The sequence below is a fragment of the Pocillopora damicornis genome, chromosome 13, assembly GCF_964200805.1.
Source record: "Pocillopora damicornis chromosome 13, jaPocDami1.2, whole genome shotgun sequence".
In the NCBI taxonomy this organism is placed as follows: Eukaryota; Metazoa; Cnidaria; class Anthozoa; order Scleractinia; family Pocilloporidae; genus Pocillopora; species Pocillopora damicornis.
In genome coordinates, this window is record NC_142682.1 from 18,799,893 (window position 1) to 18,942,009 (window position 142,117).

Consider the following 142,117-nt stretch of genomic DNA (forward strand, 5'->3'; position numbering starts at 1 on the left):
GTGCGTGGTAATATTAATGGATTTTCATTCGCAACTTCTCCGTGTCCGTGTAGAGGATTGATTATGAGATAGTGCCCGTGATACAGTCGGCCGCGCATGCTAAAAGTAGCACCTTGTACGGTCGGTCGAACGGTCGTACGGTCGTATGGTCGTATGGTCGTACGGTCGTACATCCAAATTTTTTCGGGTTGATGGGTTACTTTTACTTTGTATAATTATGAGGCTACGCTCTGCGAGCTCCGCTATAACAGTTATTGGTATGTTCTAAACATCCGAACACTTTAAGAAACATTGGAAATGCGGTGAAAGTACTTGTTAACAGCCACAGCACAAGGGAAAATGTGAGGCAGTAAAAGAAAGCCAGACTGACTGGAGATGTCTTCGAATTTTTTGGAATTAAAGTTTTAGTCGGATAACATGGGTAATATATTTGAAGTTTCTCGAGAGTGAAGGCTATTATTTGACTAAAAATTGATTCGTAAGCGCCTATCTGGGCTATCTGCAATAGTAGACAAAACCAGAATTCTATTGACAAAATCAAAGGACAAATTGTGTCATAACAAATTTTTGTCTCGATTTTTGCATCCGCTTAAAATTTCAAAACTGTCAAATTTTGTCAGCACTTGATCTGCTCCTGAAACCAGCTGACACAGTTTACCAATGGACTCAAACTCATCGTACGTCGTTTTAAAGTTTTAAAATCCACAAGTTTCGCGACAAAAGAAAGTAAATGACTTCCAGGTAAATTTTAGTGAGTTCAATAACAAGCTGGTGGCGGCTTTTACGACAAATGGCGTTGAAAACTCAGTCTCCTTTCACTGCCTCACATTCTTCTTTTTGCTCTGGATGCTAAAAAATACTTTTACCACATTTCCAGTGTCCTCTCAGGTGTTCTGATGTTTAGAACATACCAATAACTGTTTTATTTTTTCCAAATCAGGGCTGAAATACCCAAAGACACTCCAGTCTTTGCTTTCCATGAATCAAGTAAACATTTTAAAAGATAAAATTCTCATTAAAATGTAAAACTGAATTTTTCAGTCCATTTTAACAACTTTCGATTCTAATCGAAACAAATTTGCAGAAAGGAGGGTTAGTTCATCGGGTTCCGCGTTGCGTTGTTTTTAAGAAGTTGGTGGATGGAAGCTAGAGAAATACCCGCAGGTTTGAGGCAATCCGTGACCTCATTGGTGTATAAACTATGCACTGATATGCTTTTTCAGCCCGATTAACGCCTACATTTTGAGAATTCTTTCGTAAAAAGTAGTGAATTTTTGATATGCAAATTAAGGTCGAAGAGAAGGGTCTCCTCTGATCATGCTGGTATGAAAAACATTTCAGCTGAAGTTTCCATATTTTGTTTGTGAACTAACTGAATACATCTTGTAACTTGTAGCTAGATAGGATTCCGTGAGCTACATTGTTGTAGTCGCTGCGCGCTGGACAAAATCTTTAAAATTCAGTTACACTTTCGTTCGCTGTCCACAAGGGTGGTCTGGCCAAAATTCATTTTTGACTTGTGGCGACGCAAAAAAAGAGAACTGGAGAACAACTAAACTATTTTTGAAACATGTATCCTAAACCCTTTTCATGGGTAAAAAATAAAAGAAAACTTTTTTCCGACAGGAAGTCGAGAGGATCGCTCTTAGTGAGAGCGGCACTTAGGTTTATTCATTGTTATCTGATCAATCTAACTCACATGAAAGTTACAGAATGCCATTTGTGGCAGGAGATAAACGATTCCTCATGAAACAGATTCCGCCACAAAATTCTCGCTGCTCTTTATTGCTAATGTCTGAATAATCTTTTCTTTTTTGTTAGGAATCGGTTTTTCTCCCAGCTCTTTATAAAAAGATTTTCAGTTATGTTTTTTAGAGGCTCTTTCCTCTTGATCCAACCTTTTAACTAATGATTTTTAAAAGAGCACTATTTTAAAGATTTCTTTTTCCAGGTCCTCTTAAGACCTTCCTGTTATACTTTCCTGATTTACTCTCATTCGCTTCTGCGAGATACTTATAGTAGATTATGCTTCGGCATAGTCTACCAACCTGAAATAATAAAATCTAAGAAAATCCTTCGTTGAAATAAGGCGTCAAAAATTACGTTTGAATTTGATAAGGATTTTTACAATTAAAAGAGCATAGGAATCGATGAAAGAATCTTAAAGGATTTTCTTTCATCAGGCGATCATCAGATAGTACATTCACAGTAACTGAAATAAAAAGTTCACCTTTGCCTTCCAGACGACATTCATTTTTCTTCTTATTTCAAAGTTCACCAGTTTCCTTCAATCTGAGATGATGTAAAAGTGTAGTTGCACTGGTTTTTATACACCACGTATAATTAAGAATCTGAATCAGAGCAGGTGCATTCATATTCATGATATATCTGTTAGGCGGAATAATTGCGACATTGTATAATTCCACTTGGCACGACACCTTGCTAACACTCACCCAGACATATCATCTATTGAAAGCGTGGGCCACACAAACAAACGCAAAAGTTTAAATTGTGGGGTCTAGACAAAACGGGATTTATGACAAAAGTTTTGGATGTGGAGCTTGGTTGCCTTTTGCGAGCCACTCTCCGACTTCAGTGGGTAAATCCGCGCGTCGATATAATATAGAGCTTGTGCTTTCTTTACATTGCCCACCAGGGACTAAATTACTTACTACTGATAATGACAGTGAAAGATAAACATATTACAACTGTTTCCACGCACAAAAAGGGAAACATTATACAAAATAAGGGAATTTCCTTTGAATACTTAGATATTTCCAACATAAAATTGCACAGAAAGTTTAGTTTTGAAAACTACTTTTCGACATAGAAGGTCATGACTTTTGTTTTGCCATGTTTCTGTCAGTTTAACCTCCTTTTTTAGTTGTATTTTTTTTATTTTATCGTAGACGAAGGCGTTATTTTCGTTTTTTTTTAAGTTTACAACCTTTTCAGTGATATGACTTGACCTTTCAAAGGAACTCAGTTAAGTGAGAGCGTGCTAAATTAGTATTCACAGTATACGTTGCGATCTCCAGTAGACCTCATTACTCACGGTCGAGAGAGGGCGGAGCATTCTATCCTTGAGGGCGAAGGCGAGGGCCGAGTAATTACCCAAAAGAATTTCTACGTAATAGAAATGGAAGATTAATTCAAGCGCGTACACCCCTTTAGAAAAAAAATAAATAAATAAACTCGATATGTGGAAAGGCAAAAACAAATTTCTCGTGAGAATAACCTTGAAACTGTTTCCGAAAACCAGAGCATTTAAATAACTTTTTGATCTAGTAGCACGAAACGAAATTATAAGTCTTTCCCTAGTTCTCGATGCCACCGGCTCAGTCACGTGGTTAATGACGTAACAGCCACCACGCAGTAATGAGGATAATTTCACAACTGTATTCTCTATTGTATCAGCCCTCGAATTCAACGAAAAGTTGACCTCTTACAACAGCTTTCGTCTATTTGATAAGGTTAATATTATTTTAAGTCAGCTTAAGAAGACCGCAATCATTTTTTAAAAATTCGTTCTTGATGTAACACAAAAGAAATGGGGAAAAAACCGGTTTTGTGATTTTCTCTGGCATAAAAAGATTTACCTTTGGTATGCGTTAATTCAAATTTATGAAGTTATCGCATGGGAAAAGGCCGAGCGAGACTCCACGAGCGTTCCGCTCTTCGCTTCCGATTGATAAACGACTGTACTCTTCTGACTCATTCGATAAAATCACATAAATTAACTTCCGATGACCTAATTTGTTAATACACACGAAGTAATGACCAAAATTTGCTTCTTTTTTCGAATCAAGACCCATAGTCGGCTGAAAGCTGTAAAAAGTTTATGATTAGAAGGGTCGAAAATTCTCATTGAGACAGTCTCATTTCATCGCGACATACCACCTTAGTCTAACCCAGCCAAAGCCCGAGCGACAATGGGAACTTCAAAGATGTGGTGTGTACAACCATTACTCCTGCGATTGTTTATTTTCCTTTATTTTATTGAAGCTTTTAACAATTATCATCAGTTCAAAGCTAAGTTTTATAAAGTGCGCGGTGTTTTCACTCGCCCGCCAACGCTTCGTTCCCAAACAGTGGAACTCGTATTCCGTGACATTTTGCAAACATGTTAGCGCGGCGTGGCAATTTGCCACAAGTATAACTTTAATATCCCCGTGACTCCACTTTGTTGAAAATATTGGCCTGTACAGATATAGAAAATCTCGCGGCACCATTGGTCAGCTTAAAGCGTTCATTGTTAATGAATATATATCTGTCAAAGTGAGTTCCACAGATATAGCTCGCAAACCCGAGCCTATTTCCGTGTTACGCAAGAAGCAAACAGTAAATAAGCTGAATATGCTTTATTTTTGGAGAAAGGTGAGGTTTTTTTTAATTTCTTAGGACCTTTTTTTTACGTAAAAAAAGGGAAGATTTATCTTTTTTCTTTAGGAGCCTTTAAACTCTTACCTTTTTTGTTCGCACAAATTTTTGTCTAACGGTGAAAATTCCTGTTCTAGTTTAATGAATTTTCTTGAATACTCGGAAATTGTCTCCTTAATCATTCTAACATGCGACTCTGTAATACTTCACAAACAAAGAAGATAATTTTTATCCACAAAATACGAAAAAAAAATCAGTGAAGTCCAAAATCTGACAATTTTTTTTGTTTGCTTTGATTTCGGTGCGTTAAACCTCAATCGAATTTTGACAAATGAAGAGTCACGGGCTTTATCCTTTTTATCTCATTGCATATCGCTGTTTCTGACGGCTTAAAAGTAAATTATCTCGTTTGAACTTTGTACATGATAACCTCTAAGTTACCAGTATGTTTTGCCGTTAATTGCTTTGTCTGTAGCTGTGTTATAGAGGCATCTGACTGAACGAACATTGTTTCCTTGCTGGAAACATACCGTGACAACATACAGAAATGACCTTGAAAGGGAAATAGTTCTTACAAAATTCTCTGAGCTCCTGAATTTTCTTCTTAAAATCATGTCAACTCTCTGAAAAGTCTTGTTGATCACATGAAAGCGGCGAAGAAATGTAAAAATCTAGCTTCAAATTTTTCAAACTTCAATTTACTCGAAATAATTCACTAAATCGCTGTTAGAACAAACAAATAAATTACATATCTCGGTATTTTCCTTTATTTCAGTGTCTTGTCATAGTTGTTGTTCTAATTCTGATCTACTCATCATTGAAAGTGACCAGTTGTCCACATCATCATCAAAATCCTCAACGAATAATCAAACGCCTCTTCCGTAGATACATGTTTGTAGAAAATCCTTACCCTTCGCAGGTGCACTTATCAGTAATTCCAAAACGTGTCAGTCGTCAAATCACTTTACAGACACCAAGTTCTACAATGTGCCCCTGGAGTTGGTCCCACGATGACAACCCGGATCGCGTCCCACGATTTTTGACTAAAGCCGTGTGCCCAGATTGTAAGCATTTTTGCCGCGCGGTTTTGTATAACTACAAAGGACTGATGCAGAGGTGTGACGTCAGAATAGGGAGAGCAGTTTGGAAATGGACTTTATTTGAACTTCCTGTAGCATTCGTTTTCGATCCTTAATAACTTCCCTTTTTATAATCAAACAAACAAACATTTTAGACGTTCAAAACCTCCACAGGTTTCTGAGAATAACTGAAATGAAAAAATTACTTATAATACGACCATTATTTAAGGCAAATTTTTCCATATACTTTGTATGAAAGGAAAATGTTCCGAGAGCGTATGCAGGTTCAATAATTGATAAATTAAGCCATCAAGTTGTTCTACGTATTTTAATTACCAGAAATAATTTCCCTCCCACTCAAACATATTGAGATATGAGCCATACTGATAACGACTCCATCTGATGCTTATTCCGGTAAATCAGAAACTTTGTGAATACATAAGACTAAAACTTCCTGGCTCAGTTTTGAATGTTTAATCCTTTTGAAGTAAGTCAGAGAAATTTCCAATTAAGTGTCGAAAATAATCGGTTTGCATTGGTTTTAAGTTTTGCTCTACTTTGCTCTGTGATTGGTCCAGAAAAATCGCGCCACTCCATCAACCAATTGAATTCAAAACTAACACCAATTATGACTTGGTCGCCCGCGTTTTCCCGCGCTCCATGGGCGGTTTGCGTAATTTTAATGTGGATTTCTATTGGCTCGTCACGGTATCTTATTTTCTTCCGAGTGGCTGTTGTTTTAACTTTGGTTTTGGTTTTACGACAATCATCAATCGAAGAGCGCTCTATTTACAACTGAGTCCACAGGCAGACTACACTATGTGTTCTTGGTTATAATAATTGTTGATGTCAAACGAACAAAATCTATAAGGGTTATGAATAAACTCTGAAAATTGCCTATCGAAATTACATCTGGGTCTGAGTATCTCAATAACGTTAGTGTTAATCAACGCATTTGTGGTTTTTTTTTTTTTTTTCACTTTCATGGGCCGTTTCAAGCTTCTTTCTTATGAAATTATTTTTTGGGCCGGAGGCCGTCGAGAAGACATGACTTGCAACTCGATGGTCGCCAGCCGCGACCATTTCCACTCCAAACTAGAATTAACGCCAAACTACAGAAAATGTCTCCTACCTTGAGAAAAGCAATTCCGTAAAAAGATGCGCAAAATACCAAAAATGAGTCGATTGACACTTCATGTAATTTTATTGAGATATTCAAATTTTGTTCGTCTCGTGTCAATTATTAACCAAGAACACATAGTGTGGTCTGCCTGTGTTGAGTAAAAAGTCACTCTAAGGCCTAGTTCAGACGCCGTACTTCCGCCGAGCCGAATAAAATTCAACGAATTAAGTTCATGTGAAGTACGGCGTCTGAATCAATTCGGAATGGCTGATTTAATTTAGATCGGATCCGGATTCTCCCAAAGGAACGCACCCTTAGCCTATTTTGTAGCCAGAAGAAGAAGACAAGTGATAACCGTATGTGCACTCACTCTCCTTCTGGTCATGCATTATCGAGTGGTAGCGACGCGTCAATACAGCCGAAACACTAACAACACATGCCACCATCGTCTAGTTTGACCCGCCAAGCCGGCATTTTTCTCCTGCAAAACACTACTTTGCACATGCTCTCGAGTAAAAACAGCATGAAAAATACATTAAAATAATTTTTTTGCATTTGGTTAGGCTCAGTTCAAGTACGGCGTCCGAATCAAAACCGGCCTAAGGCCTTTCTTCCCGGCTGAGCCGGGCGGGATTAATTGACTGATCCAATCTAAATTAAATCAGCCATTCCGAATTGATTCAGACGCCTTACTTCACATGAACTTAATTCGTTGAATTTTATTCAGCTCGGCGGAAGTACGGCATCTGAACTGGGCCTAAATCAATTCAGCCAGGATTAACTAAATTAGGTCGCCTATCGTTGAATTCGATTCGGCGCGGCCCAAGTGCGACGTCTGAACCGGGCTTTAGATCGTGTTCCATTTATGTAATTCAGTTCTCACAATAAGCGACTTTACTTTGGGTTTACAGACTTGACTAAAATTTATTCACCAATAGGACGGCCTGTCGCAAATTTGTTATTCAATTCCGATAGCCTAGGAATTCACTTGATAGTTGTGTTCGTCTTCTAACTAAAGCGAGCGTTAAACTTGGCGTTACATACACTTGATATTAAAATGCTTAGCATCAGAATTTTCCGACTAGCTTCCTTTCTCAATGAGTGAATGTTCCAAAGCGTATGTTCTGTCCCGTTCCTACCATATACTAGTAACCTTCGCACGAAATTTTCTGAGGCCTGCATTTAAACGTTGACAAACCACTAGAATTACATGACGTGTAAAATACAGGCTTAGCCAAGCACCTTTCCAGACTTTCTTCGTGCATTCCTTTCAAACGGAAACATTGCGTGACAACCTACGAAGCATAACGCAGGAGGCTACCGCAGCAAGTCACGTGCAGTGTAGTAGTGCAAAGTGCCCGACAGCTCCTACTGTATCACAGCGTTCATCATCCCTTCACACAAACCACTTGCTTCAGCGTGTGAACTACATCCACCAAGTCACTCTGTGCTGCCATGACGTCATCGATGTCCTTGTAAGCCATTGGTGTTTCGTCAATCACGTCAGCATCCTTACGACACTCCACGTCTCGTGTCGCCTGCACGTGATCGTCAATTGTGAACATTTTCTTGGCTTTGGCTCGTGACATGACACGGCCGGCGCCGTGGCTACAGCTAAAGGAGTATTAAAAAATTTGTAAATTCATAAATATAGTCATTATCACTATGTTGTTGTTCTTCCATCTTTTTCTTCAAATTTACGTCTTAGTTTAATTGTGAATATAGTAAGGCAATGTTAAATAAATTGAGAGACCGCACTATGTAAAAAAATCAATCTTTATTTCACTTATCCATACCAATGTTACACTTACTGTTTTTCTGAAATATTATTACTGTTATATTAAAATCATTATGAAAAGAGTTTTGAAAACGTGCGAAGGAAACCTGCCTTGAACTCACTCTGCTCTAAGTGGCAGTATGGCGAATAATTCAGTTGTTCGAAGTAAAGACGCTGTTATTCATGACGAACACACACAAAAAAACACAAACCTGTGAAAAGCCTCAGGATTTCCCTTGCCTTTGACAATGAACGACCGCGCGCCCATGGACCCTGGTATAATGCCTAACTCACCCTGACGAGCGGAAACCTGTAAGGAAAAAAATTCCGTGAAAAAAACAGTCAATGTAAAGGAATGCATATTAAGATCCTCGTTATTTCGACTTAGGTGGAGAAATTTCAATTGGGAACCGAAAACAATCCTAAATTGTGATAGTTTTTGCTTTACTTCGTTCTCTGATTTGCCTGTCATATTCGCGCCATTCTCTTTCTCAGCCAATCAAATTAAAAACTAAAATCAATGGCGACTTGGTCACCCGCATTTTCCCGCGCTTCATCCAGGTTACCTTTTTTTACTTTATGTTCTCGTTGGCTGCTTGGGATATTTTCCTTTACCCTGTTTGGCCGTTATGCATGATAAGCTTGGTTCTGGTTTCACCACACGTAATCGAAAAGTACATTATATATTCCGCTGACCCTCTTAATGAAGAAAATTTCTTATGCAGCAAAAGCTCCAAAGGAGGTTTAGACAACTTTGTTTCTACGGAATGTAAATAATGGGCTATTATGGTTACCAACCGCTCCCTTTCTTGTAAGAAACACTTCTCTTCCAAAGTGTGTCTCCACCTTGACGTAGTTGTGATGACAGTTGACAGCCTTGCTGGACGGATCCACATTGAAGGCCGGCATATCGTTACAAGACTTTGCTGCCTTGAGCACATTGGTCATCATTAAATTACGATTCAGTCGAGCAAATTTTTGTGCCCAATTAACGGCAAATACGTAGTCGTCGAAGTTTTTCGTTCCCTCTCTGAGGTAAGCGAGATCTTTATCAACCTATGTAGTTAAAAAAAATTAACTTATCTTCCTGATAAACTGTGGTATAAAGTCCCAACTTCCACCAGTTCAAAGCTAGTTATCATTAGTAGGGGTTCAAAACGGACCATTTTTGGAAATCCTCTTGAAATGAGAGATTTTGAAAATAGAAAATTTCTGTACTCGTATGGACAGAGAGAAAAAGGTACTTTTTGAAATCGATGATTTCAAACCTTGCTTCCTAGTCCTCTAACCTAACCCAACTCTGAAGGGTAATTACCATATTGGCTTTGGGTGGAACAGCATACCTTAATTTGCTTGTCCAGTTTCATCATGTCTTTCTTGGCGAGTTCAATAAAAACTGTGCCGATCCTGTTGCCTGGGCCTCGTGACCCTGAATGCAGCATAAACCACACCCTGTTTTCCTCGTCAAGACACATCTGAAGGAGAATAACACTATGGTTCGGATAACTGGTAGAATTAACGACTCAGTAATCATCGTTCGGGAAAGGCTGAACTGGAAACCTAACGAAAATTAAAGTCTAGGTAACTGGAAACTATACACATTGTTGATATTCACAGCACAGCTTCGATACAAACAGGAAAATTCACTTTTCACAAAATCAAGTTCATAATTTTTCAAGGAGGGAAACATTGGGGAAATGTCTGACACATGATTAAGTTGTTGAGGTTATGTGGTGCCTAGTAAGAGGTAGATTTTCTATCCTCTCCGGTGCTATCCTCTGTTACTCATATGCACTTGAAAAAAGATGGTTGTGGATTTGAATAGGAGCTTTAAGGCACAATAAAAGTGTCAGAATCAGTGTATTTTTCTTTGTCACTTTGTAGAAAAAACAAAAGGGTTAAACCAAACAAACAAGCAAAAAAAGAAAAAAAAATTCAGGAACTACCATTCATGCTAGAATCTAAAGACAGGACCAAGAATTGTAAATAATCCAGATTCAACTTCCATGGCAAACAAAAGCATTACTTTATCAAAAACCCATGATGAGCTTATTGTCAGATTTCAAATGCCCCTGCTCATGTATGGAATTTAGAGCTTTCCACTTTACTGCCACAATAGCCAAACTCAATTCGTTTAGGAACAGATGTAGCCTTGCTATGACTTGGTTTGTAAACTCAGAAGTCATGTGTCTCCTCTCACAACAAATTCACCTCAATAAAGTGATTTCCTGTTCCTAGGGTCCCCAGATGATTGACAGTGTTCTGTGCCTTGGCCAATGGCTGGCGACTGCAGATGAATTCATACTCTTTTTTTAGTTTATTCCACTCATTCATCACATAGTCAGGAATTTCTCTGGCCTTCCAGGCGCCTAGGTCACCTTTACCACCCTAGAAAGAATTTGAAAATATTGCTTACTAGAAAGTCTAAACTTCATCCATTCTTTTTCACTGTTAAGTTGAATTGACCCTTAAACTCCCCTGAGTGACCAAAACAGAATTTCTCCTTACAATATCAATACAATTTATCAACCAGATAAGTGATGCGAATAAAGAAAAATCTCAATTTGGGGATAATCAGCTGACCCAAAACTAAATTCTCTAAACTAACATTATAAGAATTGTATGATTGACAGTAAGGAGAATGACAAATTTGATCTGGGCGCTAAAGGGTTAACCAATGGAATAACAATAATCCAGTGTTATCCACAGATTCTGTAGCAGCCAGCCATTAAAAAAAAAAAAAAAAAAAAACATTGGCCAGCAAAGGCACTTTACTTCTTTGTCTTATTTGAGTAGCTGACACCTCAGAAACCAATAAAAAGTGAAAATTCCATTCACTGGTGCTTCTGGTCATATGATTTGTAAGCTTGAGTCTAGATCAAGTTGAATTAGTCCAGACTCTGGCTGCCTCAAGGAGCTGACTGCTCTTGCAAAAAAATTATTTTTTTATACCCAGGGATATAATCAGTATAAAGGGTACAAAAAAAATTATTTTCACATGTAAGATGAAAAACAACAAAATAGATTGATAGCTCTTTGTCCACTGTTTTCAAGGCATGATTGGAACCTGAAATGTTGGTTTTTGTGCAGGGACTGAAGAACTAATAGAAAATCCTAAATAGAGCACACAACTCCAATTCTGCTCCATAAGGGATTAAAACAGTAAATGATAAATTTACATAAACAAGTTAATGAAGGTACCTGATGAGTTCGTCCATGTGGTACAGCCTGCTCAATAGCCCTCCTAAGATTCTTCAGTGAATCTGGCAATTGTTCTGCAGTTATTGTTGTCCTTACTGCCATCATTCCACATCCAATGTCCTAAATAAATGGGAAGTAAGTAAATTTTTATCATTTATAAGTCTTCAATTCTCTTTCAGAAACCTACTCAAATAAAGAACCTTCATAACACATTGTCACTGAGATCACAATATTCTAGCACACTAATCTCATCTTTAATATTCTTCCTTTCACCCCTACTTCACCTTTATAATGTTGTAATTTGTTTTCTGTGTTTCTGCAAGTAACTGGATTGGAGAAGGGGGTGTTTTAGTGAAATCTGTTTCACCTTAGACGTCATCTCTTGACATTTTCTTTAACATGGCTTCCTGATTATTGTGTCTACTAGTTACAAAACAGATTTTTGATCATATTACCATACCCATCCTCACAATTAATTAAAAACATATTAAAATGATTTATAAGCTGTACCGACCACTCCTACTGCCGCTGGAATGATTGCATCAACAGTAGCCACCACACATCCCACACATGCTCCCTTCCCAAGATGCATGTCAGGCATAGCTGCAACATGTGAGTGGATTATTGGCAATTTGGCCAGAGAGCGAAGTTGGTCAGCAGCATCCTTTTCCACAGGAACACCTTTCACCCACGCTTTAACTGGCACACCATTCTAGTATAGAATTAAAAAAGGTTCCAGCAATCGAACACACGTATCTTCAACAAAGCATTGCCTTGTGAAATGCGTGCTTTCCAACTACAAATAAATCCTCGAAAATTATCACGTGCAGAAACCACTCAGCAGACCCTTTTTTTGGTACCAAAAGGTTGGAAGCTTCACCCCTATTTATTTGCCTCCCTATGCTTCTCATTACCAGTGTCTTAAAAATATATTTTCCGACTTGTTATAACCTGCATCATTTTACATTCAATTTTGCTACTGACTAGTGTATAGACTCTATGAGATCTACGATATCGTATTTGAACTATCGGTTGTAGAAGTTTCTAGGATTCATTATGATATGGACACAACCGACTAAAACACCACTGACAAGTAAAATCTCGTTTGCCATTTGGAAATCTAGTTAAAATTTACAAAATCAAGGAAATAACACAGGCGATTTCTCGATTACAATGAAACACTGTATTTAAAGTTGCTTACACTCTCCCCCTCGCCAAGAACCACGTAACTTAACCTCCTTTTGATCGCCAATCTACCTCTGAATGAAGAAATCAGCTGTTTACGACCAATTCGCAACGAAAAGGAACGTGCTATCTTCCAACAAGACATCGTTGTAAACAACTGTGTTGGTCCCAGTCTTACTCAATAATTTCGTTTCAAAAGGTCCGGGGGAGGGGACGGGGAAAAGCTGGGAGGCGAAGGAAGGGAAAGTATTTCCATCAGGCACATTTGCCTAAAATTTACTTGATATTTACTCACAGAGAGAAATATACTTAACATCATCTTATTCAGGAAAAATAAACCCTAAAGTTCATTACTCATGGTTTTCTAGAATAAAGAGACATTTGGCAATACTTTCTTGGCTTCGACGTGGGAAATCTTCCAGAAGAAACAGACTTATCAAAGTTTTACTTGTGATAATCAGATATCTTAAGAATTAACTAATATAACCTTGTAAATGAATTAAAAATGTTTCCAGATGTGGCCTCTAGCTGGCAAAGGTAAAGATTTTTTCTAAACGCAGGTAATTTACAACTTTTTCTAATCGAAGTAGCCGACGCTTCAGAAACTAAAAGCCAGCAAAACGCCAGATGCCGGTGCTTTTAGAGAACACTGAATATTTGACACGTTTAAGTCGATAATCCTCTCAAGCCTTTTATTAATTTCCACTTAGAGCTCAGAGCCGGCGACAATGCCGTTGTCTCAACATAAATTAGATAGATCCTACAGTCCCTTAAGATCCGCGTCGCTTACAGACAGATTCCTGCGCCACTTCTGAATCAACGTATGAGCAAAGGGCTAATGCTCGCAATGTCGGCCTCAGAAAATCTTCACGGTGGCCAGTTTACATTATCCACTGAATTTATAGAACCAAATTAACTATTTTTTGAGCTTTGATTTTTTGGCTTAGCTAAAAATTTATGACATATCTTTTTTGTTGAAATTTTGAATATTAGTCCTTTTTTAGGAAAATCACGTCTCAAAACTGAGGGGCGATTAAAGAATTACCACAATACCCTTTTTATCACAGATTTGGAAACGCTTTTCACAAGGGATGTTTTCACATATTTGGTTTCCGTTTAATATGGTCGAAAATTTTTGTAATCATATAGGGAAACATAAATTTCTGCAAGGGCCCTCCGTAGTACACTTGTACAGAATTCTTCGCTCTCTGCTGTAAGGTGAGTATTGAAAACTTGAAGAATGAGAGATAGAACTCCAAACAACTTGGTATGATTAGATCGTCTAGGCGAAGTTACTTTTCTGTTAGTTTGAGGGGTAATCCTGTTGTCATCTCCTTGCGGGAGGCTTTGGGGTTGGTCCGAAGTAAATGAAACTTCTATGGTGCCTGTTTTTCCTCCAAACCTGGCGTAATCCTGGGTGTATGGTGTATGAAACGTATTAGCAAGGTCTATCATCAGATTGGATGAGTTGGGTGCGCTACTAGCGAAAGTTTCCGGGGCGATTCCTTCGTTTTTGGTCCCTGAAAAATCTAGATCGTTGGAGTGAACTGCCGGACTTGATATAGTATGGATTTCTGCCATCTGCTGTGTTTCTAATTGCTGGAGAGATGGGAGAGTTGTTAATGTTGATGAATCGTCAAAACGACGCGGCTCCGCCAGAATTCCTGGCTGCAAAACATGATGGCACTGTCGCCCTCTGTTTTCGACGATGGGGGCAGCACTGTTAGGCGGGTGAGAACTGTAGAAAGACTCAAACGTCTCTTGTCTCAGAATGTCAAGAATATCCTCTAGATCCTCTTCCCATGCTTTACCTGCCTCTTCTTGTGCTTCTATTTCAATTACCTCTGGACTCTGATTTTTGTTGCTGTTGATTCAGAGAGAGTGGGATCTGTTTTATGATTTTTGTTAGGATTTCTTGTATGTAGGAGGAAATGAGAAACAGCTTTGGGTGGCAAAGCCTTAAGAAAATACAAAGTACTTTAACCCTTTTTGCACCTAACATCAGTATGCATATTCTCCATACTGATCTGTATACATTTTGCAAGGTGCTGACGAGGAGAATTTGTTTGACAATAAAGAGCCGATTTGGTTGGTGATCATTTCTTTTATTCTTGTGACCTTAATGCCTGATTCTGAGGTGATATTGTAAGGAGAAATTAGACGCTAATTGACACATGGTTCATGCTTTAGAGTGCACTATCGAGTTATGGAGCATGTGGGAAGTTTGGAGAGCACGAAAGAAGCGTAAGAGTTGCCCGAGGCAATAGCCGAGGGCAACTCTAGCTTCTTGAGTGCTTTCCAAACTTCCCACGTGCTCCATAACTCGATAGTGCACAACTAAAAGCATGAACCAATTGTTTCATATCATGGCCGGTGGAATTGTGCATCAAATCCGACGCGAAAAACGGACAACAAAATCATAAGTGATTGTTCGCGGTAAGCGAAATATCAAGCAAAATAGGAATTAGTTTGAATTTCAAATTTTCTGTCGAAATATGTTAGCCCAAGGGAAAAAGTCAGAAAATTGTCTTCGTTTTGGGACTGGTGGGCCGAGTCTCTGTTTGTATCCATTATTGTCGTGAAATATATTATCTTTCCCCGCGCTAACAATGGCCGCTCGCGCGAAAAAAAAATTTCTGGCGAAGCGATTTGCTCACGCTATCAGCGTGCACTATCGGGATTTTGAGCACGCTTACGTATACTGAATTTGATTGCGCGGCTCTGCTAGCTATGTTATAATCACTTTTAGAGGTTAATGGCGAAGCCTGGACTTAAATAAAACGTTTTGTGCACACCAAAAAAGCAGAAACGGCTAGAAAATACTTGGCTGCTGCAAAATAATTCAGAGTTTCGGACTACAGCACAGCTCTTTGATCTCTAAAGTACTGTCAAACCTGGTTCGACTCATCAAGGGTAAATTTATATAAATAGAAATTTTTTTGTTTTCAATTCAATGCTGTTCAAATGTTTGAAAATTTAACATTAAATTTGAGCACATCTACTGGCGCACACACGCACATGTAAACCCCCTCAAAAACTGACGCGTACGAACGCACGCAAGCACCAGCACACACTCACACAGTAACGATGAAATGGAATCATAATATAATCAGACAAAAGATTTACTTACGGCCTTGGTTTTCTTCCATGTTTCTTATACTTGCCCGAGTTTCTGCGACTCATTATTTGTGACCTGCCAGGCCTCTTAAGCCTTCTTGCGTTATTCGTTATTTCTCGTCTGAGCTTTAGGTTAACACATTCAGACAGGACGCATTTTCCATTTTTACAAGGAACAGCATGTTTTGCCACGGAGAACATGATGGTTGGATTGCCACGCCGAAGTTGAAAATGAACTAAAACATGAATTGAAAAATACGTTCGAATGATCATGAATGAATGACATAACACCGAAGTCAAACGTTTACACATGTACACACATGTGCGGACGCTGTAAAGTGTCCGTGGCATTCTTTAAGGCTGACCAACAATTGTAGGGTGATCTCGAACATATGTAATCTTTGTTAATTGTTAGTCTTCACTTGTGACTTGTTAACGGCACGAGAAACTAATTTAAAGTTTATCGCCTGATTGAACTGAGTATTAATGATACCTTAATTTTTAAAAGTAGACATGTAGTTGTTGTTGGTTTGTTCTTAGCATATGTAATCTTTGTTACCTTCGTTGTAAGCAAATCAGCTTAGCTTGCAATATTTTCCAGTATATCTCAGCTTTCTGTTTGCAATGGGAGCTTTGTAGAAGTAGCTATATTTTTACCAGTATAGCGCTTTCAAGGGTGTAGTCTGTAAGTGCAAAGGCAAGATTTCCGGAGAAAACAGAAGAGGAAATAGTAAGAACTGATAACAATAATCGAGTCGTGACCGGCCCCTTACTCAGTTTTCTGTGTCTGGAAGTTTATACGGGCTGACTACATGTCTACTTTTAAAAATTAAGGCCAACGAAAAGGGTGTGTTAAACTGCTTATGAATTGATTGAATTTTAATGGCGTTATCTGGGTGAGTTAAATCGGACTCTTGTCGTAGGTGGAAATCCGCGGCTTCCCTATAAATTGGTTTAAAATTGTGTTTACTTAAACAAGTTTCAATAACTCAATCTTATGGGATTCTCATGCATAATACTGTTTTTAAAGACTGGATTCCATATGTTAACTTACAGGTTTAATTTACCTCCTAACTTTGCTGAAGAAGACACAGTCCTGCCAACGCCAGTATCAGCTCCTATCAGCTCATCAGCTTGAGGATAAGGGGACTGAAGACTTCATACAGCATATATTCTTATTCCTGATCGATTCTCAATTTGTGGAAACTTATACCCAGGTATTAAACCACACACACTGAAGAAAGATAGCAAAGTTAGATTAATTTGGTTTCAATCGAATTCATTTTCCTGTTTTTGGAGACATCTTCCGGTTTTAAAAACAACTTTTCCTGTTTTGAAGAAGCACACGACGAAATGCGAGGGCTTCTCAGAGAAGGCAGCAAACCGGAAATACGTCAAGGAAAGAGTAGGTTACGCTGATTTGTCTGTCAATACTAGCTCTAATGCACGTAAGTTTCAGTGAGACGAGCAAGACAGAGAGAACCTCATTTTAGGCACAAATCGGAAAATTGTAGACAATGCGGCAATATGGAATAACCATTAAAAAAAAAAGAGAGAATATAGTCTCTTTCATTAAAACCTTTTTTTTAAACAAGAATATGAACGATTAAAATTGGGCTGTCAAGATAAGGCGACAAATGGGGTCGGGGTTAGACCGCAAAAGAACCAGGACCACAAATGATTTCTCGAAAGTTACACTGGAAATGATCATGAATCGCACTCAGTGTGTCTTACGAATAAGGTATGGGTGGCACTTTCGGAAAAATTTAATCTTTTCGGAGACAAAAGACCACAGCAGAAATGCGTAACCACAAACTGAAACTGAAAACCGTTTTAACTCGTGAATTGCGCGCATGCGCAAGAGCGAGTTATAGATACGATGTGGGGAATGGCATTCGCTCGCTCGATTGGTCGATTCCTGTAAACTTTTTTAAGATTTTAGGCTTTTGAGTGCATTTTATAGTTTTTGACGAGCAATAAACAGACGAAATGGCGACCTTTGTTGCTAAGAATAGTGGTGGGGTGAAAAAGAAGCCAATGATAATCTTAAAAGAGTTTTTTTTTCGTTTTAGTTTCAACAAGCGGCGCCAGCGACTGGCAGGCATGCAAGGATTCACACTGAAATAACAGAACAACCTTCGTTTTTCATAAAATTGTAATTTACAATCCTTGAACTTGAAAACAATCCGAAGATTCATTGAAAATATCACTTACTGCGAAGCGCTCGGAGTTTACAGATGTTCAAAAGCTTTTTCTGTTATAGCGTGAGAATGAGGACAAAATTGATCATTACGTTTCGTCGCGTGTGTTTTTCCTGTGTGAAGCAACAAAAGATGCCGATGACTGACGAAATAACAAGTTAACACGAAAATAAAATAACACCTAAACAAACAATTTTAGCTACCAATTTTCAGTGAATGTTTAAAGAACAATTTTCTTTTAAGTTTCAAGACAATTTGAGGATTCAACATACATACAACGTACTAAAATGCGAAAGTTACACACCACAAAATTGATAAATAGGCCTGAAATGAAATTCTATCTTGTTATTGATTATACGTTGCCTAGCACGTGACTTAAATCTACCCAGGCGGAGATCCAAAATGACGGTGGCAGGCTTGGCTTAGTTATATCACTCAAAACTCGTTCCTGTTTGTCTCATTTGATAAAGATGGAATCGTTAATGTTTTCATTAAGACAGCATTGCCTTGATTTTCTAATATTTACAACGAAAGACAGTAAATTTCACTTTTCACCCACATTTACTTCCAACCTTTTCTTTTGAACCAGAAACAAAAATGATAGACGTTTAAAACACATGACATCATCCACCTTGTCAAAAATAACAGCATGATCATTTCAATTGTAATGCCTTCTTATCCTAACGTTACTTTGTTTCTTTGCTACATTAACGAACACTGAACTACTGCTCGTACTCTAGATATGACAATCAACCACAAAATTCCCTAAACCAGATAACATTAAACATAATCTAAACTAGACCCTGTGAGCAGGGTAACTGGGATACCTGGATGGTACTGGATCCTTGGAATCAAGTGTAGTGATACTACGGGTGTCGGACTAGTATACTGAAATAGTGCGCTCAAGTCTGGCCAAGGGCATACTCCTATTTCAAAACATAGGCATGCTATGCGTGGAAGAGTTCCTTTTTTGTAGGGTGGGTGGATTACTTGAAACATTGTGAGTGATGTCTACATTCTTACAAAAGGAGAGAAGAATATTAATGTGGGAAAGAACGAAAATGTCGAATTACCTCACTCACAGGTATTTTGTGGTAGATTATGTGTGTTTTGCGAATAAATGTAACCAAAAATAAACTGTATTGGTGCCACGGATACCTGTTAGTACAAAATGCAGACAGCAGACTGCAGACCGGATACAAAATATAGACTGCAGACTGCAGAGTGGGTACAAAATGCAGACTAAGAATCTGAAGAGTTTTTACGTCTGGTATATAATAACATGTCATCTTACAGCTTACCGAGCGTCACGCAATCGCTTTTCTGCAATCCGCCTTCACGATTATTTGCACTATTGTGGAATATTCCTGGCCCATTTCTTGATGAAAATCGATCGCAATATTATTTCAAGCCTTCAATATAGTCTTCTTACTTTGCGCACGAGTTGGTTGGTGTGATGTTTGTACAGATTTTATCAACGTAATAAAAGTAGATGATGTGAACAACAGTGATGGTAAAGCAAGCTTAAAACGGCAGAAATCGCCAGAAAATACAACGGATACACAGGGTATGAGTAAGTTTTATTGATTTTACGAGCAAAATGTTCATATTTCGAAATATGTATCGTTGTAAATCGACCATACTTCGTTCCATGGACTATTCCTTATAACGTGCAGTTCCTCTCGTAACTTAACACCGAGTCACACAACGCGTGACGCGTTCATGAATTAATCGTTGGCTTTTTCTCGAGACGTGAGCTTGGGCCGCTTGTGACAAGACAATTGCGTAAACAATATTTAACATAACAACATTATACACAAAAAAACACAGGGTTTTGGATCACGTATTTATTAAAAAAGAATATCCATACAACTACAATGAAAACAAACATAAGATTCACCTTTCTGATCGTGAAATTAATACCATTCGTACTGTTATCGTAGCCACGTTCCTTGCCATGAAGTGAATCCCACATGTCGTCTTTCTTCTCAAGCAGTTTGCATCCCATATAGTTATGTTCTTCAGTCTCACGGTAGTAGCGTTGTTCAATAGATTGCATAGAGTATATGCAGTTTGGTTTCAGATTTCAGATTTTGCTTTTTACAACAAGTGAACGTTTTTCAACTAAGACATTGGCATACTTAGCATACAAGGCATTCAAGGCTTTCATGGCTTTCAAGCGTTCGCGACTCAATCTGTTCCAAAATTACCGCTCAATAACATCTTTCAGTGTGGATTAGCCGCGATTAATACGACTTGTATATGCGTCTGTAAGTACTTTGCGCGTTTGCGCTATAATACTCCAGGAGATCGCAATCCAAATATGTTGAAATACAAGACAACTGACCAAAGAGTTTTATAAGCAAAATCTCGTGTTGGTCATGTGACCCGGCCCTATCTGTGCATGACAACGTCAATCATCATCAACATAACACGCGTGATCAGCATGTGAACACCTCATTGGATCACAGTTAGTTGTCATGGTGTTGAGGGCCCAATGACCTCTGGGTACTATTGCGCAATTTTTCCATTTTGTGGCGGAGGAAAAAACAAAAAAACAAAGGCATTTTATGACTGGGCTACCACAGGTATCCCAGTAATAAAAATCATGTGTCAATTCACGAGTTTGCTCACAGAGCACTTTGATTAGTCAAAGGTTTAGGAGCCGGGTCACATTAGAGCACATTGTTTGTATAATATATAAATCTGCCGACAAGTTGCGTTAAAAGGGTGCAATCTAAAGTGTAAAAAAAATTTGCAAGAATCTTGCCAATTGCGAAAATTTCGCTCTGACGAAGGGCTGACACTCGAAACGTCAGTTTTAAAACTCTTTATGGTGACCAATTTACGTTCAGTGTCAACTCGGTAGATAATACTAAATTATCCTGTTACACTCTCCCACACAGCACCATGATTTCTTTAGAAATTTACCCCCTTTGCTCATGTAACCTTCATATTGTGGAATATGTACCTGAATAAAGTTACGACAAGAACGAAAGCGAAGCCCGCGCGTTCTGAAACAATGCCACATACAGAAAGCCTGCTGATAGCGCACTAATAATACGAAAATTGCTATGTTGTTCAGTTTTCTGAGACTGAAAAAGATAATTTCTCAAAAAAGCCAGAAAGCTGAGAAAATACGAGTATTTTTTGCCTTTTTATTCGCAAGAGATTTCTCGGGAATGACAAGGTTTTTTTCTTCTAGTTCGCCGGACGTCCAATATTAAAGAATTATGTCACTTGTTTAAAAAATAGAAAGAATCTGTATCCCACTACAAAGAATCAAGCCAGAGACCCTCGGATTTTCCGATCCGATGCTGTACCAATCAGAAGTAAACAGTAAATTACGATACTGACCCTAATATAATACTATTATCTGTGACAAGCTTGCTGAATTTGATTGCGTTTGGCATCAGTACAAAAGTGAGACAAATCTGACACTATACATTATTCCACATAAAGGTAATGAAGAAAGGTTGGAGGATTTTGCTGACAAAATTTTTCCAAGGAAAATGAGCCACAAATAGATTGTAGATATATCATTTTTGCACTCAGTTGAAAAAATTGGTCCGCAATGCGTACGTGTGTCTAATGCTGGGTTTTAGCGGTACTTCCGTTGGGTCTTGTTTTGTGTAGGTTTGGTTGCAAGTTCAATTCAACAATTTGAACAAGAATTGATTAAAATAATTTTAGCTGCAAGGTTAGGTGGCTAAAATCTAGAACACAGAGACTGGAACATAGACATCAGGGATGAACGAGTTTATTGTAAAAAAACAGCCTGCATTACAAAAGGAACCGTAACTGTATGTATTTGATACAATAAGTAAGAACAAAACATGATTCAAGTTAGGAATTGTGATTTTTTTCTTTTACATCAGAAAATGTAATGAACATATAACGGGTTACTGTTGTAATTGAAAATTATAAGTGGTAACATCAGTATTCTGCATTAAAAGCCTCAAGTTCCTGTTGAAACTTTCTCTTCTCAATGTATAAACATTAAAAAGACTGTTCATAAATGTACTTCAGGTACAGTTTTCAATTGAATGTGCAAACTCCATAAAATATATAATATCTAAATACTTTTAAATACAAAAAGTCACTTGGGAGAAGGGGAATGCTATAACAGAACATTGTCCCAGTGATAATAACATGAACATTTTGTCTTTAGTGAAAGATACAACAGCTTTGGTATCCTGTTAAATGGTAATATAGAGTGGATGCATTCTGATTTTTACCATTATTTTGGTTCTTGCTGCAGTTTAGTTCTCTGCAACACTGACTGCAGCCACAACTTTAGTTTTCTTATCAAAGGTAACAAAGAGCATTGGTGTATTTAGGAATGCTTCAACAACAATATCTTCACTTAATGACTGCTTAGTGTCAACTTTAAACAACTGTAAGGCACTGAGCAAAGTATCATTAAAAAATGTTACAGTGGTGTTAATGCCATCATGTCTCAACAATGCCTGCAAGTGGTACTGACTGCTGCAAGCAGACACTTTCTGCCTGAGGCCACATGTTTCACACTTTACTACATTCCCTGGCGTTGCTGGAAGCTTTTTGTTACATTTGCAGCATTGGCGATAGCACATGAAATTTTGAACACCAAGGACTTCAGCATTTGTTGATGTTTGGGTGAACTAGTCTGGCAAATCACCTGGTGAAGCTACTTCCTCTTGGAAGGGATCAGCTGGTGAAATGAAACAGTCATGCTTTAGTGTAGTAAGGTAAATGGAGTAGTTGTCATTATCCTTCGTCACTTTAAGGTTACAGAAGTTATATGTGTTGTCGTCTGCAACTTCTGTAATCAGGTCCTCCCACAGGGTTAGTTTGATTGATCCAGATGGATCTAGGAGGCAACAATCAGCTTTCGACTTCGTGCCATCTCTTGCGATTATTTTCTTCACTCCAGATAAGTGGACCACTTTGGCTTTGAGATTAATAAGTTGGTTATTGGTAACATTCAAGAGCATTGAGATGTTCAGAGTCGAGGGAATCTCTTCTCGTAGAAAAGTGACCTTCTTCAGTTCCTCTATTTGGACTCTTGCATTCATGAGAACACTGTCATTTTTTATAGTGAAGTTGCTAATCTTCACTGGGGACTTTTGTTTGCTGCATCTTTCAAAGTCGAGATGCTTGCTTGAAGAGAAACAGACTCCACGTACTTTGGTCGCTTCTGTTTGAATAAGCATGTTAGGTTGTCCATTGTCGTTCAAGTCCTATTACAACTGAGGTGTGTCTACCTGAAGAGCGAAGAGAAATAAATGGTATCAGTAACTGTGAGTTGTAGAACAGGTATCAAAGAAAACTGCAATCTGTATGTACTACAGGGCACAAAAGCAATAATCATAAAATAAACATACCTGGATATGTGTTGCATATCACATATCTGCAGATTACCCCTTAGATATCAATCACATTGCATGATTAGTATCTAAGGTGTACATTTGAGTTAATTTCATTTTTTTGTACTCATTAACTATGAATATTCTCTTTAAGACAAAAAGAAAAACACATGGAAGTTACAGTGAAGGTGACAAGAAAACCACAAAGGTCTATTTTTGAATCAATGCATAGATTGCTTTGTGATCAGAAAAATAAGTTTCTAAAATGTGTACATGGATTTGTGATTCAGGTAAATTAGTGTAGACATGGTCTATAGTGGTTCTGTTATCAGTAGTAGAACATGATACCAGTTGTCTGTAACTGTGATCTCTTATAAACAGATTATAAAGAGGAATCTTGTCTTTTTCATTTAACCAATTGATATTGAAATCGCCAATGAAAACTTTGAAACCTGAAATGTCAAGGGTAAGAAGTCCGATCAATGCTGCACACATTTGTCTAATTGGCACTCTTGGTGACCGATATATGCCTATTATGGTAATATGTGGAACTGTTGTAACCCTAATGATAGTTATTTCAACACCACCAGTGTTGTTGCAAACTGGATATCCAGGTAGAAAAGGAATTTTACTGTACACTGCGGTTCCACCATAAGGTCTTGTATTGAAAACGTCAAGTTGACTGTCATTTCTAAATAGGGTATACCCAGTGATGCTGTTGTCAGTATCACTGTCTAAGTAACATAACCGTGTTTCTGAGAATACATTTACATCCGTGTTTGAGTAGTCTTGCCATAAATTGGGGGCAAGAGATCCATAATCTGAGTTCTTCATATCTTTGAACACATAACTGTCCATAACAGGTTCTAGTTGAAACAAATCACCCAATGCAATTATGGTAATACCTCCAAATACCTCTTTGCTACCCTTGATATCCTTAAGTCTATTATTTATTTGGACATTTAACATAGTATTGCCTATCATTGATATTTCATCAAGAAATATAAGCTGAACAGCACGAAGTTTACATCTGAGGGTATTTAGTCTGCTTGAGTCAAGAGGTTTATATGTCTTTAGAGACTGGCATGCTGGTATTGCCAAGGCACTATGTACTGTGTTCCCTTTGATACCATAAGCAGCTTTTCCAGTAGGGGCAAGAAATAATATTTTAACTTCATTAAAGTTTTCGCCTGCTCTGGAATTATGTTTTACTGCTGCTTGATATAGAGCTCTGATAAGATGGGACTTGCCCACTCCAGCTCCCCCCAGAGAGAAAATAGTAGAATGGTTTGTCAGATGTTTTAATAAGATGCAAAATGTGATAAAAAAAATTCCTTTTGCTTTTTGTTTAGTGTTTGAATCAACTGCCTGTACTCTTGATCTTGCATTTCATTTAGTATAAGTGGTTCACTACTTGATACAGGAAAAGGAATTCCAACATCATCTGATAAATCATAGTTTTCATTAAAATCAGGGTGTAGATCTTTATCACCCTTTATCACCCACGATCACCAAGAATGGTTTGTCAGATGTTTTAATAAGATGCAAAATGTGATAAAAAAATTCCTTTTGCTTCTTGTTTAGTGTTTGAATCAACTGCCTGTACTCTTGATCTTGCATTTCATTTAGTATAAGTGGTTCACTACTTGATACAGGAAAAGGAATTCCAACATCATCTGATAAATCATAGTTTTCATTAAAATCAGGGTGTAGATCTTTATCACCCACAGCCTCACAGTGTTTTTGTTAGGGCCGCGACACCGGGACCTTTACTCGGCTATTTTAATTTTTGTCCCGGCTATTTTAATTTTTGTCCCGGCTATTTTCACGCTCAGTTTGTACTAAACCTCCTGTGGAGACTATGGTCAGCCGACAGTTTTAAATTTGAACGTAAATTACGGTAAAAGAAATAAAATTTTGTATTATTTCTCTGCTTTTGGGTATGTTTCTTTGTGATAAATTTTGTGCACGTGCAGCTAATTTGGAGTTCGTGACTTGAGACGTTATGAAACAAAACAAACGCATTTATCGGCACTCCCAAAGTTCGTCATCGGGGTATCGAATAACCTCCATTCGTGAGTAAATGTGTCAAAAATAAATAGTGTTACAAAACCTGGAAGCCTCGCGAGAAAAAAAAATGCGTATTTCCGTCGCGGTTTCTCATGGTGTTGTTCCAGACCTCAGCACTTGTGGAGCACTGCAGTGGACAAAAACATCAAGATTCCATTGCAGCAGAAATGTTAAAGAGGACCTCGATTTTTCAAGAAAAACTTGACGAGCGTAACCTTCACAGGCATGAAATTCTGTATAGCGCTTTCATGTCATTGTACTGGCTGGTTCAGCATGGCATTGCCTACCGAAACTTCCCCTCCATGTTGAAGATGATGCGGACGATAGGACTGGAAAAGCTGGAGCATTTCCAACATGAATCATTGTGGTCAGTAAGAGGAATCCTCACGACGATGGGCAGGGTAATAAAGGAAAAGATCACAAAAGCTGTTAACGAAGCGAAGTGTTATGGCCTCATGGTGGACGATGTTACTGACATTCAAGTGAAAGAACAAAACATCATTTTCATCCAGTATGTGGAAAATGCAAATGTGCAAATCTGCTTTTTAGCTGTCAAAGATCTTATGGAGGATGCTGCGTCACCGAACGCCAAAACCATCACTGACAACATTAAAGAAGAACTGGCTAAGGATGACCTTGACGTTCAAAAATTCCTGAGTTTGGCGTCTGATGGAGCTTCAGTAATGGTTGGCAAGAATAATGGCGTAGCAGCACTGCTCAAAAGGGAGAACCCAAGACTGGTCAACGTTCACTGTATCTGCCACAGACTGGCATTAGCTTGTGGGGACTCCAACAACGAGGTGGAGTACATGCTAACCATAGAACGCCTACTGGTTCAGCTGTACAAGTGGCTCGAAAACTCCTGTGTGAAGACGGCAGCGTATCTTAAGATGCAATTAAGACTTCGAGACATGCAGCTTCCCGCTGACGAGTCTAAACGACACAAAATTGGTCACAAACTCCAACGGGCTTGCAGAACACGGTGGCTGTCCACAGACAAAGCGGTGCTGGGGGTTTGGCAGGACTACACTGCAATTCTTTTAACGCTCAGTGCTGACGAGTTCCGAAATGATGCAACTGCCATTGGTCTACTATCCCAGATGAAGACCGTGAAATTCATAGGTAAAAAATGAGATTTTTAATCTGGGTTAAGAAAGGCCTGTGTATGTACTTAGAAGACTTTGTTCAAGTCTGATGTTTTTATTGACAAGTCTAGTGAACAAATGATTCAACGGCATTATGTTTCTTCTTTTTTCTGTAGGGAGTATTTATATCCTGAAGATGATTCTTCCTATCCTCACAACAATCAGCAAATGTTTCCAAGCTGGTGTAGTTTCATTTGCCAAGATTGTTCCTACACTTCAGTATGCCAAGGAACAACTCAAGCAAATTGCTACCAACGAGACACCTATCGCAGTGCTAAAACAGGTACACTTTATCTACATGTTTTATTGTAACTGTAATGTATGTATTATCAATGTAGTTTTATAAGTTGTCAAGTTGTTCTAGTGAAAATCAGGGTGAAAACCTGTATATTTCTTAGTTATCATAACAGTTACCGACGTATAGTTAAATATCAATTATGCTACGAGAATAAAAAAACAATTACATTATCAGATTTTCTGTCATTCTTCATACAGGACTTGCAACCTGAAGGACGACTCCAACTTGTTTTGAAGGACTTAAGAGCAAGAGACCAGCCAGACCAGTCACTGCCAACATCCCACCAAGAAACTCAACTCAAAAGCTTTTTGAAGAAGTATGTTGGTGCCCTGACTGAAAACATTGATGCACGGTTCCAGGAGTCCTCTCCCGTACTTGATTCCTTCAAGATATTTGATTTACTTTCTGTTCCTACAAAAACCGACGATGGCTTCAGGTATTGTCTACTTTGGGTACTTTGATATCATGGTTTTAACATTAAACAAATTAGACCACTGTCTGGTTTATGCTTTTTCATTTACTGTTTTACAATTTCTTTTTCTTAAAGTGAATATGGCTCCAGCATGATTAAGAAGTTGGCCGACCATTACTTCCCAAGGCCTCAGCATGCAGAAGATCACCAACAGCTTATTGTGGAATGGCAAAAGGCAAAATATGACCTACTGCAGTGGAAGGAAAATGATCTGCCACAAGCTATTCGTCAGGGGGAAGGTTCAATTACAGCTACTGATTGGTGCCTATCCAAGCTGATGCAGCCACCCTATAGATCTCACTATCCCATGTTGTCATTCATGGCTGAAGTTTGTCTAAGTTGCCCAGTCAGTAATGCTTGGCCTGAGAGGGGAGCCAGTGTCCTGAAATGGCAGAAGAACAGGTTGCGGTCAAGAATCAAAAATGATTTGCTAAACCCCTTGTTGCACATTTCTATCAATGGGCCCAAACAACAGTCAAAGGAGTTGCCATCCTTAATCCGTGATGTGGTTGCAGAGTGGCTGAAAGAAAAGGATAGAAGAAAGCTTAAAAAGCTTCCTCCCATCTCAGCTACTGTGGCCTCATCTTCCTTGGCAAATGCAGAAGCAGTCCCAGACCATCCACCAACACTCGATGAAGCCACTCCACATGATCTAGATGTACCATCCTCCGTGGAAGTTGATGATTCACAAAGCATCAAGTGTGAGCCAAATGTCGACGCGTATGTTGCTGCTCTCCAGCTTGAATGCGATGAGAAAAGCCACAACATGGAAGATTCTGACTATGAATCAGACTATTTCTCTAATTAGCTATAAAGTATCAAGTATAGATAATTCATTGCTCTGAGTTGTCTTAGGTTAATCACACCATAAATGAATGCATTTCTGAGCCAAAAAATGATTATTTTTAAAGAAGAAATAAATTATCGAGGAAAATTTTTTTACTTGTGAATTGAAAACAAGAAAACACCAGTTCTTGACATATGAAGAGCATCCTGACTGCAGAAAGATACATTATGGATTATTGAAGCTGAAAGGTATGTGTTTTATATAGGAGTATTATAGATTTATACCATGTGAACTTTACAACTTTGAAAATAAATATTAAAATTGTGAAAAAGCCAAAGTTGTCATTTATTTCTTAAGCATTTTGGTATGTAATCCGTACTACAAGTTGCATGTTTCATAGTAACAAATGCCATATTATATCAGCCAGTATAAGAACAGAAAGTGTGCAAAAGTAGCCTCAAATGCACCCATTTGGGCCTAAAATTTTCAAATTTTCCCGGGGGAGGCCCCTCGGAACCCCCTCCCACACCTACCCCCCCGGCCACCCCCCTCCCACACCTACCCCCACTTGCCACTACACTGTCTAGCCATATAAGCATGTGGATGTGAGGTGAGCCTCGCTGCTGGTATTCCACTCTATAGAACCAGTCAGATATTTTGCCCAGAGGTTGGGCTCCTTTTAAAGAGCATGTAAACCCAAAAAACGTTCATTTTCTTTTCACATAGATGTCTAGTAAATATATCAAGTACACCAAAGGTACCATTCGTTTTTTCTCAAAAGTCCATTTTCACTTTGTAAAAGCTCTTCCAAATTCGAAACATTCGCCATCTTGAATGGCGCCATCTTTCCTGTGACGTCACGGGTGGACCCTACAAAGTCTTGTTTAATAATCGCGTGAGGCACGAAGGAGTCTTTTCTACAGCCGTTGTTCGCCGGTCTCGTCATGATTTTTTTACTTACAGTTTGCTTCAATATATTCAATTTTTTCGTAATGGTAAAGCGTTGTGTCGTCCAGTTTTGTACTGATTTAAACAAAACTGGGCATACAATGCAAATATTTCCAAATGACGCAAATTTGAAGCGACAATTTGTGAAATTTGTACAAGGTCAAATTTCGCAAATTGTTTGTAGCAGTCATTTTTCTTCCTGGTGCTGTACCGAAGATTCAGGCCTTACTAGAAGCAAATTATTCGGAAGTATAAAAACGACCCATACAGTCGGTAGACGACGAGGATTCGGAAGTGGCCGACCGAACTGAGAAAGAAGTTGAGCTCTTCAAAAGTTAGAGGTCAACGGAGACAGTACAAAATCGATTTACATGAAAACGTTTCGTTGATTAAACAACGATAGCTTTATTGGTTCTCTAAAAACATCTTTTTTCTCATTTAATGAAAGATTATCGGGAAGCCAGTTGTTCGGGAGCCAGCGCTGAGCCCATAAAAGACACTGACTCCTCTGATCCTTTGCCTGAATTCGAAACACGTATCAAAGAAAGAGAATTTGTTGATGTCAGTGTGTAATAACGTGATCTGGAATTTTGTTGGTTCGATGCAAAGAATTCTATACAGGATCCCATAATCAACCCTTATGTTGTATAACAAAATCCATGCCAGCCCCACTTGGTGCTTCCTTTGAGAAACCCTGCAGAGAAACAGCAGAAGAATTTGTGTCACGATTTTCACAGCAGTGAAAATACATTCAAAGGTCAGAAGGACAATATTCATCATTTTGAGTAAAACTTAAAAGATCCTGATTTCAGCTTGCAAAACTATCTTTTCAGTATTTCAAATCGAAGCAAACACAAACAGAGTTGGATAATTATGAAGGCCTCACAAGGAAATGTATATGGTACAACTTGTTTATCGATGGAAATGCTTCGGAGATGAAGGAAAGCAATACATAAATATCTCATAAAGAACGGGCATAACCTCCAGTGCTGTAAGACATAAATAACTAAGATATGCATTAACATATACCTTTGTTTCTCTCAAAGGTTTGCCGGTTTTAATCCAGTGTAAGGCGATCCAAAATTCGCTGGAAAAATGTTTCGGATATTGTTTAACGCACAGGATGGCACAGCGACCCTGAAGTGTTTGCCGAGATATTCCCAACACCAACGAACAAGCTATCTGTAGGCAATTTAGCGAAACTTCCTGCCAGGAAAGAAGCGAAAAACAACTAGCTCTAGTACTGTATTATTAAGTCAATGGCAAAAACAACCCAAGCAAATCGATCTCAAAATGTAACAAAACAGATGAAACAGAAAACATTTAGCTTACTCGTTTCCGGTGTGATTATCTGTGCCTTGCTGCTGCCTGTACGCGCAATTGGCCGTCTCCAGCACCCAGAAATCAAGACAAATTGACTGAAAACCTGGATGCTCAGTGATACAACTTATCTGGGTTTCAGGCCCTTGCTACTCTAATATTTGCCACAATTGCCCGATTTCCGCACAACAACCACTTTCATGAGTTGTCGGCATTGGTTGACAAGTTCCACACTCGCACCTTTGATAATTTTATATAAAACACTCTCAGAAGCTCAAGTTTAAAAAATTTCTGTTGCATTCTTTTAGATTGTATCCTCGCTTTATTGGATTTTCATGTCAAATACAAATAAATCACACAGTAGATTAAATACCAGTCTGAGTTTCCGAGACGGTCGCATCGCTGTCGACATGTTCTGTACTGTCTTAGTGCGGATCGCTTCGGTGAACCCTACGCGGCTCATATTGTTAAGAACGTGGCCCAGACTCTCCTGAAGATTCTGGATTATCCCCATCGCTGTCATGTACTAAGCTTAAGGCATTCGAGTCACTATCTTCTGAAAAAATATCTTCCAAACTACCGCTACTTACACGAACTCCCAGACCAGTTCTACTGGGAAATATGTGTTGCGCAATATTTTGGTTCCACCGCTTACGTCACGACTTCTCGCTATTGTTTTTACCGGAAATGGAATTTCAGTTGAAAATGCCGATTTTCTCCTAAAATAAGTCGAATTGGACAAAACGAATTTCAAATTCGTTTTCTACGTCACTTTTTACATAGTATAAGAAAAACATGTATTTTTGGGTTTACATGCCCTTTAAGAGAAAGTTAGTCAGAAACTGACTAACTTGATAATCAAAATGCCTTGCACATGTTACTGGGTCACTTTGAATTAACCTGCATTTTTCATTCCAATTCATATTTCCTAAATCAGTATCTGTGTACTGTTTGTGGTCAACTAATTCACCAAGTATTCTAAGCAAATGGATCCACTGAGTTTCTGCTGAAGAGAAACTACAAAATAATGATGCTGGTCCTAACTGTCTTATCATAGCAAACAAGTCCTTTTTTGCTTTTTCGAAATAAGGTGGAGAGCCTCTTAATGCCTTGAGGAACTGAAATCCTTCATCATGATGAATCAAATTTTCTATTGCCCCTTCTTCTTTGAGTTGTGCTGCATTTAGAGTTCTGCTATTTCCTTTGCACTTTCTAAGAGCAACTTGTGATTTTCCTAGTAATATTTTCATTTGCAGTTTCTTTGCTTGAAGAATATGTTTTCAACACACATTGCAGCTCTTCTATCTGATTGTCATAATTCAGATTTACAAATGTCAGTGTAGTGAACATTAACAAGTCTATCATTATTTTCCCGTCATTTTTGACCAAGGAATATACCAAGATATGCTAATTCTTCAGAATACTGATCTTGAAATATGCTTAATGGTTTCTTTCCTTCACCTGGTGCAACACTTAGAATACATTGACTCCCATTGTCTTGTCATCTGTGTTAGTTAACATAGTGTCAGTAACTCCAGCAGGTATTTCTGCTTCATCCTCACTCCACTGATCTTCAGTCTCAATAACTTCACTAGAGGAAGTACATGTATTATTTGTGGTATTACTAGTACTGTTGTGAATATTTTGCAGTTCTTCAGTTTCATTTTCAATATTTCTGTCATCAAATAGAAAGTTTGATGTGCATTTTTCTCCCCAGGCCAGGTTAACTGTTATTCCTTCTTGTCTATACAGGGTACTGTTAGTGACAAGCCAGTTTGCTGCTTGGACAACTTTATGAGGTCTTATGTTAAGGGACAATGCTGAACTTTTGTATTGCAATCTTCTTTTTAAATTTACCTTAATTGTACCTGTTTCTGATGGTAACCTTGGAAACATATTCACAGTCTCAGACACTTCTGCTGGTACATTTACAACATTTCCATGTATTTTGAATTGTCTACCTCTTGGTACCTGAATTAATTTTAAAAAAGCAAGTCTTGGAGCTAAAAGTCTGCTTTCTGATTCAATCAAGCCAAAAAAGTCTGGTTTCGTTGCAAATTGCATTCCATTCAAAACAGCAGAAGGGGGAACTTTATTCTTTACTAAATAATTATGGCATGTTCTACACAACCACTCCATATTTTTCACACTTTTTTGATTAGATAAATATTTTTCAGCTGATGAAGGATATTCCTTTCTTATTTTATCAGCAAGAGAAACACTGCGTTTATCCCATACCTGATCACAACAGCTACAGACATATACAGGACCATTGGACACCAGTTCATGAAACAATGAATTGAAATAGTCCACATTTTTTTGATTTGTATTGTTACCTTCTTCAAGAGTTGTTCCTATTTTAATGGGACATTCTGTATTTTGATTTTTGTCAAGATAAGAATTTTGTTTGTAGTTTCGCATCTATTGCTGGGATTATTTTCATTCAATTTCCCCCTGTTATTGTCACTGCTTTTTTTTTTTTGCAATAATATTCCCTCATGTAAGCACTGCTGTTGCATTTTGTGCTTGCATCATTAGGTTTGCTTTCTTTAGATGGCAAATTTCTTCTTTCATCAACCTTCTTTCTTTTTCTATATTCCCTCATGTAACTGCTGCGCTTCCTTTTTGAAGTGCTGATATGTGAATTCCCAGAGACAACACTTTCTTCAATCATATTTAAATCACTATGACTTTGCTGACTTTCTGATGAGCTACTGCCAAACATACAAGGCACTGTTGACACAATGTACTTCACTTACATGACCTAAACATATTGATGTAACTGGCTCTTCTTATAACTGAACAGGCTGTACTATAGTTGTGTGACCAAAATTTTCATGGGGTTCTATGATGTGAATTCTCAAATAATGTGACTCTGCAACTGCTTGAACAATGAGTGCATCACACCATGTACCTTGTAATGACATGTTGGTCAAATATTCATTCCATGAATTCTGGGTATTGCTTTCAATGAAACGTTCTGGGTTTGCTCTTAGATAATCAATACCAGTTTGCCTAACATGCAAGTGATGGCATGGATCACCATATAACTGATGAGAAACAGCTCTAAAAAAACAGTCACCAGCACCCCCAACATCTAGGGGCCTCAATCCCAGCTGATGTACCCGAAAGTTTAACAATATGGTGGAACCAACTGATACTGTAGTTTCAGTGTTGACATTTACATGTAGTTGAGGGCCTGGATTTAATTCAATATCACCTGAAGTCATAAGCTTCATTCTTGATACAGAAAATCTTCTAGAATGGCTGCTTGATTTCTTTAAAAGCTTATTTACGGTTGGTTTGCTTAGATTAACAAAGCTGGTGAAAAAACTGTCCCATCTCTTAAGATATCTTATGCAACACAACTTATAGTCAGTAGCAAAGCTGTATAACCTTGAAGACCTAGGAATATATTTCCTAATGATGACCTTAAGTTTCTATCTTGTTTTTCTTTTTTTCATAAACTGCACAATCCGTTTCATCGAGACCCTCGACGGCTCTCGGTCTCTACGTCGTTTCTTTTGTTTTTGGGCAGCTATTTTGAAATGTGTATCAATTTCATCTGTTCCACGTGAACACAACATATCCACATCAGTTGTTTTCGAGAAATCGCTTACATTACGTTTAATCGCATTTATACTGCTACTACCATAACTTTTTCTGTTCATATATACCACAGCTTTCGCAGATGTTTCGTCAGTCAAAGGAGTCTTTCCTTTAACATCAATCAGGTTTCTCGCTCTTTGATATACATTTTGTGTAATCTCCAAACGGGCAGGCTCAATAATCCCCACAAGGGGCTCAATTTTCCCCACAAGGGGCTCAATTTTCCCCAAAAGGGGCTCAATGTTTGCCTTTAAGGCCTTTTCTTTTCCCCAAATGGAGCTCACGAAGCTGAAGCTCTTTCCTTTACGCATTGTAAACAACACCCCAGCACACCCCAGCATGACTATTCTGTTGGCGTGGAGAGCATCGATCGAACACTTGAAAACATCTTTTAAAGTCTTTTACTCGACCACACTGACTCAAACTTTGAAAGCTGTGGCATACTGAGAAACCAACGTTATAGAAGTTCATCATAAAGTTTACAAGAGCAAAAGAACACTCACCAACTTCCCGAAGTGTGATCCACAAGTGTGAAATTCCTCCTTTCCTAAAGACACGGGTAAAAGTACATGGTGTCATCGTCATATTTTCGTCCCCGAATTCAATTGCTCCGGACTCTTCCTTGCGGTTTTCTACTTGAATTCAATTGGTCAACCGACAGTTTCCGTAATTATAACGATAAAATATCGACATGGTTACACATTCCACTGGTTGAAAATCAGTGTACGATTCATGTTATACGTCACGTAAGGTAAACTATGAGTAAAACATCATATTTCGTGCTCAAATGTGGCGTATATACAGTGCTTTTCGAATTCCGTACGCTCTTCCATTGTGTCTGCGTGCTAACGCACTAGAAACAAAAAACACTTACTGATCACGTATCAGCGCTGCTGACACGCAACGTTTTCAGGGAAATATCAAGATTTTCGGTCAAGATAATATGAGTTATCATTATGTCAACTACCATGGAGTATTCACTTCAACAAAAAATGGCATGAAAAGTCGCACATGATCTACAGCAAAAGCAAATATGTTTATTTAAAGCGAATCTTCAAATCACGCAGAGCCCCGATTGTTACTAGCCTACAGCTGAACGGGCCACCCTGCCTAAAAAGAATTTCTTGATTTGAATCAGTGCTTTATGTAAAGGATAAATTATGATTTGAGTAAAGGGGGAAGTTTTTAAAGCAACTGTTGGTTCCGTAAAGAGTTTTTAAAGCTGACCGCGTTCCGATCGTTAGCCCTTCGTTAGAGCGAATTATGTTACATTTGTTCTACATTCTCTCACAGAAATATTGTCTTAAACGATTTTTGTCTGGATTTGAACGAGTCAAAGTCGAAATATGTCCAGTGTTAACGATGAAATATTTGTCCATACTTGGCGCAAGAGTAAATGCATAATCACCTTGACTATTCTCACGACAAACGCATCAGTTATTTGTCTTCTAAGCAAATATTTACAATGTTTAACAAAAAAAATGTCATGTCAGAATCACATTTGTAAAATAGTTTTTTTTTATTTTTTTTTATCCAAATTCATCTTTTCACCTAGAGTAATTATTTGCAGTTCCAGGATCACAAGCTCCGTTTTCTCTATCCTCTTAGTGATAACAGACAGCCTTGAAACGGTTTTGTTGTCTCGGTGAGACTGCCGTTTTGATGCTAAGTGAATCTGATCAATTGCCAAAGAACCCTCTCAGCTTTCTGTTTGCAATGGGAGCATTTCTTCGTGTTTTTAATGACCTGTCTGATTAGGAAGGATTCCGTGACTTCAAAGAGACATCTTCTGCTTCTTTTGTGATACTGGTCAAATAGAGTAAATATGAAGAATACAAGAACCCCGTGCTCGATAGTACATAAGGAAGTACATTGTAGAGCCATTTTTTAATTCATCTATTCCTGTCTTGAGATTTCGTCCATCACTGTGTGGAGATTAAATCAATAGCAATGTTGGAGATAACATTGAGAATACGCTGCCGTCCATGTCGGTCTTGGACATGAACTAGAAAAGGGTTCTGTTGGAATCAAGCTCAGTTTTTAGTCCTTGACTTCAGAAGTTAGTCCATCAAGGTAGGTCCCGTGTACCAGTAAATTGTGAGGAGTGAGCCAAGAGGTGCCTATCGAGTTATTTTCCCCTTGTTGTGGGTTTGTTTCTTTGCTACTCAAGAAGACAAATGGTCCCTGCCCCCTTCTCATCACAAAGGGACGTCCTATGGAGAGAAATAATCAATTAAAATTACGTCACGGTTAAGATACGAAGACCCTCATCTGTCCATTAACGATCATCCTACAGGCCCGTCAACACCTCTGAAATTGTTTTTGACCATTGTTTTTGAACAAAATGTGTTATTCATTGTGTATGTTTAAAGATTACAACACATTAGAACTATTTTATTGATTTCAAAATGAAAGGAAAGATTTAGAAGGTCTGAGATTAGATACCTAACAGGTGACTCAAATTCATGCTTACAGCCATGCGTGTTGCATGTGTTCCACATTTCTCTTTTTTCAACGAACGACCACGAAATTTACTGTAACGAAAATCACTGAATTATAGAAAGGGTAAAATTTTGTGAAGTGCGATTACAGCCACTCTCTTTTACTAAACGTTTCGCATTCCGCATTGTTTTTTTAAGTTGTGTGTCCCTTCGCCTCTTGGACCACACGCTTTGGACAGGAAGAGATAGGTGTCTTCAAGGACGAGACCATTGTTCAACACCTTTCATTATCCTACAGCCGAACTAAAAGCTTTCCATCTCTCTAATTCTACCTAAACATTAAATTACGTTGTCACAAATTTTGTGAAAAGCTTATTCGCTATTCACAGCGAAATCAGAGCGGAAGTTGGTTCTCTGGAGGAAGTACTTGACAAAAGAAAACTTCCTTTGTTGTTTTATTTTGGCAGAAGAGTAGAAGAGTTACTTAATATTTTTTCTTGGCATGCTTTGGAAAGAAAAAACCAAAACCAACAATCAAGAGAGCCCTTTCTAGCTTTTTGCTTCGCTTGACAGCCATAGATGAACAGCATAACGAACACTGGTTTTACTATAACGAAAATCACGGAATTATAGAAAGGGTAAAATTTTGTAACGTACGATTACAGCCACTTTCTTTTACTAAACGTTTCGCATTCCGCATTGTTTTTTTAAGTTGTGTGTCCCTTCGCCTTTTTGATCACACACTTTGGACAGGAAGAGATAAGTGTCTTCAAGGGCGAGACCATTGTTCAACACCTTTCATTATCCTACGGCCGAACTAAAAGCTTTCCATCTCTCTCATTCTACCTAAACATTAAATTACGTTGTCGCAAATTTTGTGAAAAGCTTTTTCGCTATTCACAGCGAAATCAGAGCGGAAGTTGGTTCTCTGGAGGAAGCACTTGACAAAAGAAAACTTCCTTTGTTGTTTTATTTTGCACTTTCGGTATGGCTTGTTCAAAACTGTTGTGTTGAAAGTGTTGAAGCGAAAAACTCTGCCTTCTATCTTAGTCACACGAGTTTTTAGTGAAGCTACCAGCCCACCTTCCTCAAAATTGAGGAGGCGAGCGTGGCCTAGTGGTTAGGGCGCTGCACTTGTAAGCCGGAGGTCCCGGGTTCAAGTCCTCCTCCCTGCCACTGGATGGATTTGTCTTCGGTGGCCCCGAATTCAACTCCTGCACGCTTTGTAAATAGCCAACTGGTCTGCCTCCTACCAGTTGGGGTTTTTAACGAGTTTCTGTTCATTTACGATATTTGTTTCCTTATTTACAGTGTCCCCAATTAGCACAGCAGTGCTAAAATACACTGACACTCAAATAAAGTTATTATTATTATTATTATTATTATTATTATTATTATTATAATCAAACACGCGGCGCAAAACCACGTTGAAGGCACAAGAGTAGAGGAGTTACTTAATATTTTTTCCTGACATGCTTTGGAATGAATAAACCAAAATCAACAATCAAGAGAGCCCTTTCTAGCTTTTTGCTTCGCTTGACAGTCATGAATGAGCAGCATAACGAACACTGGTTTCAAGTTAAAAATTTAGAATGTTGCTAAATTCAGAATGCACAGAATCCATGCAAGGATATTAGACTGCTCCGGAACTAAGACTCGTGGCCTTCTTAGTCTGATATTAAGCATATTAGCAATTTCCATTGAAACCTCCCCGACCTTGCTAGACTGCACTAATAAACAAATTTGCCGTGCCTTTCGCCTGGAAGAATTTTAGGCTATGTAAAGAGACCCGCAGACTCCGTACGGATATTGCAAAGAGACAATACGTAAAAGTTGATTCTTCTTATGTGTTTCTCGGAATATATCAAGAGAAGAGACCACATTCGAGTTTAGAGGTGAGATCAATGTCTTTACTAAAAAAAACAATGAGTATGGTGAGTTCATTGTCATTCTCTGATGTACGAAATCAGAACGTGAGCAGCGAGGCAACGGATCCCTTCTACCGGCGGCGCACAGGCACCTAACGGTGTTTCCACTCACCACCAAAAAGCAACCGATCAGATTAAAGCTGTTTTTAGCCCATCTGTCGTTGTCTTGATCATGACATTGGCCACAGGAACTGTCGACGTGCTCTCTGACCACATACTGTAGATATCAGAAAGCACCTATCTAGAAAAATCTCGACAGTTGGGTCTAAATGGTGACAGTTCAAGTAACCACTTCCTGAAAGGATAACTAACAGGTCTATTCTTTCTTAACGGCTACGTTGACAAACAGGATCGGCGACAGCGAATCAACATTGTTGAAACAAGAAAACAAAAATCAAATCACACCTCGGGCACGGGTTCTTTTTCATTTGCAGATTCGCCCAAATTCCGAAAGCCGGTAATACGTGACTAAGTTCTTAGTAAAACTGCTATCAGCGAAACTGTAGTATGATAGCAATTGACTCGACCTTTACTGCAGGAAGTTAATTTATTTCTTTACCTTTCGTCTCACTTAAGAGGTAAAGACAACTATGTCTTTATAAATTTCGTATGATTTTAGCGTTTTCCTTCAGTATATTAATTGGGTCATGTAAATGGGCCTAAATTAAGCCGTGTCCTTCGCGTGAAATCGATTCCACATTGGAATTGATTCAACAGAAAACGGAACTTAGGATATGGAACGGCTTTTTCTGTCGCTAAACACAGAAAAGCATTTTAAAAATATCAAGAAGACAAGCCATGCACGGATGTTGAAGTCCTAAATGTAATAACTGTCCTAAATGTAATAAAGTCCTAAATGTAATAACATTTGGTCCTAAATGTAATAAAGTCCTTAATGTAATAAGCCTCCAATGCAATCGTTTAACTCCTTCAGTGCATTGTTGTTATGGCAGACATCCACATTGAGATGTTAAAGTGACAGCTGTGGCACTAAAAAACCGCTGACCAGTATACATGTCACATTACGGGCTCGCTGATATCAATCAGCGTCTTTTTACTTGCTAGACATAGGAAATATCAGCAGTCGAAGTATGGTCCTATAAGCGGTTTATTGATCGAGCTGAAGAAAATCATTTCCAGCGCAAAGTAGGCTAGTGCTTGGCTGGAAGCTCAATAGGATGGAATCGATCGACTACAATTGATGTTGAACTAGAATGCTATTGTTGATGTTATCTTTCGTGTTAAAGTCTTTATTAGTGATGCACCATTTTAGAGCAGTTTGAATGATTTCGCTGTGTGACATGTTAATCCAAACGAAAAGCATTATTATCAGTAGTGTTACTGAAATTTTGCACATCAATGTTATTGAGTGTCAATTGATTTAATGAAGCATTTTGAGTTCATTTTTAAGAATGACTATCTTGATTTATTCAATTTTGAATCTGGGATATTGCATTTGTATGCCTTGAATATTGGTCAGAGGATTCTTTAGTGCAGCAGCTGTCACTTTAACATCTCAATGTTAGCGCTGCTAAACGACTGCATAGGAAGCTTATTACATTTAGGACCGAACGTTATTACATTTAAGGCTTTATTACATTTAGGACCAAATGTTATTACATTTAGGACTTTATTACATTTAGGACAGTTATTACATTTAGGACTTCAACACACGGATCCCCCCCCAAAAGCTCACTGTTTCTATTTTAACCGGATGGAAGACCACTTCAAAATTCTCCGCGTCTTGAACTTTGAATTTCGTTTTTTCATACGTCCGAGATCCATCTACGTTTTCACTTTTCCTCACTTAATGAAAATTGGAATTCGAATCTTCTTTTGTAGTGGAAAGAAATTGCAAATTTGGTTTTTGATTCTCTATGAAATTGCTAATATACTCGATCTGTTACCTTGAATGGCTATGCCTCTCGTGTGATTCTGGACTGCATCAGCAAGGAAGTTAAATGAAAATGTCAGGTGTTGTTCAGCCACATTAATTTTCCCTGAACGAAATAGTTATTCCCTCTAAAACAGTTATCACTAAGGCTTTAAGGGTTGTTACAACCACATCACTGAAAATTCAGATGCCGGACCACGTCGACATTGGCTTAAACATGTCACTTAAAATACCTATTTCGTATCATGGAGTGAAGCCAGTAAACCTGATTGAAGGGACGCTCATTTACTCTACCGTCATTGAATAATTTCTTCCTCCGTTCCCTTGTTTTTAAACTATATAATTCATAGCACTCTAATTTTCAATAGAATGAACAGCTTCCTTAAGCTCTAGCGTGATGGAAAGTCATTGTGTGTGTGATTGGAAACACATTACGGGCGACAAAGCCTGTCATCATGATGAGAGTTTGCCACTAGACAGGCGTTTCGCCTCCCAAATTTCATTCAAAGCCTTTTGTAATACATGTACACAATGTTCTTCAAGTTCTGCCATGCAAGGATCATCTAACGCTTGAAAAATTAAAGAAAGGATTGCAAACAACTTTCTAGTACAATTTACACGGTGGGATGGCTTACGTGCGATTTCACAGGCGTTCTCAAACTTCCTCGCCTTGAAATGTTCGTAAAGACTGCTTCGGACATTAGGTTTGTTGTTGTTGGAACCTTCCAACAAGCTTGATTCAAATCCCATAATTCCGCACTCGCCACCATTCGCACAGTATTGCATTTGGGGGTGAGATGAGCTATTGGTGGCTACCAGGGGAGCTCTGATCATAACTTGTGAATCATGCGACAGCGCAATAAAAGCAGACCGGCTGGGCTCAGTTTGTTCAGTCGCCAATGGCTGACTTACGGAAAACAGTCGGCGATTGTAGGTTTCAATGCTTTTCACCAAACCAGAGGATCTTTGGACAGAGGGAGATCGAGGAATTGCATCACCCAACCAATGAATTGCACCAAGAGGTTTTGCCTGTGATTGGTCTCCAACCAAATGCTTCTCGTAGCCTAAACGACATGATTGTAATGTAGGCATGGGTTGGTCTTGTCGATGATTCCAATCATCCTGTATCACATTCGCATGGGTGTCCTGAAATAAAGTAATATTGTCGATACTTCCATCTGCAGGCTGCTCCAACACTCCAAGACTTTGAAGGTCCTGCCACCATAGTTCCATATTGTCCTCTGTGTCCGAAGCACTGTGAGACCTACGTTTGTGGTTAGCTACTCTGTGGTCTGTATCTGTTTTCATTTTCCCAACTTTGGAGTTGATGCACATAGGAAGAGGACAGTCCCTTTCTGAACATGGAAGACCGGCTGGATGACTGAGATCTTCTTGCATGGATTTTGCAGCCATAATTTTAGGAGAAACTCGCTGGCGAGAAGAAAAGAAGTTATTTCGACTTGTGAGTTGGTTCGAGACGTTACCTTACGACAATTACACCACTTGTTTACCTTTGGTATATGAATTTTAATTAGAACACTCTGTTTGACTGATTGACTCTTCTTCTCAAGGTGAAACTGTTTTAGGGTTAGGGTTCTGAATCCTTCGAGACGGAAAATAACACCAAAGATGTATTAATCACTAGTTTTGAAAACTGAATCTTATGATGTTTACTAGAGGCTTGCTGAAGTTCCCGATAAGATTGTGAAAGAAAACATAAAATCACCACCAATTCTCAAAGCCATGTGACCCAAGCCATTTCTAGAATCCCTTCCGCTAAGCTTAACTTCAAGTTCAACTACATCACGCAGTTATATAAAACACTAACGAGAAATGGTCATATTCTGCCCATTCAGGAACACATGGTGAACTCAGGCGACAAATTTGCGACATAATCACTGTCGTGGACTGTGTGAAAATGGGCTGAAGTATCTCTATATGCGTGTCCAAAATATCAGAGGGAAACAAATCTAACGTAACACAGGTTATCTTAGGTAACTTAACCCCTGACATTACGAGTTGCCGGTTCTTTGTGATACAACTCTCTCGGCTTCATAGCTTGTGCATGTCTGTTTCCCGTAATGGGGGCGACGCCTGATAAAAAGTCAAGTCATATTGTATTTCAGAATCCCAAAATCATTGACAGCAAAGTGATTTAAAAATACTTAAGAAAGATGCCTCAGAATGTAGCTTGTACTCCACAAAGAACTGTTCATCGCTTTGAAGTGCTATCACTTCCAAATTATTATTGCGGAATCACAAATACCTTTCAAGGCAATTTTTCTGTCGTGAGCTTATCTAGAAACTGAGATCAAATTTCTCCAGAAGATTTTTAAATATTGCATCATTTTGTGATGATTTTTACAACGGCCGAATATTTCCTTTTTCGGCGAAGTAATCATTTCCTCTTTCCCCGACACTGAACAAGACAAAATCTTGGCAATTAGGCAAAGGACATGAAAGGAAGTAGTATATGTTTCTGCTTGTTTCTGTTTGTTGCCATCATCCACGAGAGCCCTCGGAAAAAACAGGGAACTAGATAAATAATTCACTGATTGAATTATGTGCAAAGTACTGGTTCATTCCAACAAATATTAATCAATCAAAAGAGACTTTTACAAGTTGATTGTAAGACAGCGCATCGATTAAAATGAAAATAGAAAGGTGAGTTTATTCCGATTGACGCACCCTGGCTAATAAAAAAAGGGTTAAGCTGTAACAAAAATCTCTATGATTATGACGAGAGAAAGAGTAAAACGAATGACCAGTTTAGACCGTCTCCTGTGGAAAATTTGATTTGACGTCGTCCTAATTTGCAGGCAGTTTAAACATAAGTTAATATAAAATAGGCTCGATAGATTCCTTGTACTGTATTAAGGACAACCTTACCATACACCTACCTCACAGTTCTCAACAGCAGCGACTCTGTTTCTTATCCTTGCTAATTTGGCAAAGGAGTTAAAAAGTGCAAAAGAGTCGAAAATGTTCCGTTCTTATATATTGCAGCCTGAGTAGTGTGAGGGGGCGTGAGGAAGTATCAATTTGTACTTGATTTTAAGCCGATGTAAATCACTTTAATTTTCCCTGGAGATGATTTTGGGTTAGCTTAACACTTCCATTGTTAAACAAAAACATTTTTAAGAGGCGTAGGTGGAGTAAAGTCTCAATTCCTGTCAATCAATCCCTGTTTGTTTTGGATTCACCTTTCGGAATATTTAGCGTTGTAAATCGACCATACTTCAAACTATTCCTTGAAGTGTATTAAGTAAATGGTTCCTCGCGTAACGCTTCCATGGATAATGCGGGTCCAATAATTAATCCTTCGTCTTTCTCGAGACGTGAGCTTGGGAAAACTATGTTCAAACTCTCTAATTGCAAGCGCAACGACAGGAAAGAAATTGTGTCCCTGCACGCGATGGAATTATGCATGATGTTTGTTTTTATACACTTCTACTAATGGAAAGTCGTAAAACCGACTCACCACTTGACCTCTCAGGGCCGATTAGCACTCTGCTTTCTGTATAACGTATCACCCTGATTCAAACATTGTCGCAACGGGAATCGAGAAGATGATCAGTAACTACTGAAGTTCTTGATTGCCAAATAATTATCCATGTCAGGACTATAGGAATGTAAAGAGAACGGCATGGAGAATATGTTTTCTAATGCGAGGGTGCAAAGAGTTATCGATGATCTCAGTGATCATACTTATAGAGATTACTTCATGGAAAATGCGCGCGTACGATTTTTATTCACGAGTTGTGTAGTATCAGAAAACGAACGAGTGAGCGCAGCACAGATCGAGTATATTAGCAATTTCATAGAGAATCAAAAACCAAATTTGCAATTTCTTTTCACTACAAAAGAAGATTCGAATTCCAATTTTCATTAAGTGAGGAAAAGTGAAAACGTAGATGGATCTCGGATGTATGAAAAAACGAAATTCAAAGTTCAGGACGCGGAAAGTTCAAAGAATTTTGAGGTGGTCTTCCATCCGGTTAAAATAGAAACAGTGAGTTTTTTGGGGGGGATCCGTGCATGGCTTGTCTTCTTGATATTTTTAAAATGCTTTTCTGTGTTTAGCGACAGAAAAAGCCGGACCATATCCTAAGTTCCGTTTTCTGTTGAATCAATTTCAATGTGGAATCGATTTCACGCGAAGGACACGGCTTAATTTAGGCCCATTTACATGACCCAATTAACATACTGAAGAACAACGCTAAAATCATACGAAATTTATAAAGACATATTGTCTTTACCTCTTAAGTGAGACGAAAGGCAAATAAATAAATTAACTTCCTGCAGTAAAGGTCGAGTAAATTGCTATCATACTGCAGTTTCGCTGATAGCAGTTTTACTAAGAACTCAGTCACGTATTACCGGCTTTCGGAATTTGGGCGAATCTGCAAATGAAAAAGAACCCGTGCCCGAGGTGTGATTTGATTTTTGTTTTCTTGTTTCAACAATGTTGATTTGCTGTCGCTGATCCTGTTTGTCAACGTAGCCGTTAAGAAAGAATAGACCTGTTAGTTATCCTTTAAGGAAGTGGTTATTTGAACTGTCACCATTTAGACCCAACTGTCGAGATTTTTTCTAGATAGGTGCTTTCTGCTCTCTACAGTATGTGGTCAGAGAGCACGTCGACAGTTCCTGTGGCCAATGTCATGATCAAGACAACGACAGATGGGCTAAAAACAGCTTTAATCTGATCGGTTGCTTTTTGGTGGTGAGTGGAAACACCGTTAGTGCCTGTGCGCCGCCGGTAGAAGGGATCCGTTGCCTCGCTGCTCACGTTCTGATTTCGTACACCAGAGAATGACAATGAACTCACCATACTCATTGTTTTTTTTATAAAGACATTGATCTCACCTCTAAACTCGAATGTGGTCTCTTCTCTTGATATATTCCGAGAAACACATAAAAAGAATCAACTTTTATGTATTGTCTCTTCGCAATATCCGTACGGAGTCTGCGGATCTCTTTACATAGCCTAAAATTCTTCCAGGCGAAAGGCACGGCAAATTTGTTTATTAGTGCAGTCTAGCAAGGTCGGGGAGGTTTCAATGGAAATTGCTGATATGCTTAATATCAGACTAAGATAGAAGGCAGAATTTTTCGCTTCAACACTTTCAACACAACAGTTTTGAACAAGTCATGCCGAAAGTACAAAATAAAACAACAAAGGAAGTTTTCTTTTGGCAAGTGTTTCCTCCAGAGAAACAACGCCCGCTCTGATTTCGCTGTGAATAGCGAATAAGCTTTTCACAAAATTTGTGACAACGTAATTTAATGTTTAGGTAGAATGAGAGAGATGGAAAGCTTTTAGTTCGGCCGTAGGATAATGAAAGGTGTTGAACAATGGTCTCGTCCTTGAAGACACCTATCTCATCCTGTCCAAAGCGTGTGGTCCAAGAGGCGAAGGGAGACACAACTTAAAAAAACAATGCGGAATGTGAAACGTTTAGTAAAAGAAAGTGGCTGTAATCGCACTTCACAAAATTTTACCCTTTCTATAATTCCGTGATTTTTGTCACAGTAAATTTCGTGGTCGTTCGTTGAAAAAAGAGAAATGTGGAACACATGCAACACGCGTGGCTGTAAGCATGAATTTGAGTCACCTGTTAGGTATCTAATCTCACACCTTCTAAATCTTTCCTTTCATTTTGAAATCAATAAAATAGTTCTAATGTGTTGTAATCTTTAAACATACACAATGAATAACACATTTCGTTCAAAAACAATGGTCAAAAACAATGGTCAAAAACAATTTCAGAGGTGTTGACGGGCCTGTAAGATGATCGTTAATGGACAGATGAGGGTCTTCGTATCTTAACTGTGACATAATTTTAATTGATTATTTTTCTCCATAGGACGTCCCTTTGTGATGAGAAGGGGGCTGGGACCATTTGCCTTCTTGAGTAGCAAAGAAACAAACCCACAACAAGGGGAAAATAACTCGATAGGCACCTCTTAGCTCACTCCTCACAATTTCCTGGTACACGGGACCTACCTTGATGGACTAACTTCGGAAGTCAAGGACTAAAAACTGAGCTTGATTCCAACAGAAACTTTTTCTAGTTCATGTCCAAGACCGACATGGACGGCAGCGTATTCTCAATGTTATCTCCAACATAGCTATTGATTTAATCTCCACACAGTGATGGACGAAATCTCAAGACAGGAATAGATGAAATAAAAAATGGTTCTACAATGTACTTCCTTATGTACTATCGAGCACGGGGTTCTTGTATTCTTCATATTTACTCTATTTGACCAGTATCACAAAATAAGCGGACGATGTCTCTTTGAAGTCACGGAATCCTTCCTAATCAGACAGGTAATTAAAAATACGAAGAAATGCTCCCGTTGCAAACAGAAAGCTGAGAAAGTTCTTTGGCAATTGATCAGATTCACTTAGCATCAAAACTGCAGTCTCACCGAGACAACAAAACCGTTTCAAGGCTGTCTGTTATCACTAAGAGGATAGAGAAAACGGAGCTCGTGATCCTGGAATTTCAAATAATTACACTAGGTGAAAAGATAAATTTGGATAAAAATAACTGTACTCTAACCATAATAAATGTGATTCTGACATGACATTTGTTTTGTTAAACATTGTGAATATTTGCTTAGAAGGCAAATAACTGATGCATTTGTCTTGAGAATAGTCAGGGTGATTATGCATTTACTCTTGCGCCAAGTATGGACAAATATGTCATCGTTAACACTGGACATATTTCGACTTTGACTCGTTCAAATCCAGACAAAAATCGTATAAGACAATATTTCAGTGAGAGAATGTAGAACAAATGTAACATAATTCGCTCTGACGAAGGGCTAACGATCGGAACGCGGTCAGCTTTAAAACTCTTTACGGAACCAACAGTTGCTTTAAAAACTTACCCCCTCTTCTCAAATCATAATTTATCTATTACATTAAGCACTGATTCAAATCAAGAAATCCTTTTTAGGCAGGGTGGCCCGTTCAGCTGTAGGTTGGTAACAATCGGGGCTCTGCGTGATTTGAAGATTCGCATTATATAAACATATTTGTTTTTGCTGTAGATCATGTACAACTTTTCATACCATTTTTTGTTGAAGTGAATACTCCATGGTAGTTGACATAGTGATAACTCATATTTCAGTTTGGCCTCTGGACCGAAAATCTTGATATTTCCCTGAACATTGCGTGTCAGCAGCGCTGATACGTGATCAGTGAGCGTTTTTTCAGCTGAGTACAAAAATGATATCATATCTACAATCTATTTTTGGCTCATTTTCCATGGAAAAATTTGTCAGCAAAATCATCCAACCTTTCTTCATTACCTTTATGTGGAATAATGTATAGTATCAGATTTGTCTCACTTTTGTACTGAAGCCAAACGCAATCAAATTCAGCAAGCTTCTTACAAATAATAGTATTATATTAGTGTCAGTATCGTAATTTACCGTTTAGTTCTGATTGGTAGAGCATCGGACCGGAAAATCCGAGGGTCTCTGGCTTGATTCTTTGTAGTGGGATACAGAGTATTAAGTGTTATCGATGATCTCAGTGATCGTACTTATAGAGATAACTTCATGGAAAATGCGCGCGTACGATTTTTATTCACGAGTTGTGTAGTATCAGAAAACGAACGAGTGAGCGCAGCGAACGAGTGAGTTTTCTGATACGTATAACATATTACCGAACAAGTCAAATTGTGAAGCTTTAAAGCTTTTTCTGATACTACACAAAGTGAGTTTTCTGATACGTATAACATATTACCGAACAAGTCAAATTGTGAAGCTTAGGAAACTTTGTAAATAAAACTGATCACCTTGGCATCCAAGGGTTTTTTTCTCGCGTTTTCTTAATTATCCAGTGCAGTTCAAAGGAAACTGAACTGGACATTGGGAAATAAACAATACTTCTCCCACGCTGTCCAGAATTTATGAATGGAATTTAAAATTGGAAATTAGTGGATGCTATTTGCATTCACAGATAGGAAAGGGCGTGGGGTATTTCTAAAAGTAACTTCAATTACACAAACAGTCTTGCTGCTATTAATAACTCATCAGTCTTCCTCTTTTGGTTAACGGGTCAGAAATGAAAATTAACTTCACTGTTATAGAAGGGAAATGCTCTGGGAGTGTTATTTATGTTTGTTCATCGACTTACTTATTTTTATTTTTTTTAATTGAATTGACAATGTAGAATATAGAATGGACTATTTTATATTTAGGAAGACACCTCTGATTCTCTCTGAGAGAACAGATTTAAGTTTGTTGGAGGATTTCAACAAATGATGAAGTCCCAATACGGAAATATTTTCATGTGTAAGTTATTTTGTAATTCGGATATCGCCCAGATTCGGCTTATGTGATTAACAGGACGTGCGTAATTTGGAAATTCATATGCTTCCTTCAGTCTTCAACTGTCACGCGAAGTCTAGCATTCGTGCCACTCAAAGCGGTAGCCAAACCAAAAATTAATTTCCTTCGGTTTCCTTTCCAGAGCTAAGTTTTCAACTCAAGGTTAACTTGCGTGTAGAAAAATCAAATTCTATTGAAATTCTCTTTTATTTCCTGTAATGGCCTAAGCTTGCGATATGGCTGTACCTTCCTGAAATGATTCGTACCCATTATTTTGTTTAAAAAGGTGTTATTTAAAGATTGATCTCTACATGTTACTACATATCAAGAAAACAAATCATTGTCTATAACCTCATTGATCATAGAAATAACGTCACCAATATTCGATACTAAAGTGAATCCACGAGCATTGAAATTCTATTGCCAGCCAAGTAAGGAAAACCCAGTGTTACCAAATTTTGTAATTCAAGAGATTACAATCTCTTGGTAATTTTTATGACCGGTAACCTTTTATTTCATACGTACCAAGATTTACACATGGAAAAAGAGCCTGCGCACGTGGTACACAACCAACCAATCAGAAAAGCAAACGACGGTGAAAATGCATCGTTCGTGCAATCAGTCACTCGAACGATATTATTCTTCAAAATGGAGGGCAACAAGCGCTCGCCTTTCCATAAAAATAAAAGGAAGGAAGAAGTTCCAAGTTTTGCTTTCCTTGAAGGAACCATAGATTACGTCATTTTGGTGGTGTTTATAATAAAATTTGCTCTTGCAATTAAACGGCATCCAATCTTTGAAATGTGTTGGTCGGAAAGAAAAAATCTCAGTATGCGTGAAATGAAAACATTATATCATGTAAAGTGCGCCCGAACGATTTTTATTCACTCGTTACCATGCATCAAAAAACTCTTTTTTTATGCACCGCGACTCGTGAATAAAAATCGTTCGTGCGTACTTTCCATGGAGTAATCTCTATCCACTGAATGATAATAGGCTGAATTACGCACGCATTTTAATGGATTCTTACTCATAATCTATTGAAGGATAGACGGCTAGATGACGTCGCCATCTACATTTTTTGCTTCTCTATCATGAAAGAACAAATAGACTCCATGTTTCCTTGGGTCTGGTCAGTAATGGAACCAAATGTGAATCTTGACGTCATCAATGATTAATTACTGTACAGGCGCACGGCAACATGGGATATATTTGTAAAATTGACAAAAGCTCTCGATCTATGAGCGCGCGCGAGAATTGTTATAGCTATTGTGAACAGAACTTTAGGGAATAGACTTCACTTCAACTTTAGTTAACACGCAAACAACTGGTAAGGAAAGGACTTTATTTTGTGTGGTTCTGTAACTACACAAAGAACCTCATTTGGTCTTTTACGAAAAAATGCTCAGACCATGATGGTTTTGCGCACTTTTGTCGCTCAAAGTAGTTTAAAAAAATTATTTAAAAAGGAAACGTCTACAGTGTTAATTAAATCATTAAAGAAAATAAAGTTTGACAGACGTTCTCGGACGAATCTCTCCAGAGCATTACGTCTTGATTAAATCGCTCCTCATAAATCGCATATTCAAAATTCATATTTCTTTAAGTTTAATGTCACTCGTTCTTATAATTTCACATCGAAATCACCAACCGCAGATTCAAGCTCAGGGACCTCATGGATCAAACAAGAATGCTACCGGAAGTTCAACTACAGCCCACTTCCAAACCACTTCCCCTGTTCTGACATCACATTTCTGTACCAGGCCCCTATGAGAGTACCTCACTGCACGGCAGAAGTGCTTACAATTAGGACACACGGCCTTGGTCAGGAATCGAGGAAAACGATTTGGGTTGTCATCTTGTGCCCAGCTCCAGGGGCACTTTGAGTATCCTTGCAGCTGCAAGGTGACTTCACGAGTACTCCGCCTTGGAATCCCAACGGACGGCTGCGGTGAAGCTGAAGGTTTCTCGACAAACATGAAATTTCGGCGTAGACGTTTCAGGATCTTTTGAGAAGTAAGAGGAACTTTCGCACATGAAGGAACTTGAAGAGAGGATGGAATTATGCCAAATAGGAAAAGTGCCACAAAAAGCTGTTGTAAAATAAAAATGTTCAACAAATGATGAGCTTTTTGTTTCCAAATTCACACTTACTGATAGGTTCTTAGATTAACTTTTTAGAGTCATGCAGTTACTTAAATTGGTTCACGAAGAAGAAACACCATGCTTAGCTGAGAACAGCTTTTAGTTTTTTCGGCTGCTCATTTTTAAGGTGCAGGCCGAAAGCTCGATTAACTGATTTTCGTTTTTGCTTGTTCTCCTCAGTTCATGAAGAATTCAATCTTAAACATCTCACTGTTTTATCTGTCCAAATTATGGCGCTGAATATTGCTTGAAAGTAATCGCCAAAGCTCAGTAATTTACACATTTTCCCTTTTTTCCTGATTCGTTTTCCCTTTGAGTGGGGAGGAGGACGGGGGACTTTCCCTTATAAGAAATTCCACATCTAGCGTTAAAATTATCTGATTACGGTATCTTGGTCCACTTGAAATCGTAGGTAAGGCATGTACATTGGCTGCAGTGCTCTGCATGAACAATATACTGACAAATCTTCAAGACCTCATTCTAACTATTCTGACTGAATATGCTCGAATCTGATCCCACGAGGCGCTATATTTCGTCTTGAACACTGTAAAAGGGAACTGAAAGGCTTTGCTACCAATGTTATACAAGTCAAGGTTTGGAAAGGTTTGGAATGCCAAACTTCCCTAAAAGACGCGCACGACCCTCTCCCCCCAGAATCGTTCACTTTTTGCCTTAGTACAATTTTAATGACTCTTAATCGAAAGGTTTTAAACAGTCGAGCTTATACATGATAGGATCTAGTGCAACAGATGTAACAGCGCTGGTACATCTTTGGGACATAAATCAGTTATGAATGACTGAATAACTTGGGACACAAATCACTTACTAAATGCAAAAAAAAAAAAAAAAAAATCAAATAATATCTGCGACAATAAAAAAGGCTGAGTGAAAAAAAATAAAATTACTTACCTCTTGCAATCGTGAACCCATGTCTCTACAAAATCTTCACAGTTGACTCTACCTGCGTCTAGGAGTGAGGCCAAATGTTGTTTGATATACTGTCACTCGTTTAATAAACAACACAAAAGCCAAGCCTCTTTTATACCATCAATTTGTGCTTACCTTTACAGTAAATTTTTTGGGTCCATTTCAAGAAACCTTTCACTTTCACACCTATATCTTGGGAATGTTCCATTGCAACAGTATCCATAAAGGAAATTTTGGTAAAATAAAAGGATAACAAAACTACTAGACAGGTATTATACACCCAAAAAAAGATCACTTTGGTTGAAAATAAGATTCTCCGTGGTTTTACTTCAGTCTCATTAGATCGGAAATTTAATTAATCCCTTCTGTAGGGCTAAGGAAATCTTATTATCCACTAAGTATTTTCTTAATATAAAAATGGGTTAAGTTTTGTTTGGAAATTTTAAAAGCCGATGGCCGCGCATGGATACATAGTTTCAGCAACAGTGCCATCAAATGGAAAACAACAGGAAGTGCGCATTTTGGTCAAACATATTTCAACTAGATGACGCAAACAAACTACCGCATCCTTTATCTTCGGCTGACAAGCAAGTCCGACTTTTCTCTCGAATTCAGCGCTAGCTGAGAGGTACAAGTTTATGTGCTGTTCACTGTTGTGTTGGAAACCTTTTCGATTCAATCCTTTTGAGTAATGAGTGAATTAATACGGATAAACTTAACATTTTGTTCATTAACAGATTCAGTCTCATTGTTTGCGCTTCTTGACAAAGTGATTATCGTGAAAACGGAACAGAAAAGAAAACACTTAATTAACACAAGGAATTTAATGAAGCTTTAAACAAATAACTTCCTACTACGACACAGTGAAATAACTGAACAAGCCTCTCCGGACTTAGGTAATTTCCTTTGGTTGTATCCTTCACCTTCGTTATCATCTCGAGGCTAGTATTTTAACTGTTCCATCCCGTTCTAATCTCATTATATTAAGTCAAGGCGTTTCCCTAAATTCCGAGAACTTCATCTTACTGTCAAGCTCTTCTTCCGAAACCAGTAAGCTTATTCTCTTAACTGTTAGAATTAGATTTCTGAACGGTGAAATAACTGTTTTAACTCGTCTTACTTATCTCCTTTTCATTGCCTATATTTCAAAACAATTTGCGTTGTTATTAATAATGTTATCAACCATATAACACCATCAAACGTTTCTGAATTAATCATTTGTTCTCCAGAAAAACACCTCTATAACGCAATGTCCTCTTCGGTGGGCAATTTTTTTTTCTTAAGTGTTCGAGAACGGACCATACAATAAATTCATTTTTTAGAATTTGTGCAAATATCCGGAATAGTATTCTTATCAGCCACTGTTACCAAATTACAAATTTTGAAGAGGTAATAGATCATTAGCATTTTACTTCTAGAGGATAATCATGTTGACGAATATACTTTAATTGACATCCTTAGTAAATCATAACTTTTTCAAATTAATTTTTTTTCATTTCTGTACATTGTTGGCTGTGTTTTCTATTTTATCCATTTCAAATTTATTACACTATTTGGTATTCGTGTATGTGCTCTTTTAAAGCTTTAACCTTGTAATGTAATTTTTTAAAATTATTTTAGCTACCATGTTATTTTGCGGTTAGGGAATAGTATATCCGTTATGTCGTTCACGTGGTTATAAGTTTGAACTTGACCTTATCCGTGGATACATCTCAGATGATGTGTAAATATTTTGTAATAAAAGGGGAAATTTTGGTGACTTAACTCTCTTGGGTGTCAAAGAAAAGAAGGGTATAATAATCTTAAGGTCAGTTAACTTGAAAGCTCTCCTAAATAAGTACTTTGGATCTAAAACGGATACATTAGTTGTTCGTTGCAGTCCCTGACACAAAACAACTGTTTTAATAAAGTGAAAACAACTTAACGCGTGAAATAATCATTTTGGCAGGGTATTTCGCTTTCTGGGCGACTTAAATTGTCGTTTCTTACCTCCTTTGAGGAAATAACGTCATTGTTAATGCTTCTTGAAGACTATCTCAGTGATAATCATCTCAACCCTCAGAAATAATCACGTTTAGAGTCTAAACTCCTCGCCAAGGTCAATCAGGTCGCAAAGAGGGAGTTATCCCGCGTATAACGAAACGTTTCTTCTCTAAATAGCTGGAGGGGCGCACGCAAGTAAAACTATCTGGGGTTTTCTGAAAACCTGTGAAAAATGTGAAAAATTGATCGAAGGAGCAGGATCACAATTATTGAAAAAACTGTTTCATTTCCAAGTCATGTGGAGTTTTCTGTTGTTGATTATTATAGTATCACACTACAAACTATAACGATCTGAGGTTTTATATCTATCTACAAAGAAGTAGAGGCGATCAGGGCTTTTTGTGAATCTGTTGTGGGAATCTGTAAGGCCCCGATTGTTCAACTTGGAGGGTGGATAACGCTATACACTGAATAACTCAGCTCTATCCAGTGGATACTGCTGTACGTTTTGTTAACACTCAACCGCTGGATAGCGATTCATCTGTCGGATAGTTTTATCCGCCCTTTATACAACTGGGCCCAGTTGTGTTAATCAATCAGGTTGTATATAACTAATTTTTCGCATTAAACGGTTATTTTTGCCAAGAACGGAACTGCAGTTGCCTTGGGAATAATAGCCCCATGCATTGATAAATCGGAGTTTGTTTCAAGGCTCTGGCCTAAATCACGTGCTCTAGCTCTAGCTCTAGCTCAGAGACTGAGAAAATTAGTTAGACATTGTACAATCAAATAAAATTTTCTGACATCTCACTTTGTGTAACAATTGTTTTGCCTGTGTCGTATCGCAGTTTCAAGTGTTTATTTTTTACCTCTAATTTTCACGGAAGAGCAACCGATACATGGAAGCTGAAGATAAAAATAATCTTTAAGTGACTTTGTCCACCTATCAGAAGAATACGTGACAGTAGATCTGAAAGTAAATGCTCACGGACGAATACTTCTGGCATCAGGGTTCGTGAGTATCTACTTTCGATCGTCGTCCTCGTATTTACAAAACATTCTCAGGCATTAGATCTTTGTAACTCTATTTTCTCTAGAGGCTTTTTAGCCATCTTGGACTTTAATACATTGAAGTATTATTCAGCTCATCATTTAATAAGTCTAACCTCCCCTCCAACTGAATTTAACGACCCTCATTGATGCATTGCGCATTCTCCATTCTTGAGCGCACGGAATCAAAATGGCCAGGGCTTGCTGGAGGAAGAGTCGTCATTTTTCCTCCTGATTTAACTGCAATTTTATTGTAGCAATTTTATACCTGCACACTGAATTTAGAGCGAATCGCATGGCAGAATAAAAAACAATTGTTAATTTGTTGATAACGTTTACGGCAACAGGAAAAGAGAAATTTGAACTCTGGCTTTGCTTGTTCTTCCTGCTATAATCATTAAAATAAACTAGCGGAAAAAAAAATACAAAATTCTCAAGAATTGAAAAATACAGAAAAATTCTCTAATACGAATATTTTTTCGTAACTAAGTCTACCAAAGGCTTAAAAAACAAAGAGAAATTCAAGATTTTTTGTTTACCGTCCAAAATGCTATTAAAACGAAAGTAAGGACCTTGCGTGGTACATTCAAAATTTTTATGGCTCTTACATTTTTTTAAAGTTTTAATGCGTGGATTTGGACTGTTTCCTCAGTTTCGATGCTATTTGCATATCGTTAGGTATATTTAGCTCTAATTTTAATGGTTTATAATTAGTCTTTTTATGTCATCAGATTGACTTTATAGCTTGTCAGACAATTTCTAACATCCTTGAACTCTGACGGATATCGAAACATGTTTTCTAAATATTCATATTGAATTGGAAAAGCAAAAAATTGACAGTATATAAGGCTGGCCTTAAACCTTGAGAACAGCACTCGTCGCCAAAGTCGTTTTTCTTTAGCTTTAGAGAACGTTATTGGAGAGATCGACATCATAAGGTTAAAAATGGTTTCCTCTTTCCAATTAGTAAGTATGCTCCCTTATAATGGAGGGTAATAGCCATGTGTAAAGACCAATACGTTAATTCTATTCTTGAGCTTTTTAATTTCTTTACGCTCTCTTGTTGTTGATATGGCGTCATATCCCTTGACAAAAGCGGAAATACATGACATAAATTAAAACTCTGAATAGAAACTGTAAGAAAAAGATAATTAAGAACTATTCACCAAAGTATAGGTCGCTACTGGTGAATATTTACCGAGCTGCGAAGCGGCGAGGTTAATATCCACCGTTAACCGCCAAAAATGAGGTGAAGAGTTGTTTTAGTATAAATTAAAACAAAGAGATAAAAGAGCACAAAAAGATGATTATAATTCATTTATTCTTGCAACAATTACAATAAATTTGGACACAAATCCCGCGCGAGTTGCTCGTGAGTGAATAGCAGTGGATATTCAGAGTTTGAGAAGCCAATCAGAGCGCGCCATCTCTGTTATAGTTTTGAATGAATCCAGAAAAGTTTCACATTCGACCACAGTTTCGGAAGATTTCAGTTAGCGTAAATTGTAATCTTATTTTCATTCCGCTACCTTATTTTTTCTTTTTGAAGCTTTTTATCACGATTGCACTGTCGGGGATAATAACACCATCTCTTCAACTTCCTTCATGTCGAAAAGTTTTTCTACCGCCTCGAAAAACACTCAAACGTCTCCGCCAAAATTTCATGTTCGTCGAGACAACATTCTTTGGAACGCCAAGGCAAAGAACTCGCTACGTCGATGCACAGCGGTCAGGAAACTCAATTTGTCCCTGGAGATGGGTCCACGATGACAACCCAAATCGTGTCCCTCGATTCCTGACTAAGGCCGTGTGTCCTAATTGTAAGCATTACTGCCAGGCGATACGGTATTCCCACAGGGGCCTGGTGCAGAAGTGTGACGTCAGAACAGGGGAAGCAGTGTGGCAATGGACCGTGGTTGAACTTCCGGTGGCATTCATTTATGATCCCTAAATTGACAAAAAAAAATTCAGGCAATGGAAAATAAGGCAGTTTTGGTGGATTAGTTCTTTTAAGGTTAAATTTTAAAAAGGAGCTGGTTGTCTAAGTGTTTGTAAATATTATTATCAACGTCGATACGAAGAATTTTAATAGAGACATTTTGTACGCAAAATATAGATTACTTTTAAGAAACAATAGTAAACAAATTAAAAATATCAATTTGACTCGAAAGGTAGTGAGAAATGAGAAAATATACACGCATCGATGTAAATTTGTTTTTGATCTATGCGTAAAGTAATAAACATTAACAAGGCTGTTAAAAAGGTAAAGTGCATGTTCATGCCTATATGTAGATATAGATGTAGGCTTTCCACTGAGACTTCAATCTATAGGTCTACTTTTTTCTTGATGACACAGTAATGTGGTTAACTGTAGGATATTTAAGGTCATTTTAGTACCATCCATAAATCTTCGCTCCAGACATGTTTAGGGAAATTACCATAGATCTGCTATTAACATGACAAAATGAGAGATGTCCAGTTGCAATTGCTGGTTTTCACGTGACGTCACTAAATTTCAGACTTCAGAACTATTGATCCTCCTGAGATTTTACTTTCATGATGTATTAGAGCAGCTAAAAACTAATATTCAGACAAATTTTCACTCCAAATGGGTTCTTGGTTTAGTGATAGACTACTCTTGAATTTCTAAGCTTTTGCGTGACGTGGCCTTTACATGACGAGCGAGAGAGCTGTTATGTTGGTTTAAAAGGTGACTTATTTAGGGAAATTCAGCTATCTGAACAGTTCTTGTATTAGAATAAAGTATTATTGTTACGTTTATGAGTTCTTAGAGAGATAAATTCACGCTTTTGTAGCAAAACTCAGTGACAGATGTTTCTGCTGGTTTCCGGCCGCCATGTTGGTGCCCATCTAGGTGGGCACCAGCATGGCGGCTCCATACAAATCTCTATAAATTTGGGAAAAACGTTTCTCCTCATATCTTCCGTAAGAAAAATTGCTGTGACCTGAATCTTGGCGAGAGTCTTTACATATCTAGCTTCTTTCTATTTCCAGATTCTAGACTAAATCGATTGAACGGTTTTTATTTTTTATTTTGATCTATTTTGAATGGCGTGACACTGAAAACCAGCAATTGATCCAAAAATGTGCATAGAAATTTCTGTAGATCTTCAAATAACATGGCAAAATGTGAGATCTTCAGTTTTACTAGATCCAGACTTGTGTATATGGAATTTTCCATAGATCTTCTAGTAACATGGAAAAATGTGAGATGTTCGCTTTTAACTGATCCAGACATTTGTATGGAAATTTACCTAGTTTTTTTCCAGTAACATGAAAAATTGTGAGATGTTTAGTTATAAGCGATCCAGACGTACATGTTAATTTCCATATACCTTCAATTTACATGGCAAAATGTAAGATGTTCAGTTGCAATTGATCCAGGCGTGTGCATGGAAATTTCCATAGATTTTATCAACAACATGGAAAGATGTGAGATGTTCAGTTACAAAATATCCAGACATGTGCATATAAATTTCCATAGATCTTCCAGTAACATAGAAAAATGCGAGATGTTCTGTTATATAATCGATCCAGACATGTGCATAGAAATTTCTATAGATCTTCAAATAACATGGCAGAATGTGAGATGTTCAGTTTTACTAGATCCAGACTTGTGTATATGGAATTTCCCATAGATCTGCTGGTAACTTGATAAAATGTAACATGACTATTTACTGCTTTTGGTTTAGACATCTCTATGGAAGTTTCTGCAGATATATTTGTAAAAATTCTCAGGAAAATCACTGTCAAGTGTTGATATTTTATTTCTCATATCTAAAGCACACACACACACACACATATATAAATACATATATACATATATATATATATACATTTATTTCTCTATACCTGTATATTTCTCAAAAAATAATTCCTTTCTATGTTGCAAAAGTTGTTGGAATCAATTCAACTGTGAGATGGTTTTTATTAGCCATTAAAATTTTTTCTTCAACATTGCTAAGTTTCCTGGTCAAGAATATATAATGTAGAGTACATGTAACCCAGCATATACTGAAGTGGCAAAGAACCATCTCTTAAATAGTGTTTTTTACCAAATTTTCTTTACTTCAGAAAATCTGCACTTAAAAAATTATGTGTTTATAGATCTCGGACTAATAGTAGGGTTAGTGAAAGTTATCAATTGCAGCGGAGAAGTTTTGTACGGTTTCTCAGGGTAGGCCATCTTGTTCTTTGCCGTGAAATCAATTGGTTGCTTGTTATAGATGCTGAATTTCATTTTCCTTAACCCTCACATTTCCTCACTACCTCTGACCTTACTAAAAATTAAGTTTACTCAATACATTTCTACTCGACAGCGAAAATTTCCTCTTTTCTTGTAAAATTGAATTGAAATTATATTCAACATATGTCATTTTCCATTATCAGTGAATAGTTTCCTGAAATAATTACTTTTCCCTTGCAGTTCTTGATTTGATGTCAGTCGGATTGCCTAGCCTGTCGATGAAAAAGTCGATTTGGTAGGAAGAGGATAAGCGTTCAGAGTCACAGTCAAATTGCCTTGATGAACAAAAATTTGATCAATCGTCCATGGATGGGCTACCACTTGATAACCTCGTGAGAGGAAGTTATTGCAAGGCCATAACATTTTTCAGATATTTACCACAATATAATGTCATTCCTGATTTTTCTCTGGCTACTTTAAGCAATGTCGTCATTATCAATAATATGTATTTGGTGGAAGGACTTCCAGTAATGTTGCCACCAGATCAACATCTAGAGATGCGTGGAAACCAGGAAATTAGCGGATTTTATTTTAAGCAAATGCTAAATGTGGGCTCCTACCTCCTAGAGGTTCCTATTTCAAGTTTTCGGAGAGATTGGAAATCATCGGAAACATTCAATTTAAGATTAAAGCAAAACACATACCTAGGTCCGACTGCAAAATAATTAGTTTTTTTCGGCATCACAGCTTCCAAACAATAAATATGTATTAGTTCGCGACGAAAGAGTCAAGCGAGTGATGTAATATATGACGTATACGGCCGGAATACAAAACTTTTTTTAGACAGTCAGCTCAGACATGATCGTGTTTGAATTTGCTCTTTGTGGTTGATTTGATTTTTACGGTATTGTTTAAGAGAGGTGATCCTCTCTAAAGACTACTTAAATTTATGAGTGTTATCTTTATAAAGAGCTACTGCTAATCTCAACCTAATGCACGTACGTTGTAAGCTTAATTTTAGGGACCTTATGCAGTCAGGACGGCAAAGCCAAGGAATACTTCGATTAAAAAATGAATTTCTGCCTTTTATTAGAATTTTAAAAATGGCTGCATGTGTTTACCGTCCCATACGGCGCCACACCTCCACTTCAGCATAACGTCTAAAAGAAGCGTTGAGTTCCAAATGGATATTAAAATAATTTGCCGTCGCGGTTTCGGTTCGCAGACGACGCAAATTGTGGTGATTTCAGGTTGTTGTTTTGCATAGGACGGCTAAGAAATGTACCAAGTTTTAAAACGCACGTGCTGAGCTATTGTTCTGCCAATTAGATCTTTTGTTTTTCCATGTCCTCGTTGCCGTCGCCGTCGCCGTCGTGGTTTGCTTAGGGTCCCTAATATATCTTAAGTGTGTCATGGATCTACGATAACAACTTCCTAGTCTAGCCAACTTCCTATTCTCCTTAAAGCTGTGCAAATTGCTATAATCATGTCAAATGAATAAAGAGGGTAAGTTTCTAAAGAAACTGTGGTGTTGCGTCGGAGGGAGAGTTCGTATAACAGTGTATTCATCGATTGAGTTGAGTTCTTTACGGTGGCCAATTTACGTTATCAACTCAGTTGATCATTCTAAATTACCCTATAATCATGTTAGCCAGGGGAAGCAATTTGGGGGAACTTAAGACTGACATAATTGACTAAGCCAAGGCAGTAGTAAGACTTTGTGAGTGAAAGCTCTCCAATACATCTTTTACATCGGTGGAAGTTAATGTAGTAACTAATAAAATCCATTATATCGAGCGCTACCGTTTAGGGTTTCTTATAACTAAACGTGACTTTGCATATCTATGACAAATTATACGGGATAGCATGTATGCGCAAAATCTACTAGCAAAAAATACAAGTGAGTGAAAATCATGTAAATCATACCATTATGAAAGGAATAGCAAATTTGCAGTTAGCTGTATAAAATAACTGCAGTAGTCAAGATGGTCTCGAATGTACAAACGAACGGTTCAACAGTTCGGAACAGTTCGATTAAGACTTGATGTTAGCTTACCTCCGTTAACTTTAAAAACAGGAAGACCTTTCGCTCAGTCTGCAAAGATACCTCCATATAAAACATTACACTTGTTAACAGACCAAATTGCAATTTTTTTTGACTATCTAAGTAATTGAGAAGTCGTTTCAAGTTTTCGTCTTCTGAACTACATGTCCAATATTTCTTAACGACAGGAACAAAATAATTCAAATTCCTGTTAAACTTTTTTTTAGTCATAAAAGTACACTCACGACAAAAAGATGCGGAACGATACATTGACACATGGGAAGGAGAGAGTGGAAACCAAAAACCTTATATTTCCATAGTGTAACGCGTAATTATCAATTCAAAAGGGATACAATATAGCGAGAAATTACATATAACGTTGCGTCTCATTCTATTTTAGCCCCTAGGTCAAAAATATTGGTAAATTCTGACTACAAAAATAGTCGGGAAGTCAATTCGTGTTGCCCGCTTCTGGAACGCAAGTTCTGAGAAAAGAAAGGTTAGCTAATATATTTGGACGTGGGAGTGCTCCGAAAGGATGAAGAAAGACAAAATTTAATTACACAAGGGAAAAACGGATGATATAAAAGACAGCTCACTGCCATATTATTCAGGAGTCGAAAAAGCTTACTTTGCTGTTAGTGCAGGCCTCTCAGTTAGTGACAAAGAAAACAAGAAAAACTCAAAAAGAGGGAGAGGATGGCTTCCTATTTTAACAAAGTAAGTGTTTTATTTTTAAATAATAGTTCCTCAGCCAGGATTGTTCGAATAGTTTTTTCAAAGATAGCGATTTAAAATTTCAAGAATAATTTAGGAATGTATTAGTTTTTCTTGACGTTCTAGTGTGAAGTTGGCCTCTTGCACTATCTTCCACACCACTGAGATGCAAAAATAACAACAAATAAAGCATCTTCGCTGAAGTTGATTTAAACTTTACTAAAACCAATTTTTTTCTCTTCTATGATTGTACGATACTCGTATACTCTTCTCTTTTATTTTTATAGTTTCGCCTTGTGTAGTTTCCTACACGTATAAGCTTTTAAGAAATGATATTTCAGTTTTCTTATCTATTTACTGTGTCCTGTGCGCATTGTTTGTTTTGGTCATTAAATCTAACGTCACAAGATCATCAGATTACCTGCCATCCTCTTTTTGATTGTTGAGTGAGTAATTAAGCGTTAGTGAAGTTGGGCTACAAAGTTTGTGTCCTGGAAAGAAGTCATTTTCAAAAAAGTCGAAGTTTAACATTTTGAGAGAGAATTCATATCGTGGTAGTCATAGAGAACAGAAATGGGTATTCGAGTCAGCTTCAAGCAATATTGAAAATGATTTTGTTTTTTTTCGTCAGATTTATCTCGTGATTGTTGTTTTGGGCGTAACTTCGTGGTCCCTTCAAGTTTTCTCATGCCCAACAGTTTCCAGTCTAACTCCTCAAAAAACACTCAAACGTCTTCGCCGTCATTTCATGTTCGTCTCAAGGACTGCTACCACTTTGAAGTCAGCTCCTAGAACTTCAAGACAAACTACCCGTGACGGCACTGTACAGTTGCCAGGTACCTCAAGGTGCCCTTGGAGCTGGGGCCTAGATGACGACCCAAATCGTTTTCCTCGATTTTTGACCAAAGCTGTTTGCCCTAACTGCACATCCTCCTGCCGCGAAGTGCGATATTCACTCAAGGGTCTGGTTCAAGACTGTGACGTCAGAACAGGGGAAAGAGTTTGGATGTGGACCGTGGTAGAACTTACAACGGCGTTCGTTTATGATCCGTGAACTTTTTTGTTACTGCGTATGATGTCACCGTGGATGAAGAAGAGTCGAGGACCAGTCAGAGCCTTATAGAAGGATCAGGCAAATTTCCTAATGACTACCAAAATCCTCCAAGACCGGTTAAAATCAACCTCTCATTAACACTGTTACCGCTTACAGATATCAACGCAGATTCCAAGTATATCAGCCTCAATCATCTCCTCTAGTCTCTGTTTCAATCCCTACAGTAGTTTATGTTGATAACATGAAACGATTTGCAACCAGTAAAACTGTGAACAAAAAAAATAATGCCCAAGAGCTTGGGCGTTATTTTACTCGTTAAAGCCGTTCGCACCAAAAAATTAAATATGAGCATTGCAGAAACTGCAAAGTAATATGAAACAAAAGAATAAAAGAAATACATGGTTTATCGCTGTGGTCATTTGACTTTCTTTAAAGCTATTTCTTCCCTCCAAGAGTTCGCCGATTATTGTGAGTTCATGTTGCCTTCGAAGTACAATCAGTACCGCAAGTGTTGTTTTTTAGCTATGACTAGCTAAGTACAGATCAGTGTAAGAACTATCATTTGCTCTTTCATCTGAGTACATTTCATTGCTATGAGTTCATTTGTCGTTCTTCTGAGTTCACGTGCACATTTTAATAGGCTTATACGTGTAAAACATAAGTTAAGGAAACTGATTCACCAATCAGATGATACCTTCTAGAGGCAGTTAATTACAAACAGATTAGAAAAGGTGGTACATTTTCAGTTCGGTTAAAGTGTCGACGACGCAAATTTTTTTTTGCCTAAATATTTAGCTTATCATATGTATAAACCAATTTCGGTCGAAGAAAAACTTCAAATAACATAAAACTCGGTTTTTTCGGGCCTTAAAGTGCTCTTATTTTGTCTTTAAAGTGTCCCGTGGACTGGTAACAAATTAGCGAGTGATGACGTGGAAAACTGTGGAAACTCTCCGTTGACACTTACAAATCTCTCAAACCTCTTGTAATTTTGTATCGGTCAGCGTTGAAATACTCTCGAAATAATGTCCGATAGCGATGTTTACCTAACTTCAGCAAGCTCTACCGAGAGTTTTGATACATCGTACTTAGGTAATAAAGAAGAAATGGAAGTTGCGAGTACGGTTCAGCCCTAAGAAGGAGAACCGCGTGCATCAAACGAAGATTTCGACGAAGACTGACTGAGACGGTTTCTCGCGTGCGGCGTTCAGGTCAAGATCAGAACAAAAAACTCCCGTGACTGAATGTTTAGTTTGTTGCGTTTGTGTTTTGTTTTCTATGGCGATATCTATGTTAAGAATGGGTAGCTGTGTTCGTTTTTGCTGACATAACATTTTATTCCCTTGCACCAAGTGCGGCGAAGGTTACCCTTGGTCAGTGCTCTAGAGTTTCGTTGCTGTAGAATGATTCCCTTAGCAAACCACAAGCTAACTTTCGACGACGAAAGAGTCGGCTATATCACGAGGCACGATGATTTTGTGCCGAGAAGTCATCGGGAGTTTCTTTGCAAGTTGCTCCTTTCCTCAAAGATTGCAAAGGCTGAGGCTCTGATCGTCGAGCCTGTCAAACAGAAAACGAGCGAGTTTATCTGATTCAATTTAACCTCAAATAGAGATTTTAATGGAGAAAATTTTTTTAGTTTAAGTGCAGCATTGCCATATGACCCATTTCGCTCAATGGCAAATAATTGACATCAGTATGGCAAATTAAGATTCGTCTTTCACACAGTGCTTGGATTCGCTACCATCTGATTCAATACATTTTTTTGTTTCTTTATTGATCTCGTTGGAGTGCTGTTATCACATTGACATTGTCACTGTTGCTACTTTTAGTTTCTTGAGGGCAGGGGGGAATTGATAGCTCGTGGGATTTATTTTCGGAGACTTAGGTTAGAAGAATACACAGCCCCTTCGAGCTTGTGTTTATGCCAGTATCCGCCAGAAGTTTCGCACTGTTCACGCAACAGGATATCGGCCAGTTCAGGAAAGGGCTTGAACTTTATCACAAATTATGTTTTTCTGGTAACAAAATACGTTGGAAACTACGACTGGTAGGATTTTCATACGATAAGAAAAGCGCAAATGTAGTCATTGGAAAGAAAAGGCCGGTATGAGCACATCTTAAGCGCGTGAAATACATATGAACAATAAGGAACTTACCATTCTTCGCTTGCGACGTGTCAGCCGAAAATACCTGGTATATGTGTATTATTCTGGTAGCTAATATCGTTTGGCGCTCCGACCACGCAATACGTTTGTCCTATCTTCCAAATTTTTCCTTTCTCCATCATAGTTGCTGACGTGTCTTCACAGTTTTCTACGTCACAACGATGTAACATGATCGTTTTGGCCGCGTGCTTAATGAGGACACTTTTTGGCCGTTAAAGGGCCCATTTTCACCCTTGATGCAACGCGCGCCTCGACCTAATTTCTTGTAACACGAAATTCCTAGATTACCTGGAAGAAAACCTTCTAAAATCGTCTTTTTCAAGAGCCATCCTAGACATATCGTCAACTGTTTTACAGTTAATACATTCGCCGTTCGTCGTTTTAAAGTTTCCTTGCAGTATTTTGAATTTTGTCTGGTAAGAAACCAAAAAAAATTTTTTTTAAGGGCCTGTTTACATGGAGGTGGGGGACCAAAGGTAGGTGAGGTAGCCCGCCTTGGTGGCGTAACCCGCCTGTCCATATAATTTCTTATTTTATCTTGATCACGTTTACATGATAAGTGGAGTGTAAAAAGTTCACATTTCGGAATATTTAGCGTTGTGTATCGACAATATTTCAAACTATTTCGTATAACGTACTAAGTTAATGGTTCCTCGCGTAACCTAACACCGCGTAACACAACGCGTGACGCTTTCATGGATAAATACATACATGTCCAGGAATTAATCTTTCGTCTTTCTCGAGACATGAGCTTGGGACGTCTCTACTCAAACTCCCTAATTGCAAGCGTAACAACAACCTCAAGAAACCTCACCCCAGCACCCCGGGGACGTAAGATTGTATGTAAACGCATTTTATTTTTCGACCACGGCAAGGCGGGTTACCTCACCTACCTGGTTTCCCCCTCTGTTGAAGGCCTAAATGTAATAACTGTCCTAAATTCAATAAAGTCCTAAATGTAATAGCATTTGGTCCTAAATGTAATAAGCCTCCGATGCAATCGCTGAACTGCGCTAGTGCATTGTTGTTATAGCGGACATCCACATTGAGATGTTAAAGTGACAGCTGTTGCACCAAAGAATCATAAGACCAATATTCATGACATATTGCGGGCTCGCTGATATTAATCAGCGTCTTTTTATTTGCTAAAGACTTACGTTGAGAAGCATTGGCTACAAACCCTTATACTGATGTGCTTTTGGCATCAAATTGACAGACGTAAAAAGATTTAGAACGCTGACCAATAGCTCTCTTTAAATCATTGGCTTAGACTCTTTAGTATAACAGATTTTGACGATATTCTTGTATGATCAGTGCTGAAGTTAATACTTCGTGAACCGCAGGCGGCCCAAGCTCCAGCTGTGAGATGATCATCTTGCATGCCAAGTTACGGTGGGGTCCTCGGCGAGGCTCAGTTTAAAAAGGAGGCAAGGTTACCTAGCTGGTTTTCAAGGGTCGTGTGTCAAGGTTGATGTGGACGCGGGCTGTTAGAAACCTCTAAACTGGAAATTGTTAAAGCAAACTGCGGCTTAGCGTCAGTTGTACGGGGAAGATTGAGTTTTCAGTGAATTGAAATGAAACTACAGTATATGTGCTTGGATTCTGCGTTGGATTTGTGGCCGCCCGGTCATTTTGCGTCGGAAGTTTTCGCTTCTCAGATCGGGCGTTCGGAAATAGAGTGTTCAGCCTTGGGCTTTTCTTATGAACGTTGAAAACCTCGAAATGGACAACTCGCTAAAATGCGTTCTTTTCATCAAAGTAAGCGGTCAGATAACAAGCAATACACTGTGGAAGTAAGGTGACATATTTTTTTTTTGAGAATTTGACGTATTTTTTTATTCCTTAGAGCGGTCGTAAATATTCCCATACAAATTCTTATAATTCCGCCATGACTGTTATTGCGCAAGATGATCATCTCACGGCTAGAGCTTGGGCCGCCTGTGCATGAGCCGAATTGCAAGGAAAAGGAAGTCCACAGACCTATACGTTCGACAAATTCCGGGCTCGGAAGTGCAGTTTTTGTACTGACTTCCCTTGCCAGATTTGTTTGGATCTACATGAAATATATTCATCTGTGCTATTGACCAAGCGTGTGGTCAGAAAGCCTGTATGTTGGCCGAGTTATTTATTTATTTATTTGCAAAATGTAAAAAAAAAAAAAAAACGAGGCTTAAATTCAGCCATCTTGACCGAACAAGCTTGGTCAAGAGAGTTTATTTTCTCTTAGCTTAATCAATAAAGGATTCATTGTATAGAGAAAGATTTCGCTTTATAAGAATCAAGAATGACTTATTTCGAGAGCCGAGAGTGAAAGCCAACTGTGTTTGTAGCACAATAAACCTAAGAGGGTCGTTTGATTTCTTCTATGTACAAGTCGACATTGTCCAAAAGTTATGAACTTTGTAAGTTTCTTGCGCGGGGTCAATGCGGGCGATACCAAAACATTTGCGTCGGTGAGCTCGTTCATGACATGCTCCAGATTTTTGTTAAATGTCTGTTTTGCGATTGGCAGTCTTAGCCGATGATTTGTGATGATGTGCTGGACAGCAGCTTCTTTGCATTTACACCTGTTAAATGTACGTCACTGAGTATATAATTTGATGCAGACACATGCAATACCTTATCCGTTTTTCGGATTTGTTGCATATATTTCAAGATCAAGAGAACATAATTGTCCCAGTTATGTCCTTTCGTGAGTATATATTCATATACTCACGAAGATATTCGGAAATTTGAAAGTAATAACCCTTTAGAAGCCCGAATTGGGAAACAAAATGTGCATGCTAACAAGGTCCATTCAGGCATGGAAAGACAAAAAAAATATATCCGAGTCTGCAAATTGTCTGACCAATGCACTGAATGAGTTCAACGATTGCATTGGAGGCTTATTACTTTTATGACTAAATGTTATTACATTCAGGACTTTATTACATTTAGGACCAAATGTTGTTACATTTAGGACAGTTATTAAATTTAAGCCTTCAACACCCCACTTCCATGTAAACAGGCCTTAAGTGTCACGCTTAGATCTCTTAGTACTTTGTGAAAAGAGTCGGCGAAGAGGACAACGTTCGAATTTTTTTACTTTTTAGAAGCGCTTGAGGATTCTAAATAAAGATAAAATATTTCCCAATAGAAATTGGTATTTTTCAAAAAGAAAAGTTGGAAAAATATCAGACTGCCGGACGTTTAGTTATTCAATGACCGTGTCCGGTAGTGTCCGCTGAAAATTGTGTCACGCTTGGATCTCTTCGCACTCTGTGTACAAGGTCGGCGAAATGGACAACATTCGAATTTTTTCACTTTCTAGAAGCGCTCGAGGATTGTAAATGAAGGTGGAATATTTTCCAAGGTAAAATTGTTGTATTTTAAAGAGAGATATGGAGTTATTTGAGGACCGTGTCCAGCCGTGTAATTGAAAAATGTCAAGCGCTTGGATGGCTTCTCACACAGGATTCAGGGTTAGCGAGAAACTTCAAGTTCGAAAGCGCTTGAGGATCGTAAATATAGGTAGAACATTTTCGTATGAATATTTTTTAGATTTCGAAGAGAAATATGGAAAAATATCGGACTGTCGGACGTTTAATTATTTTAAGACCGCGTCCGGCTGTCGGACGTTTAGTCACTTCATTGCAGGAATGTCAGCGACACTGACAGTTTGCGTTACAATTCTTATTTGCTGCTTTGCATGGATAACAACCTCGCCCACTCTTTCGAGCGCAAGCTCCTCTCCACGGGCAGGAAACTTCAACTGACCCTTGGTCCTATTTAACAAGGATGACAAACTTCAATAAAAAAAATTGATGTATCATCATTTTTTTGAAAACGTGGTGGATCAACATTTTCACCTTTCTCGGAATGCTCGCAAGGATTTTCGAGTTCCTCTTTAGCAACAACCGATCCACAAGCGTTTACTGCCTCGGAATGTATTAAATTGATGGATTCATCTGATTCCATACCGGATTAAAACGTATAGAACTGTCTCAAACAGAATTATTTTGATAAGCTCACCAAACTCATCGGAGAAAACGCAGAAGCTATTTTGAGACAAAGTGACAAAGTAAAAATAACTGACCAATCAGAGGCGCTATTCAAACAAAAGCAGGAAACTTCACACTGACCCTTGGTCCTATTTAACAAGGATGGCAAACTTCAATAAAAAAAATTGACGTATCATTATTTTTTTGAAAACGTGGTGGATCAACATTTTCACCTTTCTCGGAATGCTCGCAAGGATTTTCGTATTCCTCTTTAGCAACAACCGATCCACAAGCGTTTACTGCCCGGGAATGTATTAAATCGATGGATTCATCTGATTCCATACCGGATTAAAACGTATAGAACTGTCTTAAACAGAATTATTTTGACAAGCTCACCAAACTCATCGGAGAAAACGCAGAAGCTATTTTGAGACAAAGTGACAAAGTAAAAATAATTGACCAATCAGAGGCGCTATTCAAACAAAAGCGGTGGTTCAAAACAAAAACAAACGACCGCGTTGCATCAAGGTTGGAAATGAGCCTTTTAATCGTACTTTCAATGCACAAAAAATGGTCAAGGTGAACTTGCTAGACGCTTTAATCGATTACTTCTAATTCTGAATACAGCTATCAACCAAAAATGCCAAAAGAAATTCCAAGTCATAGGCACTTAAACATGACGTTTTCGACAATACTGATCCCAACAATATGTCGTAAGCGTGTGATATGAACCTCGCAATAGCCTGGCTCCTCATTGAGTCTCGGTGATAGAGCATCGGTTCGCGGTATGCTAAGGTCTGAGGTTCGATTCCTTCTATCATCTTCGGAACATTTCCCGTATAAGGAAATTACTATCCATTAAGACCACTGAGACTCTAGTCCACGCCTTTGTAACCTCCAAGTTGGATCACTGTAACTCTCTTTTATACGGTGTCCCCAAATACGCTATCCAAAAGCTCCAATCAGTGCAGAGTGCGGCGGCTCGACTTATTACCAGCTCTCGTAAATTCGACCGCATCACCCCTGTTTTGTTCGACCTACACTGGCTTCCAATTTCTGAGCGAATTAAATTCAAAATAATTCTGCTCACCCATAAAGCTCTTCACCAGCAGTCTCCTGTCTACATTCAAGACCTAATACGCCGTTATTCAACTTCAAGAACGCTCCGTTCGTCTTCAACATTGCGTCTGACTCCTGTCAACTTTAATCTCAAGTCCTATGGCTATAGAGCTTTTGCTGTTTCGGCTCCTGAACTGTGGAATAAACTACCTGATGACATTCGTTCTTGTGACAATTTAAATATTTTTAAACGTAAACTTAAGACTCATCTTTTTAAAAATTACTTTTATGTATGATCTCTTTTATTATCCATGTCAAACGCCTATATCTTAGACATCAGTTAACTTAAGACTTACTTTTAATATTATTTTAACGTGTGATATTTTAATATTTTTGTAAAGCGCTTAGAACAGGACTGGATAAGCGCTATATAAGTAGTTTTATTATTATTATTATTATTACAGGTACCGATAATGTTTCTCTATTTATAGTTATGTTATGAAGACAGCTAGCATCAGTTCGAGTGTGGTATGATCATTTTTTTCTTCCGCAAGAAGAAATTACCACAAAAATATCGCCATCGTGCTGCCAATTTCTCCTTTTCCTAGCATACCGTTTTCATGAAAAAGGCCCTATTTTTGACCAAGCTTCCTCCCACACTAGAAAACCTGTGCCAGCATCTCCGATCTCCATCTCCTAATTACCTCCCTTCCTCGAGTCTCGTTTTCTGAGATGCCCCAAGAGTAACTTATGACGTCTGTCTAGATCGTTCTTTCGCGAGAAGTAATTGCTACCTGCTGTGGCTCCACAGATCTTACTGTTTACGTTCGTGCCCGTTCGATAAAGTAATTTTAAGAGTTATCAGATTTTCTCCTCGTTCATTTTTTTGATTAAATGAAGTCTAGTAATAGCATCCGTTTTCCTTAGGGTCTGAATAGGTTTGCGGATCGACTCATTTTCAACCATCTAGGAATTGCGACTTTCTTTCTTTTTGTTGTGAATTTTCTATTGTACTAAGACAGAATACGATGAAAATCTTCCTCGTCTCTGTCTTCCAAGATCCTAGTACCGTTCGAAAGGACTGGACACACCTGCTTCAAAGTGCTTTGCTTGAAATATTTGTTCCTATCGGATGCGCCGAAAAACCTTCCGCGGAAACTTTGTTTACTTTGGTAGGAAAAAAAATAAAACATAGATAACTGAAAACCACAAGTGGCGTTCAAAAGTTTACACCTACATTTCGTTTCCGCAAATGTTTATTCATTTAGGTATATCCTTAAAAGGAATGACGGTTTTTGCGCAGGTTCCTGTGGAAGTTCTAGGCTCAACCAGTTTTGACACGTATCCAAAAGCTGTATGATAGGTGTCTTGACTAACACCCCCTCTTTGCTAACGACCCACAAAAATAAAAACATAAATTTTGTAACTCTGTTTCACATTTTAATAATTTGTTCAGTGAGCCACAGCTAGAAACAGCTGCAGAAGCGCCGGGAACTTAAAGGTAAGCGTATGTTTATTATAAATTTTGTATGGTAAGCGATCTGTTTTTCTAATACGGTACTGTTCTTTAAGCCATAGAGTGTCACAAAGTCACTGAGAAAAAATTCCCTCAGACACCCAGCAACATTTAACGCAGTTTTATGGAAATTTGAAATGAATGCGATACTCCGCAATTCACTTTTTGGGCTTTAAATTTCATCTGTAGTGTCACGCGACTTTTTATGTCAACAAACCCCGAAAGTTCGGACATTTAGTCGAGCTCGCAGCACATGTGCCCAAACTTCGGCTTTTTTTATGGAAATTTTTCTTAAATAACTGCCCACTTTCGAAAAACGTTTCTTCGCTCAAAATTGACATCTTTCTTTTATCATTTATCTGATCGTTTGTCAAGCAAGTTGTCATTTCGCTGCCGTTGAAGCAGATGCGAAGAATGTTACAGGAAGCGTTGCGGCATCGAATAATCGAACTAGTTCTGCATACAGTTCTACAGTGATGTATCTGATCAGGTATTTTCGGGGTGTTTAGTACGTAGATTGTCAGTTAAATCCTCTTCTGACAAGAAATTAGTGCCCACGAATCGCTGTAGAACATGAGGAAGCCTTGATTCCCAAAGACATAGCCGATTTCAACTCTATGAACCTAACCGATTGCAGTTGTGTAGTAAGTATATACCTAAACATAATGGTTATGACAAAGAGATGTGCTTATGGTAACTGCAGAAACGATTCATGATACCTCAACTCCTGGGTAAGAAACGCTAACGGCGACCCGGTCAAGTTTTTCCATTTTCCGGGGACAGTTACAAAAAAAAGGAGAGAATGCAAAGGTGGATAAGGTTATGTCATCGAGGTGACTAGTTTGTGTGCACGAAGGACAGCAACGTTTGTAGTCTAAATTTTGTCGGTGAAATGGGCCAACAGAAGAGGATCCTGATCCCATATCTGCTTTAGTTAGTAAAGAAAGGGTAAGTTAATTCAGTCATTCTTTAAATCGTTGTTTTGTCTTTGGGATAAATATGTATACCATGAGTAGACGTCGCGACTCAATCGTAAACAGAACGCATCTTGCGAAAGAGAAGCAGACAAAGAGAGGTGCAGTAAAGTTTGCCTTGAACGATCAGTGGCAAAAACCGTTCTGACACTTGATCGTCAAAGCTGGTGAATCGAAAGAGGAATACGCAGTAGGCAAAGCCCTTTTAAATCTGAGCGTAGAGCCAGTGATGAGTTCAAGAGAGAAAATCAAATTATTAAAAATGTCATACAATCCAAACGGCGGCGACTCGTTAAAATTGTTAACAGTCTCCAGGAAAAATGGACTGGGTATTAACATATTATGAATTATTAATTCGTCTAAAGCAGTGGCGTCGCCTTTTCGAAATTTGGATCTACTGGCACAGCCATTTTTTCGACTGCGGAGGTGATTTTCATTAACGAGGTTTCAAGTATCCGGATGCTGAAATCCCCCGTTCTTGTAGATATTTTTTAAGCTATGCCACACTCATTGCGTTGAGTCAACTTTACTTTGTGATATGCCATTCTTAAGTTTAACTCTTCTTGAAAGTTGTTCTGAGTTTCGCAGAATTTCCCACTTGCGTTACTTATGTTAAAAAAAATCGGTATATTTATCAGCTAAGGAAATCCACACCCAGATACGTAATTTCGTGTGGGAATTAAGGCTTCCTCACGTTCTACGGCGATTCCTGGGCACTAATTTTCGAACAGAAGTAATTTTATTTAACAATCTACGCACACAACACCCCGAAAATACCTGATCAGATACATCACTAAACACAGAACTAGTTCGATTATTCCATGCCGCAACTCTTCCTGTAACATTCTTCGCATCTGTTTCAACGGCAGCGAAATGACTACTTACTTGATAAACGATCAGAAAATGATAAAAGAAAGACGCCAATTTTGAGCGAAGAACACTTCTTTAAAGTGGGTAGTTATTTAATAAAAATTTCTAAAGCCGAAGTCTGGACACATATGCTGCGAGCTCGACTCAATGTCCGAACTTTCGGGGTTTGTTGACATCAAAAGTTACGTGACACTACACGTGAAAGGTAAAGCCCAAAAGGTGAATTAATGGCCAGGCTTTCGGCAGCAAAAGATGGTGATCCAAACAAACTGATCAGCGAATGTGTTCTCATAGTTTTTAGTTAGTTTATAATTCCCCCTCTTCCACATCCGCCCTTTTTTTTTAGCGATTTGGGAGAAGTAGTGAACTGATTTGTATGATGTTTTAAAGTATCAACATCGATCCTTCTTTAGCAAGTTCGGCACAACAGAATTAGATCAACAAACTGTCCGAAAACGTGGTTAAAATGTTGACCTCCATAGGCACTAAGTAGGAGATTAGAGAGCACGAGGGACCGTAACGGCCGATATTTAAATACAGTGATGACAGACTGCTAAGTGTGATACTTTTTTAGTGTAGGAAATTGTCAATTGTCGGGTGTGTAATGTAAAATCTGAAGTTTCCTATTCTCCAGTTTTTCCTATCCTTTTCCCTTTCGGAAATTATTCGCGTCCTCCATCTATGATCTTGTGTTGTTTTGCAATTGTTTTCTTTTTTAAAAATTTAAAGTCGAGGAACGAAAATTTCAACCTAGGACGAAAAATAAGAATATCAGTTGTTTCTAAAAATAGCTGATATTTCTGACCAACAACAACAACTTTATTTTTTCACCCCAAAATATACAAGAAAGAAAAATTTATAATAATAGTACAGACACCTAAGCTAACCCTAAGCAATGATAGGGGCGCTGGCTGCCCGAAATAACCTAAGAGTTAAAAATGCCAGGCAGCCAGTTGAAAGAAAAGATGTTTAAATGTTTAGGTCAGGGACACAAAAACAAAGAGATACAGAAACGCACACAAAGGTAAAATACCAGTATATTAGAGAGACTAAAATTCATACATTGCAAAACAGTATTATTTCCATTTTAAAGTTACACAGACAATACAATGTCTAGTAATCTTTGATAAATTGCTGCTTTACTTTCTTTTTAAACAAAGACAATGAAGATAATTTTATATCTTCGTCAATGGAATTCCATACTGATGGACCTTGAAATCTGATATTGAATATACCATAATTTGTTCTTGCTTTTGGAAGATAACAAGACTGTTTTGCACCAAGCCTTGTATTATAGGAATGGATTTGCGAAATTTTACTACAAAAAGAACTAAAGACTGATGGCAATAATTGATTATGATATTTATACATAAAGATTGCTAAATGAAAAGTTACTAGGTCTAAGAATTTTATAATTTCAACAGATTTAAATAAAGGACTAGAGTGCTCATCAAATCTAGAAAAGGTAATTAATCGTATGGCATGCATGGCTCTTTTTTGTAAAATGAAAATTGGTTGAAGAGTGGTCTTATAGGTATTTCCCCAGATAATTATTCCATTAATTAGACCACTTTAAGAACACTTCCAAACAAGGGAATTTCTGAACGAAATTGACATAAATATTCTTTCACTAGAGAGTGCGCCGGAGAATTATGGCTGAAAAATCCCTGCATGCAGATCCCAATCACGATGCTTGTATTCCTTGTTCAAATAATGACTGCCCTCATCCGATATGCATCAACGCCAAGCTTTCTAAAATGAAGAAGATGAATGCACAGGGCAGACGAGCTGGCAAACGTAGGTCTGGAGGAGAGACCGTCGTGCTCCAAAATAGTGGAATGGAGAGCTCTGCAAATGAAGATGAAAGGGAACTGATGTGGCAAGACCTTCTAGGGGTACTGGAGATACCTGCTGATGACAACGATTCCAACGGTGCCTTTTTTTCTGAAGAGAGCAGTGCACATGCCATACTGGATGGGAAAAATGATCCTCAAGACGAACCGATTGCCGCATCACAACCGCATCGTTGGGACCACGAAATGCAGGGTCTTGGAAACGAATCAGAAACACACATCCCTGGCTTACATAATTGTATGGAAGAGAGTACTGCGCGTTCTCGATGCGTTCAGAAATTCCCTTGTTTGGTGAGAAGCTCTAAAGCTTGCAGTCATCAAATAGTACCAGTAAGTCAGCCACTACCAACGGAACAAGCTGGGTCCAACTGTAACGGTACTGCTGCATTTTCCCACGACCCACAGCTTAGGACCATGGCTCATTTAGTGGCCAACATACCAACTATTCAGTACGGTGTAAATCGTGGCATCGAATCTGACATGGCACGAAATCCATCCTATAGAGTACAGTATATGAGTAAGTTGTTTGGAATCCTTTCTTTGATTTTCCAAGCTTTTGAAGGTCCTTGTACAGCAGGCCTTGAGGAACATTACGCATCTGTTTTACAAAGGGCTCTCGATGAAATTCTTCATGCTAAAGGACTGTGTAAATAGTTTTGATCATAAACACACCCCTAATTCGACACAAACTGTTTCAAGGGAAGGAAAGAGACCAATTTTTACTTCAAACCTTGATATTGCAGGTTACAACCATACATAATGTATTACAAAACACTCAGCAAAATCATGCATTGAGGTTCGGAAGTTTTCCTTGTCTTTATTATGAAGTCACCCATTGTATTTTATGAAATATCTAACTGATCGAGATTGGGCTATAAGCAACAATATGGCGCTATCAAACAGAGCCACGTCAGTAAAAGAGAAATTTGAATGTTAAGCGCGCTCTCAACTTATGTGCAGATGCGACTTGCCTGCAAATCGTGCTTCAATGCCGAATTTTATGCCTCCCCCTTCGGACGAATGCGCAATATATGACTGTGATACTTCCCACATGCGTTAGCAAATGACGAAAATTTTAATGCTGTCAATTTAGCAAAGAGAAAATTAAGATACACGTATAAATTATTCGCCTGATAGTAAAGATTTTTTCGTGGAGGAGAATGAACGATTGTGTCTATTCTGTAATTTAAGACTGTCTTGTCTTCCGGCGGGGCCTCACATATAAAAGAAATGTAATTTTCCATTACCTTATGCGTATGCCTCCATACCTACAGAGAGCGTCTTACTAGCACACAAAGAATGCGTTGTTAGACTAATCACGGTTTCCTCGTCACATCTTGAAAATAGAGTTGAGACTTGAACATGAAAGCAATCTTCGCAGTAATGAACACTACTTGAGCAGTAGAGAAAATGAGGCCTGTACGGGATTTTAAACCATGACCTCTGCGATACCGGTGCGGCGCTCCATCAATTGACCTAACAAGCCTTCTGGGAGCTTGTCACTATGTTGGTTCCAAATAAACCCGTAAAGTGGTGAATAAACGACTGTGAATACATGAAAGTCATATATTTGAACTGCGGACAAAGACGGAAATATGGAAACGATCTTCGCAGTAATGAAGTAACGAATATTGAGGCTACAAAAGAACTTAGTTGTTTGAAGCACTAGTTTCCAGTTGGTATAGTTCTCATCGTTTACTGTGAACAAGTCACTCGGCTTTAACACTGAATTTGCTTTCTTTTTCGTATGACTTCCTTCCATTCGCCATTTTTTAATGTGCATGCCCAGTATGTGCAGACCCCACTTGTGTCAACGAGTAATGTTCGTTACAGCGCTTGTAAGTCTAAACTAGCCTTTACTCTGGTTTTCCTTCATAGTAGAGAACAGTATGGACCGATCCACGTGAGGAGCACTGGTTATTCTGATTCATTGCCCTACTCCTCCCTTCTCTTTCTTTTTGACCGTCGCTCACCCCATTGGTACAAATCTCTTTCTCTCCCCAGCCTTCTGCAGCTGTAAAAATCAGAGATTGCAGCTCTAATTTTTACCAGGATAATACTAAATACTCGCCCGTCAACATTACGCCTGCTCTACGGGCCAGATTTAAAGCAATAAAGATTTCGTCCGATTTTACGATCGAAGTCATCTTTCTTTCGGTCTTTAGACATATAACAAAAGTCTCTGATTGTGCGATTATTTATAGAGGTCAATAGTTCTTTATAACAGCTGCAATTGCGAATTGATTAGCATTTGATATATGCAACTGCCTCCCTTCATCGAAAAGTGTTCTCTATTCGCGCGACTTTGGCGGATTTATAAAGCTGACATAGGCTGAAGGAGAGAACAACGTTCCTCCACCGGAGAAGTCTTGGAGAACTCAACCGCCGCCTGGTTAGCTCAGTTGGTAGAGCGCCAGTCTGTTGTGCGGGAGGTCGAGGGTTCGGGCCCCAGACCGGACCAACACTCAGGGTCTTAAAATAACTGAGGAGAATGTGCTGCCTTTGTAATTGTACCAGCAAATGGTTAGACATTCAAGTCTTCTCGGATAAGGACTATAAACCGTAGGCCCCGTCTCCTGCATCTTCAGTGTTACATGGTCAGCAGGGGACGTTAAAGAACCCACACACTTGTCGAAAAGAGTAGGGGGCGTAGTTCCCGGTGTGGTGGTCTATCTGTTGTTTCATTGTACATTTCATGCATGGGCTGGGTGGGTGAGTGAGATCAAATATGGACTGATAGCGGCAGCCAGAGGCGCCTTTACAAGCTGACGTTCGATCTTACTCAATTAGAATTGTAAACCGCCTTGAGACAGTATGTGATATGTGCGGTATATAAATACACATTCATTCATTCATTCAAGTCTTTCATATCTCACCTCTCCCAACATTTTCGCTAAGACTTCCGGAATATGGTAGTCTCCTTCGCAGTCGTTCTTTAGGATGTCACGCAATCGAAGAACATGGCGAGCAAGAGAACTCAAAACTTCCGGCGGTACACCAGCTTCTTATGCCAACTAACTTGGGCTCTCTTCATTGCAAACAACTAATCGTGAACAAATAAGATTTCGTCATTTGTTTTGATATTTTTGCGCTGTATTGTCAATATATTCTCTTTGTTCTCTGAATTTATTTGATATATTTCGAGGCTTCTTGTTTCAATGAGGAAATATTTTGAGATTTGAATAAAATGTCAGGCCCTTTAATGCAAATTCCACAGGTTTTTTTTTTCTAAAAATAGTGCTTCAAGTTGCCATTGCAAAGTAATTCACATATTTTAAGAAGTTTAAGTTCAGTTCGCGTGCTCCTCGCTTCCTTTCAAGGACAAATCCGCAAGGTCAGATGAACTTGGTTGTAAACAATGACGTGATGATTAGTTTTCCATACCTCACGGCTCCAACGCACAATCTTTCCCTTTTAAAAATAGTAATTAGTCTTGTGGAGGTCATTTGAAATCAATGAAAGAAATACTCGCTTCTGATTTCCTTTATCCGTCAGTTGATTCCTTCATTCTACAATTCTATTTGATGACGGGAACGGTCGTATCGTGAACTCTCCACAATGAGTATTCAAGCCACAAAAGAGCGCGGAATAAATTGATTTTGATCTAGTCACGTTAGCTGTTTGAAGACTTGCAGTCATGGAAAAACCCGGTGAACACGGAAAATCTTACGTGTGTCGTCATGGAACTACCGCTTTTGGAAGCCGCAGTGTAAAGACGTAACAACATGCATACTTAACCTGATATTGTTTATATTTTTAATCGATTTGTAAATTATCAAAAATAACTTTAACTTTTGAAGTCATTGCGTATCACAATCGACAGTTTAAAAAACATGGTAAATAGGAAAGTAAAATAGTAACAAGCGAAGGTTCACTGATGTAAATTCGGCATAAAATCTTTTTACTTCGCATTCCAATCTCCTTACGTAAATTTAAATGTAAATGAGTAATTGTCTCTGTTAGCTTTTAATTGTCGGAAGTGAAGTTGCTGTTTTCATCAAATGTCAAGTACATCCGCACATCGTGGGGTTTTATTTTCACATCCCGTCTGTTTGTGATTGGCTGTTGAATCTCTCACTACATAGTGGCATGATAAACTTTACACTCGAGTGTCTCTGTTGACAACGCTCTGTTCAATTGGTGTTGTGATACGTGGATTTTGTTATTGTTGTGCTTGGTAACACGTCATTAATATCTAATTGCGATCTTTACCACTCTAATTTTAGAAATTTATTAACTAAGATATAAATATGACTCATGAATGAATTTGAGATTTTCATTTAACACTACTATACGTACTGCAAAACTTGGATAGAGAACTGCAACTTTAAAGAAACGAAAAATTCGGATCTTGAGAAGGAACTAACTACCAATCCTTCGTACAAGTAAGCAGTTCGATAATTTGAGTTGATTTTATGATTAGAACTAATTTTGAGCTACCAACACTGAAAAATAGTAGCGATCTGAAGAGCTTTTCTGACATTTGAATCATGATGACGTGCAATTTTGTAGCGTAGGCCTTTTCATTTCCTTTACATAATCACTTAACGGTGCTGTTAGCAACTTGTTTTTTGCAGCATTGTTAATCGCAGATTACGTGGTTTCTTACGTTTCGCGTCAAATTGACGGTCTTTCATTACGTTTCCTTTGACTAACATGTTATCAAAGATCTGTCATACTCGGGAAAATTGCTGAGCAAGCGCAAATTCTTCTCTAATGGCCAATTGATAACCAATACTCGATTGTTTGCGTTATTTTGTTTATTGACATAATTGTATGCTGAGTTCGAAGAATCGTGGTTGTGGAAATGACCTTTCCAAGAAACGACTTTCCGAAGTCACGTCGTTTCTTGGACATATAGATTCAATTTGAGGGTCTTGATAAGTATCAAAACGAAAAATAGTTTGCTGCATCAGAGTTAGCACGAACTAAAATTCAATTCATAAGCTCAGCCGGAAACAGCATTTGTTGACTCCAAGATGTTTCTTTAAAAATGTATGAATTAGCATGTACAGACATGGCCGTGTCGCAAGTCAAGTGTGGGTAATTCTATCCGGCTGCCCCTTTACTTTGAGGGGTGATAATTAAATATTCAACCTGTTAAAAGAATCACTTTTTCCCAAAGATCATATCGCTGCTATGCCCCCATTTGAAATGGGATACCCTTTAGGCTCATTCTATCGTTGTAGCTTAAATAGGGGCTATATTACGTTGCTAAGCTTGCGATGACTGTTAACGTGACGTGTCGGTTTGTGAGGAGCTTAAACTTACGAAAGCCGATTTCAAATTATTTTTTCTCTTGGCAGAACCCTGACCAACTAAGGAAATCGATCGCGATTCGTGAGCAGTAATAAATTTCGAACTAAGAGGAATTGGATCAAAATTAGGTTCAACTGGCAAAACAAATTGCAACATACATCAAGTTACCAAACGAGGACTTCACTCGAAGCTTTTCTAGTTTTTCCGATCAAATCTTGAGGTCTGGTTTGCTATGCTTTTTTTTTTTTGTCCTCTTAGCATGTTACTATGTTACCCATATATTTACTGGAATTTTATTTCAATTTGTAAGTTAAAGGTAAACTTTTCATTGCTGAGCTAGAGTTGACAGTCTTTGCTCGAAACATGGGGTGAGTTGGAGGTTACGAAAGCTATAATGAATATTGTGGATATCATTAGGGCCACTAAAGCTTTCGCTTTTTTTGCTATATTTCGAACAATTTCCCGCAGAAGATACGCCTTTTTTTTTTTTTCTTAAATCGACTTTTAAGGTTAATTTACAGGAACGTAATATGATCCAGAGGCTTTCTAATAAACATTTACCCTCCATACTACGCTCCTTCGAGATATTTATAAAGTTGTCGTTTTTTTCTGACTCCACAGATGTTTACTGGTGAACTAAAGGACAGCCAAAAAGCATTAAGCGGTAGCCAAGCCTTGGGCCTGAATGAATTGATTCATCCCCCTGGGTGTTCAGATCCAAACTGTCTGTTGCCATCTTGCATTAACATAAAGCTACGGAAGAATCATTTACAAACATGCAGGAAGAAAAAGGGACGCTGTGATATTTGCAAAATACTCACTAGCAATCTCACAAGTGGACTGGCTAGTCCTTTCCCTGAACCCCCTGCTTTGCCGCCACCGAGGAGAAAATTAGGAGGAACAGCGGCGACTCAAGGAGACGCCAAGGTGTCAGCTAGGAATGGGCAGAAAAAAATACTGCCTGAGCCAAAGTTCGTCAACGTGAGGAAGGAAACAGCCTCTTTTGATTGCTTAAAGAAACTCCCAGCACCACGATATGAGGGCCTCAGCATGGCTATTTTACCTTACGTTGACCGAAGTAGCAGTTTTCAGCCCCAAGGGCAAAATACCGTACAACACAGTACCAATCTTAATGGCAATTGCAAATCAATCCAAGCACTGCAAGAACAGGCGATTCAGCAGCCATTGGAGGTACTTTGCAACGCTTTGCAGGGTCTGAATACCGTTATACAGATGGTGACGTCAAATCAGCTGGAGATAGAGGCCATTCCAATTTTTAAGCAGGCTCTTGCAAGTATGGAATCCACAGTCTCGAAACGTTCGAAAGGGAACGTCATAACAAGGTCCTTTGACAACCCACGACCGATGATGATGGACTGCTTTGAAAATGGCACAGTGAAAGTGGAGAACCAGTGGGGTACACCTGTAGTAGAAGCAGATATACCAATGCTGCAGTCTACGTCATTACCCGCCTCGTTCATAATTCCATCTTCGTCAACATCGCCTACACCATTATCTGCATCTTCCTCGTCATCTTCATCGTCGTTATCGTCCACGCCACCAGTGACTCCATTATGCGACGACGTTCTACCAGAAGCCAATCTGATGGCTGGATGCTTCCAGGTGCAGCAGACTCCAAGTAAACCAATGCTAACCAAGGAGTCTGTTGAAGATGTTGGTGGGCACGACCTGATGAACGAGTTCAGTTTCGATCTGCAGGATATCATTTTGCTGGATTTTGCTGAAGAATTGCTTGAATAGGATCTGCATTTCATTAGTAAGTAACCATAAGTAATCTATGCAATCTTCTGAATAAAGGAAATTTAATCAAGCACAGAAATCAAGCCATAGTCCCTGGACTGTAGCCTTGCTCTGTTGGGGTTATATCAGCTTCCAACTTCCAAATTTATTCTACATCAGCCTTACCGGTGTTTGTAAGGCCCCAACTTAGATATTTAAAATAGCTTAAATAAGAAATCAGTCTGAGTTGAGACTTATCTTACAGCCTTTATAATTTTGGTTATTAGCCTTGTACAACGGTTGTAAAATGCGTTTTGGGGGCGCAGCGACGGTGGATATCCGGCAGATAGATATCCGAGAGATGGATTCAAGAAGTGTAAGGAACTTTCTGAGAATGATAATATGAACCGGAATTTAAATCGTGTAACAAAAAATGATCACCATAAGGACGGTTCGTTGAAACTCTCAGGTCGATCACAGTTATGATTTAAAGTTGCAAGTAAACTAAAATTTCCGGAAGGTATAATTAGGATTTACCATATTTCCCTTTAGTTTGTCAACGCATACAACTGTTAGCAAAAAGCGTAAAGCCTTTTTTTCCAAAATAGAAAGCTGAAAACTACTTTTTTCGTCATTCTTATCCCCTTGGACTTTTCAACTTAGGTAGGAAATTATTCTTGAAATCACTCTTTTGTCTCTTTGTCAGGAAAAGGGGGAGTCCAGTGAGATCGGGCAGGGCCAGTCTCAACACAGGGACATACGAATGCAGTCTTCCAAGCTGGATTGGAATGAAGGCTATTTCAATGTTCCTTCTTATGAGAGTAGCACTTGAGTTGATATAGAGAGCATCCATTTCGGAGACGAAGTATCATTTTTTCAATAGAAATTTAGAACACGGCTCCAAACACCATTTGAATAACGAAAGTGGAGATGGTGTTTCGCCATACGAACTGACAAATTGGTTACCAGGCAACCCTCAGGAAGAAATCCAAATGACTTTAGATACCGCACCAGTGGGCGCACTCTTCCACGGTAGATTGCGATCACATGCTTGTTTTGTTAGACGAAACACATGAAAGAACGTGCTAAGATAGCATCGACTCAGATATGTGCTTCAGCGTAAATGATGCACCGGGCCTTGATGATGTCTTTGACGTTCAGGAAGAAATGGGTCCTGTCGAGTATCTGCCGATGGATGCATCCGCCACAACTCATCATGCTAACGATGATCTGTCCAATTAATTCACATCCGACAGCTTGTACCTGCTGTTCATCTCTAACACTTAAAGCTCAGATATTTGCAATGTAGCTCAGAATATCAATATGGATTCCGTTAAATTTCTCCAAAACCCCTCCCGTGGATTGGTAACAGTAGCTAGAATGATTTGTGAGTTACTTTCCGAACCAAAATCAGATTACTTAGCGTTTACTCTTGTTTGTGCGCTTGACAATGCCTTAAAGGAGATGAAAGACGCTTATACTTACCCCCTGTTCAAACCGCCTGCGTGTAAAAGAGGTAAGAAATAATTCAGCTCTGATATCAAGAGAAATTATAAAATAATTCAAATAGTACGCGCGCTCTGATTGGCCATAAAACCATTTTACATGAGCGTATATAAACACGGTTTTCGTTCCTCTTTCATTAGTTATTTTATAAAAGAAATGGAAAATGGTTTCCGTGTTTACATAGCCTGATGTGAACACTTGGGAGATTTGGAGAACACTCGATAAGCTGGAAACCACTCCGCTTTGCGTCGTGGTTTCCTACGCTTATCTCGTGTTCTCCCAACCTCCCGCGTGTTTACATCAGGCTATGTAAACACGGAAACCATTTTACATTTCTTCAATGTTAAAAAAATGGCAAAACAAGCTTGGGGTCACCCAGCTTTGCATGTTTTTGGTCTTTCCTCGGCTTTAAGGTCCTAATCTTTGTCAGCTTTTTTTAAGAAGCCATACAGCCTACCAATTTTATAGATTTAACCGCAATGATGGATTGTATAAGAGATATTGTCCAACATCAGAGGGAAACTAAAGGTCTCCTAATTTTATGATAAGTTGATTTTAGCGTCATCGTCTGTGAGAAAATTTGATTTGGATGTTACAAGTATATTTTGTCTTAATTTTACCTGGATGAATGAAAACCATTATTTTCAAAATTATATCAAGTTGGGTGGTTGGTTGTATCCTAATAGCTTTAGATAACTACGTGAATGCAATCAAATCTTTTCATTGTTACGTACAAGGATGGTGACATACACAATCGGCGAAGAAAAATATCTTTCGCTGTACTAAAATTGACGGAAGGGATCGGTACAAATTATAGCCAGACTAACACTAAAAAAAACTGGACTTGTAAAGGAAGACACCAGGCATCAATGTCGTGTGTTGCTGCTGTATTTTGATGAGATCCAGAATATTGTACTGTTGTTTAAAACCTTGCTATTTTGTTAGCAATTCAAGGTGAATCATTAGATACTTATGATTATCATAATGGAAAATTAATTGCAATATTTTAATAAACGAGGTAATCGTTAAGATAAAAAATTTAAAAATTTAAAATGTAATTACGTCGCATAACAACGGTAGCACTCTGCATACCCTTCACTATCTCGATCGGTACTGCACATGCTCTACTGCTATATAGAACAATAAAATGGAAACTTGCAAATGGTTTTTAAAGTTCTCTTTGCTGGCTCTAGTTCACAGCTCTCCTTTGTCGTGAATGGGTGGTGATCACGAGTTTATTGTTGAACGCTAATGGTTCGTTTGATACTTTTTGTTATAACCTGGACTCGGTAAGCTATACAGAGGATGGTAATTTACCTTACAACTAGCGATGTCCGCAATTTTATTCTTACACCAGCTGCGGTTAACCCTTTCGCTTCCAAGATCTCATTGGTAATTCTCTTTACCGTCAGTCACACAATTCTTGTGATGCTAGTTCTGAGAATTTGGTATTGAATCAACGAACAATTCCCCTAATGATATTTTCCTTTATTCTCATCACTTATCTGCTTGATACTGTACAAGTATTGTAAGGAGAAATTCTTTCTTGGTCACTTATGGGAGTTTAAGGGTTAACGAGTCCCATAGTATCTGAAGTTAGATATACTAAATGAAGCTTCCCATGAAAACTGGCATGGTGTCCTCCAGCGCTATAAAAGGCTCGTTTTGAGTTGTTGCTTTGGTATTTGTCTTCTCTGAGCTCGTCTTCTTGCCCTCTAACATAGTCAGATCGACAGTCTCAGTACAGCGAGCTACTCTAGATCTAGAAGAAATAATTGGTAAGGACTGGGACTTGCAAGCGACAGATCGGCTCATTCTGATGTTGGCTGCCCCAAGACCTTTTTCAGCGTCGCTTGCAGACTTGTTAACTCGTATCCTCTGTCTATAAGGGATATCTTGCCTTGCACTTCTTCTCCTGGAGCGCTTGGACTGAGGTTGCGCGGCCGCCTCCATTTCTCTTAAGGCTGCATTCAGGAGGCGAACGAAAATAGAATCAAGATGGTCTGATCTTGGTTTTGAGAGTAACTCACACAATCTCCTTATTGCAGTTATCAAACCACGGGAAGGGTTTTGAAGACCTTTCGCGAGCCCAAAATTAAAGCCTTGAAATGCGTTGCATGGGTTGGAAGACGGAATGTAAACATGTGGCGGTTGACATGAACTATGAGACCAGTAAGACTGATAAGGGCTGTCATTAAAGTGAGGAGATGATCCTGTTGAAGGTGGTTCTGTTGCCATATCTGGCCCAAAAAAATCCATTTCAGCATCAAGGACATCAAAGACATCATCTAGACTCGGTGCATCATCTATGCTTGGTATTGGTAACTCAAAATCAATGCTTTCAAAAGACATCTTTCTGTCGATTACATCTGACACACTTGCCGGGTCGGAAGAAACTGATAATTGCCATGGCCCGTTGCAAAGTTTGTCTTCCGCATCCATTTTTAAAGTTATTTCATTTGTTATGGGTTGAGAAAGTGATGAGTTAAATGAATCACTGGTTTGAATTGAAGTATTACTGGAACTGTCTCTATTGTTATGTTTGATTTTCGAGTGGCATTCCTGCTTCCAAAGATGCCTGTAATCAGCCATTTTCAAGCAAGCTTCGCTCGTGGTTTTTTCCTCCACATTTTGTCCTACACCTTCCAAATGATTGTAACGCGATTGACAATTCACTCCAGCAGCGTTAAAAACGATTCTCTTTTGCTGTGGATAATGTTCATTTTCTGATTTCATTTTGATTTCTTTCCTTTTCTGCAATGAGAACACACAGACGTAATTATTTCATGCCTAAATCTTTAAAAAATCTGTATGTACAGATATGTTTGCCACAGCGTTGCCAATTTACGTAGCGCAGCGAATCCTCTGTCAGGCTCACTCATTGGAAATAAACATACAAACCAAAAGAGCTTATACTCACAAACCCTAAACATACTTATCAAAAACTTTTCCCACATATGAACGATCAGTTTTGCCTGTGTCGAACAGGACAAATATTTTGTACCATCCTTGAAGTGCAGAGTTTGCAATACGAAGAGGAGTTGGCTTTGATTAGTTCTGATTATACTCGCTCGATTGCTAAAAGGTTTATACCTAAAAGCGTGATCCATTGACAGTGAGATCCGATGGCTTGACGGGAAACGTTCACACAGATACATAATCAGTGATTTCCTTATTCGTTATTTATATTGATTATTTTTCATTAATAATCCTTTTTCTTTTTCAGGAAAGCTTAGATAGCTTCCATCATTCACCACGTGCAACTAATGGTGGTTATGACATACATGTGACCCATAAAGCCAGGTCTCATCGATCGCGGTAAAAGCTTGTTAGGTGTCAACATCTTGGCAATCGCGTGCATAACGTAAAGTTGATTGGGAAAAGAAATTTCCTTTCATCAATCAGGCAAGTATTTTAAAGATGTTATCAAACAATTAAAAATTGGTGCGTGACCAACCCTCTCTGGTGTGCGTCTGACCCTCCTTCCTTCCTTCCGGGTGAACCCATCAAAAAGACCGCGCTAAAGCTTTGGGTTTTAACCATTCAAATGAGCTTTTACTTCTCTTTTATGAATTTAACCTGTGTTGCATTAATCATGTAAGATCGCCCAGAGGTTATGTGCAGTTTTTTTCCTGGTGTTTAAGATCATCTCAATAAGTAGAGCTGTTCACGCGATCAGCTTCGTTAAAGAGGCTAGTTTATTAAATTTAAAGAAACATTAGGCTCGATGCGTACTGTATGTTTTCGTCTTCTGTTAATCAAAAGCGTCAGTGACATCTTATAACCTAAAATTTAAACGTAAATGCAACAAAAATTCATTTACATAAATTAACTTGTGTTAGCCATAAAGTAAAGATTTTAAATTTAGTTGTCTTTCGTGCTTATTTCCGTCCAAAGGAAACAAAACCGACAGTTTTAAAATATTGTCCATCACGAAGCGTACTGGCCTAACATCGTGTTTTGCACCCCCTGTAGAGAGCAAGATTTGGAACTTGTTCGAAGGATTGCTTAATCTTTGTGCCATATCGCGCCCCGTGGTAAGGTGGCAGAAGCACGCACTTGTCAAATATCAAAATATCTGGCATGAATGACTTAAAAAAAAGAGTTGGTTGCGAAAAAGTTTGAACCATCAATTCACAGAGAAACAGCTGCATCGTTTACATTTTGAAGGAAACTGTCTACCCATTACCCTTTCCGGCCATGGTCTTAGTTTAGGAAGCCATGATGGCAAAATTCCCGACCAGTCTTAAGTTCTGCATATTCGCCGACGTTTTAATTTTTTTTCCGTTATCGTCTATTCTTTTAACATGATTCATAAGACTTTTGAAAGAAATGAAACAACACTGGAATACACATATGGACATGTGAAAGAATTTGTTCGTCCAAAGAAGAAACATTACTGGACATGGACCAAAACCTTATTCGATGACTATCTATTATGTACCGACTACTTCGATCAAAAGCCTGAGCAGCTGCGAACGTTGACTTGACTCGCAGAATCCTTATCGAAGTTTGCGGAGTTGGCCAGGAATTCATGACCTTGTTATCTTATTAAAGAGCCGGGGACGTCATTTTATTTGAGCCTATTTACGGTAGAAACTGTCAAGGATTTTGGACGATGGAAAATCGAGATGGATGTATACTCTGGTCTTGTGGTGAACTTCGTCGAGGCGAAGGGTGTTCACTCAATACTTTCTAATTTTTTCCAGTTCTAAAGCCTTATGCTAGATGTGATACATCCGACTTGCTCAGGTAAGAGTCAATGTATGTAGCAACGCACTTTGAAGCACGCACATTGTCAGGCGCTTGATCAGTTTCAGAAAGCCTTGTTGTTTTCGAGCCACCTAGCATCATCAGCCACGACATCACCAGCCCTCGTTAATTCTCAAGCCTCAAAACTTTGCCAATTTAACACCCTATCAGCAACCAAGACTCATGAACTTGTATGACGACTGGATTTTTCTAGGATACCCCAACTTACTATACCGAGCTTTAAAACGATTAATACAAAAATCTCCTCGCGTATTGATGTCTCTCGCAGTATGTGTGATTTTTCTATTGCAAGGCACTTGAGCAGTTAAGTTCGATTTCATACCGATCTTTGCTTCCTTAGCTCAGTGTTGCTTATGTACAAGTGTACTTTAACCTACAAAGCTCATGCTTTGTGGAGAATCATTTTACCTGATACCGTTACAAAGATCGAATGAGAAACTTCTCGATGGCTAATTCGAATCACAAATCGAAATCGATCTATATTAGTTTTCTACCGTGCTTGGAAGTCAGTAAGTGCTTCGTTATACGCAGTCAGTGTTCAGCTATACTAACACTGGGTGAAAGATCATGGAAGAGTCTTCGTAGTATATAAGACACTGTTCTAGATACAATCTGATACAGGTTTAGCTTTATCTCGCTTGGGAGGTAATGGACAGTGATGTCGTAATAATTATTGTACACTTGTTAGTGTTAAATATTTTGTTATAACTAGTATTCCCGGCCAATAACGTAGGGCTTAGCTCTGAGTATGAATTGTACGGACATCATTTCTTAAGTGTATAAAGAGGTGCATGTCCTGGTAGACCTTAGTTCCTTTCACTGGTGGGTAGCACATCAACAACGTTATTCTGTAGGACAAGTCAGTCGCAACATTTATTTGCCACAAGTTCTTATCGGTTGCAGGGTAAATACGAGTTTTGTTTGAGAATACTATGACTGAGAAATACGAGCACATACGAGAAGTTCTGCCTAACAAGCTGTGAGGTGTTAACGTTTAATTTCGCACGCTTCGATATTGCTGCGTCACTGCTTAAACAATTGTTTTTTTTATTTTGAGGTTTCATAATTGGCTTTCAGTCATTTTTAAAAGAAATACACATGAAGTTGATCCAATTCCGGACGGTTGCATCTACGTTTTAAGTCAATAAAGCTATTTATTCTTTGGAAGATCAAATCTGGGACAAAAGTAGAGTCAATTCGTGTGTGAAAGTTATTCATCGATCAACTACATTCCTGATGCACGACTAAGGACTACAAAAAACCCCCCAGTAAAATTACTTGTTTAAAAAAACTTCAGGAAAACAATTAAGTTAAGAATTCATTCACCTCAGCACTTTCACCGAAGGGGTCAAAATAACAGAAAAATATCGTTAAAAACCTGTTTTGGTGACCATTTTGAAACGTGTCTTTTAAATAACTCTTCGGCTTTGAATTGTAATGCACTATACTCTAGGAGCTTAATTTCTGGAAGTAAAGTGACTCACCGAACTGACAGTAATATAAAATAATTACGTTCCACACGAGGCCTAAATTATCCATAAGTTACGACTGCACATTTTGCATTTGAAGATGTATCTGCTCAAGATAAAGTGTAAACTCTCCGTCTTTTAAGTTTATAAAGGAAAGTATCCAATTGTTTATATATATATATATATATATATATATATATACATACATAAATGTTATTTATATAATTTAACTTCTTTTTGTTTTTCTTCTTGTTATTATAGAGAAGATTATCACCGGTATCGCAGAGGTCATGGGTTCGATTCCCGTTCAGGCCTGAATTTTTTTCAGGCCTTATTTCTCAACTGCTTAAGTTGAGTATATACTGCGATGATCTTCATTTGCTTAAAATGTATTTTCCGCAGTACAAATATATGACTTTCATGTATTCTTATCACAAGATTATCATAGTAGCACACTTTAGAACAGTATCTTAGTAGAATTAAAGCCTTTTTGTGGTTGAATCCTAATCTAATCTGCTCCAATTTAACGTCCAAACAGTTTGTACCATCTTTCGGAGATAAATAGCGCAAATGTGAAAACTGATAAATATTTTCTAAAAGTGATACAATTACAACACACATAAACAGATCATCAGTAAACTAACAAACATACTAGCAATTAAGTCCTAAGTGTATAGAGTTGGAAAGTTTCTGACCAACCTGTAGACACGTGATTAACACCTGGCCAAAAGGGAAAACGTCGTAGAAGCAAAACCTCTCTAGATTCCTCTTTTTACACTTGTCTTTATATTAAAGGCAATTTATCCCCGGTCGATAACGAAAATTCTGGGCACAATGACGTTGTTTTGTTACAATGATAAAACCGCCCCCGTACTGATCAATAAGTTCGTTTGAAACATTGTGAAACCGCAACAAAGACTCGTTAGTGTTTCCGAGTTCACTTTAAAGCACTTCCACATGGCTACGCATTTTCAATCAAAAACAAAGCTCGTTGCCATAACGTGACGCATTTCCTTCCATGCGCTTTTGAATACATAAGTCATAGCATGTAACTTTTGTTTCTAGTTTCCGAATTGATACAAAAATATCGTAATTTACATGGTTTCCCAAGCAGCACCGGGCTAAGTTGACCTTAGTGAAAGGAATTATCCATGCCCTATAAACTCTAACGGTGCACCTGTTATTTCCTCCTCTTTATTAATTACTTGAGAGCTGGATCTCCAGAATTAAACATCATTTTTCTTTTGCTATTTTAGAATTGGTATCTTTTTTTTCTCAACCAATTTCATCGCATTGGAACAATCAGAGGCAGCAGAAAACAGGATGGCTGCAGCCGAATGAGAATTGAAGCTGCTCTCTAATCAGCTCTCACACATAAAAATACCAGCTTTTGGTCTTCCATGGATGCTCAAGCTTACTGAAATGTCGAATTGACCGATGAATCTACTTCTCAAATCGAAAAATGACTTCCAATAAAGTCTTTTGGGGGTCATTTATTCCTGACTTTATGATTGGCTCACTCGGACGGTTTAGATTATTTGAGTTAAGAAAGCTACATAAATTTTCAAGTCGAACCGTTCAACTTCCCCTCGGCGACTCTTGCCTTACATCCTTAAGCATAGTTTATTTTCGTGGCAAACTTGAAAATTAGTTGAGCTTTTGATTACGTAGAAATTAATGATCAAGCCTCTCTTTAAGAAACGATTCAAAACTTTAATTCAACGGATGTATTGAGCAATCAAGCAGTTTTCGGTGTTGCTGAGCTCAGTTTGACGTCGCTAATAGCTGTTTTGTTTTTGATTCACAAATGGCCTCAGGGTTTTCATCTGCACGCAACCGATATGCGAGAAATGCGCACCGACCATTAAATCGTTGTATCGTATTATAATCCGGAAACCACCCCCGCTTATAACCGTCACGCACTAGAGGGCAAGTCTTCTGGTGTAAGGCTGCGAGTTACCTGAAAATGGCAAGTCATATATCAACGACATCTTGATCATACTTCCTAGGATTGAGACTACAGTCCGGGGGAGAACGCGGGAGGGGGGGGGGGGGGATAAATGAAGAGAGTTCGATGATACAACCTTCTTTATCTCAAGCAACGTGTACCGACACCCACGCACGCATGCACAGTTCATCAAAGTGTATGATTACCAAGCACTATCAAAATACCCTAAGGCAAAAAATCGACGTGAATTACACGACTCATTAAATATTCATACAACTGGTCAAAACAAGAGTCGATCGTATTTTTGCGCTTCTGTTTAAAAGATGGGTATTATGATAAAGATGACAAGTTTAGTCTTCCAGGGTTTCCTTGTCTCACTAATATCAAACTTTAAGGAGAGTATAGAGAGTCACCCATCCGATCCCAGCGTGTTTAATACCGACTGAGTGGAGTGTTCCTGTCTCGATAGGTTTTGTCATTTAAATTTTCAAGTGAACGATTTCAAGTGTTTTTCTTCTAAATGCCTGGTATGCCTCGTGGACGGAGTTCGATTTAGAGATTGTTATTATCGGTGAAATAACTTATGGCCATTAATTCTTACGATAACTATGACAATGAATTATAAAACTAATAATACAGACAGAGACTGAAAAATTGCAGAATATTCAATAATGTTTAGATTTCTATTAAACAATAATATTAACAATGATAATTAAAGTTAGGATAACAGAGTAACATTTTTGACTAATTTTTATTAAGCCTCTGAAAGTTTGTTGTTTTTACAAAGCTGGCCAACGAAAGCACAAAAACTCGTAGTAGAAAATTCGGCAATTCAGATAAATTTTACGCTGAGACATCCATGTAGTGTATTGTTCGTATAACGTCGGAAGATTGCTCAATAATTCAAAGAACGTCAGTTAGGATACCATTAGCGCAGAACCATTAGGAAATTAACAATAATAAGCTAGGTTATTAAAAAAGACATTCTCGAAAATAAAAGTAAGTGTCGTAAGTTACAGCTTAGTTAATTCACATAAGTCACATCGCATTTCTGAAGCTACGTTATACCGTTATACCACTATTTCATCGGAATTAATTATGGAGCATTACACTGCCAATGTCCTTCGTAAGAATACAGTATTTTTGCGCCTTTGTCGGCTTGGGGTCTGGATATTGCGAGGGTTCGCTCCAAGTCTCTGTTTCCGTTGTATTTGTTGTTTCAGTGAAATCTACTTCCGCTAATCCACTTGTAATAATGAATAAGTTTTTTCGGCTTAGGTTTAAGTATAACAAACGTCTGCTCGCAAACAGCAACGATCATGACTGATATAAGGTTGATAAGTTTTTGTTCTTCTGTTTTTTTTTGTTTTTTTTTATCTCAATCCCTGAAACCTTTAACTGACAGTTAACTTGCAACTTTTTATCATTTTCTTAAGTCTTGGTTTTTCATATAGGACTTGTACAAGCGTGGGTGTTTATTTGTACGTTTGAACGTCTTCTCTTTTTTTACATCGGTATCGGTAACATGCTATGAAATTAACTGAAACCGTCTCAACTTTTTGGGTTTGCTTATGTGGTAAACCATATACTAAACTGGACGCAAAGTAAAAGTTTTAGAAAGTGTTTACTGAAGAAATACGATTATCACGTTTGAACTTCATCTTCACCCGACCGTAATGAAGCAAATATACTGTTTTTTCCGCAGTTTTTGGCATGTCTCATGCGTGGGTGCGAATTGATTTTATAAAGAGTAAAAAAACGAGTTTTAGGTGTATGTAGTCTCGTGGCGTGGGCGATGATATGTTGAAGATACATTTCCCGTTTTTTGAGGTGGAACTTGTTACAGTGTTATTGATTCTTCGTGTTTTTTTTTCCGCTTTTGTAAGAGATTTTTATAGAAGGATTATAAGAATTAAAAGTTTACAGGTGGATTGTCGAGGAGTTCTACAGTGCTATTATGAATATTTGTTAGTCATAACCTTAGCCTATATACAGTTTATCAAGCGCCACATGTAGGTTTTCAAAGCAGACAGGCTTACGAATTAAAACACGTCACAGATATTGTGTTACAAGTTGAACTTCGTTACTTTCGGTTATATCACTCTGAGTCGAGAGGTACTTCGGAAGTGCTCGGGCCGTTGTCGTCGTGGCCCCACGAGTTCTGCTTACGTAGGTATTTTCATAGACAAACCCTTTTGTTAATTTTCACTTGAAATGTTTTCAAGTGCTCGGGAATAGTCGTAAGTTCCCCGAGATCTGCCCACGTAAATGTTACCGCGAAACATTTCCGCAACGACATGACGCAAGTAACACGAAGAGCAAAGCAAATCCCGGCTTTCGGGAGTCTTCGGTAGCACTCGGCTTCTGTCGGCTGCTTCCGGTTTTTAGCTTCATTAGCACTTAGTGATGATAATCGATCGCTTATTGATGATGATTGATCGCGTGAAATTTGAAAACGCGTTTTGTTCTCCATGTTTAAAAAAATACACTGTAAAAGCGTTGAAGTCAATTAGGTGTATTCATTAGATCATAACGTGCGCTTGTTTTTTTCTATCAAGTCAGATCTATTTGTCACGTCACGCAATTCAAATTTGCATATAATATTGCACACCGAAAAAACTTGATGTCACTCAACGGACTTGAAATTCCCCATGGATTTGGAATTTTTTCCCCTTTGATACATCAAACAAAAAACAAATATTTCGTATTTGGATTTTACACGGCTGGGTTAGTTCAGGGAGGATGATTGTTGAATTCTTGACGTTCCGAGGGGTCACCAAGTTCTAGCTATTTTTAAACATATTTTTCCTTGTTTGTTTAGAGAATTGGTGTTTACATTTGGTTTCTGCTTTTCCTAATCGATTTATGAACCGCAACTGGATGCCCTATAACTGCTTAAGTTAAGTTTGGTTTGCTTATTTCCTATTGAACACAGTATTGTTCTATCTTCCTCTTTCTTCGGAAACTACGGCAAAGTAATTTGCATAAACCGATTTTTCTCGAAGCTCCACTTCACAATATCTTAAGGCGTCGGCACCGTTCGGGATTCTCCTTCGTAAAGGCTCGTCATTACGTTCTAGAAAGTTCAAAATATAATTTGTAAAATCGTTTATTATAAAGGCGGTAAATTCAACGGAGTAAACTCAGAGTAGGCGGTTCTATTATGTGCTTGTGGTCTCCGTAGTCTTTAAACTTTATCAGGAGTACGCGCATCAGAAATAGAGACATTTTCAAACACGAAGACACGAGGTAATTAATATTCTATTTTACATTGCGTCAATGTAGGCTACTACGCGGTCAACTGTCCTCCTCCTTTTAAGTCAAGAGAGGCGATGGGAATGGTTTTGCGGAGAGCAGATCTTGTTTTTTACTCAAAAGTGTTAACGTGTGATCAGTGTTTAGTTATCAATGTTAACGTCATCGAACTTTGGTTGGATAGGAACTATGTTTATTAGAAACATGTCAAGTAGAAGGTTCGATTCCTCTTCTCCTTCTTTCGGCTGATTCAGCATGTTCCTTTTCCTGCATGACTCTTGTCGTTTCCCACTCGTTTGATTAACTTCGACCGCATGTAATTGATCTTCTGGCTTGTAAAACATATTTACAAGACACAATTTGTTAGGGTCTTTGCACTATAAACGGAAACAATTCCAAAAGTTTTGACGAACTTGCTTTCGTAAAACATGGACTATAACTTGTGTCTAAACATGCAATTTGGAACAGATCATAAAATAGAATTTAGATTAACATGACCACAATTTGCTGGAGGCAAAATTGATTGTATTGATTTGACCATAATAGGTCGCTTGTGGTTGTTAATGGAAGAGGTGACCACGACAACCTTTCTTCCCTCTTTTTTTACAGTCATATCGTAGGTCAGAATAAGTTAATTAATGAAAGTGCAGAAAATGATCCAGTTTTTTTCGTGAACAAACTGTTTTGCATTTTCTTTCACAAATAAGTTCGCTCGATTGTGTGGCCCCTCGGTGAAATTATTTTGAACTTCCTTTCATCATTTACATAATAATTAAACAATATACCTCCATGTTTCTCTCGCACTGTTAATCAACTGCGAAAATTGAAAGCAATCAGCTCGGTTCGTAAGCATGAACGTGCTTTTGCACTCGTGGCATGGAGACGATTGTACCATTTAAACCTTTATACCCTAACATCAGCATCCATACTCTCCAGACTGTTCCCTTTACATTTCCTAAGGTGCTGACAAGGAGAATTGGCGAGCAATTCAGAGCCTCTTTTGTTGACGATAATTTACTTACTTCTCGTGACTTAATGTGCGATTCAGGACTGATATTGTAAGGAGAAACTAGATGCTGGTCACTCTCTTAGCAATTAAGGGGCTAAAGTTCATACGGATATTCCTCCTTATGGTATTTTTGTTTTTCTGCTATAGATATTTCACCAACATAAACCGACTTCAATACCCTTCCGAGGTTATGCAGCATACACTAACGTTTCAAAAGAGCTTTGATAATGCTTTTCATGGAAAGAATTGTTCAGACACTCTGTGTGTTCTGCCACAATGCGTGAACTTTAAGCTGCAAACTAGGCATATCAATACACTTCAAAAAGACAAACAAAGAAATTGCACCAGCAGGGACATGGCTCCTTCGGACGTAGCTGTGAACATCCGAAAGAATAATGATGGAGACAAGCTGATGTCCCTGAATCAAGCCATTCTGGACCACGATGCAGAAAAACAGCTGCTAGATGACATTCAGGAGTTTGAGAGGATCCTTGAGGGACAGATGGCTGACTTTGGACCTCATCCTGGTTTTAACCGAGATTTTTATAAGATTGATCAGCAGAACTCTTCGCCATCTTACACCGCTCGAGAGGATTGTCAGGTTTCCACACAGACACACCCGCTGCCCTCTTACTCTTCAAAAGACGATGTTCAGTTTCTTCGACAGATACCAGCCGAGGAGGCAAGAAAACACCAACGAGAGCCCCCTGAGTACGACACCTTATTTGATAGGGGAGGTGCTACTTTCAAAGAGCCCTCTAATCCCAAAATGATACATAGTACAGAATCTAATCAAGACCCTATCTTTCTTAATTATTATGAACAGTTTACGTCAACAGATGAATCTGCTCACCGGCCTATGAAAGAATCCCAAGGAAGGAGTACTGCCAAACGGACTCGGACAGATCCCGAGACGATTACCTTGCCCGTATCAACTACTAACGTGGAAAAGACTGCCTGCCACATCCTGGGCACAACAGAACAACTTACTTGTATGCAGCGCAAACCATCCCAGAGGGTATTTGGAATCCTTTCGCAGATATTACATATGTTTGAAAAACCCAGGTCAGCAGAAGTTGAAGCAATTTTCGTTCACGTCCTTCAAAAGGCACTCAGAGACATACAAAGTGCAGTCAAGCGGGATAGCATTAAGTTTGTCTACTTTAGACCTAGAACCAGCTTTTAATTACTAAAAAGTTCTATATTGATTGGGTTATGTACATTGAATCAACGCAGTTTGACTTGCATCTTTAACGATGGCTTTAGACACTTGGCCCATATTTCAGTGTTTTTCTCGATCAGTTGCTTGTCACAGGATCATGGTCTCAATTTAAGGGTAATACCCTTTTATCTTGGTCAGGAAAACACAATTTTATTAATTGATTGACTCACTTTGATCGGTGAGGGGGGGGGGGGGGGGGAACTCAAGGAAGGGTAGGAATGACTGTAACCGCCTCCCCCGAACAAAAATTTTAGGGGGCAAGGAAAAACTCCCGCAAAAGTTTCTAAGCAGGAATTGCTGAACGTATTAAATTTGTTATATATCACAGGCTGCCAATGCTGGTTGAAAACGAAGATCTTTTGTTTGCTTCAAATAAAGCTTTATCGTCCGTCAGGTTAGGTTTACGTAGTGACAATGTGGAAATGATCTAGGCTTTAGAGACCAGTGTTGTTCTTCCTCATTTAGATTTTTTATTCTAGGTTTTTCGACTGTAGCAGGTCGATTTTAGCTGTGTACAGTATCTGGAAGATTTTTTTCTGTCGGTGAGGACCTTAGCGCCAACGGACTTAACAATTTTTAATCGGGAATTAACGATCCTTTTATTTCATTCATTAATAAAGTTGACTTTTCTCGTCAGTAAAGGGCTATTGTGTTTATATGATAAACAAAATTATACATGGTTGCTTGTAGATATGAAATTTCTCTTCTCGTGTTCAACTCGACAACTCGACAACCCGAGTTGAACACTCGAAGAGAAATTTCATATCTACACGCACCCATGTATTATTTTCTATTTATCATAGAAGTGATCTACGTGACATCTATACGTCGAACTAACTCAACCAAAACATATTCCCCTTCCTTTAAGTTATGTAACGTATTTAGAAAAATAATTGAATAACAATTGAACAATGAAGTTCCAAACGAAGCCAAATTTGGCAAATTGCACGGTAGGAAGCAGCGTGAATATTTCGTGAGCAGAATAATTGAACAGTTAACGTTTCAGTAAGTATATACATTTATTTAGTGGGAAGGGAAGCATTACGCGTTATTTAGCTGAATGAACGGCGTTTCAAGCGTTAGCGACCCATGTTGAGCCTTAGCGATGTGTCTCTGCTGCCGCATTCTCGCTGGCGATGGAAAAGGGCAAAAGCGGAAATCGTCCAAGATATGCAAGATGCACGAGTTGCATGAAGAGATTATTTTGAAACAATCTTATGCACTTTTTTTGGTGAACTAAAAATAACATTTCCCGGGCACGTAACTCAGCTGGAGATAGATGCGTCTACTGTGAGGCATTGTACAATTTTTTTAGCCAGCTTTGAAATCATTTTTTTATAGTTGTTAGTAGTTTCAGCCCTTGTCAATTTTTAGCAGCAAACGGGGAGGTGGTCAACAACATAGTAGTCAAACGATCCATTTCACGCAGTGGTCCATTTCACGCAGTGACACACTCGGCTGCGCCTTGGGAGCTCAGTTCTTAGCTTTAGTTCTTAACACATTTTTCGAAATCTGCGATCTATCACAAAACAGATGCACGGCAAGATAGAATCCATTTGTTACTTATCTACTTGTTACTACTGAGCATTTTCAAGTGAAAAAGGATATTGCTTTTACTTCGTAAAAATCGTTGATTTTAGGTGCACACGGTAGATACATCTTTAATCTTCAAAAAGCCATGCGTTTATTTATGGAGCGTTATTAGGGTCAAATTTAGAAAACAAATTATGTTATGGTGTTTGATATTTCATTCGGCCGAACTACAGAATTATGTTCCAGCGTTGCATGGAATTATGTTCGGCTCTTTTAACTTCAATAAAAAATGCAATAAACTATGTTCGGCTCTTTTAGAATTGTGTTGGGAGTATTTCACATATAACTAGGCTGGCAGTTTTTTTGAGTTTAGTCAAATTTTGTTCGGCTCCTCCGAATTGCTGGTTTTCACGTGACGTCACTAAATTTCAGACTTCAGAACTATTGATCCTCCTGAGATTTTACTTTCATGATGTATTAGAGCAGCTAAAAACTAATATTCAGACAAATTTTCACTCCAAATGGGTTCTTGGTTCAGTGATAGACTACTCTTGAATTTCTAAGCTTTTGCGTGACGTGGCCTTTACATGACGAGCGAGAGAGCTGTTATGTTGGTTTAAAAGGTGACTTATTTAGGGAAATTCAGCTATCTGAACAGTTCTTGTATTAGAATAAAGTATTATTGTTACGTTTATGAGTTCTTAGAGAGATAAATTCACGCTTTTGTAGCAAAACTCAGTGACAGATGTTTCTGCTGGTTTCCGGCCGCCATGTTGGTGCCCATCTAGGTGGGCACCAGCATGGCGGCTCCATACAAATCTCTATAAATTTGGGAAAAACGTTTCTCCTCATATCTTCCGTAAGAAAAATTGCTGTGACCTGAATCTTGGCGAGAGTCTTTACATATCTAGCTTCTTTCTATTTCCAGATTCTAGACTAAATCGATTGAACGGTTTTTATTTTTTATTTTGATCTATTTTGAATGGCGTGACACTGAAAACCAGCAATTATGTTCGGAACGCGGCTACTCGAATTATGTTCGGCAAGTAGACTGGTAGCCTCGCGATAAGAAATTCACGAGGAGTCCCGGGGCGAGAAACATTTCCCGCGCTCTCTATAATTTATTCTAATTATTACCAGTGTTCGTGTACTGTTCTGTCGAACATGGCGGACGAGTCGATTTCTGTAGAATTAAGCAGACATGTAACTGATATCATAAGTTGTCTTCAACGAAGTACTGGTCAGAATGATGTAATACAATTCCGCCTCGACTGGTTATACAATGCTGTTGTACGTTATTGTGACAATATCCCTTCTGGGGAGGCAGTACTGGCCCTTATTCAAGAAGCGAAAGAACTGCTAAGAGAAAATGAGAATGGTAGTTGTAGTGAGAACGTCGCGTTTCAAGCAGAGGTTGCAACTACTGGCGAGCGAGGAAGACCACGCATTATCATTGCAAAGGATCAGCTCGAGTTTTTGTTAGATTTGGGGTTTAAATCCGGAGAGATTGCATCTCTGCTTGGTGTCAGTGAAAGCACTGTTAAACGAAGAATTCGTGAGTATGAAACATTTGTGAGGCAAAGATATTCAAATATTACTGATGAAACTTTGGATGGCCTTGTTGAAGAATTAATGAGAGAATTTCCCAATTGTGGCTACAAGAGGATGACAGGCCTCTTGCTCAATTCAGGTCATAGAATCCAGCAAAATCGCATCAGGGAGTGTATGAGAAGAGTCAATCCCGAGGGCGTCCTCCTGAGAGTCCTTGAGCTGCGAACTGTCCGCCGGAGAAGATATCAAGTTAGTGGCCCTCTTGCCTTGTGGCATATCGACGGGAATCATAAACTAATAAGGTAAATGTATGAAACCTCGTTATATGCCAAGCAGTTCACACCTTGTGTACGGTGAGAACTGTACACAAGGTATGAACACTAACAAAACTAACGATATCTAACAATTTTGAAGTCGCAAAAACTTACCTGCACATTGTTCCACCATTTGGTGGTTTCTATACTTATCAAACACAACGACAAGGGTATGGGTGGTGGGGTCGGAGAGTCATCAGAGACCAGGATAGTTAAAGGTTTTGACTGTTTGTTAATTTTCAGATGGCGATTTGTAATACATGGCGGAATTGACGGCTTCTCGAGAATGATTTTTTTTTGAAATGCAGCACCAATAACCTGGCAAGTACGGTACTCGATTGCTTTCTCCAAGCAGTTGGGAGTTTTGGTCTACCTTCAAGAGTACGGTCTGATAAGGGTGGCGAGAATGTAGACGTTGCACGTTACATGTTGAGTCACCCGTTACGCGGACCTGATAGAGGGAGCCATATTGCTGGGCGAAGCGTACATAACCAAAGAATAGAACGTCTTTGGAGAGACCTTTTTAACTCGTGAATTGCGCGCATGCGCAAGAGCGAGTTATAGATACGATGTGGGGAATGGCATTCGCTCGCTCGCTCGCTCGCTCGATTGGTCGATTCCTGTAAACTTTTTTTAGATTTTAGACTTTCGAGTGCATTTTATAGTTTTTGGCGAGCAACAAACAGACGAAATGGCGACCTTCGTTGCTAAGAATAGTGGTGGGGTGAAAAAGAAGCCAATGATGATCTTAAAAGAGTTTTTTTTTTCGTTTTAGTTTCAACAAGCGGCGCCAGCGACTGGCAGGCATGCAAGGATTCACACTGAAATAACAGAACAACCTTCGTTTTTCATAAAATTGTAATTTACAATCCTTGAACTTGAAAACAATCCGAAGATTCATTGAAAATATAAGGGGGCATTCTGGTCTAAAATTAGGACGATTGTGACCACAACTTTTAAAATTCATAAAAAATTCAAAATTTAGCCTAAATGGCTCACATTTTCACCAAAGAGGCACCTGATTATGCTTTCTTCAATATTGATCTTAAATTGCTGACCATGCATTTCTGAAGTTAATTATTAACCTTATAAAATAAAATATTATTGTTAGACTTGATACACTGCCCCCTTTTGTTTCTAATGAAAATGCAGTCAAATAAACTTATGTTTGGCACATCAACTCTATATAAAAGGGATTACAACTTAATGGGGCAAAATTTGGTTACGGCAGATATTGTTGTCATGGCAACCAAATGAACATTTAGTTTATGTTTTTGCCTGTAAATATGCTTCTATTTTATATGGTCTAATTTTGTCCCATTAAGTTGTAGTAGGCTATATGTTAAACACTTGAGCCAAGTTTGACTGACATACCTTAAATCTAAGAAACAAAAAAATAGGGGGCAGTGCCGGCAGTAGGAAAAATGGCCATTTTTCAGAAAATAGCCTTAAACATTTGTAAAAGAGAAAAAACAATGAAAATGACTTCCATGCTCTCAACTACTGATTTGCTTTGATATTTCACCATAATACTATATCAAACAGCAGTAAATGTCACCAGGGAATGGTTTTTATGTCTGTTCATTTTTTTTTTTCTCTTTCTTGATGGTCCACTGTTCAGTCCAAGATCATTGAAGCCTCCCGCCTCATATGTCACACCTTCCCGGTTGGACCTCAGCTCTTCATCCCTTTGTTTTGCCTGCCTCCTCATGATTCTGTAGTTCTTGTACTGTTTGTCCACTCTTGCCTCAGCCTGTTTTACTCTTTTAGAATCTCTCCTCTTAAATTCTTTCCTTGTATGGTCCCCCACATTCAGTCCAAGCCTTCAACATGACCTGGTCTTTGGACTGGAACCACCATAGCTGCCTTGACAGTCATGAGTTTGCAACCAATCCTCAAATGCCTCTTGTGTACAATTGGCTTTTTTCTGATTACACTGAGTGCAGACTTTAGAAATGACCTCAAAGTCAAGAACTTTTCCAGATGCTGCTGATATTACGAAGCTTACACAGTGATTGGCAGAATAGCCTCGCCTGGACCAGGTGCCATCAAAACTCACTGGTACTTCAGCTATTGCATTCTCATTGTTATCTTCCTCACCCATCTCTAGAAATGCAAGTTTTCTAGCTTCAGCTCTGTTCTTGGCCAGTTCTTCTCGGACGACATCAGTGTGGGCTTCTAAGAGAGCATCCTCATGTCTATACCATGTATCAATTGAAATACTGAAAGGCATATCTAACATTTTGCAGAGTTTGGCTATTCCTTCCCTTCCTAAACCCATTTCAAAGGCACCATAAACAACTCTCCGATTTAAATCTTTTCCTTGGATAGTATTCGGTAATGTGGCATCAGATTTGTGGTATCCAGTAGCAAGTAGTTCTGACATTCCACATTCATCACACCTGGCATAGATGGAACTGCTCAAGCCAAATCTACTTGTACAGTCTTCTTCTAACTCAACATGGCCTAAAACAGCCAAAAAAAAAATAAACAGTTAAGAAACTTCATAACATAGCTATTAAGTTGAGCAGATTGTAGCTAGAAAGATAGATACGTTACATACAGATTACACGTGTATGTGATAAAGCTCTAGACTCACCTGAAGAGCATGTAGAGTGTGAATGAATCCTGTTACAAAATTTCCTTAAGCTATCCATGCTAACAAGGCGATAACCATTTGCTGACTCGAAAGCGTTATAGGAATTCTCGTCTGAGAGGCTTTCGGTCTCAGAGACTCGAATCTTTCTGGAAGATGCAGGCACAGCTGGTGGTGGAATTAGCTCGCTGACCACATCGTCTTCATCGACGAAAGTAACTCCTACTGTTGGCCGTTTCTCTTTATTCTGGCGCTTAAAATCATGGACTGAAGTGCCTCTGAAACCACTTTTTCGCTTTTTCGAAACATTTTTCCTTAAAACAGCCTGTTTGCGTCCTTCTTTTGGCATTGTAATTCGAAAATATTATGGAGCAATGCGAAAGTATTATGGAGCAATGCGGAGTTTTGGCCGAGAGCCGAATTGGCTTAGTAACCTAGCTTAGAACCGAAAAGATTGTACCTGTGGAACGGACTCTGGTCACACCAGACCGTAGGAACGTGTTTTAACAAGTTATAACGCATCGATAGCAAAAATAACGCAAAATTTGAAACCGTTGCTATGGAAACCGAAAAACAACAAAAAAACAAGGCTAAGAAAACCTCATTTTTTACTGACTCGCAAACTGGAAGTGGAAAAACTGACATCAAAACTTTAAACTAGACAGATTTGCCCAACTAAAGAGGCCATCAAAACATTTTCGAAAAAAATAAAGATTTTTAATTTTTTTTGACCAGAATGCCCCCTTACTGCGAAGCGCTCGGAGTTTACAGATGTTCAAAAGCTTTTTCTGTTATAGCGTGAGATTGAGGACAAAATTGATCATTACGTTCCGTCGCGTGTGTTTTTCCTGTGTGAAGCAACAGAAGATGCCGGCGACTGACGAAATAACAAGTTAACACGAAAATCAGATAACACCTAAACAAACAATTTTAGCTACCGATTTTCAGTGAATTTTTAAAGAACAATTTTCTTTTAAGTTTCAAGACAATTTGAAGATTCAACATACATACAACGTACTAAAATGCGAAAGTTACACACCACAAAATTGATAAATAGGCCTGAAATGAAATTCTATCTATCGATCATACGTTGCCTAGCACGTGACCTAAATCTACCCAGGCGGAGATCCAAAATGACGGTGGCAGGCTTGGCTTAGTTATATCACTCAAAACTCGTTCCCGTTTGTCTCAGTATTGCCTTGATTTTCTAATATTTACAACGAAAGACAGTAAATTTCACTTTTCACCCACATTTACTTCCAACCTTTTCTTTTGAACCAGAAACAAAAATGATAGACGTTTAAAACACATGACATCATCCACCTTGTCAAATGTAATAGCATGATCATTTCAATTGTAATGCCTTCTTATCCCAACGTTACTTTGTTTCTTTGCTACATTAGCGAACACTGAACTACTGCTCGTACTCTAAATATGACAATCAACCACAAAATTCCCTAAACCAGATAACATTAAACATAATCTAAAAAATCATGTGTCAATTCACGAGTTTGCTCACAGAGCACTTTGATTTGTGGACGTCTTCATGCATACTACAACCTTTTCTATGCAATGGAACGTTCTGGAACGCTTGACGCATCAAATGAGCTTCATTTATTTACCCTTCACTTTGTGTATGTTCCAAGAATTAACCAAACAATGCAATTATTTGCCCAAGGGCATAACAGGGCTCCCATCTCTACAGAGAGGGGAAAGAGTCCTCTTCAACTGTGGATCTCTGGTGCTGTCTCAGCTTCAAATCGTGGAATTGATGAATTCTGGAGTCAGGTGTGTTTTGAAAAGGGAAGGGTGGGGAGGGAGGGATAAGGACTTTGCAAGAATCTGTTAAAGTTTTGATATTCATGCAATGTTAAAGTGATTTTCAGACTTGTTTCTCATGTTATCCAATTTATGGTCGACACATGTGGAGAAGTACAACCTTTCAGCTTGTTTCCAAAAGTGCAGTCACAATAATAGCTCTTACATGTAAAGTAGCTTGGAGAATAAATCTACCTGAGTAGTCTTCATGAACAATTTTCTTCCAGGATTATGAAGAAACAATAACAGATTAATTGCAATTTTTTTTATTAACAAGAAGTACGTTGCAGTAAATTGGTTCACAACATGCGTGTGGTATAGAGCCATCATGAAATGTGTTGTTTACATGTTTTTCAGGGTGACTACTATGGTGTTGACTGGGATGGCCCTGCACCAGATGTTAGCTTAGATGATGAAACTCCAGTTGAAGTTCCCAATACAACAAACCCACTGGAACCAGCTCAGTACTCATCACTCACAAACTTAATTAACCCTCTACGCAACAGTGATGAATATGGAGTTGAGATCTACCTGGAGGTACTAACATTTCTTCAAGAAACAGCAACGAGCAGTTAAAGATTTAAAAAAAAAGGGACAAATTATATGAATGAAATGAGTTTAATAAAACATCCAAATATGTACCACCGTTAAAAAAGGTGCAAGAACTTGTAATTACTGATAATGACATCCATTTCTTGAAAACACTAATGGTCTGTCACATCCATTTTTTAACTTAGAAAGAGTTCTTATATTTGCTTCTAACAAATGCTCGACCAAACCAAAACATTCCAAAGGTGGCCTGTGGTATAACATTTTTCATTTCAAGTCCCGGCGCTAGATTTTTACTTTTGAATAACCGTAGAAAAAAAAACATCATCATGGCCGAGACTACACTCTGAGAAGCTGGCAGAGGAGATACATTTGTTACATTTCAAAATTCAACAGTGATTAACGTGAGCAATGCAGTCAAAACTAGTGGCTTGTAAACTGTAACAATATAAATAAAAAGAGATCCTTACGAAGTCCATGTCTAGAATTAAATGGAACCATAACCAATATAATTCTCGCAGGCTTCTAAAAATTTTTCCTGGAAATCCTCAAAACTTTTGTGCACAGTTGGTACTTTTAACACCATGCTACAAGTTTCTGCAAAGAATACTTGGTTGCTGTTGTTAGAAAATTCAACTTCAACTTTCCTACTAAGGCCAAGTGGAGGAACTTTGTCCAGGGATGTCACATAGCGAAAAAACTTTTCCAGTCCAGCACTTCCTTGTTCTGAAAGAGGAAACATAAAAATGAATACATGAGAACAGTCACAGTACCCCAGTGAGATCAAGCTGACATTTATTGGCACAATAATTCATTACTCCTGATAGTTAAAAAAAAGAGAGAAAAAAACAATTCACAATAGGTTTCCTGAAAACAATTTTTCATTTTTTGTAGCAATACTCTGTCCCTTCAATGACTTATCATGATGACAATGGGAGGGATTCTTGATTTGCAGACATCAGAATGAATGCTGCATACTATTATCTACAAATTCACTTATTGTAAACATGAAACTAGTGTTCCAAGTTAAACTTGTACCCTCCCCATCATTGTGCTTTTCACATGTGCATCCCTGCTGCCTTGATGAAAGCCCCCTTAACCCACCAAGAAAACAGGCATGTTTTTTGGGTTTCAACTTAAGTCATATACATCAGACACACATCATCATCATTATTATATAACATTTCGACACAAACCATTCTCCAAATTCTGAATGGCTTTAACAAGGAAATAATTGGCCTCCTTGTCATTGTCTTCTTCTTGGAACTCCAGGCATTCAAGTACTTCCTGACTTGTCAAAGCTCCTTGCCAAGTATTCAGGAAATAAGCGCCCATCAGGTCTGGATGGGATTTGATAAGGCCAAGAATTCCCAGTGTCTCTAGTCCTTTACGGAACTGATCCAGTGGCTCTTGTCGTTTTTTCTGCACATCATGCACAATAAGTGTCTGCATTGCATGATTTCTGTTGAGTATTGTGAGAGGCTTCAGCCATCCTGCATTTATAAGTGCATTCCCAAGAAATTCATCATTAGCAACCTCTTGTAGGTCTTCACTGCCTGCAGCAGCAGTCACCTGTGATTCATGAACATTAGAACATAAAGTTTTCAGTCAAATTGGAAGTGACCATCTCCCAGACTCCATCATCAATATTATTTTGGTGGGGATGAAAAAAGGTTCACTTCCTTATATGCCATTGTGATGATTTTAGATTAGAATGATATGAAAAGTCCTTGTTGTGTTACTGTTTATATATTTAGTGTTTGTTTTGTGTATGGCGAAAAGGTGAATTCTAAGGAAATCTGCGATGAAATATACATTTTTTTGGAAGCAATGCTGAGTCAACATTTTTGTTCCAGATTAAAGCTTGACTATCTCTAAAAACGCATGGTTACCCCAAGCTAACATTAAGGGTATTTTTAAGGGGTTATACTGTTGCTATGGTAACCACTTATCTCTACCTAGCCCTCCTGCATCAACACCTGCTTCTCCTGCAAATACTATTCTAGGGGCTGCTGTGAAGTCAAACTGTGGATTTTTGAAGACAACAATACTCTCATTCCAGAATTCATCCCGGTAAGCACGGATACGCTTGACATGATCTTCATTTAGTTTTAAGGACCTTTTATGACACTGCATTAGCTCTACCAGAGTTGAGAATGCTTTGGATGCTGGTGGTGTAGTACTGTCTGCACTTGGAGTGTTGAATGGACTTTCTAATAGCTCTGAGTCTGAGTCTGATGTGGAACCAAGACCAATATCCCCATAATAGATGGAATTACATACATGTGCAGTACCTGCAGTGTGAAGTAAGACAATATAATAGACAGGGTCAGAATAATAGAGTTTGTTTGGTAGAGATGACCCCTGCCATAAGAAAAGGTTTGACTACAATAAAATTAGCTACAATAGAATGCACAGTGTTCACTGTTACCACCCATGTCACAAAATGTTAAGGTGAAAACTGATTCGTTTTTTTTTATTTCGTTTTCTAAAGAAACAATGTCACAAGATCCAGTATGATTTTTCTTGTTATAAGCTCCTCAAATTTAAGTTCCACCTCTCTTCCTTGGTAGTACATGCACATGAACTGGCTTTGGAAAAGATAGTGCCAACTTGTACATCCATACTCAGTACCTATTTTGCAAACATTTCACCTGTACACAAAACACAAAATCAATATACATTTACTCGCACCTGCATTACTGCACAAAATGTCATTTGCTGACTTCTCCAAATCAAAGTTATTCTTTGTGAGAATACGAACCAGATCTTCTTCAGTTTCACCTGGAAACATTTCCCTCAGAGTTTTTAGGCATCCTAGCAAAAAAGGAAAAGCCAGACTTTTTTATTAGTAAAGTTGCTTGTAAGTTGTAAGTATCTTTGTTCATTTGTTGTTGTAAAATTTCTTACCTCTATTTAATGAACTTGTAGCTTCAAGGTTACCACCTTGGATGTCACCAGAACCTTCACGGATACTACTTTCTGTAGAATTCCCAGAGCTGGAACCTCCTTCACAGTCATTGTCATGTGCATGCCATTGACTTAATGGAATCCCCTTTACACACTTCAGACAGTCAATTAGAACTGCATCAGCAGATTCTGACGGTTCCTATAAAACCCAAACGCACATCAAATTGATGGTTATGTGACCCTGACCCTCTTTCAATGTCTAGTAACTGAAAACAAACAATGCCTCCAATAATTAAAGGCCAGGCCTCAGTTGTTTGAAGGTTGGATAACGCTATCCAGCAGATAAATCACTATCCAGTAGATAGTGCAGTTTCTTTTGCCAACACTTATCTACTGGATAGTGATTTAATGGGTGGAAAGGGTTATCCACTCTTTGAACAACTGGGCCCAGGAAAAAAGGGAACAGGTGCACATCAATTTTTAAAATACTCTTCCAGTTCAACTGTTTGTGTTTCCTGCGCTTTTTTGCTAAGATGACCTTTTTTTACCAGGTAATAAGTACAGAACAAGCAACTAGGAGTATTTCTAGTCTCCCTGGATGGGATGCTACTCCAGTGCAGGGTTACCCCCAGCAGTAAATTCGCCGGTACCCAGCTGTACCCATTTATACACCTGGGTGGAGAGAGGCACGGTGAGAGTAATGAGTCTTGCCTAAGAACACAACGCAGTGCCCTGGCCAGGGTTCAAACCCATATAATAAACTGTCATATTTTGGGGTGAACAAAGCTCAGACATAATAAAACTTGACTAAAATTAAATGACCAGCATATGCTTAAGACTCTTAAATTTAAAAAAATAAAGATTTCCAGGCTATATCGATCACAACAACAATAGGGAGAAGGAATGTTACCTCAAATACAGGATTGCTGTCCAAGTCGCGTTGCAGGGGTCGAATGTACGCCAGAGCCTGCCCCAGACCGGAGCTGTCTCGTAGGAAAGGTACCGAGTAACCACTTGCCGGAGGTGTTATGGTGGTGAGGGAGGAGTTACTACCCTGATGACCGGTTCGCATTATTTCAAACCCCCCACCTTCGCAGAGCTTTGGAAACGCTTCCTCTAACTTTTGCCGAAACTCAGCGAGCTTTGCTTTGTTATGAAAGCAGATTTTTCGTCTGCCCAGGCCAGCCTGTTGTAAGGCGAATTTGGCTGCTCTTGTTGGAGCTCGGGACTGGTCTTTCGCAGCCAAACAGAAGAACTCGTGTGTCCACGTTTCTTTTGGCTGAAATAGTTTTGGTTTCGGATAGTTCCTCTTGGTTTGCCTCGAAGATGACAAAGGAGTACTGTTATGAACACTGTAGGGGGCAAACAGTTTGCGGAAATTTTGCACAATACCACTTGCTCCAACCTGACCATGTGCTTGACTAATCTGTTCAGCTGCCGGTTGATATGGTTCGCTATCACCCTCACTGAGAAGCGAGGTAACTTCCCGTAGAAGTTTAATTGCTTTAGCACTTTTGCATTTGTTTCGATTTTCTTGGTTTTCGTCGCGATCGCCTCTTCCACGTTTGTTCTCCGCCATGTTCGACAGAACAGTACACGAACACTGGTAAAATTAGAATAAATTATAGAAAGCGCAGAGAGCGCGGGAAATGTTTCTCGCCCCGGGACTCCTCGTGAATTTCTTATCGCGAGGCTACCAGTCTACTTGCCGAACATAATTCGAGTAGCCGCGTTCCGAACATAATTCGGAGGAGCAGAACAAAATTGGATTAAACTCAAAAAAACTGCCAGCCTAGTTATATGTGAAATACTCCCAACACAATTCTAAAAGAGCCGAACATAGTTTATTGCATTTTTTATTGAAGTTAAAAGAGCCGAACATAATTCCATGCAACGCTGGAACATAATTCTGTAGTTCGGCCGAATGAAATATCAAACACCATAACATAATTTGTTTTCTAAATTTGACCCTAATAACGCTCCATATTTATTTAGAAGTAAGCACTTCTAAAATTCAGAAAAGTGAGTTTTACAAAGCCTAGTGGACCAATTTTGGCCCCTTCTTCTCTAATTTAGAGCTCTTGAAAGCCGATCATGACATCTTATTTTTTGTTAAAATAATCAGAGCTAGTACTTTAATCCAAGCAAGCACTTTACAACGCATGTAAAACGTGGACGTCATCTCCTCATTAGGATGTAAGCAGGAAGCGTAAGCACTAAGCGTATCGTATACTGTCATGATAACTTTCCGATTGCTCCAGACTGCATAATATAGTAGATTTCCATAAAAGTTCCGCGGACTAAGAAGCTTAATGTGGTATTATTCACCGCCCTTGACAGCTAACTGCTACCATTAAAACATCGCTTCACGCGAGAAATTTAATACCTGAATGACATTCAGCGCAGGTCAAATGGTAAAATCAGATCCAAAGTTGTGCCAAAATTATGAATCGTGCCAAAAATATAAATCGCCAGTGATAAAAGTCAATCGTTCATGGTAGCAACAAATCTTAACTTAAAATCAATTTAGGTGACGTTCTAGAATGGTCAATCGTTGGTGTTGAACCTCAGTCCCTTGTGTTGATGTACTAAACGCCGTTGTAAGACTCCAATTGAAATCGCTAATTAAATATCGCTGATGTTCTGTGGAAGGTCAATAGCGCCAATGTCAGTCGTTGTTTTTAGTATCCTGATCAATATTGTTTTGGAATAATAGTGAAATATCAAATCCCTTATTCAACGGTTTGGCATACAATTCTGGCGTAAATTCTGCTCAATGCTCGAACGTTCCTTCGCAAAAAAAATATATTTTGTCGAATGTCAAAAATATTTTGGGATTGTTCCTTGTCGCCTCCCGTATGGATGGGTAAATGCAACCGAAAGTAGAATCAACAACAAATCGTCACTAACACTTTACAGAAGCAGTTCCATTCATCACAAACGATCTGGAACAAAACAAGAGGGAAACTTTGTCCGCAATTAACGCCGGATATTATAGTGTAAGGGATTTTGCGGACAATTATTATACAAAAACACCGGCTTCTTTGAAGTTTGAAAGAGTCAGACAAAATTTTGACAAGTGCAAATATCCCAGTCGCATTTTTTCGCTTTATGACTTCATTTTCCGGTTGCTGTTCTTTTTTTTGTTTTGTTTTGTTTTATTTTTGGCGTCTTACCATGTTTTTCTATTATTTTAAGATTTCGTAATATTTTAGGGAGGTAAAACAGGTGAATAGATTATGAGACTCCATACAAAGCTGAGTGGGAGGGGAAGCGACTGAAGGCGTTACAAAATAAACAAAAGATAAAAACTAAAACGCCCTAGAAAAACAAAAATCTGATGATGGGGGATCTTGTACAGGACCAATTTTTCTTTGCGCTAGGTTTCGTTCTCTATGGTTAGGCATGAAAGTTGCTTTTTATTAACTTATTAGGGCGGAGTAAAGGTGGGGAAAATTAGTCCATCATCAACATTTGCAGATTCCCTCCATTTTCACCTCTTATATACAGTTTACGTTTGTCATTCTTTCGGGTTAATCATATTGGGAAAACGTTCATGTTTTGGTGAAAAGTTTTTGCTTATTTTTGCCGATCTTCCTCTGCGCTTACTAATGGTAAAACATATCCTCAAATTGTGTTTCTATGCCTCCCAATTCAAAATCAGTTCGATTCGTCTGGCAGCTATCCATCTAAACTGCGTGGCTTGAACTTGGCGGATAACAATAATACGACCTCATCAAGCAGCGAAATGCCACAAACGAAAGGGTAGGCGGGACTACAAGTCCCACAAGTTCCGTAGAGTGCAGCACTGATCTTATATTGAATGATGTGATCTTTTTGTTCTTGATCAACAGGTCGTAAAATTCAACTTGATAAAAGAAGGAAACGAAATCATTTCTCAGTGCGAAGAACAGAAAATAATCAGAAGTAAAACGATAGTTTAATACGGATAGATAAACAATATGTTCGATTTCTTAAAATAGTTTCATCTCTCGAGGAAGAGCTCTACGATTTTATTCCTCCCCTTTGGAAGGGGAATTATCACAATACTCTTAAAAACGTATTGGCCCACTTACGCAAATGTGTACTTATTTGGTGTCAAGAGACGTTTTATTTTGGAAACTTGAGCTATAATGATAAACACATTTAGGAAATAAAAGAGTAAAGAAGCAAAGTAGTGGAAAAGAGGTGTGTTTCGAACTTCACTGTATAAACCGTCGGTTGGTTTTGATATTTTTTTATCTACTGTAACTAAAAGTCTGTTGACACCGATCCCAGTCGCATTGGAAACGATGAGCCGCTCGAGATCAACAGGAAGTCGTTCAGTAAGTGACACTGTTTGTCACACAAGACATCTATTCATTCGACAATTACGTCACATTACTGACCTTTCTAGAAAACTGTGGGTCTAGAGAATTCTATGAAAAAGTAGATATATACCATGAAACTCAGAGGGAAATTCAAAGCAAGGAGCGAGGAGGTACTGTGGTGTACCTGGAGAAAGAAGAAATAAGGTGTATTTGCTGTGCCAACGATATTTTGGGAAACTAAGGTAATTATTCTTTCTATGTATGTCACAACGAATTAGGAGTCTGGTGTATTACATAAGATTCGTTATCTCGGCGTTGCCAAAGAGGCAAAGAGTAAATGAACTCTATTCAAGTTCTGACGAAGGGCCATCGGTCTAAACGTGAGCCGTTTAGAAATTCTTTATGATAGTCAATTCACACCATCAATTTAGCTGAGAAGACCAAATTATGTCTATTCAAGCGAACTCTACGACTTCTTAAAGTCGATCTTACCCGTAGGAGAGCCCGCTGATAATAATATGTTGTTTCTCAGAGACTGAAAACAAATGAACAAAATAAAAAGGCGTCAAAATTCCGATTTATTCTTGCTTAGTATTCTTGCGCAATGCTTTGTTTTCTCTAAAAACTGAAAGGGATTATTTGTGATTGACACATGTGTACTTTTGAATGAAACAACGGAGCTACGTTTGGCAAGGACTGTCACGACAAAGTTTTTTTCAAAAACAGTCAGAGAGTATTATTAACTCTCATCGGCGATTAAGTAATGTACGAAGATTTACCTCTGTTCGGTAAGTAAATGGCAAGGAAAGTAATTAAAAGGAAATTCGAATGATTTCTTTTGAAGTTGTGAGAGTTTGCTCGTTTTTTTGCTGCAATGGTGTGTGTAAATCGGGTCTTTCCTCCACAAAAACTAAATTCGAATGAGACACTTCAATTAGACACAAGGGGATTTATGCAGCTTTTTCTAATTTAATTGCTTCAGTTTCTGTTGTGCAATTTACGGTACAAATGTCCAAATTGAACAGACTTGGGAAGACTTACCGAAAGCGTATATTTATTGTAGAACTGAAAACTTCGCTCGCTCTTTTACTTCGAACAAATTGTTTGAGGGAATTCAGATATAAAATGAGTGAAAGTTTCATCGATTAATTCAATGGTGACTAAACGAATACCTTAAAGGGCATGTAAACCCAAAAATACATGTTTTTCTCATACTATGTTAAAAGTGGCGTAGAGAACGAATCTGAAATTCGTTTTGTCCAATTCGACTTATTTTAGGAGAAAATCGGCATTTTCAACTGAAATTCTATTTTCGGTAAAAACGATAGCGAGAGTCGTGACGCAAGCGGTGGAACTGAAATATTGCGCAACACATATTCCCTAGCAGAACTGGTGTGGTAGCTCGTGTAAGTAGCGGTAGTTCGAAGATGTTTTTCAGAAGATAGCGACTCGAATGCCCTAAGCTTAGTATATGACGGCGATGGGGATGGTCTAGAATCTTTAGGAAAGTCTGGGCCACGTCCTTAACAATATGAGCTGCGTAGGGTTCACCGAAGCGATCCGCAAGAACACAGTGTTGACAGCGATGCGACCTCCTCGGAAACTCAGACTGGTATCTAATTTACTGTGTGATTTACTTGTATTTGATATGAAAATCCAATAAAGCAAGGGCACAATCTAAAAGAATGCAACAGAAATTTTTTAAACCCGCTGAGCTTCCGAGGGTGTTTTGTATAAAATTGTCAAAGGTGCGGGTGTGGAACTTGTCAACCAATGCCGACAACTCGTGAAAGTGTTTGTTGTACGGAAATCGGGCAATTGTGGCAAAAAGTAGAGGAGCGAGGGTCTGAAACCCAGATAAGTTGTTTCACTGAGTATCCAGGTTTTTAGTCAATTTGCCTTGATTTCTGGGTGCTAGAGACGGCCTATTACACGTACAGGCAGCAGTAAGGCACAGAGAATCACACCGGAAACGAGTAAGCTAAATGTTTTCCGTTTCATCTGTTTCGTTACATTTTGAGATCGATTTGCTTGAGTTGTTTCTGTCATTGATTTAATAATACAGTACTACAGCTAGCTGTTTATAGTTCCGAATAATTTGCTTCTGGTAGGGCCTGAATTGTCGGTACAACGCCAGGAAGAATCAAAGTGCTCTGTGAGCAAACTCGTGAATTGACACATGATTTTTTAGATTATGTTTAATGTTATCTGGTTTAGGGAATTTTGTGGTTGATTGTCATCTAGAGTACGAGCAGTAGTTCAGTGTTCGCTAATGTAGCAAAGAAACAAAGTAACGTTGGGACAAGAAGGCATTACAATTGAAATGATCATGCTATTACATTTAACAAGGTGGATGATGTCATGTGTTTTAAACGTCTATCATTTTTGTTTCTGGTTCGAAAGAAAAGGTTGGAAGTAAATGTGGGTGAAAAGTGAAATTTACTGTCTTTTGTTGTAAATATTAGAAAATCAAGGCAATACTGTCTTAATGAAAACATTAACGATTCCCTCTTTATCAAATGAGACAAACGGGAACGAGTTTTGAGTGATATAACTAAGCCAAGCCTGCCACCGTCATTTTAGATCTCCGCCTGGGTAGATTTAAGTCACGTGCTAGGCAACGTATAATCAATAACAAGATAGAATTTCATTTCAGGCCTATTTATCAATTTTGTGGTGTGTAACTTTCGCATTTTAGTACGTTGTATATATGTTGAATCTTCAAATTGTCTTGAAACTTACGAGAAAATTGTTCTTTAAAAATTCACTGAAAATCGGTAGCTAAAATTGTTTGTCTAAGTGTTATTTGATTTTCGTGTTAACTTGTTATTTAGTCAGTCGCCGGCATCTTCTGTTGCTTCACACAGGAAAAACACACGCGCGCGACGAAACGTAATGATCAATTTTGTCCTCAATCTCACGCTATAACAGAAAAAGCTTTTGAACATCTGTAAACTCCGAGCGCTTCGCAGTAAGTGATATTTTCAATGAATCTTCGGATTGTTTTCAAGTTCAAGGATTGTAAATTACAATTTTATGAAAAACGAAGGTTGTTGTTATTTCAGTGTGAATCCTTGAATGCTTGCCAGTCGCTGGCGCCGCTTGTTGAAACTAAAACGAAAAAAAAAAACTCTTTTAAGATTATCATTGGCTTCTTTTTCACCCCACCACTATTCTTAGCAACGAAGGTCGCCATTTCGTCTGTTTATTGCTCGCCAAAAACTATCAAATGTACTCAAAAGCCTAAAATCTAAAAAAAGTTTACAGGAATCGACCAATCGAGCGAGCGAGCGAGCGAGCGAGCGAGCGAGCGAGCGAATGCTATTCCCCACATCGTATCTATAACTCGCTCTTGCGCATGCGCGCAATTCACGAGTTAAAAATGACTGCTACAAACAACAGAATGTTCGAACGGCTCGACGCTATTTTTATTTGAACAAGTTTCACAAATTGTGCTTCAAATTTGCGTCATTTGGAAATATTTGCGTTGTATGCTCAGTTTTATTTGAATCAGTACAAAACTGGATTACACAACGCTTTACCATTATGAAAAAACTGAGTATATTGAAGCAAACTGTAAGTAAAAAAATCGTGACGAGACCGGCAAACAACGGCTGTGGAAAAGACTCCGTGTCTCACGCGATTATTAAACGAAACTTTGTAGGTTCCACCCGTGACGTCACAAGAAAGATGGCGCCATTCAAAATGGTGAATGTTTCGAATTTGGAAGAGCTTTTTCAAAATGAAAATGGACTTTTGAGAAAAAACGAATGGCACCTTTGGTGTACTTGATATATTTACTAAACATCTATGTGAAAAGAAAATGAACGTTTTTTGGGTTTACATGCCCTTTAAGTTTTGACTTTCTAGGTACTTTTCGTGAAGGATTGAAATTAATTACAAACGGTTTTTAGGCCACCTATCAACCAATTTAATGGCATAATTAAGTTATAATTTTTTTTTAAATTGATGTCATGCATTAAAAAAGAACTTAATCCAAAAGGAGCTCACCTGGAAAAGAAAGACCCCTTATTCCATTGATGCATATCTGATGCATTTGATGACAAGGTACAAATTTCTCGCAGCAGGAAGACTGCATTCCTGACTGGCTCACTGATATAGTGTTACACAAGTGTAGCGTAAATTTCGGCTTGAGGGCACTGAAGTCACCTGATTTACTAGAACGTGATCGCGAACGTGAGACTTCGGAATGATGACAAATATATGTTTCTATGTACTTTGTACATACTTCTTTGACGCAGCACGTCTCATTGAATTCGCAAAAATTGCATGAAAGACAGGTATGGATGAAAGGACAGCAGGAAAAGAACTCTATTCAAGTTCCGACGAAGGGCCATTGGTCGAAACGTAAGCCGTTTAGAAATTCTTTATGATGGTCAATTCGAACTATCAATTTAGCTGAGAAGACCAAATTATGTCTATTCAAGCGAACTCTACGACTTCTTAAAGTCGATCTTACCCGCAGGAGAGCCCGCTGATAATAATATGTTGTTTCTCTGAGGCTGAAAACAAATGAACAAAATAAAAAGGCGTCAAAATTCCGATTTATTCTTGCTTAGTATTCTTGCGCAATGTTTTGTTTTCTCTAAAAACTGAAAGGGATTATTTGTGATTGACACATGTGCACTTTTGAATGAAACAACAGAGCTACGTTTGGCAAGGACTGTCACGACAAAGTTTTTTTCAAAAACAGTCAGGGAGTATTATTAACTCTCATCGACGATTGATTAATGTACGAAGATTTACCTCTGTTCGGTAAGCAAATGGCAAGGGAAGTAATTATAAGGAAATCAAATTTTTTCTTTTGAAGTTGTGAGAGTTTGCTCGTTTTTTTGCGGCAACGGCGTCTGTAAATCGGGTCTTTCCTTCACAAAAACTAAATTCGACCGAGCCGTTTAGAAATTCTTTATGATGGTCAATTCGCACTATCAATTTAGCTGAGAAGACCAAATTATGTCTATTCAAGCGAACTCTACGACTTCTTAAAGTCGATCTTACCCGTAGGAGAGCCCGCTGATAATAATATGTTGTTTCTCTGAGACTGAAATCAAAGTTACAAAAAAAAAAGGCGCCATAATTCCGATTTATTCTTGCTTAGTATTCTTGTGCAATGTTTTGTTTTCTCTAAAAACTGAAAGGGATTATTTGTGATTAACACATGTGCACTTTTGAATGAAACAACGGAGCTACGTTTGGCAATTTCGCTCTGAAGAAGGGCTAACGCTCGAAATGTCAGCTTTTTTACCCTTTAAGGTGGCTAATTTACGTTTTCAACCCAGCTGTTAACACTAAATTACCTGCTATACTCTCCCACCGATGCAGCACCACAGTTTCTTTAGAAACTTACCCCTTTACGTTTGGCAAGGACTGTCACGACAAAGTTTTTCTCAAAAACAGTCAGAAAGTATTATTTACTCTCATCGACGATTAATTAATGTACGAAGATCATGATTTACCTCTGTTCGGTAGGTAAATGGCAAGGAAAGTGATTAAAAGGAAATTCGATTTTTTTCTTTTGAAGTTGTGAGAGTTTGTTCTTTTTTTTGCTGCAATGGTGTGTGTAAATCGGGTCTTTCCTCCACAAAAACTAAATTCGATGGGACACTTCAATTAGACACAAGGGGATTTATGCAGCTCTTTTTAATTTAATTGCTTCAGTTTCTGCTTTGCAATTTACGGTACAAATGTCCAAATTGAACAGACTTGGAAAGACTTACCGAAAGCGTATATTTGTTGTAGAACTGAAAACTTCGCTCGCTCTTTTACTTCGAACAAATTGTTTGAGGGAATTCACAGTGACTCTCTTTACCCAAGAGCATCGATATAAACTTGAAAAATGTCAAGAAACTTTACGAATTCGATTAGCATACCGTTCAGGGGCAGCGACAGAACCTTAATTCACATCATGCTGAAGGAAACTGGAATTAGAGATCCGGCAGTGTGAACGGCATGCCTTTCTCAAGAATCAACCCATCCAAAATATTATTTTAGATTTGATTCCCATTTGATTCAATCTTTATGAGATTTGAGATTTCAGTAAATCAATCAACAAGAGTAACGTTTTTTTCCTGTTACAGATATTTACGACATGAACGGACTTCTGCCTATGGCGCCTGTCATGCGTAATGCCCCAACATTTCCAGGGAGTCTTGACTATGATGTTCACGGAAAAAATTGTGCAGACATCTTCTGTGTCCTGCCACAATGCGTGAACTTTAAGTTGCGAACCAGGCATGTCAGCCCATCTCCAAAAGACAAACCTGACAGTCAGGCCTGTGGGGCTTCGGCTGACACGACTGCGAACATCTTGCAGAACAGTAATAATGATAGCAATGTAGCGTCCTTAGGTCGAGCCATTCTGGATCATGATGCAGAGAAACAGCTCCTGGATGAATTAGAAGAGTATGAGAGGTTTTTGGAACGACAGGTAGCTGATATGGCCCCACAGCCTGGTTTCAGTGGTTGTTTTGGTTACAACCCAAAAGAGGATTGTCAAGTTCCTCGACAGACAGATTCGTTGCACTGTTACAGCCCAAAAAGGGATGGCCAGACTCCCGGCGAGACAGCGAGAAACCATCAACCTTATTCCCGCGATTACGGCGCAAAATTTGAGGGGAGGAGATCTACCTTTATGAAACCTTCTAATTCCGCGGTTAGGCTGAATAAGGAATCTGACGAAGATCCCTTCTTTCCAAGTTTCTATGAGCAGTTTCCATCAAGAGATCAATTTACTGTTCCAGTAAAAAGGTCAGGGGACATTTATGCTGCTAAACGCAAGCGGAAAGATTCCTCTATGATGAAAACCATGCCAGTACCAGCCCCCATCGAGCGGGAGAAGACTGCTTGTCCCTTTTCGAGCGCCTCAGAGCAATTTCTTGGCACACATTCCGACCCTAGCCGAATGGTGTTTGGAATCCTCGCGCAGATATTGCATATGTTTGAAAAACCCATGTCTGCTGAAGCTGAAACATTTTTTGTCCATGTTCTTCAAAAGGCACTCAGAGAGATACAGAATGTAAAGTCACGAGAGAGCATCAAGTGAGTTTACTATAGACCCCGCGGCAAGAGTTTGTAATATGAAGTTGTAGATTACTGATATATTTTCATTGTTCTTGATGAGATTGGAGACTCCAGTTCGATCTGTACCAATGTGTCAATTTTTTTCGTTCGCGAAATCTTGAAAATATTTTTTGTAAATTGTAAAAAGTGTTGCATTAAATTATATTGAATAGATAAAAAAGCAGATTCAAGGCTATTATACTTCAAGTTCAAGTTGTACAAAACTTGATATCCTAATGAAAATGTTTTTCGGTAAACAGATATTTCGGGTTTAGCTCACCAATCAAGAAATCGGTCGTTATTGATGTTATGGTTCAACGGGAAAAAGGAGACAGTGCTTCCACTAGCAATGCAAAGTAATTTGCATATCAGACATAGTTTGAAGCTACACTGGTTTGCAGATTTAATGAATGTAACCGAAGAAGTTACAATTCATAGACCCAACGTTTCGACACTCCTGTCTAGTGCCTTCATCAGGGGTGATCTAAACGCTGCAACAAGAGGTCCTTTTATATGATCACTAATTAGCGGCCTTTTTTCTGACGAGGTGTAAATAGGCGTTAGGAAGCAGACCGCCATCGTCACGATTTAAAGGAGCGTGGGCGGAGTTAATGTGCTAAGCCTCCAAACAAAGGCGCTGGTGGTAACGCCGATTAGTGGTGATAATTTTAGAATTATCCCACCCAATTGTATGGTTGGTTAGGCAAGTATGCTCCGATAAAGCTGAATTTTCCTTTTTGCAAAGAAAAACCGCTTTTTGGTGCTCTTTTAACCGTGTACCAAACTGGCGTTTGGTCTGTCCGATGTATTCGTTGTCACAGTCATTGCAAGGAATAGAATAAATGGCGTCGGTTCGTTGTTCTTTCGTGACAGGATCCTTAGGTTTGGCGAAAATATGCCCCAAAGTCTGAAAAGGTTTTTGAGCAACTTTAACGTTGTGGCTATTCAAAATTCTCTTGATGGGTTCAGTAACACCCTGTATGTAAGGAATAACAGCAAAACCAGTCGCTGGTTCCCTTTCATCAAGAGCGTTACTATTTGTAACTGGTTTTTGGCAGTTACGGAGAAAAGTTTTTGTATAGCCATTTGCCTTTAGGACATTGGAAACATATTTCCTCTCCTCAGCCTTCGAATCGAGTGATGATGGTAGACAATCAGCCCTCCTAAGTAAAGTTTTGGCTACAGACTTCTTATGGCAAATAGAATGGTGAGAATCGAAAGCGAGGTATTTGTCGGTGTGGGTGGGTTTACGGTAGACACTTGTCTCTAAATTACCCTGAACCCCTCTGGACACATTTAAATCAAGAAAGGGCAAATGTCTATCCTTTTCACGTTCAAGGGTGAATTGGATCGACGGCTCTACTGAATTCAAATGCGACAAGAGGCGCTCCGCTTCATTTCCGGATACCGCAGAAATAACATCATCGACATATCGTTTCCAGAAAAGGGGTTTAACCGGTGAAGTGGCTAAGGCCCTTTGTTCCACGTCTTCCATTACCATGTTAGCAATGACAGCAGAAACAGGCGAACCCATAGCTGTACCAAAAACTTGTTGATAGTATGTGCCGTTATATGTGAATTGCGTGGTTTTGAGGCAAAAAGACAGCAGATGAATAATATCCTCCACAGGCAAAGAAGTTCTTTGTCCTAGGGAAGCATCTTCTCTGAGTCTTTCCTCCGCAACCTTAACGGCAAGATCAACTGGGATTTTAGTGAAGAGCGAAACAACGTCGAAAGATACTAATTCTTCACAAGCGTCCAGAGTTTTATCTCTTATGAAATCCGTAAATTCGCAGGAATTTTTGACAGTGTAATCAGTATTCCCAAAAACAGGCGACAAAATTCTCGCAAGATAACCAGAAATTGCATAAGTCGGAGAATTAACAAAAGAGACAATGGGTCTCAAAGGAATTCCCGGTTTATGAATTTTAGGTAAGCCATAAAAACGTGGACATAAGCCGTCACTACTGTATAACATTTTGTACGTAGAGTCACTAATTAATTCCGCCAGCTTTTTTCAAATCAAGCAACATTTTGTTTAACTTTCTTTGAGTTTTACTGGCAGGATCAGAGTTTAAGACAGCATACGTACTCTTGTCATTGAGCAGAGACAAAGCTTTGTCGTGATATTGCTGTTTGTCCATAACCACAACACAACTGATTACCCTTGTCAGCAGATAATACGAGCCTGTCCGGATCCTTTTTGAGAGTTATAAGCGCATTGAAAACATCCTTTTGAATGTTTTTGGGAGGAGGTTTAGCACGCCTGAGTATGCTACTTACTTCTGCTCTTACCAAATGCCTACGATCGTCGTCGAGTTGAGAGATACTCTCCTCAACAGCGGCGACAATTTCGGCGGTCGGTATTTTGCGAGGAGCAATAGCAAACTTTAGACCCTTCTCTAAACCATTCCGTTCCAGCGCGGGTAATTCCTTGGAGGAAAGGTTCATGACCCATTCATCTTTCAGAGATGAGCCTGAATTAACAGGAGACCTCTTACTGAGCAAGTGACGGAGTTTTCTGTCATGTTTCTCTCTGTGTTTTGTAAACGTCTGCAGTTCTTTCGAATTTCAAAACTCCTCGACCCAGGAAGTTTCGGAGTTGTTAATCAAAGCAGAGAGTTCACTGAGTGAACGAGAGAATAACGTACGCAACTGCAGTATGGAACTGTGACATTCATCTATTCGTAGCTTGAGAAAAGAAAAACCAGTACGGACCATGAACTTGTATCCTTTAGCACTCCGTAAAGGAGGCCGAAATCTCAAACTCGATGGAAGCACATGGTTCTCTTTGCAACGGTGATTGAAATACAAATGACAGCGATACTTAGCAATTAGTGATCATATAAAAGGACCTCTTGTTGCAGCGTTTAGATCACCCCTGATGAAGGCACTAGACAGGAGTGTCGAAACGTTGGGTCTATGAATTGTAACTTCTTCGGTTACATTCATTAAATCTGCAAACCAGTGTAGCTTCAAACTATGTCTGATTGTCCACCTGGTTGCCGTGTGAACTTTAATATATTTTAATTTGCATATATTAATAAAATACCTCGGGGGAATATTCAAATTATGAATGCCACGTTGGGCCTACCCCTTTCAGCTCTACTCTAGGCCGCCGTTTAGATTGGATCCAGCTGCTTAGCTGGCACTCCAAAACCCGTTTCCTCGCTTCATGGCTGCACAAGTGCCTGCTCCTCCGGCGCCAAACCAAGTGCTTGATGTTGTAAGATTGGATCCAGCTGCTTAGCTGGCACTCCAAAACCCGTTTCCTCGCTTCATGGCTGCACAAGTGCCTGCTCCTCCGGCGCCAAACCAAGTGCTTGATGTTGTAAATATCGCTCCAGCATCAGCAGTACCAGCTCCTGTATAACAATACTCATACTAAATAACAATACTCAGGGTAGAATATTATGCTATGTAGTGCGGTGCCGCGGAAAGGTAAAGTGCCCCAGCAAGAACATAATAGCAGAGCTCGCAGAACGTAACCCCATAATTATACAAAATAGTTGAAACCCATCAAGCCGAAAAAATTTGGATGTATGACCGTACGACCGTACAAAGTGCTCCGAGTCGGACGACCCGGGTTCTAGTCCTGTGCCCTTGAGACGTGCGGGGAAAAAAAATGCGAGCTCCGCTTTTAGGCTTGGCTATATATTATGCTGATATCTGAATAATTTAGATGTAGTACTGCTTTGAACGCAGTTTGGAAGTAAACAACTCATAATTCAAGCGAAAGTGGTAACTTGACATTCGGTGATGCGCAGGCATAAGTTCTCCCCCACGGTGAATGTCAGGTCAGGCTGACGTGTGCTCCTTGAAGAAAACATGTTTTTATTCAGGAGAAGTAATTACTGCGGCGATATAGAGTATTTCAGTATGGTTGTATTAAATTCGGAAAGGGAAATTCATCTACACTCTCAAGAATCAACAGCGAAACATTCATGCTTTCAGAGAGCTTTAAACTTATCCTCTAAAAGGCGTACGGCTTCACGGTGGAAGGAGATTCAAACACTACCGTGTGCACTGTTCTGAATTTTTCAGTCGTTATCACTTTCGACGAATTGTTAGAGGATTCACGAGCTGTAGCGAAATTTGTTCTATCCTCTTGGTCATTGGTGTGAATCCACGGAATTTGACCGGTGTTTTAATTAGCGTTTTATGCGGCGGCAAACTTAGAATCTATTACAGTTTTACCCGCTTATTTGCCGTGCATGTTGGCGACCAGCATTTATACTTGACGAAAAAAAAATTATCTAGTAATTGGTAGGAGAATGTTTAATGGAAATTTATCAATTGTACCTCTTTGTGGAACTCCCGATAACGAATTGAGTCATTCTCGCCGCCAGTAATATAAATTAATTTGTGTATAAGGGTCGCCATTTATTGACGACAGTGCAATATTTAGTTGGTAAGTACAAAACCTTTATCTTTTTTTATTTTTCTACGGGAAATAACTTTGAAATGTTTTCATGGTTCTTAGAAGAGTCCTTTCCGTCGGTTCTTGAAGCCTCCTGTAGTAATTATATTCAAAACCATGGTCAAGGACGATTGAGTTGTACCGCTCTTCGTCTCATTGCTTAAATTAAACCGTCACTCAACAGAATCGTTCACTGTGTTTACGTTTTCGTTTCATCGCAACTTACTATGCGTTCGGCGGGAAAGGTGAGCATGCCAGTGTTCTTGGTCATAGTTGCCGTGCAGTGGCTGAAAAAGAAAAGAGGGCAAAATGCTAGAAAAAGTCAGCTAATTTCAAGGCAAAGGGAAACCTAAAAGCAAAATTTAATGTATTGGGAGATCGATTGCAGCTGAGTTACGAGAACGTTTCACTGCCCCGGCATCTAGCCTTCCAGTTACTTTTTATTCCGTTCACGTAATGTGGGCAGATACAATAACGTTCGTAATTTGTGCTAGCATTATATTATTATTATGTAGGGCATACTGGTGTAAGTAATAAATAATAGTAACAAGAATTTAAAACGATATCGTTTGTAGAAAGTACAGATATTGACATCGAGAAAATACTACACTATTTTCTGATGTTTAGTTTGCCGTGTGCTGCGCGTATTGTCTAGCGAACTATTTGTCACGATATAATTGTGCACATTAAACACAATTAGGTATTAAATTTCTCTGAGAAAGATAAGGATGCTCATGAAAAACTCCACAAAAAGGCTTTCCAAAGTGAAACTTCACCATTTCGTACATTTTGGTTCAATAACCATCAATTCATTTGCTGGTAGTCGGGAGTTGCTTTTTGATTAGAACCTCTCGAATTAGGGAAGATGCCGACATTAGCAAAAACGACGTGGAAAAAAAAAAATTTTTAAAAATTTAAAAAAGGTGAGTAAGCGATAGATGTCTTCGATAACGTCTGGGGACTCAATTAGAATTGATTTATGTCGAGCGGTTCTTAGGCAAGGATAATAAACGACACTTATCTTGTAACCCTTTCACCTCTCAAATTTAGATTATTGTCAACTTGGGAGTACTATTTTTGATTTACCTTCAAATTTTCAGGCGCGACCAAAAAAGTGTTATTTAACAAACATTTACAGCTTGTAAGATAATTTGCATCTTTTACAACATTTTTTGCGTGAACAAATCTGCGTTTATTTAACATTTCAGTGTTCGCTTGATTCTTGACGTTTTTTTTTTATATTGCAATTACAATGCCTTTAGGTGGTCATGGACAGTTAGAAACTCTACGGGAAATCCTTGTTCATAGGACACTAGTATTTCACCGGAGTAAAATTCGACGGCAAGCGAATCCATCAATTTTTTTCTGAAATAACAGAGTAACAGGTAAATGTAAAGGACAAGGTAAGACTCGCTGTTATGCGTCCGTGTTTTGATAAGTCTTCTCGAAATTTTTCCTTTTGTCTTGTGCCGAGTCCAAAACTCGCTGTTATATTTGGCGAACTTGGGTCTTGCATTTATAGTAGACTTTTGTACAACAATTTAACAATTTGATGGATAAATCGATTTTATTTATATCACTAAAAATAAAAGAAGCCGTCTCAAATGGAAAATACTTTGATTCAGATTTCAATTTAATCGAAGTTAGAGGAAGTTACAGATTAACCGCACTGCACTGTCTTTTAATTTAAAATTTCGTCGAATTTCTTGTCTTAAAACTTTATAAACATACCATTTAAATAAAATATTGCCATAAACAATACTAGAATTCCAATTAATTCTACAAGATTTACAAGCAAATTTCTTGTCAGAAACGTTATTCTGAACATAGAATGTAAATAAAATATAACCTAAATTCCAGAAACCGAGCTGTAATTTAAAAAAGCACTTAAGATATTGTTGATAGGCTGCTTCTGAGAACTATGCTATTAGCTCTCTGTAACTAGTTATACCTTCTTTCCCGTATGTTTCATAAACCTATTTTATACCAACTTCTATGTGATAACTAGACTAGCAACCTCGTTCATTAGTACTGTTCTCCAGAGAGAGAAGCAGCAGCCGGCAGCCGGTTCATCTTGACGATGGATTATTTTCTATTAGGTACATACACATAAGCTATTGCCATTGTCTTTGGCATCCACGACCAATACATCAGACCGGTTGTTCGATCGCACCGCTGAATGAGAGAGGTGTGCGTATAGTGTATGGCTTTGCAGTAATGATTGCATGAAGGACATACAGCTTTTGATAGGAATCTGGGAAGTCGGTCGGGATTGTCATCTAAAGCCCATTTCCACGGACATAGTGTGGTACCTGCATGCGCCCCGTTGGGGAAGTTGTTTTGGGAGCCATTAGAACCAATGAGCTTGTTTTTCATGAAAAGGTAGCCCCTTTGGCGAATCCGTTGCATCATTTGAGTATCAGTTAAGTTTTTTCTCGCCACACAGCCGCTGCAACCAGGTGGTGACATGGAGCCAAAAATGATAACCGCAATGAAAATCGCACACATCAAAAACTGCGAATTACGAAACAAAAAGGATTCTTTCATCATTTTTCGTTTCCACAAGATTATTAAACATCGCACCTGATCACTTACATATGCTAAAGAAAGACAAAAAACTAAATAACAAACAAACAAACAAAAAAACAAACAAAACAGGAGTAAGCAAACACACACAAAAAGACAAACATATAGTGGTACAGAGTAGAGGTAAGAGCGCTAGCCCTTACGTCAGCACGTCTCCTTTGTCTCACAAATTTAGAGTCAATAGATTGACGTAAAATTGACAAGCAAGTCAGTTACTACTGGCGAGGGAGTTTCGTGGGCAACGTGAAAGAGGACATAGATTTCATAAAGTTCCAATTTCATGCAAGATAATAAATTACTAAAGAAAAATATTATTTTTTTGTTCTTTTTTTGTTCAGCTTCACGTTCTGATCAAGGAACGCAAGAACGATTCATTAAAAAAAACTAAAAAACAAAAAGCCAGTCAAATGATACCAATGGCTAACTTATGCCGCATAAAGTAATCGGTGGGTGTTAGTGATGATACCAATAATTTGAATTTAAGATTTGTTTCAAATCAGTCTCAAAACATGTGATGCTTTAAAGATTTACACGAGAGTGCGTTTACCATTAACTCGCGACCGAGAGGGGAGATTTTACTTTCAAATGAATTGTGAGAATGCGTATTGCCTAGTGTTTGGGTTTTTATAGTTAAAAGTGTTAAGATTATCAGATAGTATATTTTTTTCTCCAACGATTTTTCCGTAGAGATTTCTGTTAGGAGCATTTACAGATAAAATTTAAATTTGTTGCGAATCTTGATGAAATTAATGACCGAAAATTTCTTTTCCAGACTAATGTAACTCCGTCTTGTAGAAAGACAGAGAAGACTGGATAAATATTAGACTATTGCTTACGTAATAAAATAAACACTCGTTCTCAGTTAGTTTTTACTTAATACACAGTCTATAAAGGTTCAGAACTTAACAGATATCTTACCTTTTTGATAACCATTGCTTGAGATTTGATCTTGAATGAAAATTGAATTAAGGATTGTTGCACTCAGCTCTTCTCAGTTGTAAGTTACTCTCACTGGGTAGCTAGACGTTACTCGGTCCTATGCTTGCCGTCTTGAGGTTCCGTGCTTGCTCTTGATCTGCCTTTCGGTTCAGAAAGCTTCTGCGATCCAGGGCTTCGTCCGTCTCCTTATATATTATTTGTGGCGTCAGCATTAGAGTGATACCTCAGCTCCAGTGCATAATATTATGCTTCCTACGCGCATGTGCTCGTTAACTTCTCACAAGGTAAATAAACTTGATATTGTTAAAATGTACAGTTAGATGTCTGCGGAGTGCCATTCTGGTGACATTTTTGCTATTTTCGTGGACCACACCACGTTGATTTTTTATGCTCCTCAAATTTGTCCCCCCACCTAGAGAAACTAGTAACGCGTGTTCACTTTTCTTTTTGTTCCGCTTCCAAGTTTATAATTCTCTCCGTTATGATAAAAATAACTTAACTATCCGAAAAAGGAAACCTTCCTGTCTTAAAATGATTTTCAAACCAAAAATTTTGTGCCTTTAATCCTGGGTGACTAAAATATGTCGATCTTTCCGTTTTCTTCTGTGCTTGAATTAGCTGTGGTAGGTTTCTGAGCAATTTTAATCAACTTTTTAAAAAGTGTGGAATATTAAGTTTTGGAATGTATAGCGTTCTTAGTTAAAAGTTGCAACTTGTTTAAGGTCACTTACACTATAAATATCTGTATGCTAAATGGAATGCGGTATATTTTTTGCTATTTTGTCCTGAAAAGCATTCTTCCGTTACTTGCAAAACAATTTCTCTCACGGTCGCGTGATCTTTGGATTGTGAACATGTTTAGGGTTGAAATTTTAGAGCCGAAATAGTACAGAAAGCATTTGTACGATATAGTAATAACAGTGTCTTAGCTTCATCCAGAACCCAACCGCGAAAATATAACCTAAACGTCGCGATGGTTCAAATTACCATTTCAATAGCCACAACGATCTATTTGCGTCTTCTTTTTAATGCGAATGGCATTTAGTTGTTTCTGCTAGACAACTTTTTTGAAAATCAAGGTAAATTGATGAGTGAATCTCTGGTTTTCCATTAAGTTTTCCTTGTTTAAAACTTGACCGACAAGCTTTCCATTAAGTTTTTCCGTGTTCAAAACTTAGCTAACAAGCGTATAACTTCAGTTTCCTATGCGACTGTTGCTCCCCCATTTCTTTTCTGTCATCGACTTCCCATCGACTTCCCCCCGTGTTTTAAGGCAAACAAATTAACAAACATTTCCTTCCACCTGTTCCGTTGCCTTGAAATTAGTTCACGAAAACCTGGAACTCACGACATCTTAATTGTTCATTATTAAATCCTCTTCAATAATTCGCTAATTCCTTAATCATGTTAAGATCATTCCTCCCACTTGATGACGGGAAGGAAATTTCGTGAAGGAAGTTTGCACCCCGTGAACACCTCTTTTTAATTTACTGTCGTCCAGTAAAATTATCACCTTTTGGCAAATCCTAAAATTATGTCAGAGCCCATCAAATAATTTTTCTAATTACTTAGTTAGTTTACTTATCGCAAGGAAGCTCACTTGTCTTTGAGACTCGAGAGTTGCGATAATTGATATTATTAGTGCGGTGGTTTAACTTTTTCAACAGATTTTAAGGAGTTTAAATCTTCACATCGTTCGGGTATTATGTTATTCCGTTAATATAATTACACGTGCAACATAGTTTGATATGTAAATAGCCTTCGCTGTAGAATTCAAACAGACATAACAACCTCCTTAATTTAAATAAAACTATTTTTAATCTAATTTAGTTGAATCATTGAATTATAAAAGATGTTAACTTCTTTAAAACGTATTACCGCGCACAACATCGCATCTTGACATTGCTCGTCCATCTGGAGAACGTTTATGTCTGAGCGCGTTCATATTTATCGAGCAGATTATTTCAATGTTTGTTCTTTCTAATACACAAAACCGTTCGTTTCAGTGTTATTTCAAATTTTGACCCAGTGATCCGCTGTACTTCACACAGTCTTTGGGTTCATCAAACCTAAAATGAGAGGTTATCAGAGAATGCACCGAAGCAAAATATCAAGCACACTTAAAAGGCAAAATATTTAGCACACTTAAAATTGTGTCAGCATGACATGACGAAACTAAACAAACTTAAATTATGCACATTTGTCGTCTTCACACTCGATTACCCAGCCTAGCGTGAGTGAACATATGAAACAGGTCGTGATGTTTCCTCTGGTTTTATGTTATATTGGAGTATTTCCTTCAAGATGGTAAGCTCGGTAAGCTCGTAAGGGTTGTTATATATTGTGAATAATTCTTGTGCGTTTAATATTTTGCTACTGATCATTGTCGAGCTCATGTATGCAAACCATCACGTCCTTAAGAGCAAACATTGCGACATGCTTAAAACTCCTTTCAAACAACGCGTTTTAAAAATTAATATCTTGCGTTATGATAAGTTTCACAGTACAGGTTTTACCCAACGTCTAACAAAAGGTTGTGTGCACGAAACTGCAGGAAAACTGATTTGCTTTATTATAACAAAGAGATATCGAAACTCTTGCTAATATGCGTTCTCTAGCTCTGTAATATTTAGATATTTAATTGTCTCAAGATGTTTTCAGAAAAGGTCCTTTCTTCGTTATGTTTCACGGTGTGTACTTTATTGAACATATGCATGCAATCGCGAAACAAGCTTTGAGCGTTTTTAACCACATAGCTGTCTGATAAGCTGTTGTGTTTAATTCACCAATTCACCAATTGGTCATAACCGTGTCTTTCTTGCTTCTTTCCTAACATGAGTCCTGTAATTTCTTTGACGTGATCCGCCTATGCTACAAGACGCAATGTAAAGCTTTGTTTAACTACTGCAAAATTTGCTCCGCACAATTTTCAATCAAACTTTGCAGAGTTTTGATCACGGGCAAAAAGAATACACCCTTGCTCCTTTAGATGATAATTATAAATACGTTTATGATAATTAATGCACAGAGGTAAGTGAGAGAAGGATGAGTTTAACCTATGTCCACGTTTGCGTGGTGTTTCCTCAGCTGTATCCGAATTTCTGACACTTTCAACTAGTACATATGTTTCCTTTGTAACATAAACTCTGTTTGTTTAAAAACTTTGTGGTAAAAGGTTCTCAAACAATATAGGCCGACGCAGTTTCCAAGGAGGTCGAGTGCGTTGGGAACAACTCTTGCTCAAAAACTTCCTCTTATTACGTCATCGCAAAGAGATTTTTTTGGGGGGGAAATTGGCTTAATGAAACTCTTTCAGTCCACATTTCGGAAATAAATCGCGTGTTAGCAATATCTAATTAATTATTTAAAGATTCAATATTTTATAAGTTTATAGTTTGACGATCGATTTGGAGTCTGCGGCTTTTTTGACTTTCAAATTTCTTTGTCCCTTAGAGAGACAAAACGGATCGTTTGGAAATAAGTACCTCAGTTACAACGAGTGCTGACAGCATTCTTAAATTTAGACTTAATTATCATCAAAGAAAAGAATACATTTTCAACAAACAACTTTTAGAGAGAAAAAACCACCATTTGTTTACGACTTGTAAACTCGATCTTGAGGCTGAAAGTCTTCTGGTCTGTACAAGGACAGTCCTTAACCAAAATATTTGGTAACTGGCTCATGCCATGCACTTAACGTTTGAAACTAGGTGCCAACATGGTTATTCCTCAAGATGGTATGTAGATGAAGAACTGCTAACGCTGACGGCGGAACTGTTTTTCATCTACTTTTCTTCTTTTCCTTTAATGGGAAACTAACAAGCGAATTGACTGCGGAAGCTTACCCAATAGTATCGTTATTTGAGCGATTCGCAAGAGTTGTGTTTCATGAAGGAAACACGTTGACATTTTAAACAGAAGTTTCATATAATTTATTGAGAAATTATTTTAATCGATGGCGTCGGAAAGAAAGCTTCTAAGTGGGCTAAGTTTTAACGGACGCGGGAACAAACAGATTGGAGACTGTAAAACTGGTAAAACTATACTGGTTCTTATAAAGAAAAAAATGGCGAGACCGGACTTGAAATACACAATCACCGGAAGTGAACATTCCTGCACGTGCTCTTACTTTCTGCTTCTTTTCCTAATTACAACAGTCCACGCCTAGAACTGTAAAATATCCGAAATTTGTGCAACTCCTTTGTCGCATCTTGCTCATACAGGTTCCGCTTGCTTCACACTATACAGAAAAGTCGAAAATAGACAGCGTGTTTACCACGTGTATTTATGAAATAATTAGGGTAGTAAGCGCGCTCTCATTGAACAATTAGCCAGTTAAGATAAGTGCATGTAAGCATAGTTGACATTTTCAAGTAAATTTTTGATTTTGAGTGCTGCAATAACAAACTCTGTAAGACATTCTTTGCCATGTCTACAAAATTTTCACAAAAATCACAAAATGTTCACGAAAACGCACATCAAACTATGTGCCACAAACTGTAAGTATCTCAAACTGTCAAAGCAAACTTTGCATTGCACAACCGATCGGTTGCTATGTTTTGGCTTCTAAATTCTTTGTAACATTTAATTTCCTCATCGACGCTCTCAGCCTAAAAAACTGATTTCAGTCTGGCAATGATATATGGTCACTTTTTTATTCTGAATGAGACAGCAAAACTTTACTAACCAGCAAAAATTCACAAATTACGATGAGAGATTCAATTTCTCAACCATGTTCTCGGGCTGCCAAATTAGGAAAGGTTTCGTCACTTTCAAAAGCGATCAACCACAGTGACAGTCATTTTCAGGTTAATTAAACTCCTCCTCTTGAAGTTCTTTCCTTAAGAAATCGTATATTTAAGACACTTTGGTATTTTTCTGTCAGATTTACGAGGATTCAAAGCTGTGTTCTGTGTATTATTTATTCACACGATGCTGGTGCTTGCCACAAATTTCAACGACTTTGATTTTTATAACCGACGTGAATCTTGAAATACACAATCACCGGAAGTAAATATTCCTAGACGTGCTCTTACTTTCTGCTTCTTTTCCTAATTACAACGGTCCACGCCTAGAACTGTAAAATATCCGAAATTTGTACAACACCTTTGTCGCACCTTGCTCATACAGGTTCCGCTTGCTTCACACTATACAGAAAGGTCGAAAATAGACAGCGCGTTTACAACGTGTATTTATAAAATAATTAGGGTAGTAAGCGCGCTCTCATTGAACAATTGGCCAGTTAACATTTTCAAGTAAATTTTCGATTTTGAGTGCTGCAATAACAAACTCTGTAAGACATTCTTTACCATGTCTATCATGAAATGTTCACGAAAAACTGTAATTGTTCATTCACACGATGCTAGCGCTTGCCACAGATTTCAACGACTTCGATTTTTATAACGTGAATCTTGATTGGTTTATGTGCCGGTAGATGCGTGTCAAGACTTGTGCCCAGAGTATGAATCGAGGAAATCTCTATCAATCAAATAAATGAAAAACATTTTCCTTCATTTGTCATTTTATTAGAGAAAAGTATTTTATTAAAGCAATTGGAAACGTTTTTCCCTGTTTTCATACTCTCATCTAAACACTCGGGAGGTTGGGAGAATTCTCAACAGTTATGCAAACCCTTAACTGCGTCTCGGATTTGCATAACTCACAGGGTGTCTAAGCTCTCTCTATGAGGGGACAGCTTTATAAAGCTTTGTTTGGGAGTGTAGGCTCCGTTTCATGACTCCGTAAATAGTAAAGTAAATAAACTCTAACCTACAAATAGTGTTGTTTGTGCTACTTTAGTTCATTAGGGGTGCTCGTAATAAGCTGTGGTGTTTCTATGGTTACCCTCTCTGTCAAAAAATCACCAGAACTTTTTGAGTAATAATTAGATATTTTAAAGCCATTTTTATGGAAGTGATAAGAAAAGAGTGAGAGAAATGATGACCTGAAATAAATGTTTTGGGCCACCATCACCATAAGTAAAGGCAGTTTTGCGAACGAAATTGCTCATAGTTTATCTGTTTAACTCCGTAAGTGTTACTGGCTCAGTTCCATGTTAAAACTGACAACCTTTATTCATTACGGAATTATTATAATTTCTACAAAGCGCGGTGCTCGTGCTTATGCCAATTGCATAGTTATGCGTGCTGTGCGAGTGCGAAGGTCACAATTACATGTGCAACATAAGCTTCCATAGGACACTTTCTAAATCGGACGATCAAATTGTCGAAAACTCAGTGAAGTAAAACAAGCTTAGACATTAACTGCATGCAGAAACCTAAGGACCTAAGGCTTAATAATTTCGTTTGAGTTACAATGAATAAGTATTCTACTACAACCTAAAATGTATCTGGAAAATACACCGCTCTGTCTAAATTCAGGTTAATTTTGATTGTTCAACATAAATAATAAAATTGTATTTAAAACATTTGTTGAGAAAGAGAAGGTGCGGAAGAGGCTCAGTGGTTAAAAACACAGCATGTCCCTCCTGGAGAGATGTTGACACAACATCTCAAATTATTTTTTTCTTGGTTTTTGTGGAATGAGTATGCACTTTGGTTTAGCTTCAGCCTTTTTCGAGGTTTTCTCAAAATAAATAATGAATATCCCATAAAAATATATTTTTCATATGAAATTACAATAATCTAAAAGTTTAGGAAGAAGGACGATCCACACAGCCACAAGGAATTCCCGTCAATCGTAAGGTTCATAAACATATGCCACGGCAAGTTTTCTCTCCCTCCACTTCCATACTTTGTGACCTGTAGTTTTGTCGCATTTTGCTATTAGAACCGTGTGGTGGTAGTGTACAGGTTTACAAAAATGTTTACATCCAGGACACTTAGCTTTTACTAATATCCGCGGGACACGTTCGGGATCATCGTCCTGTTCCCAGACCCACGGACAATAAGTAGTTCCCGGTATGTTTGAAGCGTCTGCAACTCGAGTAGTTCTTCGTCGTGGAAATGGAGTGGTTGTAAGAAGTGGAATTTCACTTCTTGTCTTTTTCTTCACGAAAATGTATTTTTCCTCAAGAAGACGTAATACTCGTGGCGCTTGTATGTTGGTCTTTTTTTGGCATGGTAACGAGTTTACAAATGACGTCATTGTGGACAGATAAATAATCAGTAGGCAAATAAGCTGAAAAATACAAGAAATGATAATTACAATATAACTAGTGTTCACAAATTCCAGCAGCGATCAGAGGCAAACAAAACCTCGGCATTTAAAAAAGGAAGTTGTTTAGTATAACAAACAAAACAAAAAAACATGCCAAGCGTATGAAGTTGCCGATACAACATATCAACACCGCATTACCTTTTTAACAGCAAGGAAAAATTTAATTTAAGTAAAACCCTTTGAATAAACAGACGCCCACAAGGCCGGATGTATTTTTGAGACACTAGAGGAAATCCGGTCTCGGAGGAGGTTTGTTTATTCATGAACTTTAAAGTGAACAGTACAATGTTCGCCGTAATAACACCATTGTGTGGAAATTGAGTCAAGTCCGATTTCGAAATGAAGATTCTTCTCCTGAAAGTGTCGTAATTTGAGGTTCTCTCCATTAGAGCGAGTCCTATTGTCATTTTAGTCTCACTTTTGGTTATGTCATTGAATCGCGGACAATGATTACAATTAATTAAAATAAACTTATCAAATACATAGACAGCCGCAAACTTTGTTGCACTTGAGTAACCATGGTGAGCGCGCTTTCCGGTTGATTCTGGTTTGATTATTCGAATACCACGAAGTTAAATCCTCACTCGTTCGTAAGTTCCAACAACTATTTTTGCTGTCTATATGGAAGACTAACGTTGAGTGACGCATGACTTTCTCTGACGTAACGTCGCTATGTTAAGTATTAAGATTGTCTCAGCAAATCGAACTACAAAGATAGGCATGAAGGACTATCATATCAAAATATTATGCAGTGTTAGTAGTCTTGCGTTAACGAACAGAAGGGTCTAACTTGTCCAAGTAGTTATGGAAACCACTTCATTCTAACCAATAAGTTCAACAACTGGTGAGATTTACAAACGTTTCTTGAGTTTGATAGACGTAATATTAATTATGTTTTAATAGTGTTTTTATTGTTTTCTACTAACATAAATTGTAGCCGTGAGTTTTGCAATATTTAGTTCTGTGGACAAATTTTTGACTAGCGGATCACTATGTCGCTTTAAGTAGCCAGTTTGGTTCGACGGAATCATGCTGAAACGTGTTTTGCGGTCCTAAGTGGTTTATAAATATTTTTGAACACTGAGAGTCTGCCCCCATTAACTCTAAATAGAGAGCTGACTCGCCAGTCCCCTTTCTTAATCTTGAATTAATTAATGGTTGGTTAATTCTCAGTCGGCCGGTTTTACTGAGAAAAACAGGGAATTCTAGGACGAAAAACACAGACACGGAAATGAGAGTCTTCTAGTAAAGCCTATCAGGATTACAAGAGGTTTATTTTCAATGCGGAAAAGGAAGAAAAGGGAAAAAACGATGAAAGGAAAAAAAGGGTGACTAACAAAAAAGTTGGGTGACGAAAAATGGAGCCTTCTAGTAAGTGAAATTGTTGAATATTTATTTGGCACTCTGAGGTATTTTCAGATCCTAACGAGAATCAAACTGAATTATGTTTATGCCTTCCACCAGACAATTTGTGTATGTAATATCCTAAGGAAGTAGTTAGATGCTGAAACAAAAATCTGACTAAAATTAAAGACTGCTGTATTATGTTTTCGTCACATTTCAGAGTATTAGCCAGCCATTGAATCTTCCTTATTTCAATAGTTATTGATTTAGTAACTCAAAAAAGTATTGAAAAGAATTGTGATGAGCTTAAGATAGATTGTTGGTAAGTTATTTTAGTTAATACACTCAATCTTGACGCAGGACAAATTGTACCGTTCGAGGACACTCCAAGTCTAGTGGTCAATATTAGTGTGAACACGACATGATGCAATTTGCGGTCAGCTTGGTTCATATAACTGAATCTAATTTAATGTTGTGGTCATGACATTTGTGACTCATTCACCGACAGTAATTTTATTAATAGCTATAGAATACCTGCAAAGAAATGTTAGAGTACTCTTCATCTGTATGTGCTAAGTAAGAATCACTGGATAGTGACGATTTTTAAATTTCACTACCTTTTTTTCGTCTTTTCTTGTATGGCGAAACATTTTAGGCCACTATCGGTAATGTCCGTTACTGCTCAGTGGCACCAAATCGCAGTTTATTAATATAAAATATTTTGATGCATTTAACACTGATTTGTAGTGGAAACCTTCATACCTACAGAGGGGTAACATGTACGAAGCGCCTTAATTTAATAATGGAAAACTTATTTAATTTGTTCTGTTATAATATATAGAAACGCTATACTTGAATTTACAGCAATTTTGATGCATGGTTGAAAACCCTTTTGATCCAATTTAAGATTTGAAAATGCGATTTACAGTAATTTATTTTTCAATTCACCCAAATCCTTATGTTAAGAAGCAACTTTTTAGAGTGCAGTTGTTATTCAAAATTTTATATAACTGAAAATAATAAAGATACTCTAACCTTCATTTTGTTTAGAGACTTTCCTTCTTGTAGGTATAATCTGTGTGATTTGTTAATGTCGATTCCTCATATACTTGAAATTTACGATATTCAAACATTCCCTAACTTTAATCGAATTCACTCTAAAGTTCGGAAATGTTCATTTATATAGAAGTACATAATGTATTTAAAATATGTTTGATTGAAATGCCAGGGAAATGACAATGTTCTTTTTATGACCTTTATGGATAATACATTATGAGAGCTGGGTGTGAAAGAACACTAACAAAATTTGAATAATCTAACGTCACTTTAGTTTTTCAACTTGTTCACAGAGCCGTGTCAAACTGTAACGTCAAAAGTACAAAGACGGTAAAAAACAACTCGTTGTGCGCATGTTGATCTTTGAACCAACCGATTGTGACGGTAGAGGACCTTGCTTTTGTGTGCAGGTCGCTTTCAACTTCCAAATAAGCACCTTGTTGCGATTAAAATGAAGATAAAAACAAATTGTTCGACATCAATCATTACAAATTCTTTGAATTTTATCTCGCTAGGGAAGGAGAGCTTAACCGGAAAATTCATAAGTTAAAGAAAACAAGCTGTTGTTTTGATCTGCGAGGTTGTTGCAAGGTTCTAGAAGAGTGTTGGCTTTAATTTAGGGTTTAAATCGGACAAACGCCTCAGTCTTCTTTGTTACTTATTGTTACTAAAATTACCAATTACCATCTGGGTTCTAATTTAGGATTATTCCTCAATGATGCAATGCCAGACACATGAAGCCTTATTGCTTATGACAATGCGTTTTCTCGGGGTATTGTACCAAGGGCTTCTTGGAGAATTCGCTGACGATGTTCTTTCTTTCTTTCTTGTCCATGTGCTTTCTTTTATTTCAGATTGCTTTTTGTTTTCTTTGTTTTGGAACCTGATTGTTCTGTTTGAAATCGTGGGCAAAGGCATGCCTATCATAAAATTGTGACATCTAACGAAAATTACATATAGAATGGGAAGACTATGCCACTACTAGTGTGAGTAGCTTTCAATGTGAAATAAAATGGAACAGTGGCAAGCCGAATTGAATCGTATAATCTAGAAGAATTCAGGAAAGGGAATGGACCAAAGGCAATTAAAGGCTGACTGGAAATGACTAGTCAATTTATATCAAATACATCAAAGTGAGTAAAGGATTACATTTTTCTTCTTGTCATTTTTAGTTCGTGGCTGAAGAATCTCCTAGACGGCGTGCCCATAATGGCGGGAGTTGTCGCGGACGCCCACCAAGCAGTAAGTACCCATTGTTTTTTTTTTTTTTTTGATGGATGTCTCTGGGGTCTGTTAAACCATTGTAACAGCAAAAAAAAAATCAACCACAAACGACAACTCTTGGGATCAGAATTTCCGTTTCCTGCCTGTTATTTTTGTGTCTGATTTACCACGCAGTCCGCTGTTCACGTGTAAACTTCGTTACGTTCAATTTCCGGTTTAGAGTACCACGCTCCAGAATTATTTACACAGATTGCACAGATCTTATCTGCATCGGTTAAAATGATGAAATTAAGAGGAGAACCGGCAGAAAGAACTCTATAAAATTGGGAAGGTGTTAGTCTGGATACGTTGATTAGCGAGGGCCTAAAGATGACAACCCAAACAAGCCTGTAGATCAATTTCCATGTTATCGCAGACTCGACTTAACTTAATTTGCATTATCCCAGAAATCGTACTTATAGGGTAGGTCTTGTTACATTCTTATTAAGTCTTCGCATTTTTCGTAAGGATGAAAAATACCTTTGAATCATAATTACCTTATAACTTGAAGTTTATGTGTTAGTATTTGTCGTGGCGTACACCATTTATCAATCCTTCACAAATTTTAACAAGAACGTAAAACTGACAAAAAACTCAGTACCGCGATAAACAATCATGCGGTTTTTACTGAAACAAATTTGACGCAATCAACATAACTTGTAATATAACCGACCAACAATAACATCAACATTTCTTCTCATAAAGCTGACGCGGGTAAAATTCTTTCCATATATGTACCTATATATCTAATTCCATCCTGAAGTGATTTTGAGCTGTCTTACATTTGTCATTTAATTCTATATCACATAAAAGTTACTAAATACATAGGCCTAGATTATCGCATGGCTTTTCCTACCTTACAATACTGGCTGCATGGGTGACAAGACATTTTCCGTCAGTCTATTTGAGCAAATTGCTATGTGAAATATTTACATCCAGTGACTGATATTGTGAATGCAGACATGACTAAGTATTTGTTTATTTATAGACAGCGTATTCAAAGAAGAACTGAAACGTTCCACTCATGCATTAACTGAAACTAGTGCACGCAATGTTTGTTGCAGATCAATGATCCAGCCAACCTTCGGATCGTTTCAAAAAGTAACCAAATGTTTAGTCACTTTAATAGGTAGTGAAAAGTTAATGAAAATTCTCTTTTAAGTCCCTAGTGGCAAGTTACTCGCAATCTTAGAGAAAATGTTTCAATTTCACTGTATAAGTCAAGATTACTGTATATTTTCGTAAAAATTATGTTTCAAGAGACGTACACAACATTGCTTGATTCGTTTAGAACGTTTTTTGCTTGTACCATCTTTATTCTAGCATAAAAAGGCAGGGAACTGGTATGTTCTGATGATTGATACTAAGAAAATGCCGAGGGAGCACATTTTGTCGTCGCACATGCGCCGCCTAGAGCCTGACTGTCAAACGGACATGCACATCAACTTTGTCGCTTGTTTTTGAAAGCATAATGCTGAGTTTTGCGTTCGTGTGGTCAGCTTCTTCTCAGAATAAAAACTATCAGGCCAGCGTAAACGAACCATGGTCACGGTACATGCATCCCGCGACGATAAATCTTTAAATTAGTCATTTGCAATTCGTGAAATCTTTCTCACTCTCCACCATTTTTGTTACTTCTTGGTTTAATCTCCTCAGCTCTCTTTCGTTTTTCTTTTTTTTAAGAAAAAAATGGGTAATTTTGTAACCATACAATAATTGAAGACAGTTTAAATAGCACGTCGTGCAAATTGACTCAAAATATTGTGACGTCATTTTTTAACCAATACTGTTGTTATCAAGTTTAAAAATATTACCTAAAACAATATATCAATCACTGGTTAAAACTAGTCACTCAGCACGCATTAGTGCATTGAATGTCTACATAGCATGTTTTACGCATGCCTTAATCTTTTTGTTTTGATATGTTTGTTTGCTGACCTTTGACAGTGATAGCTAAGACACCAACACAATATTTATAGTTTTAGCACCTTGATCAAAATAGGAAACCTAACAACCGAACAACCTAACCTCCAACTCGTTATTACATTCCATATTCGTCCACGTCCTTTGCCATGCTTGCTCCGTCTTAACTTACTGTCTTTCTTCTGTCTAGTTGAAGCTATTTCTGAACATCACAAAATACATAAATGTAGCTAATTTATGATACTGCAACAATATAAACATTGCTTCCACGGCGAACTGAGAAGCACCGAAAAAAGACTACAAAATGTCATTAAGCGATACGGGCATAAACACTATCACAGCTTCGATTGACAGAAATTATGATGTCTTAATATCGGGAGAAAGTGGTAAGGATTCAGTCCGAACTCTGTATGATGAAAAGGCAATTTTTAATTCTCTCAGGACCTTGAAGTAGGGTATTGTTAAAATCTAAGGATACAAAACGTCATCTCTGCTTATTATTGAAGTGAACAAACTTTTGATGCTCTCTGACTAGTTCCGAGCGATGTTCTTCCAAAGGGGCCTCTACTGGTGGATTTAGTCTATTTGAAGATTCGTTGTAACAAATGGGAATTAGGCAATTGAAAGATTGTGTGAATTACATCTCGAAGTAGGCACAAGAAAATTAAACTGGATTTATGACCCAGGCCCAGTTTCTGTAGAAAAAGATGCTTTTATTCGATTGTTTCTTGTGTGTATGATCTTTCGGAAATGGAAACTAAAAATTTAGCTCTATTATATATTCTTCGCGCATCCATTAAGGAAGACGGTTTTCGGTCCTTCTCAATTTGTTTGTATCTACACATTCTTATCGCCTCTAGCTCAGGTTAACCGATGACGGGTTCATGGTTATTTTGTCAAGAGAAAGTACTCGATGCCGGTTACGCCAGTAAACAACTCCTCCGCTTCCTATTGAAACAAGTAAATGAAAAAGCAGAAAGTTCGGCGAAAGTATGAGTTTCAAAAGCGGGCGTATTGAAGGGTGGATCTCAAACTGAGTGAATTATTTGTTTTAAATTACTGAATAACCTTTGATTTCGCCGAGAATTTTTTCTTATAGTTTGTGTTATTCATTCCAAATTCCACTTTTATCGAATTTATCATTGCAAGATACGTAAAAAATTGTTAATAGAGCTTAGTTTCACCTAACTTCTGTATGGCCGTGAGGAGAAAATTGAATTACATGGAACTTTTGGGTATGTTATACTATATAATGTTACAAATGAGATTCGGCGAACGATGCACAGCCATCTTAACAGATTGTGGCACGAGATTGTAGGAACATTCTGTAAAGATCATAGTAT

At 38.3% G+C, this 142,117-nt stretch overlaps 14 protein-coding genes, 1 non-coding gene and 2 pseudogenes across 24 annotated transcripts in view; 7 read left to right on the plus strand and 10 right to left on the minus strand.

Moving 5' to 3' along the window:
- Positions 1-7,480: 7,480 nt before the first annotated feature.
- On the minus strand, positions 7,481-12,917 carry LOC113670692 (uncharacterized). 2 transcript variants are annotated; one of them, XM_027186868.2, is made up of 8 exons: positions 12,762-12,917; positions 12,075-12,272; positions 11,561-11,680; positions 10,571-10,747; positions 9,703-9,834; positions 9,158-9,415; positions 8,572-8,669; positions 7,481-8,196 (listed from the first exon to the last, which is right to left on the minus strand). In XM_027186868.2, the coding sequence occupies exons 1-8, from the start codon at positions 12,888-12,890 to the stop codon at positions 7,971-7,973; spliced, it is 1,338 nt and encodes a 445-aa protein (XP_027042669.2). In that variant the 5' UTR covers positions 12,891-12,917; the 3' UTR covers positions 7,481-7,970. The 2 variants fall into 2 exon arrangements, with proteins under 2 accessions (XP_027042669.2, XP_089049059.1); XM_089192933.1 differs by having other exon boundaries at positions 12,818-12,895.
- A 496-nt stretch (positions 12,918-13,413) lies between these two features.
- On the minus strand, positions 13,414-17,079 carry LOC149035824 (uncharacterized). The gene is made up of 3 exons (XM_089192934.1): positions 16,930-17,079; positions 15,876-16,098; positions 13,414-14,609 (listed from the first exon to the last, which is right to left on the minus strand). The coding sequence occupies exons 2-3, from the start codon at positions 16,061-16,063 to the stop codon at positions 13,862-13,864; spliced, it is 936 nt and encodes a 311-aa protein (XP_089049060.1). The 5' UTR covers positions 16,064-16,098; positions 16,930-17,079; the 3' UTR covers positions 13,414-13,861.
- Positions 17,080-21,300: 4,221 nt separating this feature from the next.
- LOC149035825 (uncharacterized) lies at positions 21,301-34,779 on the minus strand (annotated as a pseudogene). The gene is made up of 2 exons (XR_016182321.1): positions 34,564-34,779; positions 21,301-23,309 (listed from the first exon to the last, which is right to left on the minus strand). The product of XR_016182321.1 is annotated as an uncharacterized LOC149035825 (transcript).
- LOC149035826 (zinc finger protein 862-like) lies at positions 25,497-28,520 on the plus strand. Its single transcript, XM_089191696.1, has 4 exons — positions 25,497-26,603; positions 26,743-26,909; positions 27,122-27,360; positions 27,472-28,520. The coding sequence occupies exons 1-4, from the start codon at positions 25,574-25,576 to the stop codon at positions 28,202-28,204; spliced, it is 2,169 nt and encodes a 722-aa protein (XP_089047822.1). The 5' UTR covers positions 25,497-25,573; the 3' UTR covers positions 28,205-28,520.
- Positions 29,498-30,974, minus strand: LOC149035827 (uncharacterized). The gene is made up of 3 exons (XM_089191697.1): positions 30,825-30,974; positions 30,161-30,337; positions 29,498-29,825 (listed from the first exon to the last, which is right to left on the minus strand). The coding sequence occupies exons 1-3, from the start codon at positions 30,972-30,974 to the stop codon at positions 29,763-29,765; spliced, it is 390 nt and encodes a 129-aa protein (XP_089047823.1). The 3' UTR covers positions 29,498-29,762.
- On the minus strand, positions 30,756-34,544 carry LOC113669516 (uncharacterized). The gene has a single exon (XR_016182320.1). It is a non-coding gene; the product is annotated as an uncharacterized LOC113669516 (transcript).
- Positions 34,780-61,620: 26,841 nt separating the features above from the next.
- Positions 61,621-63,139, plus strand: LOC149035828 (uncharacterized). Its single transcript, XM_089192162.1, has 2 exons — positions 61,621-61,751; positions 62,380-63,139. The coding sequence occupies exons 1-2, from the start codon at positions 61,731-61,733 to the stop codon at positions 62,800-62,802; spliced, it is 444 nt and encodes a 147-aa protein (XP_089048288.1). The 5' UTR covers positions 61,621-61,730; the 3' UTR covers positions 62,803-63,139.
- Positions 63,140-79,449: 16,310 nt separating this feature from the next.
- On the plus strand, positions 79,450-84,893 carry LOC113669557 (uncharacterized). Of its 2 annotated transcripts, XM_089192926.1 has the most exons (4): positions 79,474-79,607; positions 80,529-80,701; positions 81,103-82,258; positions 82,928-84,893. In XM_089192926.1, exon 3 carries the CDS (start codon positions 81,103-81,105, stop codon positions 82,240-82,242), a length of 1,140 nt encoding a protein of 379 aa, XP_089049052.1. In that variant the 5' UTR covers positions 79,474-79,607; positions 80,529-80,701; the 3' UTR covers positions 82,243-82,258; positions 82,928-84,893. The 2 variants fall into 2 exon arrangements, with proteins under 2 accessions (XP_027041416.2, XP_089049052.1); XM_027185615.2 differs by lacking the exon at positions 80,529-80,701 and having other exon boundaries at positions 79,450-79,607.
- Positions 84,894-85,035: 142 nt separating this feature from the next.
- LOC113669505 (uncharacterized) lies at positions 85,036-90,931 on the minus strand. Its single transcript, XM_027185558.2, has 2 exons — positions 90,669-90,931; positions 85,036-86,481 (listed from the first exon to the last, which is right to left on the minus strand). The coding sequence occupies exon 2, from the start codon at positions 86,461-86,463 to the stop codon at positions 85,333-85,335; it is 1,131 nt and encodes a 376-aa protein (XP_027041359.2). The 5' UTR covers positions 86,464-86,481; positions 90,669-90,931; the 3' UTR covers positions 85,036-85,332.
- A 4,011-nt stretch (positions 90,932-94,942) lies between these two features.
- LOC113669527 (uncharacterized) lies at positions 94,943-98,039 on the plus strand. Its single transcript, XM_027185580.2, has 2 exons — positions 94,943-95,166; positions 96,329-98,039. Exon 2 carries the CDS (start codon positions 96,372-96,374, stop codon positions 97,365-97,367), a length of 996 nt encoding a protein of 331 aa, XP_027041381.2. The 5' UTR covers positions 94,943-95,166; positions 96,329-96,371; the 3' UTR covers positions 97,368-98,039.
- A 1,925-nt stretch (positions 98,040-99,964) lies between these two features.
- LOC149035829 (uncharacterized) lies at positions 99,965-105,933 on the plus strand (annotated as a pseudogene). The gene is made up of 4 exons (XR_016182672.1): positions 99,965-100,789; positions 101,045-101,333; positions 104,938-105,185; positions 105,573-105,933. The product of XR_016182672.1 is annotated as an uncharacterized LOC149035829 (transcript).
- Positions 102,295-103,871, minus strand: LOC149035830 (uncharacterized). Its single transcript, XM_089192931.1, has 2 exons — positions 103,401-103,871; positions 102,295-103,267 (listed from the first exon to the last, which is right to left on the minus strand). Exons 1-2 carry the CDS (start codon positions 103,744-103,746, stop codon positions 102,627-102,629), a joined length of 987 nt encoding a protein of 328 aa, XP_089049057.1. The 5' UTR covers positions 103,747-103,871; the 3' UTR covers positions 102,295-102,626.
- Positions 105,934-106,118: 185 nt separating the features above from the next.
- LOC113674888 (uncharacterized) lies at positions 106,119-110,273 on the minus strand. The gene is made up of 6 exons (XM_089191339.1): positions 109,585-110,273; positions 108,675-108,873; positions 108,459-108,581; positions 107,701-108,058; positions 106,961-107,364; positions 106,119-106,490 (listed from the first exon to the last, which is right to left on the minus strand). Exons 1-6 carry the CDS (start codon positions 110,251-110,253, stop codon positions 106,252-106,254), a joined length of 1,992 nt encoding a protein of 663 aa, XP_089047465.1. The 5' UTR covers positions 110,254-110,273; the 3' UTR covers positions 106,119-106,251.
- Positions 110,274-113,017: 2,744 nt separating this feature from the next.
- LOC113669863 (uncharacterized) lies at positions 113,018-120,245 on the plus strand. Of its 2 annotated transcripts, none has more exons than XM_089192928.1 (2): positions 113,018-113,226; positions 119,083-120,245. In XM_089192928.1, exon 2 carries the CDS (start codon positions 119,094-119,096, stop codon positions 120,045-120,047), a length of 954 nt encoding a protein of 317 aa, XP_089049054.1. In that variant the 5' UTR covers positions 113,018-113,226; positions 119,083-119,093; the 3' UTR covers positions 120,048-120,245. The 2 variants fall into 2 exon arrangements, with proteins under 2 accessions (XP_089049054.1, XP_089049053.1); XM_089192927.1 differs by lacking the exon at positions 113,018-113,226 and adding an exon at positions 117,088-117,352.
- A 6,304-nt stretch (positions 120,246-126,549) lies between these two features.
- LOC149035831 (uncharacterized) lies at positions 126,550-128,378 on the minus strand. Its single transcript, XM_089191975.1, has 2 exons — positions 127,989-128,378; positions 126,550-126,998 (listed from the first exon to the last, which is right to left on the minus strand). The coding sequence occupies exons 1-2, from the start codon at positions 128,001-128,003 to the stop codon at positions 126,570-126,572; spliced, it is 444 nt and encodes a 147-aa protein (XP_089048101.1). The 5' UTR covers positions 128,004-128,378; the 3' UTR covers positions 126,550-126,569.
- Positions 128,379-130,196: 1,818 nt separating this feature from the next.
- Positions 130,197-142,117, plus strand: part of LOC113669857 (uncharacterized) — a 21,782-nt gene continuing 9,861 nt past the window's right edge. The window contains exons 1-2 of one of the 3 annotated variants that reach the window (XM_089192167.1): positions 130,197-130,316; positions 138,761-138,830. The gene's annotated coding sequence lies outside the window, so the exon portion shown is untranslated. Of the gene's footprint in view, positions 130,326-138,760; positions 138,831-142,117 lie in introns of all 3 variants that reach the window. The other 2 variants (XM_089192164.1, XM_089192168.1) reach the window with 2 other exon arrangements.
- The window catches only part of LOC113669855 (uncharacterized), an 11,397-nt gene continuing 3,337 nt past the window's right edge, over positions 134,058-142,117 (minus strand). Inside the window, exons 1-2 of one of the 3 annotated variants that reach the window (XM_089192173.1) lie at positions 139,708-139,909; positions 134,058-135,149 (exon numbers count right to left, since the gene is read on the minus strand). In XM_089192173.1, the coding sequence (XP_089048299.1) occupies positions 134,703-135,149; positions 139,708-139,740 (480 nt within the window). In that variant the 5' untranslated portion in view covers positions 139,741-139,909 and the 3' untranslated portion in view covers positions 134,058-134,702. Of the gene's footprint in view, positions 135,150-137,567; positions 138,747-139,707; positions 139,910-142,117 lie in introns of those variants that run through there. The other 2 variants (XM_027185937.2, XM_089192174.1) reach the window with 2 other exon arrangements.

Excerpts from the sequence above, each read along its gene's own strand:
- LOC113670692 (XM_027186868.2), bottom strand. The coding sequence starts at position 12,890 with ATGTCTTGTTGGAAGATAGCACGTTCCTTTTCGTTGCGAATTGGTCGT. Across the intron at positions 12,273-12,761 it reads TTCTTGGCGAGGGGGAGAGT|AATGGTGTGCCAGTTAAAGC; the intron begins GTAAGCAACTTT and ends ATTCTATACTAG. Across the intron at positions 10,748-11,560 it reads CACATGGACGAACTCATCAG|GGTGGTAAAGGTGACCTAGG; the intron begins GTACCTTCATTA and ends AATTCTTTCTAG.
- LOC149035824 (XM_089192934.1), bottom strand. The coding sequence starts at position 16,063 with ATGTTCTCCGTGGCAAAACATGCTGTTCCTTGTAAAAATGGAAAATGC. Across the intron at positions 14,610-15,875 it reads CATGGAAGAAAACCAAGGCC|CAACAAAAATCAGAGTCCAG; the intron begins GTAAGTAAATCT and ends CTGAATCAACAG.
- LOC149035826 (XM_089191696.1), top strand. The coding sequence starts at position 25,574 with ATGGTGTTGTTCCAGACCTCAGCACTTGTGGAGCACTGCAGTGGACAA. Across the intron at positions 26,910-27,121 it reads CTATCGCAGTGCTAAAACAG|GACTTGCAACCTGAAGGACG; the intron begins GTACACTTTATC and ends TTCTTCATACAG. Across the intron at positions 27,361-27,471 it reads AAAACCGACGATGGCTTCAG|TGAATATGGCTCCAGCATGA; the intron begins GTATTGTCTACT and ends TTTTTCTTAAAG.
- LOC149035827 (XM_089191697.1), bottom strand. The coding sequence starts at position 30,974 with ATGACAGCGATGGGGATAATCCAGAATCTTCAGGAGAGTCTGGGCCAC. Across the intron at positions 30,338-30,824 it reads CGTCTCGGAAACTCAGACTG|GAAGTTTCGCTAAATTGCCT; the intron begins GTATTTAATCTA and ends CTTTCCTGGCAG. Across the intron at positions 29,826-30,160 it reads AACCTTTGAGAGAAACAAAG|GGTTTCTCAAAGGAAGCACC; the intron begins GTATATGTTAAT and ends GTTTCTCTGCAG.
- LOC149035828 (XM_089192162.1), top strand. The coding sequence starts at position 61,731 with ATGGCTTCCTATTTTAACAAA. Across the intron at positions 61,752-62,379 it reads TGGCTTCCTATTTTAACAAA|ATTTATCTCGTGATTGTTGT; the intron begins GTAAGTGTTTTA and ends TTTTTTCGTCAG.
- LOC113669557 (XM_027185615.2), top strand. The coding sequence starts at position 81,103 with ATGTTTACTGGTGAACTAAAGGACAGCCAAAAAGCATTAAGCGGTAGC.
- LOC113669505 (XM_027185558.2), bottom strand. The coding sequence starts at position 86,463 with ATGAAATCAGAAAATGAACATTATCCACAGCAAAAGAGAATCGTTTTT.
- LOC113669527 (XM_027185580.2), top strand. The coding sequence starts at position 96,372 with ATGCAGCATACACTAACGTTTCAAAAGAGCTTTGATAATGCTTTTCAT.
- LOC149035830 (XM_089192931.1), bottom strand. The coding sequence starts at position 103,746 with ATGCCAAAAGAAGGACGCAAACAGGCTGTTTTAAGGAAAAATGTTTCG. Across the intron at positions 103,268-103,400 it reads ACACTCTACATGCTCTTCAG|GCCATGTTGAGTTAGAAGAA; the intron begins GTGAGTCTAGAG and ends TGGCTGTTTTAG.
- LOC113674888 (XM_089191339.1), bottom strand. The coding sequence starts at position 110,253 with ATGGCGGAGAACAAACGTGGAAGAGGCGATCGCGACGAAAACCAAGAA. Across the intron at positions 108,874-109,584 it reads ACAGCAATCCTGTATTTGAG|GAACCGTCAGAATCTGCTGA; the intron begins GTAACATTCCTT and ends TGGGTTTTATAG. Across the intron at positions 107,365-107,700 it reads AGAGATAAGTGGTTACCATA|TTTATGTTCTAATGTTCATG; the intron begins GCAACAGTATAA and ends TTGACTGAAAAC.
- LOC113669863 (XM_089192927.1), top strand. The coding sequence starts at position 117,217 with ATGTACTTTGTACATACTTCTTTGACGCAGCACGTCTCATTGAATTCG. Across the intron at positions 117,353-119,082 it reads GAAGGGCCATTGGTCGAAAC|ATATTTACGACATGAACGGA; the intron begins GTAAGCCGTTTA and ends TTCCTGTTACAG.